Source organism: Microcaecilia unicolor, chromosome 3 (genome assembly GCF_901765095.1).
Source record: "Microcaecilia unicolor chromosome 3, aMicUni1.1, whole genome shotgun sequence".
In the NCBI taxonomy this organism is placed as follows: domain Eukaryota; kingdom Metazoa; phylum Chordata; class Amphibia; order Gymnophiona; family Siphonopidae; genus Microcaecilia; species Microcaecilia unicolor.
The window spans coordinates 331,156,031-331,258,783 of record NC_044033.1 but is presented as its reverse complement, the minus strand read 5'-3'; the positions used below and the strand labels follow the sequence as shown (position 1 = coordinate 331,258,783).

General features: G+C 44.1%; 1 protein-coding gene across 1 annotated transcript; it reads left to right on the top strand.

The window, feature by feature from the left end:
- Window positions 1-1,787: 1,787 nt before the first annotated feature.
- Window positions 1,788-82,071, top strand: LOC115466858 (dynein light chain Tctex-type 1). Its single transcript, XM_030198416.1, has 5 exons — window positions 1,788-1,943; window positions 29,019-29,060; window positions 45,770-45,893; window positions 69,115-69,192; window positions 81,611-82,071. Exons 1-5 carry the CDS (start codon window positions 1,917-1,919, stop codon window positions 81,679-81,681), a joined length of 342 nt encoding a protein of 113 aa, XP_030054276.1. The 5' UTR covers window positions 1,788-1,916; the 3' UTR covers window positions 81,682-82,071.
- The last annotated feature ends 20,682 nt before the right edge of the window (window positions 82,072-102,753 follow it).

Here is a 102,753-nt window from a genome sequence, read left to right as displayed (position 1 = left end):
TGGGCAAAGAAAGTGTTAACTCTGATACATAAGAAATGATATTAAAAGCTTGAAGTTTGAATTCTAGCTTTTTACCTTGCAAGCAAGATAAAGGAATGCAGGCTGGAATTAATTACTAGAAGTCTAGCGTTTGCCGGGCTGGGTTAGAAAGGTCAGAGACAGGAATTTCTTTCACCCTGGTGAATGATGAAAGCTAGCTCAACAGCTGTATATTATTAGGCATGCTGAGCAGCCTTTGTAAGCTCTGGCATGAGCCAGATATATTGTAGTTTACAAGATAGAAAATACTATTTAGAGAGAGAGGCAATAGATTAGTATTTACAAGTTTTTGATATTTAGAATATGTGTTATAAGGATGCTTATTTTAGAATATGTTTTATTCTCTGTAATTTCTATGTAGGATGTTTGTTCAACTCTGTGTTACTTTTAAAATGATCCTTTGTCTGCTGTTTAAGGCTGCAGTGAAGAGGTCAAACATGTGTTTTGACTTATCTGCAGTTCTGGCTGGTTCAATGTATAAGCTGATAGGTGAACGAGGTCAGGACTAGTCAGCTCTCTTCTCCTTGATTAATTATAGGTAACTGTAGGAATAGTCTTGAAAGTATATCTGTATGCTATTAAGTAAGACTGGCTTTTGACCTCTTTAATGAATGCCAGAGTCCAGTAAGCAATTTAAGCTATAGATGAGACATTAATCATAAGGAAAATATAAGAGTTCTGGAGACCAAATGTCTGGCATGAGGGGCCCCAGGTCACAGGTCAGTTTAGGATGTCTGGAACCTATGTAACTGATATTTGTATGGAGCTGATTGGTTGAGGCAAAGTGACCAATCTATTCCTTAACCAATTGGAGAGTAAGGGGGGGCAAGGCTAGGAGGGGGATAGAACAGTATTTAAGTAGGAGCAGAAGCAGTTTACGTCAGAAGAAAGGAAGGAGAGCTGGAAGAAAGCTGGAAGACAACAGGAGAGACAGCAGAAGAGAAGCAGCTGAGACAGAGAGCTGAGAGAAAGACACAGAGAGAGAGAGAGAAGAGAGCTAGAACTGATGTCCTGCTTTGTTTGCTGGCAAATAAAGAAGATTTCTCCCTCATTCTGGTGTGTGCTGTCTGACTCTTGAAGTATCACAAATTCCTATCTCAATTCCTGCAACAATAGCTAAATAAAAAAATAAACTTGCAAGATGCGAAGACAGGAAAATAAGGAAAATGTTTATTTGTAGCTCCTGGTGGAATGACACTGGGGCAACCGTTGAGGTAAGGCAGGGGGTGGAGCTAGGAGACACTGGGCGAGACTGAAGCGTGGGGGGGGGGGGGGGGGGAGGTGCTAAAATTTGTCTCTCAATTCTCAAAATTGGAATCTTTATGTTTTACAACTGAATTATCCTACAGGTTCGTTTTTATTTTGCAGTGAATGGCTGAATGTCAAGTACGCCTCTAGAAGGAGAGGAGTTCTCGCGCTTAAGCCCTTTTACTGCAGACGTTGTGTGTTAGGATAACGGCAAGTCTGTCACCAAGGCAACCGTCAACAACCCGTCGAAACCACGAGCGATCCCAAGCCCGAGATGACCGGCAGCACATCCTGTAACAGTCATGTACCAATAGTTTTGCACACTCGTTCACGTCTCATTTTTTTCCAATCCGCTGAACAACAACCTAGAACTGTTTCCCGTAATCTATGTTAACCGGTCCCAATGGTCTAAACTTCGTAAGCACAGACACCTTGAACTCCCGACCCTGTCCCCTGCCTGCAAACAACAGCCACTTCTCTCGGTTCTTGCGACCCACAGTCAGACCTTTTCTGCCCCAGCATGCAGTGCACGCGTTGCCTGGAGCATTGTTCGCCAGCGACGCGGTGCTTGTACGCAGGCGCAGGGTGTGTGTGCATTGCAACTGGGCAGCAACACAGCGGTAGTGAAGATGGACGAGTTTCAGACGGTCGAGGAGGTGAGTGAGTCCTACCACCGCGGGTAACCTTGGGGCTGCGTTGTGTTCAGCATAAGTCATGCTAGGAGTAATTGTAGTGGTTCCAGTAGTAAGGCTGAGACAGGTTGCGTCTGGAGAAGAGTAGCCCGGAGAGCTTTTCGTCTCTTGGACTTGAGCATTGTAACGTAGCGGGACAGAGCGCTAATAGCGGTAATGGGGCTAGTTGCGGCACGCCTCTCCCCCTAGCCTGTGGTGTACAATAAAGCTGCTGGCTGACGGATTGCTGGAGGCTTCAGCAAAATGCACTAGAATAGTATGTGATGAGGAAGGAATCTAGCTGAAACACCTACAAAAGAAATGTCACTGTACCTCAGAATGCTTGCTTATCTGTTTTTTCTACGTTTTTATAGTATTTTAAGTTTATGTTGTGTTTACTGTCTTACTTAAATCAGAGTTTAACGCAAGGCGATTTACAAAGTAATCATGTACACAAAAATACACCTATAGTAATTACAAAGTCCTTATGTCTATTTACAGGCGATAAAAGGGCGATTTTTCTCGTTTAAGCACCTCCATTTTCTCTTGTGACATTCTAGTATGAAATCGTTCTCTTTACTGTTTGTTTCACTTTTATTTGTTGATTTGTTTGTCGTGTTAATACCTTACTCCCTTTCTTTTATTGTGCTCGGCTGCTCTCACTTTATCTCTGCAGTCAACTCTCTCCTATGAGGAGTCTAGTATCAGTGGCTTGAAGAACAATTAACACCAGTGCTTTCTATCATATCAGAACTGCAATCAGTGTATAAATTGAGAACAGTTTGAATAGAATTGGAGTGTTCTAAAAATGTTTTTTTTTTTTATTATGCAGAAAACAAATATTGTACAAAACATTACACCTATAATTAATGCATCCTATTCTTTGGGACAGGTGCACCCCTCCCCCCCCCCCCCCCCCCTCAAATTTTATCCCTGTCTTGTTGCTCTTACTTTGAATAAGAATGTCCAGATACAAATAAGAAACAAACCCCAGACATTTAGGCTTAAGTTTTGGTTAGTCTCTGTTTTTGGAGAGTGTAGGCTTTGGCTACTCTAGACAAAATATCCCCAATGATCAATGAAGAACTAAAAACAATGAAAACCCTATGCAGAAGACTAGAACGAGCATGGGAGGAAAACAAAAGCAAATCAAACCGCATGGAAAGTAGCATGAAACAGATATAAAGTTAAAACTAGACAAGCTAAAATGAAATTCTATAAGGAACAAAGGCTCAGGCTACAAAGACACAAAGAAATTATACAAGCTCATTAACAATCTTTCAAACTCCATACACCTGATGACAACGAATGAACCCCCCCTCCCCCATCAGCAAATGACCTCGCCAGATTCTTTGAAGATAAAATCCTTAACCTAAGAAAGAATATAACAAAAGATGTCACATACTTCAAAAACCTCATTGACAAACTAGATCACTCTCTAGAAGAAGCTTCAACAGACAGGGTATGGACCACCTTTCAACAACCCACATATGAGACAGTAGCACAAGCGCTAAGAAAATTCTCCTCTGCCTATTGCAAGCTAGACATTTGTCCTAACCACATACTAAAAGTGGGCCCAGACTGATTCATTAATCAGCTTACCTCACATCTACATTACATTTTCCAAGAAGGTCCGTTCCCACAGAAAAAAAGGCAATATAATACACCCATACCAAAAGACACCAAGAAAAAATTCACTGACACCTCGAACTACAGGCCAGTAGCATCCATACCTTTAACAACCAAAATAATAGATGGAATAGTGGCCAACCAACTAACTGACTACATTAACAAATCCTATATAATAATTTGCACCTCCAACATTCTACGTTTGGATGCCTGGGTTCGTAACACAATTCCCATTGGTCCGCCCTCGCATCGGAATGTGATGACATCAGAGGGCGGATCAATGAGAGGAAAGGGAAACCAGCACCAGCCAGCAAAAGAACGTTGGAGGTGAGGATTCAATTGATGGAGAATCGCACCCCTCCCTCCCCCCTTGTCCTCCGAATTCCAGGCTCCCCCTCTCCTCCGAGTTCCAGGCCCGCTCCCCTCCCTTGCGAGTTCCATGCCCCCCTGTCTTTGGAGTTCTACACCCCCACGCCTCCCTCCCTCTCAGTGGCAGCCCGACCTGCGTCAGCCGCCCTCTTCTCGCAGTCCTGTGCCTGCCCCTCGCCTTCCTGCATGCTGGCTGTAATTTAAAAGTTCTTACCTTGGTGTACGCCAGCAGCAGTGAAAGTAGAGCAGGCACGGTGCTTCAGCCTGCTTTCCCTTCTGTCTCAGCTCTGCCTCTGGTCCTGTCCTTCCGGAAACAGGAAATGAGGGCAGGACCAGAGGCACAGCTGAGGCAGAAGGGAAGGCAGGCTGAAGCGCCATGCCTGCTCGACTTACACTGCTGTCGCAGGACCACGAGGTAAGAACTTTTAAATTATAGCCGGCAAGCAGGAAGGCAAGGGGCAGGCGCAGGACTGATAGAAGAGGGCGGCCAACACAGGTCGGGCTGCCACTGAGAGGGAGGGAGGTGCAGGCGTCTGGAACTCCGAAGACAGGGGATCATGGAACTCGCAAGGGAGGGGAGGGGGCATGGAACTCAGAGGGAAGGGGGGCCTAGACCTCGGAGGGAAGGAGAGGGAGGCCTGGACCTCAGAGGGGAGGACAGGGAAGGAGGGGGCCATGGAACTCGGAGCCCATACATGATAATGAGCGCTAAGTCAAACTGAGAATGGCCGCGAGGCAGCAACTCGTGCCAGCACTAGCTGTTGACGTTCCGAATACCATGCCGCTCAACATGCATCAGGCAAGCGCTGATCTCGCAAGACAACTTGCCGCTGATATCCAGATACAGCTGGCAGGGTTTACAAGACTATTGAAGAGATGCCGACAGGCTGCAGTCATGTTCTGATATAGTTTCTCAGACTCTATCAACTGAAAAATAGGGGGCTCTTTCTCACACACACACTCTCTGTGCCACACATACACTATCTCACACACTCACTCATTCTCTCTCTCACACACACACACTCTATCTCTCACACAAACTTTCTCAAACACACACACCCTCTCACATACATACTCTCTCTAAAACATACACACTCTGTCTCTCACACTCTTTCTCTCTCACACTCTATAACACACAGTCTCACACACACACTCTTTCTCTCTCACACTCTATATCACACACTGTCTCACACACACACACACTCTCTCAGACACTCTATCACACTCACTCTGTCTCTCACATACACTCTCTCTGTCTCACACTCTCACACACACATACACTCTGTCTCTCACACACTCATTCTCTCTCACACACACACTCTCTCAAACACACACACACACTCTCTCTCAAACATACACACTCCGAGGAAAACCTTGCTAGCGCCTGTATCATTTGTGTGAGAAAGGGGCCTTTTTTACTAGTTCTCCATATTACACAAATCCCATTATAGTACCGAAACAGTACTTATTACATTACTATCTAACTTCAAAAAAGAAATTTCAACCGGTAAAAACATTGTCCTACTACAATTTGACATGTCAAGTGTGTTCGACATGGTCGACCATCAAATTCTCAAAAGAATACTGGATAAAATTGGCATTGGCAGAAAGGTACTAGATTGGATACTAGACTTCCTTACCAAAAGAACCTACTAAGTGAAAACAAATTTCTCTCTCTCTCTCTCTCTCTCACATGGAAAACAGAATGTGGAGTTCCCCAAGGATCGCCGCTCTCACCAAATGTTTTCAACCTGATGATGGTCCCTCTTGCCCATTCACTATCCAAACGAGGATTTAACCCCCTCATATATGCCGATGATGTGGAATTTCAATCCACAGTGATTCCAAGAAGTGTTTTGTTTCCTGCAGAATTTTCCGAAATCATGTTAGAGCTTGTCATTGTTTTGGTGATAGAACCAGGAGAAGCATACTTGGAGCTTCATAGGCCATTTTGTTGGTGCTGTAGTATTAAATCTATCATTTTATATAGAAAAAAATACATATATTAATCTGGAAACTATGGGATGGATAAGTTCAGTTGATTTATAGGTTTGCCATCTGTCCTCAGCTGCAGACATGGATTTGCGGAGCTCTTTATCACAGTTTAAATCTTGGTCCCCTTTCTCATTGAAGAAATTTTAGTGTCAGTGTATTGTACCATTTACATAGCAGATATTATTTCTCCAGATCTGTTTAATGATTGTTGGAGTGCATTTTCTCCAATTATGAGCAAATATGTCTATTGAAGATGTCATGGAATGTTCTTGTATTTTGAATTTGTTCTTTGATAATATCTAAAAGTGCCATATATAATATAGAAGTGCCGAACAACATATTGGAACAGTTTATATCCCCCACATCCACTGTCCCTAAGGAGCTATTACACAGCAATATGAATGAATTATAAAACGTAAGTTCATCAACTTCAACATTCCAGAAGTACCTCCTGGTCTTAACACCCCCCCCCCCCCCCCAAAAAAAAAAAAATTTAAGTCATTTAAATAAGCGAGAATGCAATCAAACGGGCAGGGTTTGCAAAAATGGAGTCCACAGTTTGACAAATTGTTTCCATGCTCAACAACTTCTGTTCTTCACCAACCTGACATGCCAAGACACCAACCGGGCACCCTAGGGGGCACTGCGGTGGACTTCATAAAATGCTCCCAGGAACATATCTCCCTTACCTTGTGTGCTGAGTCCCCCAACCCCCTCCTCCCCCCCAAAAAACACTATCATAGCCCTTATGGGTGAAGGGGGGCACCTAGATATGGGTCAGTGGCGTTCCTAGTCTCGACGACACCCGGGGCGGATCGCCGATGCGCCCTCCCCCGGGTGCATGCCGCTGGGGGGGGGGGGGTGCCGTGGCGCGTGCCTGTCGGCTGCGAGTTCGAATCGCTACACTAAATTCTCTCGTTCGCTGCAGCTCCCTCCCTCTGCCCCGGAACAGGAAGTAACCTGTTCTGGGGCAGAGGGAGGGAGCTGCAGCGAACGAGAGAATTTAGCATAGCGATTCGAACTCGCAGCCGACAGGGGCGCGCCGCGGCACCCCCCAAAGGCGTGCACCCGGGGCGGACCGCCCCCCCCCCCGCCCCCCCCCCCCCCCTTGGTACGCCACTGATATGGGTACAGTGGGTTTGTGGTGGGTTATGGAGGGCTCGCTGTTTCCTCCACAAATGTAACAGGTGGGGGGGGGGGGGTATGGGCCTGGGTCCGCCTGTCTGAAGTGCCCTGCAGTACCCCAGTACCCACTGAAACTGCTCTAGGGACCTGCATGCGCTGTCATGGACCTGAGTATGACATCTGAGCCTGGCACGAAATATTTTTAAAGATGTATTTTGAGGGTGGGAAGGGGTTAGTGACCACTGGGGGAGTAACAGGATTCCGTCTGGTGGTCGGTCATCTGTTTATTTTGGGCACCTTTTTGTGCCTTATTCGTTAAAAAAAACATATCTGGGTGAAAATGTCCAAGTGTTCGTCAGGGACATCCTTGCTTTTTCTCGATTATGGGTCAAAGATGTCCAAGTGTTAGGCATGCTGAAGTCCCGCCTTTGCTACGCCTCTGACACAGCCCCTTGAAATTTGGGCGTCTTTGCGACGGACTGCAGTTGGATACGGCCAAAATCGGGTTTCGATTATACCAATTTGGATGTCTCTGGGAGATGGATGCCTATCTTCCGATTTATGTCGAAAGATGGACGTCCTTCTCTTTCGAAAATGAGCCTGTAAGTGTAGGAAGATCAATCCAGAGTTATTCTGGCAAATAATTGAGAGTATGTTACCTGGTGGAAGTAATTGAGATGTTACAGTCTTGGAATAATACAGTAGTGGAGATCCTAGGTGAAATTGCTCCAGTTTAGACAAGGTTAGAACTAAACAAATCCATGGTTTCCTGAAGGTCTGCTGTTTCTTAAGAAACAGTATAGGAAATTAGAAAGAAATTGGAAGAAATCTGGGGACCAAGGTACTTAAACAAGTTGGACACAGGGGATTAGGTGCTACTTTGAGAATTATTTTGAGCAGTTGATTGATGGGTCAGATAACTCTTCTAAATCTCTCTTTAAAATATTTACTACACTGATTTCTACAGAATCAATTTTGACTACTTAACCATTTTACAATCCAATGCGGATGAGCTGGCAGATCACTTTCAAACGAAAGTAAACAATATTAGACTTTCTTTTATTTCCATGTCTTCTTTCTTTTATTTCCATGTCTTCTATCTCCTTCAGTGTAGGTGTAAGTATGGTTAGTGATTGTAATGATATTCCAGGGGACAGACTTTGGAGTCAGTTTCTGCCTGTTGAAGCAGATTCAGTTACCCGTATTCTTAAGAGTTTCAAATAATCTTGCTCTCTGGATATCTGTCCATCTTATTTGTTAAAAAGTATTATATACAAAAGTATAAGCATAGAAGAGTGAAGTTCAATATCCAAAAAAGTGAAAACAAACCTACTTCAACAGATCTGTGTCACTACTAATCTTAATTATCATGTGCAAAGCTGAAGGAAAAGCATCAGAAGCTAAAATCGGCACTATTTACAGTGCTCCCGCTTGCTTATAATCATTGGCATAAAAACCTCCTGCTTATATAAATGTGGATTATTAATCACAACTTATTTATTTATTTTATTTTAAAAAAACCTTATATATCACCTATAACTAGGTGGTTTCATAAAAAACATTCATAATCATTACAAAAGCAATATAAAGACATTACTCAGCATAAAACAGCATACTTATATGCAGTTACCAACATGCAGAACCAGTTGCATTTCCAAAAGTTTTTTAAACTGCTTAATATCAGAGCACCGACTAAGCTGGCCAGATAACTCATTCCACAAGGAGATTCTAGCTGAAACAAAAGCTTATATTTAAACACAACCACTACTTAACTTTAGTGTTCAAACAGCAGCATGCATGTCCACTTGAATCTTTTCAGTGGTTGCTAGCGTTCCACAGTCCATTAACCACTGCATCAGGAAAAACGGGCTTTATCTAGTGCATAAAAACCAGCTTAGAATCTACTTTCGCCATAAAAGTTTTTTCTGACTTTGGGCCCTGTTTACTAAGGTACGCTGTAGGCGTGCTAACTTTTTAGCATGTGCTAAGAATTAGTGCATGCTAACGATAGAGACACCCATTATATTCGTATGGGTAGTGCGTTCTAAAGGTGTGCGTGGCTTAGTAAACAGTGTCCTTTGAATGTTAAATATTACTGCACATTGTATTGTTCCTGATTCAGTGAATATTATAATATGGCAGTTTGGTTTTTTTCACTGACTTTTAATATCTAATTTTGGCTAATCAGATTCAACCAAGGATCTAATTGGTCCATTCCAATGTCTGTTTACCATGGTGGCAAATTTTAAAAAAGTGTTTAAAGCACTACAATTACTTTTTGCTCTCATGAAAAAAATGTTTTATGTTTAACAATTTTTATTGATGACCACACCAAAAGTACAAAGCCACCGGAACATGTCAATCTCGAAACATTTGTATATAACTCAGTGGAACATCACTTAAAACAAGTATCAGTACATACAGCCATCAAATTTTGTCATATAACATTGTCCCTCCCTCCCCCCAACCCCTATTCTGTATTTATTTTAATAATAAAAGAAGAAGCTATTGTATTGATATTACAGTCAATTGCAAATATAATCAATAAACATTTACCTGATACAACTCTTTGTCTGTTTTTTCCGTTTTGTTTCTTATCATAATCTAATCTAGAATGTCATCAAAGGTTTCATTAAATGTTCCTTCCCCCCCCCCCACCCCTCCCCCCCTGTACCTATACCATGTAATTCTATATCAGCGTTAACCATGTAACATATAAAGCCATTTATCTTCCCCTACCTTCCTCTCCCATGAGTGTGTTCACCAATAAGCTGCGAGCTCTGCTTGATAAAGCCTGTACGTATGGTTCCCAGACTTCTAGGACTACTAGTCATAGCACGTGCTTCCATTCGCACCAAGGAATGAAGCGAGCTCCTCCATTGCCAGAAGGAGGGCCCTATGTCTTGTGTCCAGTGTTGTAATATACATTGTTTCCCAACCATTAGTACCTTATAGATAAATATGTTTTCTTTATGTCGTAGTGTTGACCCTCTTCCCCTTAATCCAAGCACTACAGTTTTAGCCTCTAACCAAAGCTTCCTGTGTAGCACGGCCTCACAGTATTCCAGCACTGGACCCCAGAAATCTTGTATGGCTGGACATCCCCAAAACATATGATATAGTGTTGCTCTCTGAAAATGACATTTACTACAATGTGTTTCTTGCAATCTACCTGCATAATAGGCCTGTATGGGAGACATATATGCCCTCAGAACAATTCTAAATTGTATCTCCCTATATCGGGCACTCACCACTTTATGTACTATCTCCTTTAGAGATTGGACTATATCTCCACTGCTGATCTCTACCTTTAAATCCTCAGACCATCGTCTTGCCACTGCTTCGTAACTACGATGCTTGGCTATCAAATTTAACTGTTTATATAGTATGGATACCGTGGTCTGTTCTCTTCCCTGTGGCAAAAACAGATTCACCAGCAGCTCATATATCCCTCTATCACATTTTCCCCTATGTAGTTTCTCAATATAGCTGTGGATCTGGCAGTAATCATACCATATCACATTCTCTACTCCCACCATGCCCTCTAAGGTTTCTCTTGATATAATCTTTCCCGTGTCTTGCATAACATCTGCCACTAGTACCACTCCCTCCTGTGCCCACTTGGCAAATTTCGGGCACGTATTCCCTGGTCCGAATGCTCCATTCCCAACCAGTGGGAGGAGATCCGTACATCGTGGGTTTTTATTAAATCTCCTCAATATGTACTGCCATATACTTCTCATTGGGTGCAATAAAATATGATGTTTCCATTCCTTTGGTATCTTTGTACTCTCAACATGCATCTTTTCCCATAGAGATATTCCAATTTAACTTTAGCCTTTTTCCCACTCCAACAGAATCTAGTCAACATTCCTCGAATCTTCTTTATATCTTTAGTCTGTATGACTAGTGGCAATTGTCTTAATACATACAGCCATTTTGGGAAAAGTATCATTGCAAACAAACCCACTCGCCCGCTTAAAGTTAAGGGCAGTCCCTCCCATATTGCTAATTTATGCCGCGTATATTGCAGTAACTGGTCAATATTCTGTCTATATAAGCTACTCATATCACTTGTCAGTGTTATGCCTAAGTATTTAAATTCCTTGTTCGCCCATCTCAATGGGAACCTACCCTCCCATTTCTCCTTTACCCGAGTTGTTGTGGGCAATCCCTCTGACTTTTGAAAATTCAATTTAAATCCCGAAAAGGCCCCATATTCTTCAAAAACCTCCATCAATACCGGCAGCGATCTCTCCGGTTTAGCTAGGTGAACCAAAATGTCATCGGCGAACGCCGATATCTTAAATTCTCTGGTTCCCAGATTTATACCTTCAATCTCAGGGTTACTCATGATGTCTCTAATCAACGGGTCTAGCGTTATAGCAAACAGTAAGGGAGACAGAGGGCATCCCTGTCTGGTACCTCTATTAATTACAAAATTTCGAGAGTACGCTCCGTTAACCAGCACTCTCGCCATAGGATTCTTATATAATATAGATATTGCTTGTGTAAAGTAACCTTCAAATCCGTACGCTCTTAGTGAAGCAAACAAGAACTCCCACTCTACTCGATCAAACGCCTTTTCGGCGTCGAAACTAATCAATAAGGAATCTCCACCCCCTCTGCGCACATTCTCTATTGATGCCAGTATCAGTCTAATATTTTTCCCACTCTGTCTCCCCTGTATAAATCCCACCTGAGGGGTCGCCACTATGCTTGGTAGCACTTTTGCCAATCTTGAGGCCAGAATTTTAGCTAGCAGCTTAGCTTCATAACTAATCAGTGAGATTGGTCTATATGAGTCTGGTATGGTCGGATCTCTCTCAGGTTTTGGGAACACCACAATATCCGCTAATCGCAGAGACCGTGGAAGTTCACCTAATTCGACTGATCTATTAAAGAACTTTGTTAAAGGGCCTCCTATATCCTGCATTAGAATTTTATAGAATTCAGCCCTATAGCCATCTGGTCCCGCCGCTTTATGCAAGGCACTGGCTTTAATTTCTTTAAGGACCTCCTCCGTCTCAATCGGTTTATTTAGCTCCCTCTGCTGTTGTTCTGAGATCTTCGTCTTGTTAATATTTTCTAAATATATATCAGGGTCTAGATCATCGTCATCATTTTTGGCATATAGCCTAGCGTAATAATCTTTAAATACATCTCTTATCTCTGTGTCATTATGCACTAGGTTCCCCCTCTGTGTCTTGATCCCCAACACTCTCCTCTGCCCCTTCATCTTCCTCACCAGCCCTGCCATGAGTTTCCCGGGTTTATTCCCAAATCTATGCAATTGATATTTATAATATTCAACAGATTTACTGGCTCGCTGATGTATCAGTTCATTTAAATTTACCTGAGTAGCTAATAGTTGCTCTCGGATATGATTTGCTACCCCTTGTCCGTATGCCCTCCTCAATTGCACCAACTGCTCCCCCAATCTAATGATCTCTCGATCTCTCTGTTTTTTCTTTCTGACACTGTATGCTATGATCTCACCTCTTAACACAGCTTTCCCAGCCTCCCAGAACAGTATTGGTGTATCCATATGTGACTCATTATTTAGTTCATATTCTTCCCACTTTCTCCTAATAAATTGCCTAAAATCCTGATCATAATACAGATCTAAGGGGAATATCCATCTGAACTCTCTGCTTTGCGAATTCAGATCTTTAAACTCAATCGATATTGCCGCATGATCCGAAATTATCGTGGGATCTATTGCTGCCTCTAAGATGTCTGCAAAGCTGTCTTCATCTATCAGTATGTAGTCTATTCGCGATTGCGTGTGGTGAGCTCTAGAATAGTGCGTAAAATCTTTAGTATTAGGGTTAAGAACCCGCCACACATCAACCACTCCCACAGCCCCACATATCAAATTGATACCTTTATCTATCCCTCCCATCGCACCTGCTATATGATGTGATTTATCTATGGTGGGATCGGCTACTACATTGAAATCACCCCCAATTATCTTCTTCGACACATTAAATTGCTGTATCTTGCTTATGAGAGAATGGAAGAATTTCTTACTGTACACATTAGGGGCATATATGTTGCTAATGAGGTAGGTAGTGTTATTCACCTTGACCTGTGCCAGAATATATCTCCCTTCGGCATCAATACATGTCTGCCCCACCTCAACCTGGAGTGATTTATGAAACAAAATCACTACCCCAGCCTTCTTTCCCACCGCTGGGGTCTCCAGTACTGTTCCCACCCACCAGGTTTTAAGCTTAAGGTGCTCCTGAGACGACAGATGTGTCTCCTGGAGAAGTGCTATATCCGCTCTTTTCTTTTTAAGACTATGTAATATTTTCTTTCTCTTAATGGGAGATGAGATACCCCCCACATTCCAAGAGTATATCCTTAATCCCATCAGTCTCCTAAGTCTCGCTTATGCATCCGCCACTGTTCCACATTCACATAAGAGCAGTCGTGGTGTCCCAGCAGCACCACTCCCGCTGTTTGTACAAGCAGCCACTCCTCATTCAACTCACTCATATTTCTCTTCTGACTCCATATGTCTAATTGAGGTTCTGTTAACCTAATTTTATGTATCCCCCTATCTCTCCTCCCCCCCCCTCTCTCCCCCCCAGCTCCCATCCTTCAAAGCCTCCCTCCCTCCCTCCTGTTCCAAGAACTAGTCACTTATTAACCCCTACACTCACCCTGCCGTGATTATTAACCCCTCTAACTCTTCCCAGTCTTAACCACCAACTTATTCACAAATTTACATATCACTTTTCGTATACCAGTCTTTGATCATCTTCTTTCACCACATCCTAGCAATGGTTCAGCACCCTGTGCTGTGATTCAGTTCTGTATATTCTTTCAGCCTCATATTGCGTTCCGCCTCTCCATGCACATACGACCCTTGTAATTCAATATTATATTCCACAGTCCATGTCTGATTCCTCTGTTGTATATATATATCATATCGTCTACAATATCCCATATATTCAAGCATTGATCAGGGCGTAACTGAATCTCTGTTTCATCCTTCAATGTTCCATCCTAGAGAAATCAAAAAGTTTTCCGGGGAGGATTCCCCGTAGCAAATTAGTTTCAAGTAAGCCCCCGTCTTGTAGAACTCCCTCAAATGCTTCTGTAGTTATATCCTTCCCATTAGGGGGTCTGTTCTCCACCATGTTGTTGAATGTATGTTTTAGCTGCTTCAACTGTGTCCAAAAATTTGGTAACTCCATTTATCGTGAGACGCAGCTTAGCCGGATACAAGAGCGCAAATTTTATTTTTTTATTGAAAAGGTCCGTACATAAAGGGGCAAAGGACTTCCTCCTCGCCTGCACCTGCTGAGAATAATCCTGAAAACAAAGGATCTTCTTATCTTGGTAGGTGAGAGTTTTGCCTCCTCTTATCGCTTCCAGAATTTGTTGTTTATGCCGAAAGTTCAGAGCTTTTAGTATGACTACGCGCGGCCTGTTCTCAGGCTGTCTCGGAGGCCCAACTCTATGGGCTCGTTCAATACAAAAACTCTGTAGTTTGTCCTCTATATGTAATGATTTCGGCAGCCAATCCTCCAAAAAGGTAGGCAGATCTTTATCAATAAGCGATTCTGGCAAGCCAACCAAACGCAGGTTATTTCGCCTGCTCCTATTTTCCAAGTCATCGATCTTTGTCTCCAGATCCTGTACTTTCCTCTCCAGTTTCTTGTTGATCTCCTTCTGCGCCCCACCGTCTCCTCCAACTCTGAAATCCGCTGTAATCCTTCATCTAGCTCCATATTTATACTGTCTATACGCTCATGAGCCTCCTCCGCCCTATCGAGCAATTGCTGAAGCTTTTTGTCCAAAGCGGCCTCGACCGCCGCTGTAACCTCGGCCGTGATCTCCGTCAGCCATGCGGAACCCACCGCTAATTCGCCGGGGTCTCGCTGGTCGGCCATCTTGGTTTCTGGCGGTTTCGATTTGTCTCGCTCTCTTCTCACTGATTTCGCTGCCATTCTCGGTTTCTTCACTCAATCTCTACTCGCCAATCGCTTTCCCACCTTTTAAGTTCAAAATTGTGGCGTTTCGCTCCCTGGGTAAGTCAAATTATCTGATTTCCGGGTGAGTGTGCGCGGAGCTTAGCTTTCCAGCGTCAGCCCCGCACCATGGCGTCACGTGACCTCGAAAAAAATGTTTTAAAAAATGCTGTTACATCTTCAGCAAAACATGATACCATTTCAGAATGTTAGAAATAGTAAAGCCAATCAGTAGAAGAATTTAAACCAATAGGATGTATACGCTGGAAGAGAGGAGGGAAAGAGGAGATATGATAGAAACATTTTAAGTGTCTCAGGGGCATTAATGTACAGGAAGAGAGCCTTTTTCAAATCAAGGAAAACTCTGGAATGAGGGGGCACACAATGAAGTTAAGAGGAAATAGACTTAGGAGGAGTCTAAGAAAGTATTCGTTTACGGAAAGGATGGTGGAAGCGTAGATTGGCCTCCCGGTGGAGGTTGTGGAGATGAGGACTTTATCGGAGTTTAAGAAAGCATGGGACAAGCATGTGGGATCCCTTAGGAAAAGGAGGAGTTAAGGGTTACGGAGGATGGGCAGAATGGATAGGCCATTTGGCCTTTGCCATCAGATTTTTATGTTTCTATGATGCAAAAAATTCTATATCCATGTTTGTTCTAGCTGTTGCGATTGTTTTATTCTGTCACCACCTCTCACATTCCAGGGGTATGGATTTATTACAAAACATCGTAAATTAGAAAACAGATGATTAGATGACAAACAATGCTCCACTGTTGGTGCTTTTTCTCTTCAATGCGCCATGGTGCTCAGTCATTCTTGTTTTAAATTGTCTGGATGACAGACTATAGAATTTCCCTCACGGACATAGAATGCAATAAATTACATGATCTGATCTACAAGTTGTTATGCGTTTTAACTTGTAGAACTTGCCATTCACTGGATTCCAAAAGTAGTCAGTGATGTCACAAATCCGGCATCCTAAACAAGGGGAGTCCCCACCATTGATGGAAACACAAGCCTATTTCATGCCCAAGTATTCTTTTATATTTCTCTCTTTGCGACATCCTAGCCATAACTTGCTCTCTGTGAAAGGCGTCTAAACTTTCACTGTTTTACAGTTTGTTTTTTCAAAATTACAGTGGGCAGCAAGTTCTACAAGTTAAAATACATGATCTGATTCACAAGTTACGTAATTTATTGCATTCAATGTTAAGGAAATTTTATTTTCTTAGCGTCCCTCTGGACCGGACCAGGATTGGACTGATGGGTTGTGCTCGCCTACCAGCAGGTGGAGACTGAGAAAAACTCTGACTCTAGAGAGCCAATAGGAGCCCTGGCCATGTGACCTTAGCCTCAGTATTTTCTCAGTCTCCCAGCAGGTAGGAAGCGAGCCCTTTAGTCTCTTTCTCTTTCTCTTTCTCTTTTAGAAGCTAATATTAAAAACAATATTGCTACTTCTCCTTCTGTGCCTAGGAATTCTCTATTAGACGCTGGACAGATAAGGTTTTCTTTTCTTTCTTTTACAGCCTCTGGGGGTGTTACACTCGGGTGCCCCGAGTCCCTCCCCCCTATTCTCCCCATCTCCCATACTTAGCTGGGAAGGACTACCCTTTTGTTAGCAAGGTGTATGGTTTTTGGGAGAGGCAGCCATTTTAGGAGGTTTCAAGTATTTTCTTTCCCCAGCTTTTTAACGAGCAGGCTTAGCTGTTTAAAAAAAAAAAAAAAAGACAATCCCCAGTTTTCTACCGGGCAGACAGCTCTGGGTTATTCTTTTGTTCTTGAGTGTTTTTTCTTTGCTAATTTAGCTGTGTAAAAAAAAACAACAACAAGAAGAGGGGGAGGAAATGGAAGAAAATAATGTTGATGAGGCCTTTAACAAGCCACTTTCTCAGAATTTCTCCCTCTGTTCCCTCGCGTTTGGACAGCGGGCGCAGGCTTATAAAAAAAAAATTGGGGCGCGACAAGTTGTTTTTTTTTTTCAGGTGGCGAGAGTATTGCCAGTCAGAGGAGGCTGCAGCCGGTTGTTCGCCGCGCCGGACTGTAAACGCTCTCAGCTCCTTCAAGTTTTCTGTGGATACCTGTGTCTTTTGAGTTTCTTCATTTGGCGCTGTCAGCAATTTCGTTCTTTTAGTTTTGGCGCGGAAGGCCGCCTTTTTAGGCTGCAGCTGCAGTTTCTCTATTACGGAGTTCTGTTTTATTCGGATTCTCTGTTTTCTCTGGTTTTTCGCAGCATAGTTCGCTGGCTGTTATTTATTTTTCCTTTCTTGACATTCCGCCCTACTCTGCTTGTTGCGGAGGTATCAGGTGCGCTTTCGGGAGCCGCCACTGTGTAAGTGGCGCGAATGGCGCCCATTTTTATTCACCCTCCATTTTTTTTTCTCAGTACAGAACTTTGATCTCTGTTGCAGGCTATGCTGCACATCAAAGTGTAGCTCACCTTCAAACTGTTTTTTCCTAAACATCTGTCTCCACTCTTGTGTGAGGTAAACAGGACTCTAATAACACCCACATCATATAAGCAGACAATATTTGGATTAAAGGGTCCCTTTCATATATAGATATCTCTCACGGTTTTCTGGCTTTAGGTTTTAGATTTGTAACTTGGCTATTAGCTCTGGTATTTGTAGTACACAATTTTATGGTTGTTTTGTTTTTTTGTGTCCTTTTCATTACCTGGTGCAAAGTGCAGCATTGTCTTTAATAGTCAATTGACTGGGACTCTACAAATCTTGTCATAATAACTTCATTCCTTTCAAGAATCACTCTCAATGGCTGTAGTGTTATACAGTGTTTTCTTTTTCAGACTTGAAGAAGCCTTCTCTATAGGCATACAGTAGATTGTTCAGATGCCATGGGGATATATCAGCGCTCTCATATTCTCTGAGGGACAGTCCTGTCTACCAAGCTCCCAATCACTCAGCTGCCTTAGCAGGCATGCTTTATTCATGTCTTCCCTTCTTTTCCAACTGCCTTGAAGCCGCTCATATTTCATTTTAGCTTTCTTCTGGTACTTACAGGACATATGGTCACTTAGAGAATAAGGTCATCCTTTCATTTTGCATATTTCCCACTTAAAAATAGTGGAAGGTCCTCAAACCATCTACTTGGGTTTGTCTCTATCAGTTCAGCATTGGCAGATTATAAACATCCTGGTTTGGTCCAGTATGCCTATACATACCATCTGCTATCTCTTCCTCTTCCTTAGAGACCTTATGTTGTCTCAAGCTTTCTTGAATTCAGATACAGTCTTATCTACACTGCCTTCACCAAGTGGCTATGGCACAACTTCACTTTTTTCGTTACAGGTATTTTCCAAGTTTGTCCTTTTTCATTTTCATTCTATGCGCCTTCACTCCAGAGTTTTCTTTCAATTGGAAGGGGATTCACTCACTTCCTGTGTATTTATGCCATAGGTACATAAGTATGTTTATGCTGGGAAAGGCCTAAAGTCCATCAAGTCCAGCATTCATATCTAATGGGCATAGGTACATAAGTTTTGCCATACTGGGAAAGCTCAAAGGTCCACCTTTCTACAATCAGAACAGCATTTGGAAAAAAAAAAAAACTCTCATGAGAGTGTCGAACAGAAACCTCTGCTCCAAAAGCAAGGCTTTGCAGTAATTCTGCAAACTAACACATACAATATTTGCCATGGCTGATCACCACTAGAAACACCGGGGACCCTGGGCCTAGGTTCTGTGTTTTAACCTGAAACAAGCTCAACATTCATATCTATTGTGTGTGAGTCTGGTACATCTCAGTGAGGGAGGAGGCATGACCGTGGTACGTGGATTTAGTGGTATGTGGATTAGGGAGATCCAAGAAATTACAGGCCGGTGAATCAGACGTTCATACTGGGACAATTTTTTCTGTCCGGAGCGTACTACCATAGCTGGTGGACTCCTATATTCGGAACTTACCCAACTATGGAACGCCACAGAGATAGGGCTGGGGTTTGTAGCCCTATTTAACTGGTGTCCTTGGTCACCCTTCCTCTTCTCCTCAGGACCCAGAGAATGGCTAGTTTTTTGCTTAAGCATTAACCGGTCATTTTCAGCAGTACTCTCTCTTCCGTTCTATTATAGATCTAAGAGGATGTTCATTGCGCTGTCAGAGTCATTTCATCTTTACCTAGATGACTGCCTAATTGGAGAAAGTCTTATCAGCAGAGTTCTCAGGTCACGCACCGGGTGTTGCATTTCTTACAGTCTCTAGGTTGGGTGGTGATTGTAGCCAGGCCTCTCATTTGATCTCTCATCAGATATCTCTAATTTTCTCTTTGTTTAGTCAAGTTGGCGCAGAGTTTTTTGTCTCCTCTGCAAACATCCCAGTTTATATTTTTCTTGGTGACCTTGGGCCTTCGGCCATTTCCTTGCTCTATTCTGCAGAATGCAATTTTACTTTATAGTTCCCAAGAAGGAATTTTTCTTCATCCTATTGGGAATCTCAGGGTCATCAATCGCGCTATTTAAGTGTCATCTAGTTATCTCAAGAACCTTAGTTCCGTCATAGGGATGCTTCGTGCAGTACACTTTTTGGCAGAAGCTTGTTTGTATATACTTTTTTCTGGGGGACCACAGCAATTCGTTTACCTTTGGGTGAATTTTATTTTCCCTACTGACAAACAAGGCGGAGAGAGCTATGTTGGTCTTTGCCATGGCAATGGGTTATGTCATCCGCCAAGGAGGAGTTAAGAGTATACTCTTGAGTTTGTAGTCATTTTTTCTTAGTTGTCTCACCCTGCATTCAGGTGAATGGACTCTCATCTTTTCAGCCTTACTTCCTCACTGCGACACTTCAGGGCTATCTCTTTTTGCCTTCAGGCTCACGAACATTTCTTGCTTCTTCCGTTCAGCAACAGTCTTGACGGAGACAGGGACAGACGCCATCGTCCAGCAGGGGTTTTTCAACCTTCTATATGCGTTTCTTCCGTCTACTCACTAGGTGTTGGCTTGTATTTAAAAAAAAAAAAAAAAAATCCTATCTTTCTTCCATATCAGGCTTTATTTGGTCATCGGTTTTGGCTCAGCTTCAGTAGTTCTTTCTATGCTGCGGTTCATTTTTTGTTGGTTTTCATAAAGGATTACTCTCTTTTCTCTTCTCCTGCAGTTTGCAGTTTTTTCCTGTTTCTGAGGTCCGATATGGCCTCGTCTTTTTGGAAGTTCTCGTTTACTTTAAGGTTCTTAGTCTCCTTCGCCCGACAGGCCAAAATCGTCTTCAAATCACAATCTTAATCTTTCAGCTCTCGTAGATCCTCTTTTTGGGCTGTTTTTTCTTCTGGTGTCCTTTAAGGTTTTTCCTCTTAAAGCTCTGTTTTCTAGTAGCCATTGTTTTTTCTTTAAGGTCTTTCTCATAAACCACTGTTTTCTAGTAGCCATAACTTTTTCTATAAAGTTTTCCTCTTCAAGCAGTGTTTCCTAGTAGCCATTGCAGCAAGTAGATCTATGTGTGGAATACTTCTACGGTTGAGTTTTCACCTTTCCCAATCAGTTTTTTCTTATTGGTTTTGTCCTTCTAGCCAGTAGGCGTAAGGGTTTGATTGTTTCTAACCCGCTATATCTCGACGGATCAAGGAAATGAGAATGTCTATTTCTCACTGAGAGGGCAGTTCCACAGCGTATTACAACATATTCCACAACTTCAGAAGCGGCCTCTATTCTTACTACAGCGATTTTTGGTGCTCTCGGTGCACATTGGTAAGGTGGCAACTTAGTCCTAGTTTCATTTTATTTTGCTCATTGGGACACACTACATGTTAGTTGTCGCCAGGTGGCCTATGCAGCATGAACATTTCTCTGCAGTTTTCATAGGGTCCCTCCCTTCAGATTATTGCTTTGGTACTTCCCATCAGTCCAATCCTGGTCCGGTCCGGAGGGACGCTAAGGAAGGAGAAATTAGATCTTACCTGCTAATTTGCTTTCCTTTAGTCCCTCCGGACCGGAACAGGCCCCTCCCATGTTCTCTCAACACTTTAGCTTCTTTTATTAAGTAGGAAATGTATTCATTCCTTTACGATTCGTGGAACAATACTATATATATACAAAACTTTACGTGGTCCATACCACTTCTCTGGTGGTTGCTGGTGAGCTCAGTTGCTGGAATATATATATAAAACCTTAAATACGCCATACCACTTCTCTGGTGAGAGTTATGGCTGAGCTCAGTTGCTGGAATATCTATAAAACCTTAAATATGACTTACCACTTTTCTGGTGAGAGTTGCTGGTGAGCTCAGTTGATGGAATATATATAAAATCTTAAGTGGGCCATACCACTTCTCTGGTGAGAGTTGCTGGTGAGCTATAAGACAAGTGAGCCATACCACTTCTCTGGTGAGAGTTGCTGGTGAGCTATATTATAAGTGAGCCATACCACTTCTCTGGGGAGAGTTGCTGGTGAGCTATATTACAAGTGAGCCATACCACTTCTCTGGGGAGAGTTGCTGGTGAGCTATAGTACAAGTGAGCCATACCACTTCTCTGGTGAGAGTTGCTGGTGAGCTGTAATACAAATCGAGCCATACCACTTTTCTGGTGAGAGTTGCTGGTGAGCTCTGATACTTGGCATTGCCGAGTGCTTTGTGGCTGCTAGGATTCCATACGGCACAGAAGGTCTTTCTTTCTTTTTTTCTGCTTTGTTATTCAAATACTGAGGCTAAGGTCACATGGCCAGGGCTCCTATTGGCTCTCTAGAGTCAGAGTTTTTCTCATTCTCCACCTGCTGGTAGGCGAGCACAACCCATCAGTCCAATCTTGGTCCGGTCCGGAGGGACTAAAGGAAAGCAAATTAGCAGGTAAGATCTAATTTCTCCATAGGTCAGACATCGACAATTTAAAAGTTTCATATTTAATAATACTTGATATACCGTTTTTACTAAGATGCTGAAAAATGACCTGCACTGGTGTAGACGCGTGTATTGGATATGCGCAGGTCCATTTTTCAGCGCACTTGCAAAAAAGGCCTCTCTTGGTTTTTTTTGTTTGTTGGTTTGTTTGGTTTTTTTGGCCAAAAATGGACGTGCGACAAAATAACAGTTGGCGCACATCCATTTTGGGCCCGAGACTTTACTGCCATCCATTGACCTAGCAGCAAGGTCTCATGCGTTAACCGGGCGGTAATGGTGTACGCACGTACAATGCTGATTACCGTGCGGTTAACACCACATGACGGAAATTTTCTGGCGCATTCAGTGGATGCGCGTAAAAAAATGAAATTACTGCCCGGGCCACATGGTAGCCATGCAGTAGTTCAAAATTGATGCGTGTAGAATGCGCGTACGCGGCTTAGTAAAAGGGCCACTTAGTGCACTCCTTAGAGCACTTTACAAAATATATAATACTAGTAAAAGAGGCCCGTTTCTGAGCAAATGAAACGGGCACTAGCAAGGTTTTCGTCGGCAACACCCCCCCCCCCCCCCCCCCCGCCAACCCCTTCGTTGTTGTGGCATTGCTCCGCCCTGAACATCATGACGTTTGATGCGAGGGCGGGGCCCGTAGTGATTTCCCACCTCCCTCCCTGCCAACCCCTTGGTTGTTCTGCCATTGCTCCGCCCTCGAGGGCGGGGCCTGTAGCGATTTCCCCCCCTCCCTGCCTCCCTCCCTGCCAACCCCTTCGTTGTTCTGCCATTCCTCCGCCCTCGAGGGCGGGGCCTGGAGCGATTTTGGTGGCTTCACCACCACGAACCTTCGAACCTTTTTGAAGGAAGTCAGGGCTTGGCTTCACTGACGTCACTGTCTTCAGAACATTGAGGGTGAGTTATATATATATATATATATATATATATATATATATATATATATATATATATATATATAGATAGATAGATAGTAGGAAAGTAAGTACATTATATCACAGGAAAGAAAGAGTCATGAGTCCAGAACGGCAATATCCCAAGCCAATAGAATAACTGAGCACCATAGTGCATTGAAGATAGAGACAGGCAGCACCAATAATGGAGCATTGTTTGTCATCTAATAATCTGTTTTCTGGTTTACAATATTTTGTAATAGATCACATACCTCTGAATGTGAAAGGGGGTGACAGAATAAAACAATTGCAGCGGCGAGAAAAAACATGGATATGCAAACTGAATTATTTGTATCCTATTAGATTAAATTCTTCTTTTGATTAGTTTTATTATTTCTAACATTCTGAAGGAGTTTCATATTTTACTGAAGATGTTGCAGCATTTTTGTAAAAAATTTGCTGTGCGAGCAGTATTGATATAGTTGCAGTGTCTTAAATGTATTTCTTTTTTTTAATTTGCCACTGTGGTAGACGGACGTTGGAATGGACCAATTAGATCCTCGGTTGAATCTGATTGGACACAGATATTAAAAATCAGTGAAAATGCTAACCTGCCATATTATAGTGTTCACTGAATCAAGAGCAGTACAATGTGCACTAAGTAATGTTTAACATTCAAAGTCAGCAAAAAAATTTTTTTAATCACTAAAGAAGATTCTAAGCTGGTTTTTGTTTGTGCACTAGATAAAGCCTATTTTCCCTGGTTCATCTGTTAACGGACTGTGAAACACTAGCCACTGTTGTAAAAGATTCAAGTGGGCATGCGCTGCTGTTTGAATACTAAAGTTAAGTAGTGATTGTGTTTACATTTAATTAAAGTTGTGATTAATAATCCACCTTTATATTAGCAGGAGGTCTTTATGCCAATGATTATAAGCAAGCGTGAGCACTGTAAATAGTGCCGATTTCAGCTTCTGGGCCTTTTCCTTCTGCTTTGTACATGGTAATTAAGATTAGTAGTGACACGGCTCTAGTGAAGGTAGGGTTTTGGGGGTTTTTTTAACTTTTTTTGTTGTTTAAAAAGTATTCCATCTAGTGTAATTTGCTGGACTAACCTGTTTTGTTAATGTGGTGCTTGTTGAAGGTATCTATCCAGATGACTTGTCTCATATTGTTTTAACCCCCATCTTAAAATCAGCAGTGGCAAACTCTTCTAAAGTTGAAAATTATAGGCTAGTTGCCAGTATTTCATGTATTGCTCAACTTCAAGAATTTCTGGTTCAGCTTACCAATTTTTTTTTCTTGTTTCTTCAAATGCTTTGCATTCAACCCAAACTGGGTTTAGGTCATTATACAGTACACAGTCTTTATTACTGGAACTAGTTTCAGAAATTAGGTTATTGTTAAGTAAGGGGAAACAACTTGTGCTTTTACCATTTGCTTTATGTGCTGCATTTGATGCAGTTGATCACTCTAAGCCAGTGGTTCCCAAACCTGATCCTGGAGGCACCCCCAGCCAGTCAGGTTTTTGGGATATCCACAATGAATATTCATGAGAGAGGTATGCATGCAGTGGAGGCAGTGCATGCAGATATCTCTCATGAATATTCATTGTGGATATCCCAAAAACCTCACTGGCAGAGGTGCATCCAGGACCAGGTTTGGAAACCAATGCTCTACGCTGTTATATAGAATGAGTGACCTGGGTGGCCATGGTAGAGTGTTGAACTAATTTGGTGAGTTTTTAAGAATGAGATCATGTAGTATAACGAAAGGAAGTAGTACCTTGGCATCATGTTGTTCCTTTTGTGGTGTTCTTCAGGCTTTGCCGTTGTCTTTGAGAGTTGATTTATCTGGGTTGGGTGCCTCTGTTTTCTCATATGCAGATTATATCTTTCTCCTTTGCACTGCCTTGGATAAGTTTGAAGATACAATAATCTGTCTGTATATGAATTTTACTGAAGCAAATTTGTGGGCCCATGAAAATTTCTTAGTTAAGCTCAAAATGAAGGTAATGTGGTTTGGTCAATATGAACATCTTCACACTATAGATTTTACACTGTTGTCTGGTGAGACTTTGAAATTCAAAGATAAATCTAAAATTCTTGGTGTCTTAGTTGAGTCTAATCTTGTCTTCGAATTTCAAATTAATTCTCTGGTGAGAATTTTTTTTTCGATTGAGACAGTTGAGGGCAATTTGATCCATGTTGAGTCCTTTGAGCTTTAGGAGTATTGCCATTCTGCTTCCATATTTAGATTATTGTAACTCGCTATATTGTGGACTTTCAGATAGGCTGTTAAAAAGGCTGCTAGACTTCTCTTCCATTTATGAAAGTGTGAAGTTGCATTGGCTACCTGATAGAGCAAAGGTACAATTTAAAGTGGCATGCCTTGTTTTTAAATCCTTGTATGGCCTGACCTCTGAGAAGCAGGCTTATAGTTTGAATATTCCGGGATCCTTTACTCTTACCTGCAAACCCATTGTTTGATACTTTATTAGTGAGGAATATTCATCGCAAACATCTTCCAGAGTTTTCTTTTGCTTATCAAGGTGTGTCTGTTTGGATCTAGATACCTCTACAAATTAGACAAATTGACTCTTATTCTTTGTTTAGAAAGGCTTTGAAAACTTATTTATTTGAAACAGCTATTTGTTGATTTTGTTTGTTAAATTGTATGCATTTTATTGTAATTCTCCTTTGATTAGAGGACTTTATTATGTTATTGCATTGAACCTTTGGGATAATTTGGAATAGAAGAATCGTAGAACTGAAATTATTTGGTAATTCTATCACATAAAAGGTTATGATTACACCTTATGTCATATAGCTTTTAGCTGTGTAGCCTCCCCCCCCCCCCCCACACACACACACATTGGAACTCTCTTCTTGTTGAACTTTGACAACAGGCCAACAGGCTTCCTATTAGAAGATAGGGCTGGAAATCTGGTTATTTTGATAGGCCTTTAACTTGTGAGATTAGTGCAAACCTCTGGACTGTTTTATAACTGGTAAAGATGGTTATCTGTTTTTTATGCATTTTTATTTTTTATTTTTTTCCAATCTAATTTTCCTTTCTTTTTTTTATGCATAAAGGGCTAGATTCTATATATGGCACCTGAAAAATTTGTGCAGAAAAAGATATGCCTAGATGTATTCTGTAAAGCACACTTATATTTTATAGAATAGGCTTAAATTTCCACGCGGTATATGAAATACGCCAAGCATCTTTCCACGTGACCAAATTTAGTTGCGGTCATTTATGCCATGTTTTACTTGGTGTAACTTCCAACACCTAAATTAGGTACAGAGCAGTTGTATTTTATAACAACGCATATAGATTTTAGAAACACCCACGCTTCGTCCATGGACATTGCCCCTTTTCAACTAAACAAATTAGAATTTAAGCATACCACATTACAGAATACTCTTAGCGAGTTGTGAGTGTAAGTCTTAATGCCAGTTAGCACTGATTAGCTAGTTTTTATGTGCATTGTTATAGAATACACTTCGATTTCCACATGGAAATTAAGGCTTGGTATATAGAATCCTGCAGAAAATGTCTGTTGGTATATTATTGTGCTATTATACTGGTAAGTACGTAGTACTGTTATTATAGGATGTCTGTATACGTTTCAGTATTTTAATTATGTGGTACATCATTCATATAACATAGCTTGCCAGAAGGAGTGGGTTTAAATTCTGGTTTTTGTGTTTGTATTTGGCTGTGTCGGATATTTTACAGGCCAATCTCTAGAATTAAAATTTTGGGCAATTTATTAAAGGACAAGTTTAGCTTTATAGAACTAGAAAGGAAGACCTGGTGGAGAAAAGATAGGCAGAGAAAGTACTTACATATAATATATGTACACTGCTTTGGTTGTACCCACAGAAAGGTGGTATATCAAATCCATGACCCTTTACATACAACAAACAAAAAGCGGAGAGGAAAATCCTCACGCGAATTAAAAACAATAAAAACAAAAAAGTGAGGACAAGTGTGGATGAAATCCGAAGAACTTTATTAATAATCATGAAACGACCCGACACGGCCATGTTTCAGCATCTAAGCTTTTTAAGATTACGGAGAATTTGTACCACTGATATATCTTTTAAACAACAAGCTGTCCTATTAACGGACAAATTACGGATTCGTGGGTACCCTGAGAATTGCATTCGACAAGCGTACAAACGAGCATGGTTCGCGCAGAGATCGCTATTGCTGACAGATAAGCCCAAGGAACCATTAAATAGGATGGTATGCGTGTTAGGCTTTTCTACCATGGCTCCTCAAATTGCCCAAATTATTAACAGCCATTGGCAGGTGTTAACTTTCCACACCATTTTTTCAGAACAGCCATGCATCGCATATACGCGGGGGCAGAATCTTAGGGACCGATTAGTACACACTTCCACTGGATACAATAATCAAAACAGAGAAGATGGCATACATCAACCTTGCGGTGCTTGCCAATTTTGCAGTCAAACTTACAGCATGACACAGTGGACTCATCAACAAACGTCACGAACATTTAAATTGAGATACAATACGATGTGTACTACATCTTTTGTAGTATACATTATTGAATGCCCTTGCCATTTGTATTATGTAGGGCGCACTATAAGACATATGAGGGTGAGGTTAATAGAACATAAAAGCAGATTATCTACAAAAACTATGACAGCTCCTATGGTTGCCCATTGTGAGCAATTTAAACACACATTTGCAGATCTACGGTGGTTTATCATTGATCATGTCCCTGTTTGGATGAACAGCATGGATCGGGCCACTGCACTAGCTAGACATGAGCAGTGGTGGATCTTTACCTTACAGACAATGAACCCTCAGGGGCTCAATGAAAATGTGGAATGGAATACTATCATTTGATCAGGAGTGGCTTGTAAAGATGCCTGCAACTCGTCTTTTTGTCTGTTTTTAAGTAGTTTGTATAAAGTTACTTGTGATTATGACGTCATTTCCGACCCTACATGGATGCGGATGCTTTATAAGCCACAGGGGATAAGTAGGTTTTGCCTTGTCTTGTGGATTGCTTGAGAAAAAAAGAAGGAGGAAGAAAAGATTTATGCAGCCTTAACCCTTGTCCCTGAGGAAAGTGATTGAAACCCCGCGGAGTCGGGCGGTTTCAGGGGAAGGCAACTGACGAATGTTTTAGCAAGGCAAGATAGTTCTGCCTAGGAGGCAAGAACTTGAGAGATAAGTGCACAGTTTTCACCTAGTATATACAATTTTAAAAGTGATAAGTGATTTTATAGCACTGAGGTGATTGGGAAGCATATAAAAACGAGCATATGTTGCTCTCCCAAAAAATTTGTTAGAGTTACCCAATGAAAGAAATGCTATGCCACTTTGTAGCAGCATTATTGACTGCAGTTATAGTGGTAAATATCTGAGGGTACTCTATACACATAAATAATATTTTTATTATATTATACTGGTGTGAACTGTTTTACAGCACTCTCTTGAAGTTGGTGGCTATGAGTCCTGGTTTGTGTGTATAAGTTGTTGAATGTTACCAGAGACATTGATATTGTGAATTCGTTTTCAGCATCTAAGCCGGCATCAGGGGTCAAACAAATCTTCTTTGGTTGTTATTCGATTAAAAACCAAGAGAAAAACTGGTTATGTACTTCCCTCAAATTCAGAAGTTTAAGAACTCAACTATAATACGCCTCAACGGCAATACACAGAAGTGACGTCAGTAGTACTATTGACGTCACTTCTGTGTATTGCTGTTGAGGCGTATTATTGTTGAGTTCTTAAACTTCTGAATTTGAGGGAAGTCCATAACCAGTTTTTCTCTTGGTTTTTAATCGAGTAACAACCAAAGAAGATTTGTTTGACCCCTGATGCAGGCTTAGATGCCAAAACACGGCTGTGTCGGGTCGTTTCATGATTATTAATAAAGTTCTTCGGATTTCCTCCACACTTGTCCTTCCCCTTTTTTGTTTTTATTCCTTTACATACTAGAACAGTCCCAGTATGGCAGCCCCTGCATTGCTTAGGAGGAGGAAGGTCATCAGGAAGGAGAGCATCATCTGCTTGTGCATCAGGTTTTAACAAATTCACTTCTTCTGCAGTAATTAGTTAAAAGTTTATTTTTTAAAATACTAGTAAATATTCTAGAATAAGAACGATTTTGAAAATCAGAAATGATTGTTTAAATTTAAAACCTTGTTTCTCTTGTCCCAACAGACTTCATTTGTTGTTGATGAAGTAAGCAATATCATTAAAGAGGTAAGTGAAGGTTTTGTTTGCTGAAGATGCCAAGCAATTTGAGGCTATCTTGTCTTTTTATATTAGATGATAGTTGTGCTCTCTACCCATATCTGACACTTTATTACAGATTTGTACTCCAATGAAGGCTGGTAAACATAATCAATATAAACAAATGGGGAAAGCATATGGAAAAAGGCTCATAGATTTCTTTGCAGCCCCTTTGCGTATGTGTGTTTTGTTAATATATGGCCTAGCTTTGGATCTACCACTGGAATAGTGAGGGCCAAGGCTATGAAGCCTAAAATAACTAAAGTACTGACTAGGCCAAATATCTGTAAAAAGCAGGTCTGAACCATGAGTTCTGACACAAACAGGTACAACTGTCACTTTAAATCAGATGAACAAAATGGAGTCTATTAGTTTTGTATAGAAGGCTACAGAGGTTATACAGGGTTCTTAAGATGGTGTGAAAAGTATGTGAAAACTATTGCAACAGGGAACAGGTGTCTCAGAAATGAGATGTGAAAAAAAGAACTTGTTCCCAAAACATACTGATAAGCCCGCGTGGGAAAGTATCATCTCAGAAATTGAGAGCTAGGTATCTCACCATTGACTTCTATGGAGAGTTTGTGTATAAAAGAGGGGACAATTTGCCATAGCTTTGGTATCCGCCCCAACGCTTATCTCAGACGGCGAAGCTCTGTCCGGTTGTACCCAGAATCTATCTGCTGAATGTACCTGATTAAAGTCTGATGCCTGTACTTGTACCAACTTGAAGACTTGTCTTTGGGTAAGAAATAAAATGTATCTATCTATTTAAACCTATCTCTGTCTTTATTCTATCTTCTCTTTACCTTACATTTAGCTTACAAGGCAGATCACATACACTCAGTTTCTGGAGAAAGTTAGACAGAATTTTAATAAGCATTATCTGGGAACATAAATGGCCCAGAGTATACCTAGATCCAGGAAGACAGAAAGCAGTAGTTATGGGAATTAGAATTCTATTACAGCCCCTAATGCAAACCCAGAACAGACCTCCTTGTGATTGGGTGACAATGGAGGTTGAAGAAACCACACAGAACCTGTTATGTGAAGTAGGTATCTTTAGTCCCCCGTGTGATCTGGAGTCAGAAAGAGGTCCAAGAGGGGGAAATTAAAACAGTTTGTAACCGTGTTGTCTCTGTTCTCCGAGGACAAGCAGGCCATTAATTCTCACAAATGGGTAATGCGGCATCACGTTGCCCGGTCCGGAGCTTATAACAAGCTTAACAGAGCTTTCTGGAGTGTGAGACACACTCCACCACGCATGTGAGGATGCCTTCCCGCCTGCCGCAAAGACATGGTTATCGCAGTTGTTTTTCTACCGCAGTGAGTAGAGGTTACATTTGTGCTTTCTGTTCACCCCTGATCTGAAAGAGCTTCGTTTTTTCCTGCATTTTCTCGTTTTTTTTGTGATTTTTATTTTTATTTTTTTTACACTGTGCCTCTTCTGGGCTTCAGTCTTTTTCTTTTCTTGTACAGTTTTAGTTCCCCCCCCCCCCCCCCCCCCCCCCCCCCTTTTTCAAGTTTCCTTTATTTTTTATTGACTTATTCTGCATTTAGGCCTAGTCTTCGGTTGGGTCTTTCCCTTGACTTTTTTCTGGTGCCTTGTTCTTTTTTTTCAGGCATCATTGCGTTTTTTGATTTGGCTACAGAAGTTTTTCCGTCCATGTCCACTAATGTACCCAGTGACTTTAAGCGCTGTACCCGGTACAATTGGACAAACATAGTAACATAGTAGATGACGGCAGAAAAAGACCTGCACGGTCCACCCAGTCTGCCCAACAAGATAAACTCACATGTGACATTTTTTGTGTATACCTTACCTTTATTTGTACCTGTCTTTTTCAGGGCACAGACCGTATAAGTCTGCCCAGCACTATCCCCGCCTCCCAACCACCAGCCCCGCCTCCCTCCACCGGCTCTGGCACAGACCATATAAGTCTGCCCAGCACTATCCCCACCTCCCAACCACCAGCCCTGTCAAAGAGACCCATTCTTGGTGTCCTCAGTGCTTAGGGCCCGACCATAGATCTTCCAACTGTGACCTTTGCCTTCAGATGAGGAAGAGGACTCAGATGTCCAGAGAGGCTCAACACGTGAAGATTTTTGGAGCCAGATCAGAGTCCTCGACATCGGCATCAACGTTGAGGACTGCATGGGCATCGGTCCATATGGCTGCTTTGAGATACTGGGAGCAGTAGTGCGTCAAGTGGGTCTCCACCTGTCTGGACACCAGCTGATGGACAGGACCTCCGGAACCGGCCAATGTTGGACCCGACCCCAAGGCAACATGAGGATTTGACAACGTCCTTGTCAGCACGGAGGAGTCTTGATGCTGAGCTCTGGGCGAAGACCAAGAAGCATTGGTATTAGTTGTCCTTGATGCATGGTGCAGGAGCTTCGAGGCATCAAGGGATCCTGCACCCGGGAAGCGTCGGCGCAGGGAGGATCGCACCCCCTCTGTTCAGGAGGTACCGATGCATCTGTCCCCAAGCAGCCAGGACCCAACTCCTATCTCGGCCCCATCTATTCTGCAGCCTGTCTTGGAGCCTGCACCCCAGTCTTCCCCAATGTTGGCCCTCATTGAGTATATCCAGGCCTTGCTCCCTGAACTGCTGGATGGCCTTTTTCAATGGGGTGCATTGGTATCAGGGGTGCTTATGCCTACCATGCTGCTTGTTGTGACCCTGCTTGGCCCTCAGCCTGTGGTGCAGCCTCTGACACCGGCATTGCATGTGGCCCTGGTGTCACAGACTAGTAGCCCCTCAACATCAGTGGAGGAAGCTTCACTGGTGTCGACGTGGGAGCCGACTCCTCGATGCCCCTCACGGGTATATGGCTTCTCAAAGTTGAGGCAGGCTCGGTTTCAGCCCTCCCATGAGGAGTTTTTGTCTGGCACGGTTGAGGAATGCTCATGGGAGTTGGAGGAGGGTCCATTGTACTTTTTGGAGGATGAGTCCAATGGCATCCCCTCTGAAGCCTCCCCTCAGTTGTACACAGAAAGTCAAATACGTTAGAGTTTAACTTTAAAAAAGGAGACTATGATAAAATGAGAAGAACGGTTAAAAAAAAACTTAGGGGGGCAACTGAGAGAGTAAAAACTGTACAACAGGCGTGGACGCTGTTCAAAAATACCATCCTGGAGGCCCAGGCCATACATATTCCGCGAATTAGAAAAGAAAGACGGAAGTCCAAAAGACAGCCGGCCTGGTTGAAAAGTGAGGTGAAGGAAGCTATTAGAGCTAAAAGAAACGCCTTCAGAAAATGGAAGAAGGAACCGTCTGAAAATAACAAGAAGCAGCATAAGGAGTGTCAAAGCAAAAGCAAGGCGCAGATAAAGAAGGCCAAGCGGGATTATGAAAAAAAGATAGCATTAGAGGCAAAAAAACATAGTAAAAATTTTTTTCAGTATATTAAAAGCAGGAAGCCAGCAAAAGAATTGGTTGGGCAGCTGGATGACCGAGGGGTAAAAGGGGCGATCAAGGAAGACAAAGACGTAGCGGAGAGACTGAATGAATTCTTTGCTTCGGTCTTCACCGAGGAAGGTTTGGGTGGGATACCGGTGTCGGAAATGGTATTTCAAGCGGACGAGTCGGAGAAACTTACTGACTTCACAGTAAACCTGGAGGATGTAATGGAGCAGTTCAGCAAACTGAAGAGTAGCAAATCTTCTGGACCGGATGGTATTCATCCTAGAGTACTGATAGAACTGAAAAATGAGCTTGCGGAGCTACTGCTAGTGATATGCAACTTATCCTTAAAATCGAGCATGGTACCGGAAGATTGGAGGGTGGCCAATGTAATGCCGATTTTTAAAAAAGGCTCCAGGAGAGATCCGGGACATTATAGACCGGTGAGTCTGATGTCAGTGCCGGGGAAAATGGTAGAGGCTATTATTAAAAACAAAATTACAGAGCACATCCGAGGACATGGATTACTGAGACCAAGTCAGCACGGCTTTTGTGTGGGGAAATCTTGCCTGACCAATTTACTTCAATTCTTTGAAGGAGTAAACAAACATGTGGACAAAGGGGAACCGGTTGATATTGTGTATCTGGATTTTCAAAAGACGTTTGACAAGGTACCTCATGAAAGGCTACAGAGGAAATTGGAGGGTCATGGGATAGGAGGAAATGTCCTATTGTGGATTAAAAACTGGTTCAAGGATAGGAAACAGAGAGTAGGGTTAAATGGGCAGTATTCACAATGGAGAAGGGTAGTTAGTGGGGTTCCTCAGGGGTCTGTGCTAGGACCCCTGCTTTTAAAAATATTTATAAATGATTTAGAGATGGGAGTAACTAGCGAGGTAATTAAATTTGCTGATGACACAAAGTTATTCAAAGTTGTTAAATCGCGACAGGATTGTGGAAAAATTACAAGAGGACCTTACGAGACTGGGAGGCTAAATGGCAGATGACGTTTAATGTGAGCAAGTGCAATGTGATGCATGTGGGGAAAAAAGAACCCGAATTATAGCTACATCATGCAAGGTTCCACGTTAGGAGTTACCGACCAAGAAAGAGATCTGGGTGTCGTTGTCGATAATACACTGAAACCTTCTGCTCAGTGTGCTGCTGCGGCTAGGAAAGCGAATAGAATGTTGGGTATTATTAGGAAAGGTATGGAAAACAGGTGTGAGGATGTTATAATGCTGTTGTATCGCTCCATGGTGCGACCGCACCTTGAGTATTGTGTTCAGTTTTGGTCGCCGCATCTCAAGAAAGATATAGTAGAATTTGGAAAAGGTGCAGCGAAGGGCGACTAAAATGATAGCGGGGATGGGATGGCTTCCCTATGAAGAAAGATTAAGGAGGCTAGGCTATTCAGCTTGGAGAAGAGATGGCTGAGGGGAGACATGATAGAGGTATATAAAATAATGAGTGGAGTGGAACAGGTGGATGTGAAGCATCTGTTCACGCTTTCCAAAAATACTAGGACTAGGGGGCATGCGATGAAACTACAGTGTAGTAAATTTAAAACAGATCGGAGTAAATGTTTCTTCACCCAACGCATAATTAAACTCTGGAATTCGTTGCCAGAGAACGTGGTGAAGGCGGTTAGCTTGGCAGAGTTTAAAAAGGGGTTACACAGTTTCCTAAAGCACAAGTCCATAAACCATTATTAAATGGACTTGGGAAAACTCCACAATTCCAGGAATAACATGTATAGAATGTACGTTTGGGAAGCTTGCCAGGTGCCCTTGGCCTGGATTGGCCGCTGTCGTGGACAGGATGCTGGGCTCGATGGACCCTTGGTCTTTTCCCAGTATGGCATTACTTATGTACTTATGTAGGGTCCATTGTACTTTTTGGAGGATGAGTCCAATGGCATCCCCTCTGAAGCCTCCCCTCAGCTTAAAAGGAGAAAATCTCCTCCGGAAAACCTTTTATTCCCCTTTTTTGTGAAGGAAATGGCTGAGGCTAAGGTTCTCGAGGTTATGAATTTCCTCCTAGGGAGACTGTGACTGTCCCTCTCCATGAGGTACTCAAGGGAAGTCCTTGATAGGAGTTGGGAGTCCCCTTTGTTGGTCCGTGACCTGCCTAAGAAGAATGACACCATGTATTGGATCCACAGCACACCTGGTTTTGATAGGCCCCAGTTGCCTCACAATTCCATGGTGGTGGATCCGCTCTCAAAAGGGCCAGGAGTTCTATAGACTATGCCTCGGTGCCCCCAGGCAGAGAAGCTAGGACTTGGCCACTTTTGGGAGGAAGATGTTCCAGGCCTCAATGCTTTTGTCCCGTATATAGTCTTACCAGGTCTTTACGAGCGTGTATTTGCAGGATTCTGTGCACAAGCTGTTAGACTTGGCGGACACTCTCCCACTAGAGCAGGCCGAGTCAGTATGCCAGTTGGCCAAGCAGTGTATGCAAATCAAGTTTATGACTATTTATTGTGGATATCCTGAAAATCTGACTGGCAAGGGGTACTCCAAGACTGGACTTGGGAAACGCTAGACTAGAAGTGCGCATGTTTCCCTATCTAGTCAATTGGATGGTGAAGAGCACATCAAAGGAAGGAGTTCAAGAATCTATATGCAGAAGCATTCAGGTGCTAGAGCTATTAGGGTTTGTCTTAAACTACCCTGAGTTCTACCTTACCCTATCTCAGCAATTGTCATTTATAGGAGCCCTGCTAGACACGACTCAAGCCAAGGCCTTCTTCCTGAACCATGCATAGAGGTTCTCACCTCTGTCATTTGAGAGATTTGCTGGAGTCAGCAAGTATCAGCTTGGCAGATGTTAAGAACGGTAGGCCAGATGGCCTCCATAGTACTTGCAAACAACAAAATCGGAAAAATCCAAAGCTCACCAAGTACGTGAAATATCAAAACCCAAAATTTGAGCTTGGCATCATGTGACTATATTTTATCACCTTAAATGCTGTTGTTATAATCATTTATTTTCTATCTAGTGTAATTTCAGAGTGGCCTAGTTTTATTGAAAATTGTAATCCGCATTGATCCTCTATTGGTATACAGCAGTATAGAAATTCTGTTGTATATTGATGTACTTACCCTGTCTCAAGTAATGCTGCAGTCAGATCAGGAAATTAGCTTCTCTCTTCCCCCCTCCTGTTCCTCCTCTAATTTTCTTTCTTTCCTGTCCTATCCATCATTGGGAACCTATAGGATGTTATCACTGTCACAACTTTCCTCAGGAATTCTCTGTTGTGGTAGCTAATTCAGAACAATTAACACCACAAGACTCTGACAACAGATGCATCCACTCTAGGGTGTGGAACTTATGTAGATGGGCTTCACACCCAGGGTCATAATACAGGAGAGGCTACATCAAATCAATCGCCTTGAGTTAAGACCTATTTGGAATGTTCTAAAGGCTATCAGAAATTGGCTAGGAAATCGAATTATCTTAAATCAGACAGACAACCAACTGGCAATACGTTATATCAACAAGCATAAGGATATAGGATCATATCTCCTGCATCAGAAAACAATCAGAATATAGTAATGGACCATCTCTTTCAGGGGATGGCACTCGGAGTCACTTACCTGGCAGGGGAAAACAGTTACCTGGAAGATAAACTGATCGGAATCATGCAACCACAGGAGTGGTCCCAGAACATGGACATTGCCCAGAAGATCTTTTGAGAGTGAGGCACCTCTTTGGTGAATCTTTTTCCCATGTATTTCAACAAGAAAGTCCCTCAGTTCTGTTCCAGAACAGGATCACACAGCAGCCTAGCATTGGATGCCTTGCTCCTCAGCTGAGGGAAGGGTCTTCTGTATTTGTATTCTCCACCATCTCTCATAGTGAAAACTCTCCTGAAGCTGAACCTGACCGGGGAAAAATGGTTCACATCGCACCTTATTGGCTGAGGCATATTTGTTTCCCTCTACTTCTGGAGCTTGTCTTAGAAAACCCATGGAGGCTGGAGTTTTTTCCAACCCTAATCATTCAGAACGATGGGTCTCTTTTGCATCCCATCCTGTAGTCCCTTGATGTTGAGAGGTTAGAAGTGTATTCCTTGAACCTGCAAGAGGGTGTCTTGAGTTCTTCTTGCTTACAGAAGAGATTTCACTAGGAGGTCATATAGTTTCAAATGGAGGACATTGGTGTGAGGGCATGGCTCTAGATCCTTTTTCCTATCCAAACATAAACTGCTTGAATAGCTTCTACACTTGTCTGAGTTGGTCTTAAGACCAGCTCTGTGAGAGTTCTCTTTATCATAGTTGGACCTCATCACCATCTTTGCTCAGTCTGTAGTTGTTCACTTCATGAGGAGCTTTGAAGTCTCCATCAAGTCTCCAACCATGTCATGGAATCTTAATGTTGTCCTTACCTAACTGATAAAAGGTCAATTTGATCCACTTGATTCCTGTCACTTGAAGTTCCTGACCTAGTGGTGGTCACTAGTGCGCAGTCAGTGAGCTCCAGGCCCTAGTAGCTGATCTGTCTTGTATCAGATTTCATCACAACAGAGTGGTACTGCGCACACATCCTGATGTTGGAATTCTATTTTAACCAGTCAGTTGTTCTGCCAAAGTGCACTGAATGCTTTGGACTGCGAGAGAGCCTTAGCCTTTTATCCAGAGCAGACTAAAACCCTTAGAAAGTCCATCCAGTCTTTTGTTTCAACCCACAGTAGGATGGAGGGCTGCCATCAGTAAACACACTTTCTAATTGGCTCGCAGACCGTATCTTCTTTACTTATGCCCAAGGAGGGCTGACTCTGGAGGGTCATGTCACGGCTCAAAAAGTCAGAGCCACCTAAGATCAGAGCTGTAGTTTGGTCTTCTGTCCACACATTCATATCACACTACTGTTTGGAGCAGGATTCCCAATGCATCAGCTGGTTAGGTCAAACAGTCCTACAGAACTTATTTGCTGACTAGAATCTGACAACCCTCTCCCCCCCCCCCCCCCCCCGTCCATATATTTCTGTTGCAGGTTATTACCAAAATTAAAAAGAATTCTTAACCTTATTGCAGTTTTTACTTTGTTCTCTGGACCTTGCCTATTGCAGGCCTTTTCTCACCATCTTTAATTTCAGAGAACCTGCTTATCCTCAGAGAAAGCAAAGTTACCTGTAGCAAGTATTCTCTGAGGATAACAGAATGAATATTCTTTTTTTTTTTAATTTGTATTTATTTATTGGTTTTGTATAATAACAAACATGTTGCTTATCAAACAGTCATTCACTGATACAATCCAAAATATTCCCGTCCCCCTCCCTCTCCCCACCCCTCCCTCCCCAGCCGATTATACATTTAAGTTACATGTCATGTGGGTTAAGCTCCGATATTGAGTCCATAATTCTGAAGATTCATTATAACGTCCCAATCTTTTGTCTGTAAATTTCTCCATTTCACCAATCAAAGATAGCTTCAAGAGCCAGTCCTCTTCTGAGGGTGCCTCTAATTGTTTCCAATGCCTAGCTATGACAGTTTTTGCTGCTGCCAAACACATTCTTTTAAACCGGCTCTGCCATTTAGCTCCTCGTCTATTACCCAATCCAAGCAAACACCATTGAGGTTCACATGGGAAAGGCTTCCCCGTGTGGGCTGCTATCTTTGTAGCAACATTTCCCCAGAAGACCTGTATTTTAGCACAGGACCACCAAATGTGTAGATAGGTCCCCTCCTCATCTCCACATCTCCAACACCATTGTGATGTCCCTGGAAACATAACATGCAATCTGTGTGGGGTATAATACCATCGTGACAGGATTTTGAAAGCATTTTCCTTTATCAGCACACAGGTTGAGGCTTTAGTAACCTCAGCCAAAATTGCCTTCCACTCGTGTGCTGTAAATTCCTTATGCAAATCCCGTTCCCACTGAAGCATATAAGGACATTTCTCAAAGGTCCTTCCCCTTAAAAATTTATACAATATAGAGATAGTACCTTTCATTTTCCCCAAGGAGCTCCACATGTTCTCTAGGCCCTCAAACTCCTCCGGGTCCGCCTTCAACCACCCTTGTGTTTGTATATAATGTTTGACTTGTATGTAGAAGAATTGTTCAGTATCTAAAATCCCATTTTGCTCTTTAAGCTCTGCAAAGGGAACCATTTGTCCATCATCCATTAGATCTCTAAAACAAATTATCCCCTTCTCTGCCCATCTCCTTGCCACCGGATGACCCATCCCTATCTGAAACCCTGGTTCCCCCCCAATGTATGCGTAGGATGAGGTGAGCCTGGACTGCCACAGTTTGCTTCTAACCACTGCCCACAATATTAAGAGGTGTTGCACGAAAGGATTGGAAGTCAATGTTGTGTACATCCTACGTGGATAGGAGGCCCAAAGTACTGATTTTAGACATTGATTCGGCACCATAGATTGATCAAGTTGGGCCACCACTGAAAGCCTATCTTGGCTCCATGCGGAGATGAACTTTAATTGAGCAGCCCAGTAGTACCATTTAAGGTTTGGAACCCCTCGTCCCCCCAAATCAACTGACTTCCATAACAACTTTCTGCTTTGCCTAGGCGCTTTGCCCTCCCAGATAAATCTCAAAAGAGCTCTCTGCAATTTCTCCAACTCTCCCTTAGGCACCAATATTGGTAATGTCTGAAAGAAGAATAGCACTCGAGGTAAAATATTCATTCGGACAACTGCTATACGCCCCCACCATGACAGCCATTTCCCCGTCCATGCTTCCATATCTGCTCGTACCTGTTGAAAAAGTGGTATATAGTTCAGATTAAATAATTGTGAAATCTCTATAGGTATCCTGACCCCCAGATATTTAATCTTATCGTGCCTTACACGGAATGGGTATGTTCGCATGAGCTCTTGCATCCAAGCCTGTGTAATGGAAACCCCCAACAACTCCGATTTGTCATAATTGATCTTAAAGCCCGACATGCGTCCATACTCTGCTAAAGCTACCATCAGGTTCGGAAGGGTCAATGCAGGGCTTCCCACAAAAAATAACACGTCGTCCGCAAATAATGCTAATTTGTGTTCTATAGTCCCAATTACTATCCCTTTTACATCCGCAGATTCTCGAATCTTCTGCGCTAACGGCTCTATATAGAGCGCGAAGAGCAGCGGAGACAATGGGCAGCCCTGGCGAGTTCCACGTTCTATCTGAAATGTCGACGTGTACCCACCATTGATTTTTAATCGAGCTATTGGCCTTTCATATAACCTATGGAGCCATCCCAGTAGACCAGTCCCAACTCCCATATGTTCCATAACTTCCCATAGATAGGGCCACTCCACCCTATCAAATGCCTTTTCTGCATCTGTACTTAGCAAAGTGACCGGCATATCTTGTCTCTTAGCCTCCCATATAACATGCAGTGTACGACGTACATTATCTGCTACCTGCCGGCCCTTAACAAACCCAGATTGGTCAGTATGTACTAATTTTGGTAGGATTGCACCTAGCCGGTCTGCCAACACTTTTGATAATATTTTTATATCTAGATTGATCAGCGAGATTGGTCTATAGGACCCACATATAGCCGGGTCCCTTCCTGGCTTTAAAAGCAGAGATATTCCCGCCTCATGCATACTAATGGGCAATGACTGACCCTCAAAACAGGCATTACCCACTCTCATCAACAAAGGTCCCACTTCCCCCGCAAAAAGTTTGTAAAATCTGGCGAAGTAGCCATCCATTCCCGGGGCCTTTCCTCCCTTAAGATTCTTAATGACTCCTGTGATTTCATCAAGACGAAATGGAGCTTCCAGCTTACGGCTCTCCTCGCTAGTCAGTTTGGACAGCCCAAGTCCCTCAAAACTCTGCCGCACCTCAGCAGCTTCCAACCCTATTTCTCTTTTGTAGAGCTCTTTATAAAAAGTTAAAAATTGAGTTCTAATTTCGTCATCCCTGTAATATAGCTGATCCCCTGGGCCCTTAATTTTTGTAATGGTATGATTTCTCTGCCTAGCCTTAAGGCAATTGGCCAGCATTTTCCCTGACTTATTACTATATTCATAAAATTTATGTTGGAGGAGCTTCCTCATAAATTCCACCCGCACTATTTGTAGCTTTTCTAGTTCCATCCGGCACCTCCTGAGCTCTTGCAAGTCTTTTGCCAAACCCCCCGCCTGGTGTTGTCTTTCCAGATGAACCAGTCTGGATCTCAAATTGAGTTCCGCTGCTTCTCTGGCGCGCTTTTTACGAGCCCCCCACTTTATGAGATGCCCTCTTACCACCACCTTCAATGCATCCCAGAGCGTCCCATCTGAAACCTCCCCCGTGTCATTGCTTATGCAGTAAGACTGGATCACTTTACGAATATCTGCACAAATTTTGTGGTCTCCCAGTAATGACTCGTTTAATCTCCAGAAGAGGAGCCGATCTTCCTCCCTCCACCCCTTCAGTTCAAGTTCTACTGGAGCATGGTCTGAAATACTAATGGGGCCAATCTCAGAATCTAACACACTATCCCAGAGTGTGCGACTGCACCAAATCATATCTATTCTAGTATATGTAGTTTGTGAATGAGAAAAAAATGTATATGTCTTTTGGCCTGGGTGTCTGAGCCTCCAAACTTCAACTAAATCTAACTGTGAAGTCAATTGTTTTAGTTTTTTACTGTGGGTCACATTTATGCTGCCTCCTCCTCTAGAGTGGTCCATTGGTGACATACAGTGGGGGAAATAAGTATTTGATCCCTTGCTGATTTTGTAAGTTTGCCCACTGACAAAGACATGAGCAGCCCATAATTGAAGTGTAGGTTATTGGTAACAGTGAGAGATAGCACATCACAAATTAAATCCGGAAAATCACATTGTGGAAAGTATATGAATTTATTTGCATTCTGCAGAGGGAAATAAGTATTTGATCCCCCACCAACCAGTAAGAGATCTGGCCCCTACAGACCAGGTAGATGCTCCAAATCAACTCGTTACCTGCATGACAGACAGCTGTCGGCAATGGTCACCTGTATGAAAGACACCTGTCCACAGACTCAGTGAATCAGTCAGACTCTAACCTCTACAAAATGGCCAAGAGCAAGGAGCTGTCTAAGGATGTCAGGGACAAGATCATACACCTGCACAAGGCTGGAATGGGCTACAAAACCATCAGTAAGACGCTGGGCGAGAAGGAGACAACTGTTGGTGCCATAGTAAGAAAATGGAAGAAGTACAAAATGACTGTCAATCGACAAAGATCTGGGGCTCCACGCAAAATCTCACCTCGTGGGGTATCCTTGATCATGAGGAAGGTTAGAAATCAGCCTACAACTACAAGGGGGGAACTTGTCAATGATCTCAAGGCAGCTGGGACCACTGTCACCACGAAAACCATTGGTAACACATTACGACATAACGGATTGCAATCCTGCAGTGCCCGCAAGGTCCCCCTGCTCCGGAAGGCACATGTGATGGCCCGTCTGAAGTTTGCCAGTGAACACCTGGATGATGCCGAGAGTGATTGGGAGAAGGTGCTGTGGTCAGATGAGACAAAAATTGAGCTCTTTGGCATGAACTCAACTCGCCGTGTTTGGAGGAAGAGAAATGCTGCCTATGACCCAAAGAACACCGTCCCCACTGTCAAGCATGGAGGTGGAAATGTTATGTTTTGGGGGTGTTTCTCTGCTAAGGGCACAGGACTACTTCACCGCATCAATGGGAGAATGGATGGGGCCATGTACCGTACAATTCTGAGTGACAACCTCCTTCCCTCCGCCAGGGCCTTAAAAATGGGTCGTGGCTGGGTCTTCCAGCACGACAATGACCCAAAACATACAGCCAAGGCAACAAAGGAGTGGCTCAGGAAGAAGCACATTAGGGTCATGGAGTGGCCTAGCCAGTCACCAGACCTTAATCCCATTGAAAACTTATGGAGGGAGCTGAAGCTGCGAGTTGCCAAGCGACAGCCCAGAACTCTTAATGATTTAGAGATGATCTGCAAAGAGGAGTGGACCAAAATTCCTCCTGACATGTGTGCAAACCTCATCATCAACTACAGAAGACGTCTGACCGCTGTGCTTGCCAACAAGGGTTTTGCCACCAAGTATTAGGTCTTGTTTGCCAGAGGGATTAAATACTTATTTCCCTCTGCAGAATGCAAATAAATTCATATACTTTCCACAATGTGATTTTCCGGATTTAATTTGTGATGTGCTATCTCTCACTGTTACCAATAACCTACCCTTCAATTATGGGCTGCTCATGTCTTTGTCAGTGGGCAAACTTACAAAATCAGCAAGGGATCAAATACTTATTTCCCCCACTGTATATGTGTTAAAATCACCTCCTAAAATCATATGACCTTGTTGGAATTGGGAAAGTTCCTCTGTCATTTTATCGAAAAAGTCCCCCTGCCCCACATTCGGAGCATATACATTCACAATAGTCACAGGTTTACCATATATAAGTCCCTTTACCGCCAAACATCTGCCTAGGACATCTTTATAAATATCATCAATTATAAATGGTATACCTTTCCGAACATAGATTACAAGCCCTCCCACTTTTCCTCCTCTTTTATCAAAATGAGCTATACAATCAGCAAAAGATTTGTGCTTGAGCAAATGAGCATCACCACTCCTAATATGTGTTTCCTGTAGCATTACTATATCCCAATGAAGCCGTTGCATCTCCCGAAATACAAGACTGCGCTTTGATGGGGAGTTCAACCCATTGACATTCCATGTACCCACTTTTAACCCCTGACCCCCCCTCCCCCTCCCCTCCCCCCCCCCCCCTGAAGTAGCTGGTAGAAAACCTGCCAGCAGATGGTTCAGAGGAAGTAACTCCTCGCCAGAGCAGACTATTATTAGGCTTCGTATGAAAAACCCCCAATTGCAATACACTGTTTCAATCCTTATCCCTCTCTCTAATCTTGTCTTAATATTATTGCTAGCCAACATAAAACATATGTATTAACAACATTTCAGGAGCGACATGAAACTGTCACCTAAACTAAACATGTTCAACCAACTGGTTATATAATTAACGCTGTATGGTATGCATCCAGTTCTCACTATCGTGTGTTCAGGTCCCACTCTTCTTTGGAGATCTTCGAGGACTTGTTTCCTTTCTGGATCCCACTCTCTGCCATGTGGATGCCATGCGTGACTGATTCGCATTTGTAGAGGTTGATCCAGGAGCTTCTGGTGGCAAATCCTTACAGCCCAGATCTTTCAATATAGTCCACGCCTCTCCTAGCCGTGACACCCTCCGGGATTGACCTCCAACTGTAAATTGTAATCCAAAGGGAAATGTCCATCTATATCTAATGTTGGAGTGTTGAAGATATTGAGTAAGATCTTTAAATGATCTTCTACGTTGTAGGGTGCCTAATGCCAGATCTTGAAATATCGTAATTTTCTGGTTTTCCCAGAGGACATCACCCTTAGCTCTTGCTTTTCTCCAGATCATGTCTTTGATTGTATAACTTGAAAAACAGACGATTATATCTCGAGGTTGAGAGGACCTCCTGGGTCCCAGGCTTCTATGTACTCTGTCAAATTGGATTGCAGGATCTCCTTGTTCCTGCTGGGTCTCTGCAGTCTCTCCCAGAATAAGAGCACATATTTCTCTAATGATTTTAGCACAATCCATATTTTGATCAGTATCTGGTATGCCTTTAAATCTGAGGTTACTTCGCCGTGAGCGATTTTCCAAGTCCTCCAGGTCTAATTCCATTTTAGCCTTATCCTCTTTCAGGGATTGAAGTTCTGACTTTAACTGGTGCACTTCGCTTCCCACGTGCTCCAGTTCACCCTCTGCCTGCTCCATTCTATGCCCGATTTCCCGCATGTCTTTCTGTAAATCTGTGACTGCCTCCTTAATCGTCTTGCGAACAGATGACATTTCTGCTTTCAAGGCTTTAAACCATCGAGCGACTTCTTTTTTGGTGATCTCTGTATCGCTATCATGTTGTTCCATGAGTCCTTCCGCCTCCGATTCGGAATCTGCGGCCGCCATTTTGGCGCGTGTCATGTGCGATATGCTGCCGGAGTTCGCTGCTCCGTCGCGCTTCTCCGCCGTGAATTAAAATTTATCTAATTTTTTCCGGGTCGCCATAGGCTTGTGTTGGCCGCTGTGTTTTTTATCTGGAGGTCGAATTTTCGGGGTTTATTCGCCGTTTTCGCCGTCGCTCTAGCGGAGCTCCGGAATCATGCGTCCATCCCCAACGCTGACGTCACTTCCTCCCCCAGAATGAATATTCTTAATACCCACCCACCTCTCCTTGGAGATGCATTCTATCAGCAAAATTAGATTGATATGGTTCTGCATGATGACAGTGGGTGGGAAGACACATGCATGCACACTTGGCTGCTTCCAAATGCTTCTGGAAATAGAACACCGAGGAGCGTCTCCTGCAGGGACTCAGTTGATGTCACATCAATAAGAATATTCATCCTCGGAGAACACCAGGTGAGTATCTTTATGAGAAAAAAGCAAATCATCAAAGTGTATGAAAACTTTGATTAGTAAACAAAATTAGAACTCGCTTATTTTTTTATTTTATTTTTTGCCACTGTTCAGGATTTGGGGGGGAGGGGAGATGAACATGGGCAGGTTTCCTTCTGGATCTAACCCCAACAGCTTCCTCCATGCATTTCACATGTTCAGAATGTAGGAACATGGTATCGTGCTTCAGACACTACCATTTTCATGAATAGGCAACCAAACTTTCTTGTGCACAGACTGAAGATGATAAAGAGGAGGAGGCTGACCAGAAGCTGCCTTTTATAGTTGTGCATGTCAGATTGTCCCAGAAGCATAACAAAATTCTCTTTTGTCACCAGCCAGGTTGATCACAGACTCCTGCTGTCTCTCCCACTTCCGCCGCTTTGGCACACTTTTAATTATTCATCCATTTTCATTCAGATTTGTGCTTCAGTTGGTAGAGTACACAGTGATTGACTTGCGATTTATGTGCCCTTAATAACTCTAGTATTTAGAATACCAAAGGGAAACAGGCCAGTTTAGTTCAGTAGAAATTTCACAGAGGTGCCTTGTGATATCATCAAGTACTTTGAAAGCTGTGCTGCCATTGGCTTCTTCCTGTTGTCAAAGAAGGAAACCTAGGGATCATGAAATGTTCATAACTGCCTTGTTCTTTCAGATGCTTTATTAAATCTTTACCTTGTTTCGTACAATTAAATGTAATGTTTTGCTTAAAGATGCACAGAAGCCTGGTTTTCCTTTTTAATCCCATTATTAAATGAAAAACATTCTAAACTTTAAATATCTTTGAATCTGTTGGAAGTAGCACTGATGTTAGCATATCTATTTTTTTAGTCTATAGAAAGTGCAATTGGTGGTAATGCTTACCAACACAACAAGGTGAACCATTGGACTACAACTGTGGTAGAATCAACTCTGAGTCAACTAACAAAACTGGGGAAGCCTTTCAAGTATATTGGTAAGTGTCTCCTGTTTTGCCAGATACTTCATTGACTTCTGTGTGTTAGATCAACCCTTAGAACTAGTTCATAGCACTTCCCTTAAAGTTCTGTCAAACAATCACAAGCTGTCTAAAAATGTGCATTTTGATATTATACATTTTGATCCCTTTTTTTGGAAAGTGAATCATAAAATGTGCACTTGGACATTTGCACACTGAAGGGCCATTTTACTAAGGTACGCAGGCACCTGCGTGTGTCAATTTGGAACTACTGCCCAGCTACCGCGTGCCCCGGGTGGTAATTCCATTTTTTACGCACGTCAGAAGATAATTTTTATTTTCTACCGTGTGGCACTAACCGGGCAGTAATCTGCAGTGTACGCGCGCTGACGATTACTTCCCGGTTAACGTGTGAGACCTTACCGCTAGGTCAGTGGGTGGCGGTAAAGTGTCAGGCCCAAAATGGGTACGTGCAAATTTTTATTTTCACGCACATCCATTTTCGGTAAAAAAAAAAAAAAAAAAAAGGCAGGCCATTCTTTGGCACACCTTAGTAAAAGGACCCCCTTGAGAGTAATTCTATAAAGTGGTGCCTAGAAGGCACCTGTTGGAGGCCTATTCTGTAAAGAAAAGTAAGCCCCTACTTTTTTTTTTTTTTACAATACTAGCTTAATAGGTAAGTCAGCCATCTAGCTGATGTAAATGATTCCATCTGGATTGCTGCAAAATGTGCATAAATTATAGTATTCTGTAATTTGTGTGTAATAATGTGCCCAGACTCTACTCACCTTTAAATTATGCACCATTGCTGTCCTTAGTGTCCTTACCAGATCAGTCCAGAACCTGTGGGGTGTATCTGTTGGCCAGCAGATAGAGACAGAGGTTCTATAATTATGGGCTCTAAAGTGCACTGTTCAGTCTCAGGTGTTAGTATTTCTCTGTCTCCGGCAGATGGAGGCAGGCACACTGTGTAATTTCTGAACAGACTGGACTAAAGCTCCTGGTCTTGTCAGAGGACCAATTCTCAGTTGATTAGTGGATGCTATGCATTTAAGGCTTTTCTTTGTGGAAGAAAAGAGATCTCAGAAGAGGCTGAGATTTCCAAGCCTGGAACCATAGATAGCAACCAGCATACTTGAGGCGAGGTGTGGATGTGCTTTAACGAAAAGCTCCTGCGAAGACCATCAATTGGTTTTCACAATCTGGAAGTTGGCAGATGACAAGGAGCAAGTTTTGGCAGCTTATCTCAGGTTGCACGTCATGGGGGAGAGCCTACAAAAAAGCATGCTCATCTTTGACCAGACTAAGGCATATTCAGCTGCTTCAGCACAGTTATGCGTTGCTCACAGAAGCTTTGGGAAGGCCGCCATTTTCATGCCGCCATTTTTCTGTGGAACTTACTAATTCATGCCTCTGCAGGAGAGTTGCAGTACTCGGTTCATGGCTTAGTGTTTGAAACGGTCTTTTTGAAGCTACAAGCACAGTTGAGAAGATTTCCAGCCCTTCCAAGGTCGTCTTTTTTTTTTTTTTTTTTTCTACTTAAATATTTTTATTGAAAAGATTTAGATAAACAGTGTACAATGTAACAAATATATAATACAGCATAAGCCAGACTCCTGTGTAAATGAAATCAAATCCACATAACGCTGAAGAGGTTCTCCCCAGTCCAAGAACTTTTGAGCAGTGCGTTTCCGGTAAGCCGTGAGCTGTTCCATTGTAACCACAAATTTTAGTTTGGCTTGCCACACTCCCACTGTCGGAGGAGTGGATGCCTTCCAGTCCTTCCCTAAGGTACATTTTGCTACCAGAAGGCAGGCCATTAGGATCTTTTGCTGTTGGTCCAAACAACTCCCAAGGCCCTCAAATAATAATCAAAGGCCAGGAAATGGGTTCAGAAAAGTCCCTGCAATTGAATTAGCCATACTTAGTATTCCCATCCAAAATGAATAGACAGAAGGGTAATACCACCACATATGAATATAAGTTCCTTTATCAGCACAACCCCTCTAATACCACTCTGGTATAGAGTGATCAAACATATGAAGATGCTCTGGTGTCAGATACCAACACATCAAAACTTTAGAGTTACATTCCCGCAGTGAGGCAGAGATATTACTCTTGGAATCTCTCATAACAATCTCTGACTTGGAAGACAACTCAAATTCCTGGCCGAGGTCCACCTCCTATTGATGCAGATATGGGAGTTTAACAAACTCAGACCCTCTGAAAAATAAATAAAGAGCAGAAATTAAGCCCTTCACCATTTTACGCTGCACCTATAAATCCTCTAGAGGGCCCACCTACCACCTAAAGATCCCCCCAGATGATCCACCTATTAAACTGTGCCTACATTGCAAGTAGAAAAAAAGTTAGAGCTCCCCAATCCATACTTCTGCTGGAGGCACTGAAAAGCAATCGAATGATTGCCTTGAAATAACTGGAAGATGTATTCTCCGAGGACAAGCAGGCTGCTTGTTCTCACTGATGGGTGACGTCCACGGCAGCCCCTCCAATCGGAAACTTCACTAGCAAAGTCCTTTGCTAATCCTCGCGCGGCCGTCTTCCCACCCGAACCGGCTCGTGTTCGTCAGTCTTCTTTTGTCCGCGCTCGGTACGGTCGTGTTTTGCGCCGTTCGCGCCCCTTAAGTTGACCCTCGCGTGTCTTTTTGACTTTTCGCTAAGAAAAAAAAAAAAAGGGGATTCCGGAGAAGGGCCTTTTGGTCTTTTTCCCTTCCCCCTATTTCTAGTTTTTGGCCCCGTTAAGTTTTCTTTCGTTTTCGGGGTAGGCCCTTTTGAGGCCTCGGGTCGAGTTTTTTTTCTCCCCATCTTTTTGGTGCCTTACCGCAATTACGAGTTTTGATTTTGCCGGCGTGATTTTTCCGCCCATGTCATCGAAGTCTCCCAGCGGCTTCAAGAAGTGCACCCAGTGCGCCCGGGTAATCTCGCTCACTGATAGGCACGCGTCGTGTCTTCAGTGTCTGGGGGCTGGGCACCGCCCGCAGGCCTGCAGTCTTTGCGCCCTTTTACAGAAAAGGACTCAGGTAGCGAGATTGGCCCAGTGGAACGTTTTGTTCTCGGGCTCTTCGTCGGCACCGGGAGTATCGAGTGCGTCGACAGCGTCAAGACCTCCGCCCTCAGCCGCGACGGTATCGATTGCATCGAGGCATCGACCCTCTGCATCGTCGGGGCCAAGGCATCGGAAGGCGGCGTCGGTGGTACCGGGACCTCCGCTTCTGCTGATGTCGTCGGACGGTGGTGCTTCGTCTGGAGTGCAGGTGAGGGCTGTCCATTCCCCTGCTGGTGGCGGTGAGCCTTCGGGTGGGTCTCCCCCTACCCTGAGGGCTCCTGCAGTACAGCCCCCCCCCCCCCCCCCCCCCCCCGAGACCGACCTTCTTCGGCCTCGGCCCCAAGGAAGCGACGGTTGGATTCTACGTCCTCCTCGTCGGTACCGGGAAGCTCCGGTGACATGCTTCGTTTGAAAAAGTCAAAGAAGCATCGACACCGGTCTCCTTCCCGCGTCGGTACCGAGAGCTCTGGGTCGCCGAGGGAGTCGGCACCCAGTAGGCATCGGCACAGGGAGGACCGCTCACCCTCTGTTCAGGAGGTGTCGATGCGCTCCACCTTGGACAGCCTGGAACAGCCTCCACGCCCGGAACAGACTCTGACTTCGACTCCTGCATCGGCTTCCATGTCTTTCTCCACAGCCGCCCTGCAGGAGAGTCTCCGGGCCGTTCTCCCAGAGATCCTGGGAGAGCTGTTGCGCCCTTCCCCTCCGGTACCGGGTGTGCTTGCACCACCAGTACCGTCGAGTGAGGCGCCAGCTGGCCCCTTGCCGCTTGCGGTACCGACTGTGGTTGCCTCCCAGGAAGGCTCCCCGTGGCTCTCATGGCTGCGTGCCTCCAACCTGGAGAATAGGATCCAGCAGCGGATTGCGGACTCGCCTTGCCGTGTGGATAATATTTTTGGAGAAAAGATCGAACAGGTGGTAGAGGAGCTCCACCAACGGGATACCGCTTTCGACAAGTTCTCCCGCCGGCAGCCTTCAGCTTCTACCTCCACAGGTAGACGTTTTTATGGGGGAAGGAAGACTGTTCCCTACTCTTCTGGCAAGCATAGGTACAATCCTTCTTCTCGACAGCCTGCTGCCCAGGCTAAGCCCCAGCGCACTCGCTCTCGTCAGCAGCGTGCGACTCAGCAAGGCCCCTCGGCTCCCCAGCAAAAGCAAGGGACGAGCTTTTGACTGGCTCCAGCAGAGCATAGCCGCCATCCAAGTGTCAGTGCTGGGCGATCTACCAGTCGGAGGGAGGTTGAAAGTTTTTCACCAAAGGTGGCCTCTCATAATCTCCGATCAGTGGGTTCTTCAAATAGTCCAGCAAGGATACACCCTCAATTTGGCCTCAAAACCTCCAAATTGTCCACCGGGAGCTCAGTCTTACAGCTTCCAGCACAAGCAGGTACTTGCAGAGGAACTCTCCGCCCTTCTCAGCGCCAATGCGGTCGAGCCCGTGCCATCCGGGCAAGAAGGGCTGGGATTCTATTCCAGGTACTTCCTTGTGGAAAAGAAAACAGGGGGGATGCGTCCCATCCTAGACCTAAGGGCCCTGAACAAATATCTGGTCAAGGAAAAGTTCAGGATGCTTTCCCTGGGCACCCTTCTCCCCATGATTCAGGAAAACGATTGGCTATGCTTTCTGGACTTGAAGGACGCCTACACGCACATCCCGATACTGCCAGCGATTTCAGCTGGGTACACGTCACTTCCAGTACTGTGTGCTACCCTTTGAGCTCGCCTCTGCGCCCAGAGTATTCACGAAGTGCTTGGCTGTAGTAGCAGCGGCACTTCGCAGGCTGGGGGTACACGTGTTCCCATATCTCGACGATTGGCTGGTGAAGAACACATCCGAGGCAGGAGCGCTACAGTCCATGCAGATGACTATTCGCCTCCTGGAGCTACTGGGGTTTGTGATAAATTATCCAAAGTTCCATCTTCTCCCAGTACAGAGACTCGAATTCATAGGAGCTCTGCTGGATTCTCGGACGGCTCGTGCCTATCTCCCAGAGGCGAGAGCCAACAACTTGTTGTCCCTCGTCTCGCGGGTGCAAGCGTCCCAGCAGGTCACAGCTCGGCAGATGTTGAGATTGCTGGGCCACATGGCCTCCACAGTTCATGTGACTCCCATGGCCCGCCTTCACATGAGATCTGCTCAATGGACCCTAGCTTCCCAGTGGTTTCAGGCTGCTGAGGATCTAGAAGATGTGATCCATCTGTCCACGAGTTTTCTCAAATCCCTGTATTGGTGGACGATTTGGTCCAATTTGACTCTGGGACGTCCTTTCCAAATTCCTCAGCCACAAAAAGTGCTGACTACGGATGCGTCTCTCCTGGGGTGGGGAGCTCATGTCGATGGGCTTCACACCCAGGCCCACGGCAGACTGGCATCGGATGCTTTCCTCCTGGACTGGGGGGAAGGTCTGCTGTATGCTTATCCTCCCATACCTCTGGTGGGGAAGACTTTGTTGAAACTCAAGCAAGACCGAAGCACCATGATTCTGATTGCTCCCTTTTGGCCGCGTCAGATCTGGTTCCCTCTTCTTCTGGAGTTGTCCTCCGAAGAACCGTGGAGATTGGAGTGTTTTCCGACCCTCATCACACAGGACGAAGGGGCGCTTCTGCATCCCAACCTCCGGTCTCTGGCTCTCATGGCCTGGATGTTGAGAGCGTAGACTTTGCCTCTTTGGGTCTGTCAGAGGGTGTCTCCCGCATCTTGCTTGCTTCCAGGAAAGATTCCACTTAGAGGAGTTACTTCTTTCTATGGAGGAGGTTTGCCGTCTGGTGTGACAGCAAGGCCCTAGATCCTCGCTCTTGTCCTACACAGACCCTGCTTGAATACCTTCTGCACTTGTCTGGTCTCAAGACCAACTCTGTAAGGGTTCACCTTAGTGCAATCAGTGCATACCATTACCGTGTGGAAGGTAAGCCGATCTCAGGACAGCGTTTAGTTGTTCGCTTCATGAGAGGTTTGCTTTTGTCAAAGCCCCCTGTCAAACCTCCTACAGTGTCATGGGATCTCAATGTCGTTCTCACCCAGCTGATGAAACCTCCTTTTGAGCCACTGAACTCCTGCCATCTGAAGTACTAGACCTGGAAGGTCATTTTCTTGGTGGCAGTTACTTCAGCTCGTAGAGTCAGTGAGCTTCAGGCCCCGGTAGCCCAGGCCCCTTACACCAAATTTCATCATAACAGAGTAGTCCTCCGCACTCACCCTAAGTTCTTGCCAAAGGTTGTGTCGGAGTTCCATCTGAACCAGTCAATTGTCTTGCCAACATTCTTTCCTCATCCTCATTCCTGCCCTGCTGAACGTCAGCTGCACACATTGGACTGCAAAAGAGCATTGGCCTTCTATCTGGAGCGGACACAGCCCAACAGACAGTCCGCCCAATTGTTTGTTTCTTTTGATCCCAACAGGAGGGGAGTGGCTGTGGGGAAACGCACCATTTCAAATTGGCTAGCAGATTGCATTTCCTTCACTTACGCCCAGGCTGGGCTGGCTCTTGAGGGTCATGTCACGGCTCATAATGTTAGAGCAGTGCTGGTCTGTGCAGTGGGAGAGGGGAGAAAGAAACGTGCTGCACGATTTAAAAAAAAAAAAAAAAAAAAAAACAACCCCAAAGCACTGGTCTAAGGTGAGAGCAAGGCTGGCTACACTTTCATGGGAAACCTGCAGGAACTGTTTCTGTTCCCATAGGAGTCCTGTGATCCTGGAGGGAATAATTGCAAACCCCGTTCCCGTGTAGATCTCTAATGGAAATGACAGTTGAACAGAAGTAAGTAAATGAACACTGTTGCATTGTCAGTTGAAATAGTGAGCCTGCAAAGAGGTGGGAAAATGTGGGGTACAAATGCAATAAATAAATAAAATAACACATGAGGCTGCACAATGCCCTTATAAACTAGAGCACAGAATTTTATAATGTCTCCACAAGGTCTGGACTGATGTGGTAGGGCTAAAGGAAAAAAAAATAATCAGTAAGACATAAACTCTTCTTTAAGTGCCATGTTATAGAATAGCATGTTGCTGGAATATTGGCATTATAAATGCTAGTATTCTGTTCATTTATGCTTGTTCTTGGCACCTAAATGTTAGCACCTTCTCTATAGAATTATTCCCTTCTAGTTTTGATAAGTGGGCATTATACAAGTTTGGACAGCCATCTGTCCTAGTCAAATTTTAAACTTTTGCAAAAAAAATTATATGTATGAATTTACCCCCAAAGCACTTTGAAAAATTTCCAGTAAAAAACTATTTGCCACTGTGGGTTAATAACTCTACATATATCGATGATTTCCGATCTTGTCCTGGGGGCCCCCAGCCAGCCACATTTTCAGGATATCCATAATGGATATTCATGAGTTCAATTAGGGAACCCCTGACATATATTATGTATTTGAAAAAAGCTGCAACTGAATAACCCTGAGTAAACCTCTCTAGGGAGTGTGTTAGATCTTGACCTATTTTGCCATGTAGTACATGATCAACTTAGTATATATGAGAAATAGTCTTACGGTTCAACAATTTTTATTGATTACTCATCACAATATATTACTACCTACATAGATTCTGAACGATGAATAAAATGTGTAAAATTACATGATATAGCAAAAAAAAGCCTCTCCGTTCAATTTTATATATAAAAACATATATATAAAAACAAAAAGCATCCATCTCCCCTGCAACAAGAGGCAGAAGTCTATTTACAGTAAACAAATTACACTTCAGACAGAGAGAGGGATCAAAAAAAGGCGGCTAAGGCACAAAAGTATAGCAAAGCATATAAGACCCTCATCCCTCCAACTTCCCTCCACTGACCACCATCAAAACTCAAGAAGCTGGAGAAAGCCTGTACTCTTCTAGCTCCCTCCAACAATCAGAATAAATGGGAAAATCCCCCATCGGTCTCTGAACCAGGCCTCCCGCCACCCATCTTCCCATTTCTAATGCTGTCTCCTACCCCTACTCAACCAAATTGCAAAACTTCTAAATGAACATATTGAAACCCCAAACCTATGATAACTGTCTGGAGGATCCACTAATAACATTTACAATTGAACTTCTTGCTCTCTGGGAAAGCAAATGATGGCGAAGGTCCCAACTATCAGAAATCTGCGTTTACGTTTATACATGCCCCTCATTCCCCGAGATTCCAACACACACAGATTGTGTAGTTCACATCTTCACTCCCAATAAGAAGGTGGTTCTTTTTGCAGTCAATATCTAAGGGCACTTAAAGCCTTTCCCTTGTATGGCCAAAGCCTTTTTCTATCCAAGAAGCAGACCCCAGGGGTGAAAAGTAATTGATTGGCCAATTATGGAAGACAAATAATGGACAATGGCTCACCAATAGGAATGAAATAAAGGAAAATGCCAGAACATGTTACCTAAATCCCCCCAGGAGTGCCCACATTTAATACATTGAGAAAGGTCAGGATTCCCCTATTTTAGATATTCAATAAGGGTAGAGCAGTACACTCTCTATATTCAGCATTGAAAAATATCTTGGGGATATGTTCATTGTGAGAGAAGTCATCGCTGCCCCTCACCCCACTCACTTCTATTGCTGACAGAGACTATCATAAATCTTAGGGGATCCCAGTGTACTGAGGGCTTTATGCATGATGGAAATGGAAGGAGAGTCTTCAGTTTGGGAATGAAAGAACTCTCAGTTTAGCAATAAAATCAGTGGATAATGACTGGGGCCTGAAGGAAGTAAGATAGTGGCACAGTTGGGAATATGCATAGTAATCCCCTAGATAATCTCCCAATTCCAGAGAATAAGACTGCCCATTGTCCTGCACACAATTTTCCAGTAGTTGTAGTCTTGCTGTTTCCCATTTCAAAAATACGAGATAAAATTCAAGTTTCCTTGAATTGGTTAAAAAAGAGAACTATGTCCATAGACATTGGGGAACTATACAGAGAATCCCCTGCTGTTGTTCCACCTTTATGTGGATTATAACATAATGTCCATTAGGTCCAATAATTTGCTTATGAGTTTGAATATGTAATTTATAAAATAGGATGATACACTGTAGGGTGAGATAAATAATACCTAGGGCAACAAGTACCCACAGATTACTTATACCAAGATTCCCTGATGCATAAGTCTGCCTAACAGACTCACTAGCTCTGTCTAGGGTGAGATACAGGAATCTTGCTTCTGGCACCTCTCCAGGTGTTTTGGTGTGTAGAGTGAAAAAGAAAGACACAGCTGATAGATATATATATTAGCTTTATTATGGATAAGAAAATAGAAATACTCTGCGCTAGCTTATGCAATAAAAATATCCCTTACTGATATGAGCACTACCGAAAATATATTGTCTAAACTACACTCTGATTATCCTGAGACTAAGTACAGTAATGATTAGAACAGTACAAATGATAACCTAATAATCCTTATGAAACTTATCACATCTTATGCAAAATACACATTAGCTGCTTTCTCTGACCAAGAGCTGACATAAACCAGTCGTACTTAGATAAAACCACTGCCTAACCCCAGACCAGGAAATATATCACTGTGATCTTACCACGCTGTCGTGATGACGGCTTCAGATAAGACCGGAGCAGAATCTCCCCAGACGCTATTTTAGCTGTCGGTGTCTTAGGTAGTGCAGGTCTTTATTAGCCCACGTAGGTTCCCGTCACTCCTTTGGTTATCAGAGCCAATATCTCTGCCACAGGTATTTGCACCAGGATGCAGGTCACGATGTTAGTATCATACAAAGTCTCTGGCTCCCCCCCGAGCCTTGCTGGATCTCTCAGGTCCTCTTACCAGTTGCCTCTCTTCCAAGGGTCTCCGACTCACTTCTGTTCCCGCTTTCCCCGTCCCTCTCGGTCAGGTGACGGTAGAAACCAATCATGATCATGTCCAGTTCAGTACATGGGCAAGAAGAGTTCTTTGTTTTGTGACCTTGGAGAATGGTAACTTCTGGAGCCATGTCTGCCTCCCTACTCCGTTCTCAGGGTGATAGAAGGGGGTGTTTAGAACACAGACTGTCCTTGGCTTTAGCAAGCCTGTCAGTGATTTTCCACAAGTTGAAGCTGGATCTTGCTGACACAGAGATGTTGCAGCAGCCATCTTATTATACCAAGATGTCATAGGCTTGTATAGGCCCAGACCAGCATAGGCTAGATCACAGGGAAATACCCCTACAGATTCCCCCCCTTGGAGATGGAATTTACTACAAAGGAGTAAAGCCTTCTCCAACCTAACTAATAATACAGCTAGACGGGTTGACATCAAGACTCATGGTCAGGACCAAAAATTAAGAACTGTAAATGTCAGTAACTCAAAACTAACACTCTGGTAATGATAACTGGAAGCAAATAATTCAAATACTTCATGAAATCATAGCAATGTTCAAAAGTATACAAAAACTAAATAGCAAATCACTGATACTAGAACAAACATAGGGTGTTAGCTGTTATGTCCTAACACATGAAAACATAATCAAAAATCAATTATCATACTATTATAAAATGCATGGCGAAGCATAAGCAAATCAGTCCTTAATATGATAGTAGACTAAAACTGTTGCATCGTGGAGAATTACTCATGGGTGACCTCCACAAAGTCTAACAAAGTCAATGATATGAGAGTCTTTAGACTGTAAAACGACATAATGTCCAAACCATAGTCAATAGGGTGGACCGTGATGAATAATGAGGTGTGAATGGACAACTTCTCACATCAAGAAGACATCAAACAGGAACAAAATGGTCCACGTAATGGTGATGATGAAGAAAGTCTTCAAACATAAGCATTGGACACAGTTCAAAAAGAAAGTCAATGAAATGTCCCAAAAACAAACAAACACACATCCAAAACTTCACTGTCAGGAACACTGGATCGGTTGAAATAAAAATAAAACCAAACAAATTCCCCCCCAACAAGAAGAATGATTCTTGGCCAAAGAAAAACTCCAACAGTCATGACTAAACAATGGAAATCATGAGGAACAAGGGGAAGGGATGTTGAAAACCACCAATGGATTAGGAAGCAGGGCGTCAGGAACATCTTGTAGAACGACATCAGGAACAGGAACAGGATCAATCTGTTTGGCAACTGCACCGGATCTTCAAGGTTTTTGTTTTTTCTTTGTAGCTGAAAAACAAAAGAAGACGAAGCTATTCTGCTTCATGGTTAGTTTGTGTCATTTCAACAATGCATGTATCTGGAACCAAATGACTTGGATGACATGGTCTCAACTGATTGATGTGGACCCATTTAAGGTTATCTTCACCTTGAGAATTTTTCCTGAGGCGAATTTGGTAAGCCACAGGTGAAGCTTTTTCCACTATAGGGAAAGGACCATGCCAACTGGGTAGAAACTTCTTTTCTTTAACCTTATTTCTGGCAAAATTGAAATAGAATACCTTGTCGCCAATTTGGTACTCTTTGGAGGTAGTCCCTTGATCATAGTAGGCTTTTCTACCTCTAGCGCTACTTTCCAAGTTCTTCTGGGCAAAGGCAAAGGCACTTTGCAAATGTTGATGCAAATGGGTGACATACTCATGAGAGGAAGTAGCACTGGACAAGTTCACATCATTAGTCCTGTAAAGCAAATGAATTGGTAACATCATTTCCCTACCTGTCATCATCTCAAAAGGTGACACTCCTGTAGACCGATGGGGTGTGGCACGTATGGCCATGAGGACCAATGGTAACTTCATGTTCCAATCCTTACCTGAGGATGACACGTACTTCTTCAGAATGGTGATGATGGTCCGATTAGCTCTTTCCACTTGGTCTTTCACCATAGCGTCAAACTCTGAGAAAGGCTGGTTGGTTGGAATTTCCACCTGCTCTTCAATGTCCTCCTGCAGAGATGAAGTTTCAACCGCATTCACCACTCTAGACTTCTGGGGTAAAGACATCTTTCTGGACAAAATCAAGTAGTCGTCTTCCATCTGCACTTGCGAACCCGTTGCATCATATGGCCAAACAAACTCCAGCGAGATGAGGCCTCTGGGAGAGGTGAACAGACATTCAGGTGTCTCCCCCCCCTGGCAGGTGTTCCAAGAGGAAGGCAGCCTGCCAACAATGGGCAAACTTACCTCGACATCAGGAAAAGAGTCTCCCACTAGAAATCCAAAAGGGTCTCCTGCAGACACTTCCACTTCATCAAACTGTGGATTGGTGACTAACAGGTGAAAAGTCTCACCAATTACCTCTAACCATGGCAGAACACCGGTGGACAGCCCTAGGTCACGAAAATGAGCATGAGGGTTGAAGAACACCACTTTGTCCAACAGACGCTGTCCCTCGGCAAGACGGAGCTTGATGGAAAAGTCCCTCACTCTAGCTGGAATGGTCACATTTGTATCACAGACTACTTCACAGACCTGGGGTATGGTCTGTCCAGACTTCAAGCTAACAGGCGTTACTTCAGATTCCACTGGGCTGCCATCAAGTCTACTCCACAAGACCAGGTTCACCAGATCCACATAAACTCCCAGTCGCACAAGGCAATCGGAGCCCAGATATAAGGGCTGTGGTAGGCCTCTCACAACAGAGAAGTGGTGGGTGAACGACTTCTGTCCCACAGTCAAAGGAAGGCTACACAGTCCCACGAGCGTCTTGGCACCTTGTCCAGGTACCTGCACAGAAGTGGGCGAACACTTACTGAAGTGAAGTTGCACAGACTTGCGAAGACAATAAAACAGAGTGTCACTGATGAAGGAAACGTCACTAGGCAACAGCAACGTGGACTGGAGTGTTTGGATGTCAGCTATCTGGACAGGAATGGTGTAAGCATCATCCTTCTGTTGAATGTCCATCAACTTGCGAGGATGCGGTGAGTCTGGACTGGAAGTGGAAACAGAGGCCTCGTGGGCTATCTCGGCAGCAGCATCTGGGGAGTCACCGGTATGAGTCGAGTCAGTCAAAACAATTTCCAAATTGTCATCCTGGAGAACAATGTCAGCTATCCGGTCCGTTTGGACGCTGATAACTTCACCACGCTGTTCATACCCCCCTGGTGCACCACACAACTGGAGCTCCCAGGTGTGAGGGTCTTCTGACTTCCGGAAATTCATTAGAATTGGGGAATCCCTAAGCCCCACGGAGCTGGAACCACTGACTCTGCTCATATGCTTTACTTTCCCATATGGGAGGGGACTTGCGACTTGGGCCCAGATGACTTCATGGCGATAATCCAGATCAGTCTGCAATCTCTTCAGAAGATCGTTCCCAATTAAGAATTCTTCACCAGCACCAGTAGTAATGATAGCAGGGTGTTTGACAAACAACTCGCCGAACTGCAAGGAAAGCCAAACCCGTCCCACAGTACCGATGCTTTGATTGCCATAGGCCACCAGTGACAAGTCACACGGGGTGACACGCAGCGCCTCCCCACCTCCCCCCAGAAAAGCCTCAAGTTTCTGAAACATGCCCTGGGTGATCAACGTCACCTCTGAGGCGGTATCCAGTAGACCCTGACAGGAAAATTTCTGTTGAATCAACAGAGCTAAGGTATATCTGTACCCTTAGGAATAAGTTTACCAAGAAAATACCTGTTTTCCTCATTCGAGTCCTGTAAGAGAGGCCCTTTCGGGTTAGAGGGCTGGGCATCAGCATCGGTCACGGAGGACTCCTCACTGTTGGACGACAAAGCATTCACCTGAACTGTGGACATGATGGTTGGTGAAGGAGGGTCCGAGTCTAGTCATGCCAGGTCTTCCTCGCAAGAAACTGGATCTTCCAGTAATTCAACGGACTTGACACTCGGCCTAGGCCCTGTAATTGGCCCGGAAGATTTCTCTTTGGGCTTCTGAAAGTTGCCTCCTTTGTTCGGTGACGAGGATGGGTGGGGTGCGGCTGCAGGATTTGTTCGTTGAAGTTGCGCCATCAGTTGCTCAATCTGTGCTTGTTGGGTCTGGATCTTTTCCGCTGCCCACTGTCTCTTGTTAAAACGCTTCCTTTTCGGGTCCTGTTGTTGGCCCTCCGGCGCAGTCGGAGGCGTGGTGCCCTTTGCTGGTAAGATTGGGTATTGCCAACCCGGGCGGGTATAGAAGGACTTGACATCTTGTTTTCCAGAGAAAGCGTGGATGTAACAGCACAAACACTAGGTGGAGCCACTTTGCTGCGATTCTTAGGAACTACTTGGGTGGTCGCCGCATCAGGCTGCTCGCGACACATATCAAAAAGCTCCTCCGCCCGCTTTAGCAGAAGGGAAAAAGGTTCACTTTTCTTTCCTGCTAGAGACATTTTCACTTGATTGGGCAGACCTTTCACAAAAAGATTCCTAAATTCCCCAAACTCAAGCTCTTTGGCCTCTGGGTCCGCCCCCCCATCGAAAAATGTGCGCCTCAGGCGATAGGACCATTCATGTGGACTCTCATTTGGCCCGCAGCGCATATTATATGCTGCCCTTTTGGCCTCGGTGGGGTCCGCAAACAGTCCATACCGCTTTTTCAACGCTTGTTCCACGGTGGAGAGATCATTACTCTCAGCCAAAATTGCCTTTAAATATGTTTGGCACTCAGTCGCAAACGTCCACTGCAGTAAAGCTCTTTTATCTGAGTCGGCCTGAACCTGTAAGAAATTGAAAAGGTCATGCACGCTATCCAGATGTGCGTAGATTGTCACCTCAGAAGACTCTTTAAAAGGTGTAATCATCGCCCGAAGTGTTTTCATTACTTGTGAATACTGGTCCCTAGATAAAGGAATGACTTTGTGTGTCTGAGTGGAGTTCCGCTGCTCTCCAGTAGGGGACGTAAACAGTGGTGCTGTGGTGCTGCTGATGTCATCAAGAGGTGCCGTGAGCTGCGCCCTTCCTGGGCGGAGCATAGGCCCAATTGTACCGGTGCCCTCCTCAGGTGTCACAATAAGCTGTGACCTTCCTGGGTGGGGCCTAGGTGCAACTGTCCTGTTAACATCATCAATTTGCACAGTGTTCTGTGGCCTCACTGGGCGGAGCCTAGGCTCCTGCATGCTGTCTAAGGTCTCAGGAACTAGGCTACTGTACCGGGGTGGGGCTGTCAACTGACAAGGCTTAGACTCCAGCTCTCCTTCATTTCTCGGGGACCATTCAGGCAGTTTGAACTGTTCTAGCATAGGACTATTCTGTGATTCCATGGGTGTAGCAGTAGCCTCTTCCATAGAGTCATATACCTCCTGCTGGACCGTATCTAGTTCTGTCCTATACTGGGTTAATGCCTTTACACACATCTCTCTGTCCTGCCGAGCCTGTGACAACTGTAGTGAAAGCATATTATTCTTCTCCCATAACTCCACCCGTCCTTCTTCTGCCTTGTGCCAAGCCTGCCGGGCAGAGCTGACACTCCCTTTTTCCTGTTTCAACTCCCTACTCAAGGCCGTAATCCTATCCTCATATGTTTCTCTCACTTGCTCTTGCCGGGAGTGAAAGTGATCAGCTTCTTTCTTTCGCAAACTTAAAGTCTGCATCATCTCCTCCAATTGATAAGATTTAGAAGCAAGGGAATCGTTTTTCTGCCTCATATCCTTCTCCAAGGACTGGGCAGTCAGTTCCCAATGCTCTTTATCTTTCTCTAGGGCGGCACACTTTTCTTTCAACACTGCACAAGCGGAACATGGAACATTTCCCTGTGGACCTGCAGCACCCTCCCCTCCTCCAGCCGTTGCCTGAGAAGTGATGCTCTCTAACCTCAATTGTAAATCCAATCGTTCTGTTTTCAGAGCATTAACTTCATCACGCAGTTGTTGGAGTTCAGTTTGGAGGTCAAAGGTACTACAAGCTGCACTTTCGTTCTTAGCTAGTAGGGTACAGCCGAGCTCCACTAGTGCTGCCACGGTCAATCTATTTTTAACCTTCAACACTGAATGCAATACAAAATCATATGCCTTGTGACTTTCAGGCGAGTTTTTCCTAAACAATTTCAACAGAGAGTTTATAGAATACTCCGGTACTGCCTTATTAGACTGTCTTGCACTAATTAAAACTTCAAAAACAGTGACTTCTAGCGCGGAGAGCATATTGCTAGGTGACGTCATACTGAAGAACTGAAAGCTGCTAGCAAGTAACACAACTAGTACTGAAAAAAAAACCTTATCTCACTGCTAGGTCGTAAAGCTGGCAGAAGCAGCAGATTTACGACTACCAGTGTCTATAGCACGCTTCACAGACACTTTCCAGTGCACACACAGAGAGAGAAATTTAAAGTTCAGAACTATACAGCTAGGATTTCTTTCTTTCTACAGAAAAAAAAACAAACGGATTCTTTCCTCAGCTCTTTGAGATCCCGCCACGAGCCCCCATTTGTAGGGTGAGATAAATAATACCTAGGGCAACAAGTACCCACAGATTACTTATACCAAGATTCCCTGATGCATAAGTCTGCCTAACAGACTCACTAGCTCTGTCTAGGGTGAGATACAGGAATCTTGCTTCTGGCACCTCTCCAGGTGTTTTGGTGTGTAGAGTGAAAAAGAAAGACACAGCTGATAGATATATATATTAGCTTTATTATGGATAAGAAAATAGAAATACTCTGCGCTAGCTTATGCAATAAAAATATCCCTTACTGATATGAGCACTACCGAAAATATATTGTCTAAACTACACTCTGATTATCCTGAGACTAAGTACAGTAATGATTAGAACAGTACAAATGATAACCTAATAATCCTTATGAAACTTATCACATCTTATGCAAAATACACATTAGCTGCTTTCTCTGACCAAGAGCTGACATAAACCAGTCGTACTTAGATAAAACCACTGCCTAACCCCAGACCAGGAAATATATCACTGTGATCTTACCACGCTGTCGTGATGACGGCTTCAGATAAGACCGGAGCAGAATCTCCCCAGACGCTATTTTAGCTGTCGGTGTCTTAGGTAGTGCAGGTCTTTATTAGCCCACGTAGGTTCCCGTCACTCCTTTGGTTATCAGAGCCAATATCTCTGCCACAGGTATTTGCACCAGGATGCAGGTCACGATGTTAGTATCATACAAAGTCTCTGGCTCCCCCCCGAGCCTTGCTGGATCTCTCAGGTCCTCTTACCAGTTGCCTCTCTTCCAAGGGTCTCCGACTCACTTCTGTTCCCGCTTTCCCCGTCCCTCTCGGTCAGGTGACGGTAGAAACCAATCATGATCATGTCCAGTTCAGTACATGGGCAAGAAGAGTTCTTTGTTTTGTGACCTTGGAGAATGGTAACTTCTGGAGCCATGTCTGCCTCCCTACTCCGTTCTCAGGGTGATAGAAGGGGGTGTTTAGAACACAGACTGTCCTTGGCTTTAGCAAGCCTGTCAGTGATTTTCCACAAGTTGAAGCTGGATCTTGCTGACACAGAGATGTTGCAGCAGCCATCTTATTATACCAAGATGTCATAGGCTTGTATAGGCCCAGACCAGCATAGGCTAGATCACAGGGAAATACCCCTACAACACCCAGCCTTTTTCTTATTAGCAGGGGAAGCCACATAGTTTCCCACCCACCATTTTATGAATTTAGCACGATAGATATCATCTAAATGTTTTTCTTGCAGCATCGCAATTGCTGTCTGTTTTCTGTGCAAGGTTTTAAGAATTTTACTATGCTTGATTGGGAAGGACACTCCTCCTGTATTCCAAGAAGCAATCTTAATAGTCATGTAATCCCTAGAATGCTCAAGGACCAACCAAATTGAACACATACTTCTTTGAGAGGGAGGCGTCCCAGCCCATCACCACCCTTCAACCATAACACAGAAGTAAAGTCACATAAGGTATACGTAAACCCATTGCTAATGACCTGTTCCTTGGAGTAGAAACCTGCCTGGGATTGGAAAATAAGAGTTCCATCCAAACTAACCACTCCCCTTCCCTCCTCCACCTCTCGAACTTAACCATTAGCAGTCCCCCTCAACTCACTTCCCCCTCTTTTTAATCCAGTCCCTAGTACCCAATAGGAAATATAATCCAATGGAGTATAGCCCCCCTTCCCCTCGGCATCCAGCACCAACAACCACAAAGAAAAGAAAAAAAACAGTAAAAATTAACAGTAATGAAGCTGTATTAAATGGGGCTTCAGCAGACCATGGCCCAAGGTCTCAATGAATATCTCGGACAGTCTTCCTCTTATTGCCCTCCACAGAAACAAGCAGGACTAGGGTTCTCCAGCGGTGACAATATACTGTCTACAGAGGCCTTAGCCTCCTGTATCTTGGTAAAAATCTTGGGTTGTCCCTGGTCCATCATTCAGAGTTTAGCTGGATAGAGAAGTTCATACTCCACCTTCTGTTGAAACAGTCTAGGGACAAACTCCTGCCTCTGAGCAGATACCTTTGGAGAATAGTCTTGATAACATAGGATTCTCCATCCATTATATTCCAACTGCTTACCAGCGCTGAGGGACTGCAGAATCACAGTCTTAGGTGCAAAAATCTACAGGCGCAATATGACCACCCTAGGCTGCTAATCTCCTTGCCTTTTCAAGCCAGATCTAATGAGTGCCATCCGTCTTTTCTCCTGATCAGCAGCCCAAACAGCCTCAGGTCAGTGTAACTGAACTTCAGTGTGACATTCCATTGGTTCTAGCTGCAGTGCTGACCACCGGGGTAAGGTAGGGGGGAGTAGGAGACGAATCCTGGAGGGGAGAGCCCCAGAGCCTAACAATCTGTGGCCATCTTGGTCGAAGGCTCCACCAGAAGTCTCCTGAGAAATAGTCTTTACAGATATACAAAGTTGCATTGCTGACATGAGCATTTTCTGTAATTGAGAAAAGGAAATGCACGGAGTATGTAATCCACAAAGAACAACTGTTGCCAAATTAGCATCTCGGTATTTCTCTGCCTGCAGCAGATCGTGCAGCATGAACTGGTGTAACAGGTTTTTTCTTCTGAGCCCTTAAGGTTGAGCCTTGGCCTGGATTTCACTCTCAGGAATCTGTCCAGAGGCAGCAGTGATGGATGCCAACCACACTTTATCTGGCGAGGCAAACAGCTACTGGGTCTGCTGCAAAAGGGCCCTGGCCATATATCCACCACACGGGCACTGAAGGTTTTCTGTAGAACAACTCTACCTTACAGTTATGGAAATTTATGTACTTATCTTCCACCAGTCAAGACTTTAGAGTTCATAGGGGCTCTCCTTGACACTACTCAAATCCAAGCCTTCCTTCCTTAACCAAGAGCAAATAACATACTGCATCTTGCCACTCAGGTGTTCAGATCCACCAGAGTAACTGCTTGTCAGATGTTCCGCCTACTTGGTCACATGGCTTAGACAGTCTGTGTAACACTATTGGCATGACTCCATTTCAGAATTCCTCTGTGGATGTTCTCCTGTCAGTGGTCCCAAGCAATGAGATTACTGTCAGCTTCTATTTGAGTAACTCCACAGCTGTGCTTCTATTTGAGTAACTCCACAGCTGTGCCACTCTCTGCAGTGGTTGATGGTATTCCACAATCTCACACAGGGTCTTCTGTTTCAGACCCCTCCACATCACAAGATCCTTACCATGGATGTCTCCATGGTTGGTTGGGGAGCTCACCTCGATGGTCTCCACACACAAGATTCTTGGTCCCCACGAGAGAGAAACTACATCATATCAACCTCCTAGTGCCGTGACCAGTCTTGAAAGCTGTCAGAATTTTCCAAGACCTAGGAAGCAAGTCATACTTGTTTCCACGTATGACCAGGTAGCTATGTATTACCTGAACAAACAAGGGGAGAACATGTTCTTATCATCTTGATCAGCAAGCCTTACAGAAATGGACTTGGGCAGCTTCTTAAAACCTCTCTCCAAGATCTGTTTACCTAGCCGAAAAACAGAATGCTGTGGCAGACAAATTGAACAGAGTCCTTCAGCCTCAATGGCCCCTCAGCATGCCTGTAATTCATCAGATATTCCAGCAGTGGGGACCCCAGTGATAGATCTCTTCGCTCTCCTCAGAACAACAAGCTTCCCTGCTTTTGTTCAGGGTATATGCTCCCAATCGTATAACTCCAGATGCCTTCTTGCTACATTGGGGAATGGACCTTCTCTACACTTTTCTCAAACTATGTCGGGACCAAGGGAACATCATTCTAATTGCTCCCAACTGGCTGCATCAAATCTGGTTCCCTCTTCTCCTAGAGTTATCATCCAGATAACCACTGAGGCTATATCCTTTTCCAACCTTCACACAGAATGAGGGGTCTCTCCTCCATCCAGACCCTCGTTTTCTAGCCCTGACGGCTTGGTTCCTGATTACATAGATTTATGTTCTTTAAACCTTCCAGACAGAGTCCCTAGAATACTCCTAGCCTGTAGGAAACCACCTACACCAAAATATTACCATTTAAAGGGGAAAGATTTTCTATCTGATGTACAGCCAGAGCACTCAATCCTGCTAGGTGGCCTCCAGACTAACTCAGAGTACAATTGGGTGCCATTAGCGCTGATAATAAGCCAGTTTACTTTCATCCCTTGATAGATTCATGAAAGGTTTATTTCATACCAAACTTCAAATCGTCTCCGGTGGAGTGGGATCTCTATATCATCCTAACTGCTCCCATGAAACCTCCATTTGAACCACTTCATTTCTGTTCTGTGAAGTTCCTCACATACAAGGTAATGTTCTTAAGAGCTCTTATTTCTGCCAAAAGAGTCGGCAAGCTTCAAGCCCGTGTGGCAGACCCACCTTACACCAGATTCTACCACATCAGGGTTGTATTCTGAACCCACCCCAAATTCCTCCCTAAAGTGGTATTGGAGTTCCACCTGAATTAGTCCATTGTACTTCCTCTCTTCTTTACCTCATAGGAAGTCCTCCCCGCTTTTCGTGTCCTTTGACTCTAACAAATTAGGGATTCCCATCACCAAATGTACTATCTCCACTTGGCTGGATGACTGTATCTCTCACACGTATGCTCAGGCTGGGCTGACCATGGCTGGGTCACTACTCACGATGTAAGAGCAATGATGGCTTCAGTGGCCCATTTCCACTGTGCCTCCATTGAAGAAATTTGCAAGGCAGCAACATGGTCTTTTGTCCATACCTTCACTGCTCACTACTGTTTGGAGCAGCATTCTAGGCGGGATAGTCGGTTTGGACAAACAGTCCTGCAGAATCCTTTTACTGCTTAAAAGTGAACTCCGGCCTCTGGCCCTTTCTTTTTCCACCAGGCTCACTAACTACTTAGTATCCAAAAATTCATTTATATTGTGAGCCTAGCAGCTAGTAGGTCCCACATGTGAGAACATTATGCTTGCTTGTCCTCAGAGAAAACTAAGTTACTTAACTATAGCAGGTGCTCTTCGAGGACATAGGCATATATTTTCACATCCCTCCCACTGTACTGGTGGCCCCGTGCTCAAGCATCAGGCTGGAAGTCTCCTGCGCATGCGTGGTGTGGACACTGCCTCAAAGATTTAAAGTGACCATGCATTTGGCAGGGTCCACACTGGTGTCCATGGATGATCTCGCCCACATCTGAGAATATATGCTTGCTGTCCTTGGAGAACACCTGCTGTAGGTAAGCAACTTAGCTTTTTGACCACACCACACTATCAGATATTGCCTTGTTATCCCATGTAGCCTGCCTGGGGTGAGATACATCCTGAAAAGAATTTTATGTTGTATTATCTAAGTGAGAGGTGAATGTTGAAACTTCCTTAGTGTTTTCCCATATTTCAGTTCAGTGATCCCTTGACCAACCTAGGTAACATTTTTCTAATGTTTGTTCTGACTTTCTCTGATGCCTTTGAATCATTTATATATGTATTTGTAAATTATCCATATGTCTATTGGATAAATGAGCCTGATATTGAAAATGTTTTGAGTGGCCGATTTTAGGTGACTTTATTAGGACACATTTATTCAGTCAGTTTAGGGCACCTGAAAAATCAGGTTGAGTATAGGTTCTTAAATATTTAAAGATGCCTAAGATTAACATAAATATGGCCTCCTAATGCAGTAGTACTCTGGGATCATTTCCTCTTTTCATGATTTAAAAAAAAAAAAAAGTAAAGCCTGTGCCAGGAGGGTCCATTTGGCAGCCTCTTCACTCTGTACCTGCCTCCAGTGCTTCAGAAAAGAATGTACATGAAGGAGCTGTTAGCACCCCAGGCGTCCAGTATCTTCCACTTCCTCAAGCTGAACTCAGAGGAGGAGATGGTTTTGCCTCCAAATCCTTGTCTCTTAAAAGTATTCATTATTTACCCAGTGAAGCAGCCAATCTGTGTTCAGAACTTGGATCTGATTTAATCACACAAGTTAAATGCCTAGTGATGAATATCTGTGCTACCTAAATTTTGCCTCTAGCCCTGCCCCTTTTATGGTGGCTAAAAGTTTGGGGCTTAGAGCTGGCAATTATTTAACTTAAAAGTCTGAGCGCGTAGATCTTTCGGCAGGTAGCCTTTATTTTCACTGATGACAGCAAGAATTTTTCAAAATTGCTTTTGAATTGCCCTAGTTTATGGTTTATTAAAATGGTGTATTACAGTTTACTATACCATGTAACTTCAGGACACAGCAGTTTGCAATAATAATAATAATTTAAAAAATGAAATATTACTCAAAAAGGAACTCTAGCAACATAATAGGAAAGGGCCAAAAAAAAAAAAAAAGCAGGAAACGTGTGCTTTTGGTTTGCTTTTCTGTTAAGGCAAAATGGGCCCTAAAGATAAGGATGATTAAGCTTTAAATATGTCAGTCTGGTTTGCCGATAGAGGCCCAACAGTAGAGGAGTGACCTAGTGGTTAGAGCACCGGTCTTGCAATCCAGAGGTGGCCGGGTTCAAATCCCACTGTTACTCCTTGTGATCTTGGGCAAGTCACTTAACCCTTCATTGCCTCAGGTACAAACTTAGATTGTGAGCCCTCCTGGGACAGAGAAATATCCAGAGTACCTGAATGTAATTCACCTTGAGCTACTACTGAAAAAAGGTGTGAGCAAAATCTAAAGAGAGTGGAGGAGTGGCCTAGTGGTTAGGGTGGTGGACTTTGGTCCTGAGGAACTGAGTTCGATTCCCACTTCAGGCACAAGCAGCTCCTGTGACTCTGGGCAAGTCACTTAACCCTCCATTGCCCCATGTAAGCCGCATTGAGCCTGCCATGAGTGGGAAAGCGCGGGGTACAAATGTAACAAAAAATAAATGAATGTGTGTGTGTGTATGTATATATATATATATATATATATATATATATATATACATACACATATACCCATTCATTGTTATTGAAGTAATTAGGCTAACTTTATTCTTTTATTTCTTTGTATTAACAGTTACGTGTGTCATCATGCAAAAGAATGGTGCTGGGCTACACACAGCAAGTTCATGCTTCTGGGACAATGCTACTGATGGTATATTATTAGCCTCATTTAATTCCTTAACAATATAATGTATCATATTTTAAGAACTACATATAAGAATCTGTAGAATTTTGTTTTTTTGTTTGTCAAAATTAATTGTATTGGAACTTGAGTGTGTACTGACCTTGCTGCCATTCAGACAGTGAATTTTTTTAGCATAATTTTTCCAACTGTGGACCTGACGAATTGGCATTTTACAATGCTTAGAGTCCAGTCTTAACACTGAGATGAGTAGCGCAGATTGCTGTGATGATATATTGGAATGGGTGGTCCCAAACCTGTCTTCAACGACATCCAGTTGGTTAGCTCTTAAAGATATCCTCAGCCAATATGCATGGTTGGGGGAGGGGGTATATATACAGTGCAATGTGTGTATGCCTTGCAAAAGCCTTCACACTCTTGTATGTCTGTTTTGTAAAGTATTCAATTCAAAATGCATTGAGGTGGGTGGGGGGTTTATGTTTGGTTTTTTTTTAACTGGTCTACTCACTATGCTCTATACTTTCAAAATGAAAGAACAAGTATAGAGATATACATAATTAAGAAAAAGAAACCAAGAAGGCTTGATTGCATAAGTCTTCACCGCCTTTACTCAGTATTTGATGGAAAGCCCCCTTTGCAGCAATAACAGCCATGCGCGGTGGGAGCAGTGCCTCAAAGGTTAGGAGAAGTGTCTTATCAATTTTGCACAGTGAGATGTTGCAGTTTTTGCCCACTCTTTTTAGTAGAATACGTCAAGCTCTTACAAGTTACTTAGTAACATACTAACATAGTAGATGACGGCAGATAGAGACCTGTACGGTCCATCCAATCTGCCCAACAAGATAAACTCATTACATAGGGTATGATGTGATACACCTGATCTTGATTTGCCCTTGCCATTTTCAGGGTTATAGACCGTAGAAGTCTGCCTGGCACAGTCCTTGTTCTAAAACTTCTGAAGTTGTCATCGAAGCCCCTGAAAAGCTCCAACCCATCATCTATTCAGCCATGATCAGGGCACAGACCATAGAAGTCTGCCCAGCACTGGCTTTGCTTCTCAATTACTGGTGTTGCCACCTAATTTCCACTATGCTTCTTTGGATCCATTCCTTCTAAACAGGATTCCTTTGTGTTTATCCCATGCATTTTTATTATTTATTTATTAATTAGGATTTATTTACTGCCTTTTTGAAGGAATTCACTCAAGGCGGTGTACAGTAAGAATAGATCAAATAAGAGCAATAGACAATTACAGCAGTAAAAATATTCAAAAATAATACAAAAGTATGGCATGGTATACTAATTACAATGTCAACACAATGCGTAATAGAACATTATAAGTGATAGCGAAGGGTAAAGCAAAGATGTTACATATAGAAGGGTAAGAAAGTAGGAAGAGTTAGAAAGTAAGGTGATTAAAAGAAAGTTGCACATGAGGTCAGAGAAATAGTTAAATGTTATCTCAGCAAGGGTAGGAGTGGATAAGCATGTCCTGCTGCAGTATATGCAGCCTGAGTACTCCTTGTGTGTGTGAGTGAGACTAACGAGTTAGTTACTTCTTCCAGTAAAGGCCTTGTTGAAGAGCCAAGCTTTCATCTGCTTCCTGAAGTAGAGATAGTCTTGTGTTAAGCGCAGCCTTTCAGGCAGTGCATTCCAGAGTGTGGGGGCTACTCCGGAGAAGGCTCGCTTGCGGGTATCACATTGTGTAATGTCTTTTGGAGAGGGTGTGGTTAGTGAAAGTCCTTGGGAGGATCTTAGTGTCCTTGGCGGTGTGTGGAGGAACATCCTATTTTTCAGGTACTCAGGGCCATTTCCTTTCAGGGCCTTGAAGATCAGACATAGAGTTTTAAATTTAGCCCTGTATTGTACTGGTAGCAAATGAAGTTTTTGCAAAAATGGTGTGATGTGGTCACGTCGCTTGCAACCTTCTATGAGTCTTGCTGCTGCATTCTGAATCAACTGGAGCTGGTGCAGGCCCTTTGTAGTAAGACCATTGTGTAGTGCATTGCAGTAATCCAGTCTTGATGATATCATTGCATGTACAATTGGGATAAGATTTACCTTATCGATGTAAGGAGAGAGGCAGCATAGCTGTCGCAAATAGTAGAAGCAGCTCTTGAAAGTTGCTTGGATTTGGGGAATCAGTGTAAGTGTTGAATCTAACTGTATTCCAAGGTTCCTCACTTGTGATTTGAGGGGGAGTTCATACTTCCCAAAAGGGATTTTGATGTCAGGTATGTATCCACTTGTGTTAGTGACCCAGAGAAGCTCAGTTTTACTTGGGCTCAGGCAGAGTTTGTTGTGTTTAGCCCATTCTTGAATTGATGTTAGACAGGTAATCAGTTTATTCAAGGCTGTAGGTAAGTCAGGTTCAATGGGTATAAGTAGTTGCACATCATCTGTATAGATGTAGAACTGAGTGTCCATTGACCGAATCCATTGAATTCCATTACCATTTTCATCTCCACCACCTTCATCTCCACCACCTGCTGTGGGAAGGCATTCCAGGTATCTACCACCCTCTCCGTGAAAAAATACTTCCTGACATTATTTCTGAGTTGGCCCCCCCTTCAACCTCAATTCATGTCCTTTAGTTCTACCATCTCTGGAAAAGGTTTGTATGCAGATTAATACCTATCAAATATTTGAACATCTGTATCATATCACCCCTGTTTCTCCTTTCCTCCAGGGTATACATGTTCAGGTCATCGTCTTTCCTCGTACAGCTTGCTACGCAAACCCCATACCATTTTTGTCACTTTTCTTTGAACCGCTTCAAGTCTTTTTACATCCTTAGCAAGATACAGCCTCCAAAACTGAATACAATACTCCAGGTGGGGTCTCACCAATGACTTGTACAGAGGCATCAACACCTCCTTTCTTCTGCTGGTTGTACCCTTCTCTATGCAGCCTAGCATCCTTCTGGCCGCGACCACCGCCTTGTTGCATTGTTTCCTCGCCTTGAGATCCTCGGACACCATCACCCAAAGGTCCCCCTCCTAAGTGGAGCTTACCAATCTCTCCCCTTCTATCTAGTACATCTCTTTTGGTTTTCTGCACCCCAAGTGCATCAGTCTGCACTTTGTGGCATTAAATTTTAACTCTTAAACAAAGCACATGAATAAACCCTCCGATGTTATAGGTTCATCATTAGTTTTGCCTCCAGATTACCATGGTGAAATCCGTATAAATACTGACATTTGTCTTTAACGGACCCAAACTCTTTCATCCAGGTCAAACATCATCAGATGTATACATCGGAGGGTTAAGTCCCCATGGATTGTGCATGCATGTGAGAAGAATTTCAAAATCGATGACTGTGTATTATGGACATTTACATGCGGACTTTCTATATACATATGCAGGATTGTGCTTGTTATATCACTCCATTTCATTAGATGATTACAGTTTAACATCTTTGTATGTACTTAGTTTTGTATTTGTCAGGTGGAATTCATTTTGAATAATAAACATCTTTAGACCTTCTGCTTGGTCTTGCTACGCTATATATTATTTTGTATTATTGTTTAATTGGTGTGGGAGGTTTAATTGTATGGTACGGAATGAATATTATATATGTTTATTCATGTGCTTTGTTTAGGGGTTAATAATGTGGGAGCACTAGTATACATATGGGGTTTCTCCTGGTTTTGTAGGAATTAAATTTTAACTGCCAGACCTTTTACCATTCTTCTTATTTTTTGAGATCTCTTCTCATGGTTTCTGCTCCTTCCGGAGTATGTATTCTGTTGGCTATCTTCATTTCATCTGCAAATGGCAAACTTTTCCTTTTAACCCTTCACAAATATATTAAACAGAATCGACCCCTTAGCACTCACTCCACTGCTCGCCTTCCTTTCATCTGAGCGGATTCCACCACCCTCTGCTGCCTGTCAGTCAACCAGTTCCAATCCAGTTCACTACTTTGGATCCCAAGTTCAGCCCTCTCAGCTGGCAATTCTCTGTGGACTTCCGTCTTTAAGTTTTGCCATGCCATGGATTTTCTGTTGGATTTAGCTCTGGACTTTGAGACACTCAAGGAGTTTCACATTCTTACTGATCCATTCCATTGTTTTATTTGTTTTGTGGTTAGAATCATGAAGTTGCAGAGAGGTGCAGGTTTTCCTCCAGGATCTACCTGTTGTTTGCATCACCCATTTTTCCTCACATTTCACAGGCCTCCCTGTCCCTGCTGCTGTAGAACATGCCCACAACATATTGTTGCCGCCATGCTTTATCCTTGGGGTAGTGATGGCAGGGTGATGTGCTGTGTTTTTTGCCACACATCTGTTTTCATTGAGACTACATGTTGCTGTGTTCCTTAACTGTTTCTTTGCAGACACTATGAGGCATATCATATGGCTTTTCTTTAACAGTATCACAAAAAACGTTCTTCCTTTAAAATATTTAATTTCTTTTATTACAATACATATATCACATAAAACCACTTATGCTGTGTAAGTTCCGGAACTTGCCCAGTCACACCCTTCACTTCACCACCCATTCACATAAACCTTGTGTGGGCACATTTCTATATATCCATAATCTGTGTAAATGCTCCCCAATTGTTGTTTCCTCAATTTCAGATCTTCCACTTGTGTCTTAGATATCGTCCTTAAAGGTTCAAATTATAGTCCTTTTAAATCATAAAAATCTTCTAAATCACATCAAGCAGGGGCACAGTGTTCACAACAAACATTTAAGTTGCTGAGACGCTCACAGAGGGTCCTGTGCTGGACTCATGATTCCTAAGGGAAATGTTCCTCCTGAAGAAGGAGTGTTCGAAATGCGGTCTCGCATCGAGGAACAAAAGAGAGAAGGTGTGAAGAGTTAGAAGGTGCTTAAAGTCTGGAAACAGTATGTAAATTCCAGGAAGCCCTTGACACACTGCACTGATTCACTCTGCTGAACTAACACTACTCCAAGAAGAGTGCTGGAGAGACTTTGTTGTGAACACTGTGCTCCTGCTTGATGCGATTTAGAAGATTTTTATGATTTAAAAGGACTATAATTTGAACCTTTAAGGACGATATCTAAGACACAAGTGGAAGATTTGAAATTGAGGAAACAACAATTGGGGAGCATGTACACAGATTATGGATATATAGAAATGTGCCCACACAAGGTTTATGTGAATGGGTGGTGAAGTGAAGGGTGTGACTGGGCAAGTTCCGGAACTTACACAGCATAAGTGGTTTTATGTGATATATGTATTGTAATAAAAGAAATTAAATATTTTAAAGGAAGAACGTTTTTTGTGATATAGTTTTGGGATCTGTTCTTCTAGTTTAAATATTTATCCCCAGTAATATATATTTTCTTTAACAGTGACATCCTTCTTGCTACCCTCCATACAGGGTCATGTTTGTGGAATAATCTTGAAACTATTGAACATTCAGCATTTTCTCCTGTCTCATCCAGAGACCTCTTGGTTTCTTTCATCGGTGCTTCCAAACTGTTTCTGTTTTAAATGATGGGTCTGATAACAGGTCTGATAAATGCCCTAAAGCAGTGTTTCCCAAGTCTGTCCTGGAGTTTTCCCTTGCCAGTGCCAGTCAGGTTTTCAGGCTATCCACAATGAATATGATAAAAGAGATTTGCATGCATTGAAGCAGTGAATGTAAATCAATCTCATTCGTAGTCATTGTAGATATTCTGAAAATCCGACGGGAAATACTGCCCTAAAGGATATTCAGGCACGCTGAAATTTTCCTAGTCTTTCCCCACTGCGTTATATACCTTTGAATAGCTTTATGTTGGCGTTTTCAGCAGCTTCATGCTTGCATTGTTTAGACCCTTACTTCAAATTCGGTGTATAACAAACGGCTTGATTCTTCAGTGAGAATTTTCAGATCAGCTACTGTGATTGAACACATGTGGGCTCCATTTAACTTACCATGGGCCTTGTCAAGGCAAATGTTGAAACCAGAGCTAATATGAGTTTGCCATGACAAAGGGTGCAAAGACTTATGCAGCCAAGACATTTTGGTTTCTGGTTTTTTTTTTTTTAATTATTACTATTTTTGTAATTTCAATTTACAGAAAAAAGAAAACTGAATCCAGTTTCAAGTTAGCCTAAAAGAATGACTAGATAATAACAAGAAAAATTGTATTCCAGTCTAGCCCACATTATTGGGAGGAAAAACAAATATACATAATCAAGAACTAAATGCAATAAATAAATAAATAAACAAAAAGGCAAGCAAAGGATGTATTTAAATTTTGTCTAACTGTGCTGATTTCTTTATATATCCACCAAATCACCTACTCTGCTGAAGATATAAGAAAGTAGTACAAAGTAAAGAATTACATCTGTGATCCCTTGTTAGAAATATCTTTCTAATTGAGAAGGCTAAAAAAATACAAAGCATTTCCCAGCATATCAGACCAAGCATTTGCAGGGGAATCTAAAATGAAAGGTACCCCCCCCCCCCAAAAAAAAAAAATAGCTAACAGCTGAGATTTGAAGCCTAAAAAAGCCTTCCACCTCAACTGTGTGGAGTGAACCGTGTCTGGAAATAGCTGAATCCTTTGATCACAGAAAAGAGTCTTTATGCTGAAAGTATGCTTTCTAACCAAGTACTTGTCCGTTACAGATACAGATGAAACTAAGTGTTACTCTATTAGGAAAAGAATCCTTAGAAGTTTTCAAAAAAGCAGTAAAGTTGAAACTTTCGGTACCTCTAATATCAGCAGCCCTTTCAGGCTCAGCCAACTGAACCATGTTAGTAGAAACATAAAACAATTTAGAAATAAGAATATCCTTAGAATTTGAAAGCTTTAATACGTCAGACAGATACTGTATAAACCATATCTCTGGAAACAAAAGATGAGTAATAGGAACATTTAAAAATCTTAAGCTTTATAGATAGAGAGAGATTTTCTAATAGTTTAGTTTTGCATAGGAAATTAGAACTATCTTTAATAGCTGATGTCCCAGTAGCAGTTAGTCTTTATCTGAGTATCCACGACAGTCAAAGGCTTCTGAAATTGTCTTGACTTCAGATTAACTTCTTCCAGTTTATCCACAGCAATTTTTGTTAAATGAGTACAATTGGGACACAGTCTCCTTCAGTAGGCTCGTGTGCCCTGATGCTCAATAGCAAATGTGGGCACTAGAGGCCATTAGTGTCGGACTAGTTCTTGCATTTTCTAGCACCAAATGCACAGCCAGCGAGTGTATGAAACTACGAGCTCGCCAACTCTGAGCACAATGAGCATGCAAATTCATGTAAAGAGCTCATCCCCTATTTCTCCCCAATTCTCAGCAGGCAGTGCGCCAAACAAGGGCGCTGCGACCATGACAAACCCTACACCAGGTAGGAGCTGGTGTTAAGGTTCAGCCAAGCCGTGGGATGGGAGATGACCTTTGTGCCCTGGTGGTCCAGTTCACCCCAGACCCCCCCCCCACTCCTCCGATAGGTAAGACCCTTGTGGTCTGTTGGACCCCCCACCCTCCCAATGGGTAAGGCCCTGGTGGATCACTGGACCCCAGGCCCCCCATCCCCCCAGTGGGTAAGGCCCTGGTGGTCTGGTGAACCCCCACCCCCCCACGTTTCAATGGCTAAGGGCCTGGTGGTTCACTGGACCCCAGGCTCCCCCCAATGGCTCTGGTGGTCCGGTGGACCCCCGGACCCCTGTCAGGGTCCCCCCCCCCCCCAAGACATTCCATGGTGGCCTAGCAGTGATTCCCCTGAACCCCTCGTACCTGGAAGAGAGGAGGGATGCAGTCCTAGTCCGTCCTCCCACTGGGTGTGTCTCAAAATGGGGGCACCCAGTCCTGCCCAGTGTGGTAATTAGGCCCCGCCCAGTGCATCCCAGGTTGCACCAGGCAGTGCTGGGCACCTCCGTTTTGAAACATGCGCAATGGGAGGAGGAACTAAGACTGCATCCCTCCTCTCTTCCAGGTACCATGGAGGAGGGGAGGTCATCGGTAGACCACCGGGGGATGTCTAGGGGGGGTCCTTGACAGGGGTTCCACTGAACCACTAGGATTTTAACATTTGTGGGGTCCAACAGACCGCTAGGGCTGACAGTAACAGCCGGCGTCCTGGGCATGCGCTGAAAAGTTGTGCTTAATGCACAACTTTTGAGTGCATGCACCAGGTACCATTCTTTCTTTAGTGCCCCCAAAACTCCCTCATGCTCAGTGCTATGACTGTGCTTACATTTGCATTTTATTAACATTGAGCATGAGGGAGTCTTTTTTTTCTGTGCTGATCCAGCAGTAAAACTCTGGCACTGTTTGGAATAGTGCTGGAGTTTTGAGCACAGGGGTATTGGTGCGAAAAACCACAGTTGTAGGCTCTGATTCTGATATTTCTTTAAAGGACATATGGACTGTGGTTTCCCACACTGACATTTTGGTTTCTTATTCTTAATTACTTTTTGGATATTTCTGTAATTGTTCTTTCATGTTGAATTTGTGAAGTATGTTGTGTAGATCAGTGAAACAAATTCCTACCTTAATACATGTGTCTTGTTTAGATAATGTGAAAATTCCATAGCATCCTATCAGACCAGTCCATACAAATGGGTTATCCCTCTACCAGCGGATGGAGGCAGAGGAGGAAAATAGTTGTTGCTACTCACCCCTTAAGGGTATTGTGCAGCATAGAATGTTCAGTATTTCTCTGTCTTCCAAGTAAATGGATGATGGGCTAACATCCCTGCTCTTGACCTGGTTGATAACTATTTTCAGTTGTGCTTTAACTGCCCTTTTGGGATTTTATGCTCCTGAGCCAGTTTTATTCTGAGTTTCAGTTTGGGGGTGCCTATTTGACTTGTCTCCTGAACCAGTTTCTCAGCTGTGTTTCAGTTGAGTTGGGGGGAGCTTGTTCTTCTGACCCAGTTTAATGCCTACGTTTCAGTTGAATTAGGGGTGCCTTCTTTGGCATAAGCTACTATTTAAATAAATAAATAAATAAATAAGGTAACTCTTCTATGGAGCTGAGGTATATCTCTGAGAGGTCTGAGTTCCCTACCTTCCCCATTAGACCACCAACATCTCCTGTGGAAGTCAGCCTGCATTTGGTGAGCCTGTTCTGATTTATTTCAGTACTTTGGTGTTTGTGCCTCTTCATTATTAATCTCTCATTGGTATCTGGCTTGACTTTTTCTCACAGCAGGGACTACTGACACAAACATTTGTTCTTCCGTTTTCTATAAATTCATTGCTGTATACTGCAATTTGATTTAATTTTGTAATTTCTGGTGCAGTCATTTATAGTAGCTGCCTGAATAGAAGATACAGATTCTACTGCTTATCTCTGTTTAATTTGAATATATGTTTTGCTAAGTCTGTTCTTATGTACAGCAGTCAGTCATTAATTGCAGTTAACTGGATGGGGCGCTAGGTGTATTCTGTTTTTCTTTTTCGATGCCAATTTTTAAGGTGCCATATATAGAATCTAGCGTATAATGCACAGTTCCTTCTATATTTTTCCTGGACTTTTCAGACCCTGTATGTGCAGTTATCCACATGGTTTGGAAATTGCACCAACCCAAACCATGTTGCACAGTTTAAACCCACTGACATGGTTGCTCAGTGGCACTGGTGTTCCACACTAACTGTACCCACTGGTATTGTACAGTGTTGACATCCAGCTGTGTTGCACGATTCTGTCAGGTACTTGTGACCTGAATTGGCCTCTGTTAGAAGCAGGATACTGGGCTAGATGGAACATTGGTCTGACCCAGTATGGCTGTTCTTATGTTCATAACCACTTGTGTTGCAAGGAATGGCACCAACCACCTTTGCACATTTGAAGCAACCATTTTGGTTGCAGTACTCTGGGTTTCTCTCATGTGGCAGCAGCCACCTATATTATACAATTGCAGCACTCAGCAGCCACGTGTATTACACAATTGCAGCACTCCTCTGGGTTGCTCCCCTGTGGCAGCAGCCACCTCTATTGCTCCTAAAGCACTTGCCTATCTGGCTGTCCTGCAACATCTACCTATGTCGCTCAGGACTGCCTCCATCACCTCTGTTGTGTAGTTGTAACAGTCACTGTTTGCTTACCTGCAATTACTGGCTTGTTCTATAGTTGCAGCAATCACCAGTACTTCTCAATTTAAGCAGCCGCTTATTTTCTATGTCTGCAACAATCACTGGGTTGCACAGTACTAGTATTTCATAGATGCGACAACCTTATAGCTTAGTGGTTAGTGCAGCGGACTTTGATCCTGGGGAACTGGGTTCAATTCCCACTGCAGCTGCTTGTGACTCTGGGCAAGTCACTTAACCCTCCATTGCCCCAGGTACAAATAAGTACCTGTATATACTATGTAAACCGCTTTGAATGTAGTTGCAAAAACCACAGAAAGGTAGTATATCAAGTCCCATTCTCTTTCCCCTTATACAGTGGCACAGAAATAGTCAAATTTCTTCTTTAGCAGTTTCCTATTATCCTTGTGTTCCAAGTTGGTCATACAATGCTGTTCTTGTAGCTAACTGTGTAGCTTGGCTACTCTGTCATCCCTGTATGTGCAACTGGTACAGCAGCAGGTATGGCACCAGCTGCCTGTATTTCACAGTTCCAGCGATTGTCTGTATGGCACAGTTTCAAACCTACCTATGTAGTATCAGATGTTCCAGCTGTCAGTGATGCGTTGGATGAACATCTATGTGGCATACCAGACAGCAGCTGACTACATTTCATTGGTTGTGGTAACCTTAAGTAGAGCATCAGAGTTGGCATCCATGCATATGTCGGCTATGGCAAAAGCATGTTATATCATACTGCATGCAGCATCTGCAGTTATGGTTCAGCTGGAACATGCAGGTGTATGGCTTCAGCACAGCTACCTCTATTGCTCTGCAGCCTGTATGGCACCAGCCGCCACAGCTGCCTCTAACTCTGCTCTACCGATGGCCTGGATGTCTCCAGTTTTGGCAGCCACATCTGTAGCTCTAGGTACTGCAGCTACGTGTATATCATCTCTTGATGCATTTACTTATGGTGCATGGCTGTTTCAGTATACTGCCTTCACTGGTTTTAGTGACTGTGTGCCTCATTTACTCTGCACAACTATTTCATACTGTTTTGCCGGTTGGTCATATGGCTCAGGCTATACAAGCCACCTACTTTGTGCAATTCTGCAATGTAGGTGTTTTGCGCAGCTAACTCAAAGTAGTTACCGGTGTTATACAACTGCAGGAAGCCTTTAATGTTGTGGCTTTATTCTCAGACTAATAGGCTCCCATCATGGGTTGTCCTGTCTGAGTGTCTGTTGTCTCAGGGCCCTTATGCCTTCTTCATGCTCTTACATGGACATTTGGGTTTTCATATCTGAATAGAGCACTCTTTGACACTAGGTCAATCAATAGCTATTCTCATTGCTTTTTTACTCTCAGCGAAGGGTACTTCTTAATTTTCCTTGGTTGTCACATATGTAGATAGGGAAGCACAGTGGTTTTTCAACCCCTGATAGCTTTCTTCCTCTTATTTCCTTCTCTGGATATTCATCTCTTCCAGGAATTCCATTGTAGTTGCAACATTCTCTTCATAGATGCACCTTAGTCTTAGGCTGTGCCTTCAAAGGCTCTGTCAAGGAAAACATCATTTGGGTTTGTTTCTTGGTCTGCACATCTATCAATGTTTATTTTGTATTATTCCTTCTTATCATGGGACACTTATCCTTCTCTTCTTCCATACCTTTTCTCTTTCCAGAGCCCTTCTGATTGCTCTTGGTTGTCTCTACAAGGTACCTCTGGAAAGGACCTCTAAGGCTATTCCAGTTTATCTCTGCCAGTTTATTAGACTGGGGAGATTAGTGATGGGTTTATCTGCAAAATTCTTTCTCTTTTTTGAGTGTTTAGATTTTTTAGTCCCTCCCTATGTTGGTGACACTGCTTTGCTACATCCCATTTGTTTGGACTGGTCTGATAGGGTGCTATGGAAGGAAAAGTTATGCCTTACCTAATTAGCTTTCTTTCTTTTCAGATTGCAGTGCCAATTGTAAGGGCTTATTAGCCTTTAGTGTTATGAATAGGCTCAGTTCTTTGAATATTAATGATAAAGTGTGAGTGTGTTGGCCGCCTGGTCTGGGTCAGAAGAAAGAATACAGTTGTGGGTGGAATCTACAAGGTTAAATAAACTGAGGGAGGGTTCTGAAATGAGACAGGATATTAGTAAGAAGTTAAAAAGCACAGGTTGCTAGTGCATAGTTAGAACAGCAAAGTAAACATGGAAATTTCAGATTAAATCATAAATAATTATGATACTCTTGTCAGTGGACAGGAGGAGAAAGCAAAGCATCAGATGAGGGCTATAAAATAAATGTTAAAGAGGGTATTTGTGAGGTAGGAGGCCTCTTGCCATTCAGTTATATAATGTCATTCAGTTTATAAATGTCTTCTGTTATACAAGGAGTGATGTTTTCCCTTTCCTGTAGTAAAACCACCTCATTTTCTCTTTTGCAGGAAGTTGCACTGTGAGATGGGAGAATAAGACCATGTACTGTATAGTCAGTGCCTTTGGACTTGCAATATAATTTCATTTGAATTGCTGTCACATATTATTGTTTGATTTTTCAATTTCATTACTTCACCTGCATATCTTCTACACACATGAATGTAACAAGTGTTTTTCTTTTCAAGTAATATGTTTCCCACATTCATCAATTTGAAAACTGTGAAGCCAGATAGGTCACATTAACAGGCCATTTCATCTTGTCATAGCTACCACACACTGATGTTACCAAGTTACTGTGTCTTAAACTCTGAAATGGAAGCTAATTTTCCTCAAAGGTGCTAACTCTCAATTCTGCTGCAATGTAGACTTTTCTTTAGCTTTAATCACTGTAATGATTGAAAATAACAAATGCCTAACTATACACACTTTTTATCTTGACTAGTAATCTAATAAATTCTACAAACAGTAAGCTGAACTTCTTATATAGTTTTACTAAGAAAAAAATTATGAATAAGAAACTGTTTTGGAGCATCTAACTATTAATACCCTATATTACGGAGCATCTAACTATTAATTCCCTATATTACTAACTTACATACTAGCATGTATCACTGTTATAAATCTAGCCAGTCAGGTGCCTTCAGTTCTTGATACAACGTATTCATGTGACCATCCGCTAGCAGGTGGAGATAGAGAACTCTGAGTTGTGCCTCATAAGCTCTTGCGCTTAGCAACCAAGCCAGTATTCTCTATCTCCAGCAGGCGGAATAGCATCTCCTGTGCGCCGTGGTAACTTCTGTGTGCTCTCCAGTCCTGCGTGCAGGTTCAGTTAAGTTTGGGGTTGAGAATATCCTATGCCTAAGCTGTAAACCTAGTGGTCTAGGGCCCACCCTGCTCCCTCGTTGCCAATTTCTATCTCTTTATCTCAGTCTTCCCTTCTCTTTTTCTCCTGCCTCTATCTTAAAAAAAAAGCAGCCACTGCGGTTCTTTTTGAGAGTGCTTGTGCTGTGGGAAGCTTCAGTGCCTTGGAGGTCATGAGACTGGCTGTTTTCTATGAGCATATTTATTATTCTCTGTGTTTGAGCCTTTTAAGTTTTGTCCGGGCTGTTGTGGGGGTAAGCTCACAGTTACCAGTTCCTGCATGCTTTGCTTTACTTCTATGGACATGCCACTTTTGCCTACACTGGCCATCAGTACTCCGTCTCTGGGAGTTCAGTCTGCTACCATGTCCCTGAGATGTTGGTTTTCTGGGGCTAGAAGTCTCTGCCCTGCTGTTTTTGCCTGAATTTGTTCTTTTATTACATCGGGCCTTTTTATTAAAGTCAGCTCAAGCTGCCTGGCCTCCTTCCCCTCACGTTGCTTTTGAGGAGCAGCTTCCTAAGAAATGAAAACTTTCCGTTTCGCAGGATTTGAAGATCCTTCCTTCTCAGAGGAGGTTTTATCTGTGTATTCTGACTGTCCTAGTTCTGCTGATAGCCCTGACTTGGACATTTCAGTGATGATCCTACTGTAGCTAGACTGTTTTTGAGCTTAGAGTTGCCTCTGCTGATCACAAAATCTATGGAGGCTTTAAACATTTCTTCCTCTGCTTCTCAGTCCTCTTATCGTGCTCCATCTATTATGTCAGGTACTAAGAAACCGCCTGTATCTTTCCATATTCATGAGGGTATGCAGGAGCTTATTGCAGCTCAGTGGGAGATATTTGATTCTAACCTCCAGGTGGCACGGCAGTGTGTCCAAATTATATCCCCTTCTGCCATCTGATTTAGAGCAGTTTGCTCTGCCTAAGGTGATGCCATTATTATAGCAGTCACTAAACGTACCACTATCCCTGTTGAAGGCGGCACTGCATTAAAGGATATGCATGACCCCAAGCTTGAGGCTTCCTTGAAGCTTGCCTTTCAACTATCTGCGCTAAATTCTCAGGCAGCAATTTCTTCTTCTTTTGTAGTCGGGGCTTCTTTATCGTGGATCAACAATTGTCCATGTTGGACTAGCCTCCAGACTTTCTCCCTATCCTAGAGGCGGGGTTGTCCTATTTGTCAGATGCTGTTTATGATGTTCTCCGAGCGTCAGCTAAGAGTATGGCCTTGGCCGTTTTGGCGCAGTGCTGGCTATGGTTGAGGCATTCGGCCGCTGATGTGGCATCCAAATCTCGTCTGGTGAAGTTGCCCTTTCAGGGGAAATTACTTTTTGGTACGGATTTGGAGATTGTTAAAGACCTGGGAGATACCAAGGTCCAGCGGCTAAGTTTCGTTTTTGGGAAGCACGGAGGTATAGACCAAGGAAGGCTAGTGCTTCCGCTCAAAAACCTCGTTTTCCTCGGACTCAGTCTTCCTTTTGAGGAGGCAAGAAGTCCTTTTCTGCTACCTCAAGAACCTCTCCCTCTTCGCAGCCCTCACAATGACGGGCTCAAGGCTCACTCCTTGTACATAGACATACAGTAGGTGGGCGTCTTTCCTGCTTTCACAAGGAGTGAACCACCATTACTGCAGATCGGTGGGTCCTCGATATTGTATTCCATGGCTACAAGCTAGAATTTTCAAAGCCACTCTCAGATCTTTTCATGCTATCCCCTTTCGGCAGCTCTGCAACAAGTCGGGCAGTGCTAACTACCGTAGCCTCTTTAAGGGAACTGGGGGCCATTCAGCCTGTTCCTTTGTCAGAGAGGGGCACGGTTCGTTATTCCATCTATTTTGTCTTCCCAAAGAAGAATCTTTTTGCCCGGTTCTGGATCTCAGAGGGTGAACAATTCTCTCAGTGCTGCACTTCCGCATTGAGACTCTTCGTTCTGTCATAGCCTTGGTCCAGCCAGGTGAGTTTCTCACCTCATTGGACCTCAGGGAGGCTTATTTTCATATCCCAATTTGGCCTCCTCACAGGAAATTCCTCTGGTTTGCGATCCTGGGAGATCATTTTCAATTCAAGGCCATGCCTTTTGGTCTTGCCACTGCACCTCGCACATTTTCAAAAGTTCTGGTGGTGGTGGTAGCAGCCTTTCTTTGCCGGCAAGGGATCCAGGTACATCCTTACCTGGATGATTGGCTAATTCAGGCACCTTCTTATCAAGAGAGCCTTCGCAGTACACAAACAGTCCTGTCTCTTCTTTCTGCGCTGGGTTGGGTGGTGAATTACAGCAAGACCGTGGAGTTTCTGGGAATGTGGTTCAGTACCCAGGTAGGGAAGTTCTTCTGCCTCAGCATCATCAGCGCAATTTCAAACAGCAAATTCTCAGGCTTCTCTCTCTTCCCTGCCTGCGGGCATGGGATTATGCTCAGGTTCTCGGTTCTATGGTGGCAACTTTGGATGTTCTGCCTTGGGCGAAGTTCCACATGCAGCCCCTACAGTTGTCCCTGTTGAGCTGGTGGTCTCTGGTTGCGGGGGGTTATGACAAGCTGGTGCTGTGGATGCCTCAAGCCAGACGTCGTCTGACTTGGTGGCTTCTCCCTGCGCACACTCAGGCGGGGTTGCCCTTACAGACTTAGAGTTGGTATGTTCTCACCTCCAGTGCCAGCCTCTTTAGATGGGGAGCCCATTATCTCCACCACTCTGCACAGGGCCGCTGGTCGAGAGCGGAGGCTTCCTGGTCCATCAACAGATTGGAACTTAAGAGTTGTCTGGAAAGCTCTGCTAGTCTTTCTGGTGCGTGTGGTCTCAGACAATGTCACAGCCGTGTCTTACATCAGCAGACAAGGAGGAACAAAGAGTGTATCTCTAGCTCAGGAGGTGTGTCTTCTTTTTCAGTAGGCGTTATTGAACATTCCAATGATTTCAGTATCTTTCATAGCAGGTTTACTGAACTCGCAAGTAGATTTCCTCAGCAGAGTGTCTCTGGATCCGGGGGAATGGCAACTGGCAAAGACTGCATTTCGCCTCATTTCCACACAGTGGGGTATTCCTGTTCTGGACCTCATGGCATCCAGACTCAGTGCGCAAGTACATAGATTTTACAGCCGCTTCAGGGAGAGACTCCCTAAGAATGGATGCACTGGTACAGCCTTGGCTGTCGGACAGCCTCCTTTAGGTGTTTCCTCCGTGGCCTCTTGTGGGAAGGACGTTGCACAGGATTGCGTGTCATCCTGGGAAGGTCATTCTTTATAACTCCGGACTGGCCCAGACATCCTTGGTATGTGGACTTCATTCGTCTTCAAATCGCTCCTCGGTTGACTGTTCCACCACAGATGGGCTTATTGCACCAAGGTCCAGTACTTCATTCAGCTGTCAGCACAGGCAGGTACTTGCAGAGGAACTCTTCACCCTTCTGAAGGCCCATGCGGTCGAACATGTTCCACCAGGGGAAGAAAGGCAGGGATTCTATTCCTGGTACTTCCTTGTTCAGAAAAAGACAGGGGGATGCGTCCCATTCTAGACCTAAGGGCCCTGAACAAATTTCTAGTCAGAGAAAAGTTCAGGATGGCTTTCTTGGGCACCCTTCTTTCAATGATTCGGTATGCTCTCTGGACTTAAAGGATGCATATACTCGTACATACTCCTGTCCACTGGAAGTATCTTCGATTTCAGGTGGGAACACATCACTTTCAGTACCGCATGATGCCTTTTGGCCTCGCATCAGCTCCCAGGGCCTTCACCAAGTGTCTAGCGGTAGTCGCATCATCACTGCGCAGACTGGGAGTCCACGTGTTCCCATATCTCGATGATTGGCTGGTGAAGAGGACAGTGCTTGGGAGTCCATGCAGATGACTATTCGGGTGCTTGGAACTACTAGGGTTCATTTTAAACTACCTTAAGTCCCATCTACACCCTGTCCAGCAATTGGAGTTCAGAAGGTTCGAGCCTACCTCCCGGAAGCCAGAGCAGACAATCTTGTTTTGCTGGCGTCCAAGGTTCGGACATCGCAGCAAGTCACAGCTCGGCAGATGTTGAGGTTGCTGGGCAACATGGCTTTCACAGTATATGTTATATCCATGGCACGCCTTCACATGAGATCTGCTCAATGGACCCCGGCTTCTCAGTGGTATCAAGCCACGGGGAGCCTAGAAGATGTCATCCGAGTGTCCCCCGAGCTGATGCGCTTTTTTCAGTAGTGGACAATTCGATCCAATCTGACTTTGGGACTTCCATTTCAGCCACAAAAAGTGCTGACGACGGATGCATCTATCCTGGGGTGGGGGGGCTCATGTAGATGGATTTCACATTCAGGGAGTCTAGTCTCCCCAGGAAACAGATCTTCAGATCAACGTCTTGGAGCTCCGAGCAATCTGGACCACTCTAAAGGTTTTCAGAGATCGGCTGTCCAACCAAATTATCTTAATTCAAACAGAAAATCAGGTTGTGATGTATTACACCAACAAGCAGGGGGGCACTGGATCTCGCCCTCTGTGTCAGGAAGCCGTCCAGATGTGGCTCTGGGGCACGCCGTCACAGCATGTTTCTACAAGCCACTTATCTATCAGGCATGAACAACGGTCTGGCCAACAGACTGAGCAGGGTAATTCAATCTCACGAGTGGTCCCTGAATATGGGCATAGCCCGCAAGATCTTCCAAGCGTGGGGCATCACCTCGATGGAGCTTTTTGCCACTCAGCTCAACCACAAGGTCCCTCAGTTCTGTTCCAGGCTTCAGGCCCACGACAGACTAGCGTCAGATGCCTTTCTTGTACATTGGGGAACAGGCCTTCTGTATGTGTATCCTCCCATACCTCTAGTGGGGAAGACTTTGTTGAAACTCAAGCAAGACCGCGGAACCATGATTCTGATTGTGCCCTACTGGCTGCGTCAGATTTAGTTCCCTGTTCTTATGGAATTGTCTTCTGAAGAACTGTGGAGATTGGAGTGTTTCCTGACCCTTGTCACTCAGAACGAGGGGTCACTTCTAAAACCCAACTTCCAGTCTCTGGCTCTCACAGCTTGGATGTTGAGAGCTTAGAATTCGCTTCCTTGGGTCTTTCGGAGGGTGTTTTCCGGGTCTTGCTTGCTTCCATGAAAGATTCCACTAAGAGGTGTTACTCTTTTAAATGGAGGAGGTTTGCCGTCTGGTGTGACAGCAAGGCCATAGATCCCCTTTTCTTGTCCTACACAGACCCTGCTTGAATACCTTCTGCACTTATCAGAGTCTGGTCTCAAAAACCAACTCCGTAAGGGTTCACCTTAGTGCAATTAGTGCGTATCATCAGCGTGTAGAAGGTAAGCCTATCTCTGGACAGCCTTTAGTTGTTCGCTTCATGAGAGGTTTGTTTTTTGTCAAAGTCCCCTGTCAAACCTCCACCAGTGTCATAGGATTCAAACGTCGTTCTCACCCAGCTGATGAAAGCCCCTTTTGAGCCACTGAATTCCTACCATCTGAAGTACTTAACCTGGAAGTTTGTTTTTCTTGGTGGCTGTTACTTCAGCTCGTAGAGTCAGTGAGCTTCAGGCCTTAGTAGTGGATGCTCCTTATACTAAGTTTCATCACGAGTAGTCCTCCACACGCACCCTAAGTTCCTGCTGAAGGTGGTGTCGGAGTTCCATCTGATATTGTCTCCAGGATTTGTATTTCCGTGGTCAAACATCCCACTCTTTACCTATATCTGTGATTTCCCGTGGGGCGTTCGAGTTCTCCGCTTGATTGCGGATTTTTTTTTAGAGTTCCATCTGAACCAGTCAATTGTCTTGCCAACATTTTTTCCCCGTCTTCATGCCCACCCTTGGACTGCAAGAGAGTGTTGGCCTTTTACATGGAGCGGACAAAGCCCTTCAGACAGTCCGCCCAGTTGTTTCTCTCTTTTGATCCCAAAAGGAGGGGAGTTGCCATCAGTAAATGCATCATTTCCAATTGGCTAGCAGATTGCATTTCCTTCGCTTATGCCCAAGCTGGGCTGGCTCTGGAGGGCCACGTCACGGCTCATAATGTCAGAGCCATGGCTGTGTCGGTAGCCCACTTGAAGTCAACCTCCATTGAAGAGATTTGCAAAGCTGCAATGCGGTCTTCAGTCCACACATTCACATCTCATTACTGCCTTGTGCAATATTCCCGACGCGATAGTCGGTTTGGGCAGTCAATGTTGCAGAATCTGTTTGGGGTTTAGAATCCAACTCCACCCTCCTAGGCCCATTTTGTTCTGTTCCAGGCTGCACTCTCAGCTAGTTTGTATATAGTTTCAGGTTAATCTAGGTTACCTCCTCGCTTTGCGAGGCCCAATTGACCACTATTTGTTGCTTTGGGTGAGCCTGGATGCAGGGATACCCCACTTGTGAGAAGGATACAGCCTGCTTGTCCTCTGAGAAAGCGAAGATACTTAGCAGGTATTCTCAGAAGACAGCAGGCTGATCATTCTCACAATCCTGCCCACCTCCCCTTGGAGTTGTTTCTTTTATTTATGCTTTGGATTAAACTGAGGAGCTCAGTCACGCGACGGACGGGAAGGCACTCTGCACATGCGTGGTGCGACGTGGCACGAGTGCCAGAAGGCTCTAGGAAAACATTTCTTTTTTGCTATGTGATATGCCGGTTCCCGGGCCGACGTGTATCGTCGACCCACTTGTGAGAATGATCAGCCTGCTGTCCTCAGAGAATACTTGCTATAGGTAAGTATCTTCGCTTTCTCAGAGGACAAGCCTTCCTCTGATGTAATTTCCTTTCCGCGAGGGCGGGACGCTGAGAGGGCAGGGAAGCGAAGGATGGAGGCGAGCCTGCCTGCTTGCTGCCTTTACTGCCGCCGCCCGCTGGTTCGCCGCTGCAATTTCAGTAAATAGAGAGTGGAGTGGAAGTGACTATCTAGTCCACTGTAAGGAACACATTTGATTAATCTCTGTTTCCACTCCCCCGCGCAGCCGTCGCCGTTCACTCAAAACACAGCAAGCAAACCTGTGAGCTGCTGCAACCAAGTTGTCGTTCTTTATTGTTGGTCCATCTGTAACAAGTCAAACATTGGTTTTGTTGGATAGGCAGTGCCTTATGAGGTGGAGGGGAAAAACATACTTGAATATCACTAAAACAACTTCAAAAATTATTGTAGCTAGTAGAAACAGCAATTATAAATTCTGTAGTTTGTGCTCATTTTTCTTCACTGTGCTTCTAAACAATTCAGATGGCCAGATGTCAGTGAGAATATTCTGTTTACTGATGGGTTCATCTTAACTAGTTGTAATCTGCCTTGGGAAGCCTGGTGTTTATAAAAACGATGGAATATATTAAAATTAAATGGAAGTAGAATTAAACTCTCCTTTCATTGGGGCACACAGAATCACATCTTCATCTGTTTTGTAGAAGTTTACCCTGGACATGGATAGGAGGGGAGGGCAGGAGAAATGCTGGACTTGGATGGAGAGGGAAGACAGGAAGGAGATGCACATGGATGGAGGGGAGGAGAGATGAGAAATGCTGGACATGGATGGAGTGGACGGCAGGGAAGAGAAATGTTGGAGGGAAGGAAAAACAGAGGAAGAAGATACACACGGATGGAGGGTTAGGGAGAGAGGGAGAAATGCTGGACTTGGATGGAGGAGAGGGAAGACAGAGGAAGGAGATGCACATGGATGGTGGGGAGGCAAGACTAGGAAGGAGATGCATACTGACGGAGATGAGGGAAAGGGAAAAGAGGAGAAAAACTGCACATGGATGGAGAAAATAGGCAAAAACTGGATCCACTCTATTCCTCCTCCAGTCAAGTCTGCAGAGGACCCAGCTTTTACCTATGGATGTAGAACAAGAAATGAAGAAGAAAGGAGGAAAGTAAAGAAATAAATGGAAAGGAAGCGCTGGAAACGGAGTTAAGGGAACAGATAGCAGCAGAATCAGAGACAGGGACCAACATGATCAGGAAAAACAAAGCCACCAGAAAACAAAGGTAGAAAAATAATTTTATTTTCATTTTAGTGTTTGGAATATGTCCAAATTGAGAATTTACATCTGCTGTCTTATTTTGCACTGGGTATACTGGAGCAGTACCATCTTACAGAAATTATTTATAATGAAAAAAAAATCACGTTTTTTCTCCTATACTAGTATAATACTTTCAATGATGTCTGTTTATATGCGCCATGACTGGTATAAGGGGTGTGGCTATCATAGGGGTGGAGCCATATGTGGTGACCCCGCTCATAATGAGTACTGGCACCTTTTTTTCTACAAAACACTGATTAGGACAGAACAAAAGCACCAACTTTCTGCAGCTCCTTTTTACAAAATAATCCTGACTGAACAGTTTGGTTTGGTTGTTTAGCAAAAGCAGTGATCAAAAAAAGTTTGGGGGGAAAAAAAAAAGTTACACACGGCTTTCATACACTTGTATGCGTGTATAAAAGCTATGTGTAGTGAAAGTATTCTGGGCATGCGCATAGCAGCCATGTTTACCAATTGACTGTTAAGTGCATGCCCTGGCCCAAGCTGCACACACACCACCACTACAGGGCAGGTAATTGGCCTGCTTTCACCTCTGCCACTGTGGTTCCTATGGAGTACTGTGCAACTCAAAGAAACAGTCAGGCCCAAGACTGCAGAGGAGGAGGAAGCAGCCCAATGTGCAGCTTCTCTCTCTTAGCTCTCTTTTATGGTGTGTGGACAGTTTTATTTATTTTATTTTTTTTTTTTTTGGGGGGGGGGGGGGGTTACCTGGAAAAAAAGATGGCATTTGGGGGGGGGGGTGCATGTACTGTGAAGTTGGTGGTGGAAGGCTGCAGAAAGATGCATGGGGTGGTGTGTGCATGTGCTGCTTCCCATTGTACACACGTTGTGGAAATCTTGAAAACCTGATTGGGTTGTGGCACATCTCTATTTAGAGGGATAACCCAGGGTTAGGGTGTAGCTATATATATTTATATCATGCATATGATCTCTAGGACTGGTTTGGGAAGTCCTGCTGTGTACACTCAACCTGTTAGAAAAATAGATTATGCTGTTCTGAGATCATATGGAAATGTAGGTATATCCTCACTTCTTTCAACTTGCTGGACAGAACAAGAAATGAGACCTCAACGAAAGTACAAAAATTTATTTATGAACATATTAACATAAGTGATTTTATTATTATGCACATTTAGTCTTGCTTTCCCCACTCTACAGTATTTGCAGGAAATTAACATTAAATATTTTGCTAGTGTTCCACTTTATGGTAACGTAATTAGTTACTTCAGATAAATAAACATCCCAATTAAACGTCTGATAGCAAAGTTAACAAATTTATTTTCATGATACAGTTATCTTACACATCCTATAGGTGTTTAATATAAATATTTTTCCAAAATGTTTCATTTTGCACATATTTACACACTTGAAAATAAAAATCTTCAATATAAGATTTAAAAATAATCACAAGTTAATATAGTACAATCAGAATCCAAAAGAGAAGGGAACAAATGTTACCATCATTTTGGTCAAAAAAAGAATTTAATAAAAGGGTTCTCATTTCAATACTTAAGTGAATCCCCTCCCCCACCCCACCACCCAGATTTTCATTTTGGAGAAATCAGATGATAATGTGTTGTAGCCAACTTTGCCCCACATTATAGCAACAGTGCACATTTTAAAACAATGGATTTAAATAGCGCAGATGCTGTATGTGTGTAGAGAGCTACCAAGTAGTGTGAAACAATTGCAAGGAATACATATCTTAAGAAAAGCAAAAGTAAAATACTTCCCCCCCACTTTTTGTTGTTTCTGTCCCTCTTCCTCTGTGAACAGAAAAAGCAGCTGTTTGGTAAGTTATTTCCATTTAGCTGTCAAGGCAAAAAAAAAAAAACCTGCCCATTGATAGGAGAAATGAGAATTTTTTTCAATCATTTTCTGATATTCTTTCATACCACCTCACAGGCTTTCAGATCTACCAAGGAATAAGCTGCATGAAATAGCTAACTTTCTCTATACTAACATCAAAACTGTCTGACATGCTGGCTTTAGAATTCTTCATACAGTTCTAATTCTGATTGCTGTTCCTTGTGCAGAAATGTATTTCTCAATCTGCAAAAATGCCCTTGATGCAGAGCATTTAATCTGTACACGTCACCAGACACAAATAATTTAGTGCAGAAATTTTCCAACCCAGAGGCAAAAAGCAGCCATATTGCACTGTAATAGGTAACACATTTCTCTCTTTCAAGCACATGAGGCTCAAGACATTTAGGGCTGGATCAATGCTTATCAAACTTACTTTGGTTGCAAACCCATTATTATAGGCAGAGAAAACAATGAGCCAATGATATTTCTATATACAGGTTTTGTGACCATATTGGGGACAGTTTGGGAAGCCTTGGCCTAGACTGTCAAGAGCATTTCCCTACAGCCACAGACTATGGGAGAAAAATTACAAGCATTCAGTTTCTATCACTGCTGGGGCCAGCACCTATAAAATATCATTATGACACTCGTACAGGGAAGGTTATAATAAGTTGCACGAACGCAGCTTAATTCCCTCAACCACATCAAAAGAGCAGAAGAAATAGTTGCTTAGAAATCTTCGTGAAATTGAACGTCAATTTTGAAACGGAAAAGAAATGTTTTCTAAACCTATTAATAAAAGAAAACTCAGCTACCTGTACTATTTTGCCATACAGTTTTAGTAAATAATCTTTCAAAATTATTCCTTTCTACACAGTTGCAACAGCAAGCTTCAGCTGCCATCACTATTTGAGCCTTTTTTGGAGGGTATTTTAGAAAAGTTGGGCAATATTTACATGTGTAAATTAGCATACTGTGTGCATAATAATTTAGTAAAGTTGTTACTTGCATGATAGGAAGGAGTGATGATCTGGATGTGGTTTGGCTGAACATTGAAATTAAACATGTATTCTGTATTTCCATATAGCAGTACATGTATATTCTGGAAAATTTCCCCTCTGCATTTCTGTCTCCTTCAGGACATGCATAATTGTATATTACCTTTGAAGGACAGTTTGAAGGGGGACTGTGCTTACCACACCAGCACTGAGACCTTGAATTGTAAAAGTTGAGAGTTTTCGAGGATAGTTCTTTAACCAGCTCCCTTCTAAAGATGTTGGTAGCGCACTTATATGAAACTACTGACACAGCTCTTTATGTACCTTCTGTTTTGTAAAATGGTTTATTCTGATAATGCATATATGTAGTTTTTCTGCAGGATTAAGCCAGTATTCAGTGTGCCTTTTACAAAATACATTGTAAATTTTGGAAATGCTGACTTGGATGGCTGTACTGTCCTAGCTGCTTTATATAGAGTTGCCATTCACCTCAGGCTCATGAGAAAAGCTTCCCTTTGGGCCTTCTCACAGGAGGCCATGGTTTTGGTCTATATTGGTGGGGACATTGAAGCAATGTTGAATTAAGTAGTATTTCTACTCTCTTCAGCGCTTCTCCTTCAGATTCCCAGTCTCCTGACTATAATAATCTCTGCTTATGAACTTCATTTTTAAGACCTAAAACGTTGTGCCTGCACCTGTTAACATATGCACGTCAGTTCAAACAGCAGTAAAAAATAAACTAAACTATACAAGTGTTCTGACTAAAGTATTACCATTTTGGCAACTGTTCTGAAGCAGTATATATTATTAAAAGCACGTACGTTTATTCTTCGCACTCAATACCACGCCTTCTTAGGCAGTTAATTTACCTATCCATCCATTTTACCCCCTTTTAAGGCATTTAAAAATAATCAATGTTAATGAAAAAATTATTGTAAAGTCGGGCCATAACAGCTAACCTTTCAAAGATCAAAAAGAAATAGGGTAACATACTAACACATTTACAGTAGATTTCCCTACAACACCTTTATTAAACCATGAAATTTTAATATGAACACCTCTCCCAGATTATATTAAACAAATGTTACAGTATGGTACATATTCTGCAACATAAACAGTATTGCATGACTGTGTAATGAAAGATCTGGAAGGACTTCTGAAGCAGAGGGCCTACAGTACCCGGCCATTAAATTAAAACCCCTTTATTACACAACTCATTACATTAAAATTAGATATAAAACAGAATTTACGTGTATGGTTTGTACGTATTAATGTCTAAGAAACAAAAGACAGAGTTGCTGCACAATGTCCAATTAGAGTGAAAATGGGTTGTGAACTCTCTCAGTTGCTGCTGGTCCTGCAACAATGGTTGAGTCGAGAGCACAAAGTCTGATCCGAGAACTTCACTGGGGACTCTGTTGGCGGGGTGGGGATGAGAAGTTTTGGCCATGGACTCCTAGATTTGATGAAAATTTGTTGAGGCTTGATTACACCAATTTCCAATCAACATCAAAACAATGCAGTGTCTACATTGTTGGTTTCATTTGTTTTCACAAGATGAGGTTCTACACTTGTATTTTTCGCTTACAAGATTCTTCATTTTTAGGTGGGAGAGTCCAGATATTTCAAGATGTTTGTAAATGGACTCAGGCTAGGAGGAAACAATTCTTGGCCAGATTTGTATTGCATTTCCCTTGTAAATGTATGATTTGGATTAATAATTTGCAACATGTTTTCTATGAACCATCCCAGTTATAATTTTTTCTGGAGTCTAAAGGGTCTGTTCATCCAATTTCAACACAGGACAATATTTGAAGACTTTTTGCCCACTTTTAAGTTTTACCTTTTTTTTTTTTTTTTTGTTACTTGATAAGCTGGTTTATGCTGGTAGTTCTGATTCTTGGTCTCTGTAAGTGGGCTACAAAACTGTGATAACTGTGGGGGTTTTTTTTCTTTATTTGATTTGTTTAGTTGTATAATTTTGTGTATGTTATGTTTTTCTACTTCAAAGGTTTTTTGATGTAATATTTCTAAATGTGAGTTAAAAAAAAAAAACACACACACACAATACCGTGCTGTCAGATACAGATAAACTGACTTCAATCTGAACAAAATATTTAGGAACCTAGGAGGAAAAATGCCCAAAGAGCTGATGGTAGGCTGTTGAAAACATTATTGGTTCCTTCAAAGAAATGTCTGTACAAAAATTTATTTTTAAATTGCATAAGAAAAATTATCATAAAATCAGTTGCTTTGCTGTAGGTGTTCCCTGGGTCATGACTGACATTTATATGTGTCTCTTATAAAGGCAGTTATGGGTTTACTTAACAAGTTTCTGGAGGATAGCAATGTTTTACATTTGAGACAGTTGGTTATTCTGATTAATGAAATCCATTTTCAGCTGAATGCTGGTAAATCTGCATTTATTGCTTGTTTACATATCTCTGCAGCTTTTCACTTACTAGACCACCACTTGCATGTCTTAAGGAACTGGGTATGAATGGGACTGTACTGGGATGGATTCAACTTTACATCTCAGAGCATTTTTTTTCAAGTGAACATTGTTTTTTCTTCCTCTCCAGCACTGGTGGTAGCACCTGCACTTTTTATTTCTTGCATCTTTGGCCATCTTATTATAAGACAATGGTCTCAGCAGTTACTTTTACATCAGTGATACACAGGTTGCCTTTTGAACAGACCCTGTACCCTGGATTTAAGCCTCTTGAATTATTGTCTTTCCAGAATTGCTACATGGCTGTCTGATACAGAAATCAAGACAACACTTTCTAATTATCAATAAGCACATCTGAATTCTCTTTGGAAACCTAAACTAATTGCTTGGGGTTATTAAAGATATTATTATTAGTATAGCGCTACTAGATGCATGCAGTGCTGAACACCTGCCATAGAAAGACAAGAATTATTCTGAAAAGAAAATGAAGTTAAAAAAAAAATCCATCCCCAAAGCCTAGGGTGCAGTGGCGCCTCACAGTATTTCTAGAAATATCAGGAAAAATTCTATTCTCCGAGGACAAGCAGGCTGCTTGTTCTCACTGATGGGTGACGTCCACGGCAGCCCCTCCAATCGGAAACTTCACTAGCAAAGTCCTTTGCTAGCCCTCGCGCGCCCGCGCGCACCGCGCATGCGCGGCCGTCTTCCCGCCCGAAACCGGCTCGAGCCGGCCAGTCTTCTTTTGTCCGCACTCGGTACGGTCGTGTTTTCGCCGTGTCGAGCCCCGGAAAGTCGACCTCGCGCGTCCAATTTGTTTGAACGTGTTTTTTTCCTTCGGGAAAGCTTTGTCCTAGTCGGGAAGTGCTCCGGAAACCCCCCGCCGGGTTTCGTGTAAATCCTCCCCGTACTTCCAGCTTTTTTGCCCCGGTAGTTTTCTTTCGTCGTCGGGGTAGGCCTCTTTTCGGCCTCGGTCGAGATTTTTTCTCCCTCTAAATTTGGTGCTTCAAATTTCGCCATTTCGGCTTTTGATTTCGCCGGCGTGATTTTTCCGCCCATGACATCGAAGCCTTCCAGCGGCTTCAAGAAGTGCACCCAGTGCGCCCGGGTTATCTCGCTCACTGATCGACACTCGTCGTGTCTTCAGTGTCTGGGGGCCGAGCACCGCCCTCAGAACTGCAGTCTGTGTTCCCTGCTTCAAAGGCGGACTCAGGTAGCGAGACTAGCCCAGTGGAACGTGTTGTTCTCGGGCTCTTCGTCGGCATCGGCACCGGGATCTTCGAGTGCATCGACGTCGTCAGCGTCCAGACCATCTTCCTCGGCCGCCCCTGCATCGAGTGCATCGAGGCATCGGGCCTCTGCATCGGCACCGAGACATCGGATAGCTGCATCGACGTCGGTGGTACCAGGACCTCGTCTGCTGATGTCGTCGGACGGTGGTGCATCGGGTGGAGTGCAGGTGAGGGCTGTCCATTCCCCTGCTGGTGGCGGTGAGCCCTCGGGTGGGTCTCCGCCTACCCTGAGGGCTCCTGCGGTACAGCCCCCCCGAGATCGACCTTCTTCAGTCTCGGCCCCGAGGAAGCGACGGGTGGATTCGACGTCCTCCTCGTCGGTGCCGGGGAGCTCCGGTGACATGCTTCGGAAGAAATCGAAGAAGCATCGACACCGGTCTCCTCCCCGTGTCGGCACCGAGAGCTCTGGGTCGCCGAGGGATTCGGCACCCAGCAGGCATCGGCACCGAGAGGACCGCTCACCCTCTGTTCAGGAGGTGTCGATGCGCTCCGCTCTGGACAGCCCGGAACAGGTACTGACGTCGACGCCTGCATCGACCTCTCAGCCTTTCTCTGCAGCCGCTCTAAACGAGAGCCTCCGGGCCGTTCTCCCAGAGATTCTGGGAGAGCTGTTGCGCCCTACCCCTCCGGTACCGGCGGTGCTTGCGCCACCGGTACCGTCGAGCGTGGCGCCGGCTGGCCCATCGCCCAGGTTGAGGTCCCCGACGTCGGTACCGCGTGCGGTACCGACCGCGGCCACCTCCCAGGAAGGCTCCCCGACTACGTCGGCGGAGGGAGCTTCGCCGATGCGGGCGAGGGAGTCTACCTCTCGACGCCCCCATCGTGGACGGGGTTCCACGGAGTCGAGCAGGGCGAGGTTGCAGACACAGGTCCGTGAACTTGTGTCTGACACCGAGGGTGAGGCCTCGTGGGAGGAAGAGGAAGATCCCAGATATTTCTCTGACGAGGAGTCTGGGGGTCTTCCGTCTGATCCCACTCCCTCTCCTGAGAGACAGCTTTCTCCTCCCGAGAGTCTGTCCTTTGCCTCCTTTGTCCGGGAGATGTCTACGGCCATCCCCTTCCCGGTGGTTGTGGAGGACGAGCCCAGGGCTGAAATGTTTGAGCTCCTGGACTATCCTTCTCCACCTAAGGAAGCGTCCACTGTTCCCTTGCACCATGTCCTGAAGAAGACATTGCTTGCGAACTGGACCAAACCATTAACTAATCCCCACATTCCCAAGAAGATCGAGTCCCAGTACCGGATCCATGGGGACCCAGAGCTGATGCGCACTCAGTTGCCTCATGACTCTGGAGTTGTGGATTTGGCCCTAAAGAAGGCTAAGAGTTCTAGGGAACATGCTTCGGCGCCCCCGGGCAAGGACGCTAGAACCTTAGACTCCTTTGGGAGGAAGGCCTACCATTCCTCTATGCTCGTGTCCAAGATCCAGTCTTACCAGCTCTACACGAGCATACACATGCGGAATAATGTGCGGCAGTTGGCGGGCTTGGTTGATGCTCTTCCCCCTGAGCAAGCCAAGCCTTTTCAGGAGGTGGTCAGGCAGCTGAAGGCGTGCAGAAAATTCCTGGCCAGAGGAGTTTATGACACTTTTGATGTTGCGTCCAGGGCCGCTGCTCAAGGTGTGGTGATGCGCAGGCTCTCATGGCTGCGTGCCGCCGACCTGGAGAATAGAATCCAGCAGCGGATTACGGACTTGCCTTGCCGTGCGGATAACATTTTTGGCGAAAAAGTCGAGCAGGTGGTAGAGTCTCTCCACCAGCGGGACACCGCATTCGACAAGTTCGCCCGCCGGCAGCCTTCAGCTTCTACCTCTACAGGTAGACGATTTTTTCGGGGGAAGGAAGACTGTTCCCTATACTTCTGGCAAGCGTAGGTACAATCCTCCTTCCCGACAGCCTGCGGCCCAGGCTAAGCCCCAGCGCGCTCGCTCTCGTCAGCAGCGTGCGAATCAGCAAGGCCCCGCGGCTCCCCAGCAAAAGCAAGGGGCGAGCTTTTGACTGGCTCCAGCAGAGCATAGCCGACATCCAAGTGTCAGTGCCGGGCGACCTGCCTGTCGGAGGGAGGTTGAAAGCTTTTCACCAAAGGTGGCCTCTTATAACCTCCGATCAGTGGGTTCTCCAAATAGTCCGGCAAGGATACACCCTCAATTTGGCCTCTCAACCTCCAAATTGTCCACCGGGAGCTCAGTCCTACAGCTTCCAGCACAAGCAGGTACTTGCAGAGGAACTCTCCGCCCTTCTCAGCGCCAATGCGGTCGAGCCCGTGCCATCCGGGCAAGAAGGGCTGGGGTTCTATTCCAGGTACTTCCTTGTGGAAAAGAAAACAGGGGGGATGCGTCCCATCCTAGACCTAAGGGCCCTGAACAAATATCTCGTAAAAGAAAAGTTCAGGATGCTTTCCCTGGGCACCCTTCTCCCCATGATTCAGCAAAACGATTGGCTATGCTCTCTGGACTTGAAGGATGCCTACACACACATCCCGATACTGCCAGCTCACAGACAGTATCTGCGATTTCAGCTGGGCGCACGCCACTTCCAGTACTGTGTGCTACCCTTTGGGCTCGCCTCTGCGCCCAGGGTGTTCACAAAGTGCCTAGCTGTGGTAGCAGCGGCGCTTCGCAGGCTGGGGGTGCACGTGTTCCCATATCTCGACGATTGGCTGGTGAAGAACACATCCGAGGCAGGAGCCCTGCAGTCCATGCAGATGACTATTCGCCTCCTGGAGCTACTGGGGTTTGTGATAAATTACCCAAAGTCCCATCTTCTCCCAGTGCAGAAACTCGAATTCATCGGAGCCCTGCTGGATTCTCGGACGGCTCGCGCCTATCTCCCAGAGGCGAGGGCCAACAACTTGTTGTCCCTCGTCTCGCGGGTGCGAGCGTCCCAGCAGATCACAGCTCGGCAGATGTTGAGATTGCTGGGCCACATGGCTTCCACAGTTCATGTGACTCCCATGGCCCGCCTTCACATGAGATCTGCTCAATGGACCCTAGCCTCCCAGTGGTATCAGGCCGCCGGGGGTCTAGAGGACGTGATCCACCTGTCCACGAGTTTTCTCGAATCCCTGTATTGGTGGACGATTTGCTCCAATTTGACTCTGGGACGTCCCTTCCAAATTCCTCAGCCTCAAAAAGTGCTGACCACGGATGCGTCTCTCCTGGGATGGGGAGCTCATGTCGATGGGCTTCACACCCAAGGAAGGTGGTCCCTCCAAGAAAGCGATCTACAGATCAATCTTCTGGAGTTGCGAGCGATCTGGAACGCTCTGAAGGCTTTCAGAGATCGGCTGTCCCACCAAATTATCCAAATTCAGACAGACAATCAGGTTGCCATGTACTATGTCAACAAGCAGGGGGGCACCGGATCTCGCCCCCTGTGTCAGGAAGCCGTCAGCATGTGGCTCTGGGCTCGCCGTCAAGGCATGGTGCTCCAAGCCACATATCTGGCAGGCGTAAACAACAGTCTGGCCGACAGGTTGAGCAGGATTATGCAACCTCACGAGTGGTCGCTCAATTCCCGTGTGGTGCGACAGATCTTCCGGGCGTGGGGCACCCCCCTGGTGGATCTCTTCGCATCTCAAGTGAACCACAAGGTCCCTCAGTTCTGTTCCAGGCTTCAGGCCCACGGCAGACTGGCGTCGGATGCCTTCCTCCTGGATTGGGGGGAAGGTCTGCTGTATGCTTATCCTCCCATTCCTCTGGTGGGGAAGACTTTGTTGAAACTCAAGCAAGACCGAGGCACCATGATTCTGATTGCTCCCTTTTGGCCGCGTCAGATCTGGTTCCCTCTTCTTCTGGAGTTATCCTCCGAAGAACCGTGGAGATTGGAGTGTTTTCCGACCCTCATCACGCAGGACGAAGGGGCTCTGCTGCATCCCAACCTCCAGTCCCTGGCTCTCACGGCCTGGATGTTGAGGGCGTAGACTTTGCCTCTTTGGGTCTGCCAGAGGGTGTCTCCCGCATCTTGCTTGCTTCCAGGAAAGACTCCACTAAGAGAAGTTACTTCTTTCATTGGAGGAGGTTTGCCGTCTGGTGTGACAGCAAGGCCCTAGATCCTCGCTCTTGTCCTACACAGACCCTGCTTGAATACCTTCTCCACTTGTCTGAGTCTGGTCTGAAGACCAACTCCGTAAGGGTTCACCTTAGTGCAATCAGTGCATACCATTACCAAGTGGAAGGTAAGCCGATCTCAGGACAGCCTTTAGTTGTTCGCTTCATGAGAGGTTTGCTTTTGTCAAAGCCCCCTGTCAAGCCTCCTACAGTGTCATGGGATCTCAATGTCGTTCTCACCCAGCTGATGAAACCTCCTTTCGAGCCACTGAATTCCTGCCATCCGAAGTACTTGACCTGGAAGGTCATTTTCTTGGTGGCAGTTACCTCGGCTCGTAGAGTCAGTGAGCTTCAGGCCCTGGTAGCCCAGGCCCCTTACACCAAATTTCATCACAACAGAGTAGTCCTCCGCACTCACCCTAAGTTTCTGCCAAAGGTTGTGTCGGAGTTCCATCTGAACCAGTCAATTGTCTTGCCAACATTCTTTCCCCGTCCTCATTCCTGCCCTGCTGAACGTCAGCTGCACACATTGGACTGCAAGAGAGCATTGGCCTTCTATCTGGAGCGGACACAGCCCCACAGACAGTCCGCCCAATTGTTTGTTTCTTTTGATCCCAACAAGAGGGGAGTGGCTGTAGGGAAACGCACCATATCCAATTGGCTAGCAGATTGCATTTCCTTCACTTACGCCCAGGCTGGGCTGGCTCTTGAGGGTCATGTCACGGCTCATAATGTTAGAGCCATGGCAGCGTCGGTAGCCCACTTGAAGTCAGCCACCATGGAGGAAATTTGCAAGGCTGCGACGTGGTCATCTGTCCACACATTCACATCTCATTACTGCCTGCAGCAGGATACCCGACGTGACAGTCGGTTCGGGCAGTCAGTTCTTCAGAACCTGTTTGGGCTTTAGGATCCAACTCCACCCCCCGAGGGCCCTGTTTGTTCTGTTCCAGGCTACACTCTCAGTTAGTTGGTAAATTTTTTAGGTCAATCTCAGTTATGTCCTCGCCGTTGCGAGGCCCAATTGACCAATGTTGTTGTTTTGAGTGAGCCTGGGGGCTAGGGATACCCCATCAGTGAGAACAAGCAGCCTGCTTGTCCTCGGAGAAAGCGAATGCTACATACCTGTAGAAGGTATTCTCCGAGGACAGCAGGCTGATTGTTCTCACAAACCCGCCCGCCTCCCCTTTGGAGTTGTGTCTTCCCTTGAAGTGTATTGTCTTGCTACATACTGGACTGGCCGGCTCGAGCCGGTTTCGGGCGGGAAGACGGCCGCGCATGCGCGGTGCGCGCGGGCGCGCGAGGGCTAGCAAAGGACTTTGCTAGTGAAGTTTCCGATTGGAGGGGCTGCCGTGGACGTCACCCATCAGTGAGAACAATCAGCCTGCTGTCCTCGGAGAATACCTTCTACAGGTATGTAGCATTCGCTATCTCTGAACCCATGAATGCTTGAGCCATATAGCAGAGATGTGACTCTAGAACAGTATTCCTATCTGGCTCCAAAGCAAAAGCAACTATTAGGGTCATCCTTTGAGTTATAAGTTCCAATAATGACTCCAATCTGTTAAATTACCTTCCTGAAAACTGACACCCTCCTTAGATCCTGGCAACAGCAAATATTGTCACTATTGGTGGGTGTTTCAGCTAACAGCCATAGTAATAGGTGCCATTTAGCAGCAACTTTGGACAGTTCAGGAATCTTATGGTGTTTTTTT

Excerpts from the sequence above, each read along its gene's own strand:
- LOC115466858 (XM_030198416.1), top strand. The coding sequence starts at position 1,917 with ATGGACGAGTTTCAGACGGTCGAGGAG. Across the intron at positions 1,944-29,018 it reads AGTTTCAGACGGTCGAGGAG|ACTTCATTTGTTGTTGATGA; the intron begins GTGAGTGAGTCC and ends TTGTCCCAACAG. Across the intron at positions 45,894-69,114 it reads GAAGCCTTTCAAGTATATTG|TTACGTGTGTCATCATGCAA; the intron begins GTAAGTGTCTCC and ends TTGTATTAACAG.